This window comes from Delphinus delphis, chromosome 5 (genome assembly GCF_949987515.2).
Source record: "Delphinus delphis chromosome 5, mDelDel1.2, whole genome shotgun sequence".
Classification (NCBI taxonomy): domain Eukaryota; kingdom Metazoa; phylum Chordata; class Mammalia; order Artiodactyla; family Delphinidae; genus Delphinus; species Delphinus delphis.
This window is the reverse complement of record NC_082687.1, coordinates 101804123-101946662: the sequence shown is the minus strand read 5'-3', so window position 1 is coordinate 101946662 and position 142540 is coordinate 101804123. Positions and strand designations below refer to the sequence as shown.

Below are 142540 nucleotides of genomic sequence, written 5' to 3'. Positions count from 1 at the left end.
AGGGGCTGGGGGAGGTGGCGTGGAGAGTGAGTGTTTAATGGGGACTGAGTTTCAGTTTGGGAAGCTGAAAAAATTCTGGAGATGGATGGCAGTGATGACTGTACAATGTGGATGTACTTCACGCCACTTAAAATGGCAAATTCGACGTTGTATATATTTGATCTCAATTTTAAAAACCAGTGGAGTAAAAGTGACTACTCTCCCCATTTTACAGATGAGCAAGTGGATGCCCAGAAAGGAAGGGGCAGAGTCAGAGCACAGCGCCCTGCAGAGCACACCCACCCTGCGGGTCTGAGGAGGAGCCTGGGGAAGGAGGGGGAGTGGGGGGAGGGACAGAGTCAAAAGGCACAGAGAGCAGGAGGCAGAGGTCCTGCTTCCCAGCAACTCACCGTGCAGTCTCGCCAACCGCCAACCGCCAACCGAGTCGCCGGGAGCTCAGGGGAGATCGGAATGTGTGGGAGGGAGGGGCCAAAGGAACGTGGCTCTTGTGGAAAGAACCCAACTACACCCAGGGAACATGTTTAGGATTCGCCCAAAGGCAGGGAGGGATATTTATGTATTTGCCCTTCATGTCATTGGATTGTCTTTTCTGATTCACAAAGCTCGGGGAGGGAGGGCTGGTGGGGGAAGAATGGAGAAGACCTTCACCATAGCTCAAGTATTAAAGAAGGCCATTGGGGGCAGGCGTTTATCGCCCCCCCATTTCACCCCTCCCGCCCCACCTCCCGTCCTTTAATAAGATGGTAGGGGCTGGGTGGCCAGTTTTCTTTACTGTAAAGAAGGAGCCCAGGGGCACCCGGCATCATGTTCCTGGGGAGGCCCCAAGGATGTCACCAAACAGCCACAGCCCAGGGCATCTGTTAGGTCAAGAGAAAGGAAAGCCGAGCCCCACAGAGCACTGGGGCCCAGGGAGTGCTCAGAGGGTGAGGATGGGAGGGGCTGGCCAGGACCTCTGAGGCCCTGGGGAGGATACATCCAGGTCACAGAGGCCAGCTCCCCCAGCCCTGGGGCCCTTCCACGACCAGGGCTGGCCCACGTCTCCAGCCTGCTGCCTGGTATCGCTCCCAGCATCCTCCACTGCAGGCGGGCTGGACACGCCCCCCTCGCCCCCCACCCACTCCAGGGCTGACCGTCCCAGGTCCCTCACGATGCTGTGCTCTTGACAGGCTGGTCCCTCGGCTGTTCCTGAAAAACCACCCAAGTGGGCTCAAGTGTTTCCTTTTCTGGCAACCCCACCCCAGGCCTACGCGGGAAGAGTTATACCCCAACTATTCACCCCTTCATTGGAGTGGGGACCCTTTACGAGGAGGGGCCCACATCCTTCACCTCTGGAATTTGTCAGGCCTGGTCCGTGGCAGCTGTACAACCAATATCGACTGGATTAAGATGAAACCCACTGAATAGAAGTGAAACTAATTAAAACAGGTCATAAATACACTCCTAGGTTGTATGTAATTAGTGAAAGTTGACTCCCCCTCCCCAAACTTCCACGTCCCAACTAACCCCCAGAACTTGGGAATGTGACTTTATTTGGGAAAAGGGTCTTTGCAGATGGAATTATCTGGTTGGGCCCTAAATCCAATGACAGTGTCCTTATAAGAGACACTCAGAGGAGAGGCAGAGGCGAGGCCATGCGGATGGCGGCAGAGACTGGAGCCACAAGCCAAGAAGCACCTGAGCCTTTGGAGGGAGCTTGGCCCTGCTGACACCTTGACTTTGGACTCCTGGTCTCTGAAACTGTGAGAGTACAAATTCTGGTTGTTTTAAGCCACCCGCTTTGTGGTACTTTGTTATGGCAGCCCCAGGAAAACTAATTCAAGTGTGCTAGAAAGAACACGAGATATCTGGATTCAGAAAACACCTGCTCTGCCTCTTGATGTCTTGGCCAGATTCCTTAAGCACTGTAAGTCTTAGTTTCCCTGTGTATTAAATGAGGGTCCTAATTCCTATTTCTGACAGTCATTCCAATGAGTAAATTCATGGAACTTCTTGGTCAGCCATGACATGTAATCACTATTCAACAAAGGTTCAATGGGTTTTTTTTTTTTTTAATTTATTTATTTTTGGCCACGTTGGGTCTTCATTGCGGTGCGCGGGCTTCTCATTGCGGTGGCTTCTCCTGTTGCGGAGCCCGGGCTGTAAGCCTGCGGGCCTCAGTAGTTGTGGCTCGCGGGTTCTAGAGTGCAGGCTCACTAATTGTGGTGCACAGGATTAGTTGTCCCACGGCATGTGGGATCTTCCCAGACCAGGGCTCGAACCCGTGTCCCCTGCATTGGCAGGCAGATTCTTAACCACTACACCACCAGGGAAGCCCGTTCAATGGGTTTTTATTGTGGATTGGCTCCAATACTGGGCTCTGAAGATTCTAGGTGAAGAAGTGACCTTGCCTTTCAGGAATTCACAGCCTGGAGAAGGAGGCAGAATGCCAAAGAAATCATTACAGTGTAAGAGCAGGTGAGAGCTGGGATGGGGATGGGGGGCATAAGAGATTGTGGGGGCAGAGGAGGGAAACTCCAACTCACTTGGGGACAGTCAGAGAAAAGATCAGAGAGGAGGTGGCAACTGATTTGGGTTTTGAAGGATGTGTAGGAGTTCACCAGGAGGAAATGAAAAAGAAGTGGATTTTGGGTAGAGGGAAGAGCATGAGCAAAGGCACAGAGGAATGGAAGAGCATGGCTTATGGTTGGAGGCAAGAAGGGTGAGGCTGGGGAGACAGGTGAGCTGACTGGGAAGCACCTGGTCTTCCAACTTGGGCCTGGATTTATCCTGTCATCAGTGGGGAGCTATTGAAGGGTCTGTGGCACGGGAGTGAGATGACCAGGTTTGTGTTTTGGAAAAATCACTCTGCCTGCGGGGTGGAGGATGGAGGGAAGTGATGGGGCAGACCAGGAGACCAGCGGGGAAGGGAGGTGGGGGCCGGTGTGGCCATGGTACCTGCCCGAAAACGCTTCAAAACCTCACATCCATCTATGCACTCCTCGTCTTGGGGGATAATTTTTAGGCTGTGACCTCCCACCCCCTACCCCAGGTCTCACCTCTGTCCCAGAGACAGTCCCCTTGCCAACTTGGGTTTTTTTTTCTCTTCCAGGGAGATGTAGTCTCCCTGAAGAGGTTCATTATCACAAGCACATCAAATCCTTTCTTTCTGCACAATTTTGTACACATTTGCGGTCCTGTTGGATATACAATTGTGTATCCTCTTTCACTTAGCATTGCATTCTTCCAAGTTAGTACAAACTCTGTAAACATTTTTCTATCAAGCTGATATGTCATTGTTTACTCAATCAATCCCCTATGGTTAGACATTTAAGCTATCTCCAATTTATTTTTTACCATGATTTTTTTAAAATGTTGTAATAACATCTTTGAACAAAATATTTGACCACTTCTCTGATTATTTCCTTAGGAGGGATGTTTAGAAGTTGAATCACTGAATGGAATGGCATGCGTCTTTTGGCAGCTCTCGGGAAACGCTATCACATTACTTTCCAAAAGGGGCCTTAAGCATTGTATGAAAGTGACTGTTTCAAAATCATTGCCAGAATTGACGATTACAATTAAAAAACAAAACCAAAAATCTTTCACTCATTTGAAGGACAAGAAATGGTATCCTGTGTCTGTTTGTATTTGTTTGACCACCGGAGGGATGAACACATTTCCAGGCTTGTTAACTAGCGACATGTCCTCCTGTGGGTGACATTCCACACACACCCCCCACCCCCGTTGCCTGTTCATACTCTTTGCTTCTGACCTCTTATAAACACAGCAGCAGCCTGGCAGCTCCCAACCACAGGCAGGGGCCAAAGGCCTGGAGGGGAAATTCTAGAAAGGACAATGAACCAAACCAGAGCAGAAGTCCCTGTTTTGTTAGGATGGAATTGCACAGCCGGCCCCATATGTGACAGAGCTCTGGGCACTGTGGGGACTGCCAGTGGCTCCCCCAGCCTCTCCTGTCTTCTTGTTCTGTGCTACAGCCTGGGGTCGAGAGCAGATGGTGGGCTTGTACTGGACTGAGTAGCATCCCCCAAAATTCCCATCTACCCGGATCCTCAGAATGTGACCTTATTTGCAAATAGGGTCTTTGCGATGTCATTAGTTAGGATGAGATGATGCTGAGTAGGATGGGCCCTAATCCCATATCTTATAAAAGGAGAAGAGACATAGACTCAGACACAAAGGAGAAGCCATGTGATGATGGAGGCGGGATTAGAGTGACACGGCCACAGCCAAGGAGCTACCGGAAGCTGGAAGAGACTCTGCAACACCTTGACCTCAGACTTCTGACCTCCAGGACTGTAAGAGAATACAGCTCTGTTGTTTCAAGCCAGCCAGTGGTGGTAATCTGTTCCAGCAGCTGCAGGAAAGTAACACAGGGCTTATGGTGGGACAGGGACAGCTGGCAGGGTGACAGGAGGGCCGTGGGCCAGCCAGGTCACTAAGCGGCACCAGCTCTGTGCTCTGCTCCGAGGCTGCGCCCAGGGGGATGGCTGGAGAGGTCCCAGCGTGGACGTCAGGGAGCTGGGCTCAGCCCTGCCACTCGGCGGTGACTAACTCTGGGCTGCTGACGGAGCCACTCCACTGCTCAGTTTCCTCTTCTATAAACTGAGGACACTCACAAGTCCACCGCAGGACTATTGTAAGGATTAGAGGCGATGATGAACTAAACAACACTGGCCTGACACACGCAGTTGCCCAGAAAATGTTATCCCTTTTCCTCCTTTGCTGCTGTAAGCCTTGGTCTTGGCATCAGACCACCTGGGTTCAGACTCCAGCACTCCACATCCTCAGCTCCGTGACTTGGCAAGTCCCTAACTTCCTACGCCTCAGTTTCCTCATCTGTAAAAGGGGGCTATTACTAGATCAAACGAGAGGTTGCATGCAAAGCCCTTAGCATGTTCCCGGGCTCCCAGGAAGGGCTCCGCAGAAAGTAGCTGTCATTCATGCATCGGAAGGGCTATATGGTGAAGCACTATAGTCTGGTAACTCCTCTCTCCTCCGTGCTGGTCCAAGATCCAGCGGTATGGGCACCGTCGGGGAGCTGGTTAGTAAGGCAGACTCTGGCCCTCCCCGAGCTGCTGCTGAACCAGAATCTCATTTAACCAGCCCCTCTCCCCAGCCCCAGGGAGCTGCCTGCACAGCAAAGTTTGAGAAGCTTAACTGAAACGCGGTGTTTCCCAAACTTGCACCCCAGAAATGGGCTGTGACTGCACGTTCCCAGACCCTTATCCTGGACCAGGGGATTCCGACTCTTGCGGGGGCAGACCTGGGAAACACCATGTAACTAACCTTTCCTGGTGATGGGGGGGCCCCCACCTGAGCAGGTGGGGATCTCCTGCGGGGGGAGCTGGACAGCCTGACTCGGGAAGGGGAGGCAGGCATTTGCTGAGCCCACTGGCCCTGGGGTTGCTGGGCCCAGCGGCCTGGGGTGAGGCCTACGATGCTCGAATGAGGGGACAGATGGCAAAATGCGCTGCACACAATCGGAGTAAGGAGTGTTCAGAAGACAACTGTTAGGGCTTCCCTGGTGGTGCAGTGGTTGAGAGTCCGCCTGCCGATGCAGGGGACACGGGTTCGTGCCCCGGTCCGGGAAGATCCCACATGCCGCGGAGCGGCTAGGCCCGTGAGCCATGGCCGCTAAGCCTGCGCGTCCGGAGCCTGTGCTCCGCAACGGGAGAGGCCACAACAGTGAGAGGCCCGTGTACCGCAAAAAAAAAAAAAAAAAAAAGATAACTGTTAGGTGAATGAATGAATGAATGAACAGGTAGCACCAGCACACTGGAAGAGAAAGGAAACCACTCAGGAGTTTTGCAAGAGTGTTCCGGGGCCCCGGGGCAAGGCTGCATTTTGTCCTCCTGCCTGCATTTCATACCTGAATTTTAGTTCACAGGTACTTGAGGACCCAACACACACACGGACTCAGTAGCGGGGACACCTGGCATCTCATTCAAGCACCTTCCTCCCCACACGGCCCTCTCCAGGGCAGGTCATGGGCCACCCCGTTGTATGACCTTCGTAGCATTTACCGTTCTCTGAAAATACCTTGCTACCTGCTTGCCTACTTGCCTCCTTCCACTACAACGTAACCTCCAGGAGGTCCACGTCCTGGTCACCAGGCTGGGTCTGCAGTGTCTGGCCACTTCAAATCTCTCTTTGGCTCTGCCGTCACGTCGCCTCCATCTTTTGTGTCAAATCTCCCTCCGCCTCCTTCTTATAAAGACCCTCGTGATGATGCTTAGGGCCCAGCCAGATAATACAGGATAACCTCCCCATCTCAAGATCCATGACTTTAATCACACCTGCAAAGTCCCTTCTGCTGTATAACGTGGCATTTACAGGGTCTGGGGCGTGAGGACCTGGACATCTTGGGGGCATGGCTGAGCTGGCCCCAGGGCCTCGCAGAAGGCATCTGTGCAGGGGGCCCTTCTGGAAGCCAGGGCCCGACAGGGTGTTGTCAGCCGCTATCGGCTCCAGTGACTCGGGCAGCGGGGATGGGCAGGCTCCAAAGAAGATACACAAGTGGGCACAGAATGACTGCAGGCCTGTGTCCGCCATGGCCAAGGTCATTTCACAGCTGAGAGTGAGCTCCAGCTCCACCGGCTACGGGAGACTGTCCTGCCTTCTCCGCAGCAGCCCTGACACACGTGCTGGGGGCGCCGGACACAGCTCCCAGGACGCAGAAGCCTGCTAGTGGGGAGAGGAACGGCGGGAGAGCCGGGGGTGGGCACGGCTCCGCACCCGAGAATTTGTAAATTAGGTGTCAGATTGAAGCCTTGAGAGCCGACGGGACTGGCGCTCTAACAGCTGGATAACGGCACATAGCGCATCCTCCATGAGTGACTGGGGAAACTGCGGGATCTGCCAGGATCTCTTCTGGGGACCAGGCTGAAAGGGGCAGACACGAGAAAGCAAACACTCTTCCACTTCCATTGCCCTTCGCGGAGCCTCTTGTTCAATAAACTAGTTTCGCTGTCATCCTCCCTCCTGGGAGGGCTCAGGTGGCCTCGCTTTAAGAAAACCTGGTAGGACAACACCAAGCCCCATACAGGAGTGAGAAATCCTGAGGAATCTTCCTTTCCAGCCTGGGCTTCCACTACAAGCAAGCTGTGCTTTGAAAATCCGCTCTAATGAACGACAGCGGCAAGGGGACTGACCCTCACCACGTTTATCACGATGAGTCTTGTACACAGGAGGGTCTACCTGCGCCACCGGCAATGAACGTGCTGCTCAGACAGCTGGACCTTGGGCGAATGGGCCCGTTTCTAGAAGGCTCTTGGTATTTTGACCTAGAAGCTTGGGCCTCTGCTGGAGGTCTTTCTAGACCCCAACCAACCTTTTCACACTGCCTGTGTGCAAGATGTCGGGGAAGCAGAGACTAATTTCCTCTGCCTGCCACATTCTGGAGCCCACGTGTCCCGGCACATTCATATCCATCACCATGAACAGGGATGAACAGGGGCCACGCACGGGGCCAAGGGCAGCTGTAACAGTGGGCGGTCTCAGCCCCTGCTCTAGTGGGTGAGACAGGCACAGACCCAGGGAGCACGGTCCCTGATGGAGGGAAGGGCGCCAGGAATGATAACAGCACAGCTGCATACCTGGATCAGGTGAGCTTGTGAATGACCATCCCACACCCGCTTTGTACCAGCCCCATGAGGTAGGCGTATCACGTACGAATGAGGAAACTGAAGCTGGGATGAACTTGCCTCTGACCACGAGAAAGGATGGACGTGACTGGGATATGGGCTTGAGTGGACAAGTGGTCACACCCATAACTGCTATACTGTGCGGTCTCATAGGCAACTGTCCTCTGGGTAGGGATGGGGAAGGTTTATTGCAGGAGCTGAATTGTGGGGTAGGAGCTGAGGGGAAGCAGAGAGGAGGGGAGAAGCCACGGATGCCTGGGCAGGAGGCGGCGGTGATGGTGTTGCCATGTGAGAGCATGGGTGGCCCATGGGTGGCCCATGAGCAGTTGAGAACTGCTGGGGTTGTCTGCGTGGAGGGAGCTGGGTGTGGGGAGCCAGGTGGAGCCCGGCATAGGTGTAGTGGAGTCTGAGTGACGAGCTTCTGCTTCCTGTTCAGTCACTTGCTACCATCTTGGACCTTGGGGGTGATGTGGGAACACCCTGTGTACATGCTGAGCCTCCTCTGATCCCCAATCCATCACCTCGACCAGCTGAGAGCCCAGGGCCCTGTTCCGAGACCTGAGCATTGTCTCGGCCACTACCACTGTCTCTGGCTGGCCCCAGGCCACCACCTCCATCCCTCAAGCCCTGAAAATCGCCAGGCCGGTGAGGGGAGCTGGTCCCTGATGGGTGCAGCTGGATTGGAGCCCAGCTTCCCTTGATCTTGTTTGTACAGGTGGGAGGTCTGTTTGGAAAGCTTGGGTTCCAGCAGTGTCTCCTCTGGGGGATTCACAGGAAATACAAGGAGGCCCCTGGAGGGCTCCAGTCAACGGCAAGCAGAGGGGGCCTCTGGCTGCGACTGGCAGAGTTTGGGACTTGGTCTTTGTATTCAGGGAGACTGAGCCCCAGAGCCTCATGGCAACCAAGGCTGGAAAATCAGGGTGGGAAAGAGAAAAAGGGTTCTAGGTGAGTTTGGAGCAGGGCCGGACATTCGCTCCTCTGGCTTTGTAAGCAGTCAATTCCTTGTCTTTTCTGCTTGAAATAACCAGAGAGGTCTCTGTTTTCCTGACGGAACTGCCTAGGGTCTCGCGTATAATATATAATGAACAATGGTTTTGCCTTCCTGTCTCTTGAAACTGCTTTGTTGCTGTGATCCTCGAGGTGTCCCATCTCCTGTGCATCCGTCACACCCACTTCAGATCCCGCCTTCTCTGGGGAGCCTCCCTCTGACCACCGCAGCCCATAGTGCTTGCTCCCTTCTGCCAACTCATTCATTCGTTCATTCATTCACTCATTCGTTCATGAGTGTCTACTGAGGGTCTGCTCTGTGCCAGAAAAGACAGGTCTTCCCCAGCACTAATCACTTCCATCCTACTCAAATCGACGATGCTGACTTTTACCTGCCCCTGGAAAACAGCGAAGATTTAGAAACGCCCTCACCCTTTTGTGCTCTTCAAAGACGGCTCACTGCAAAGCACCAACCTTCCCCAGGTGACTCGGTTGCAACTCACAGATCCGCCCCCCCACCCCCAACATTTATTTACCTGTGACAAGGTCAGACCCTCCAAATTACCATCCTTTGCTCATGAAAGATTAGCTGAGGAATTCCCTGGTGGTCCAGTGGTTAGGACTCTGCACTTCCACTGCGGGGGCACGGGTTTGATCCCCGGTCGGGGAACTAAGATCCCGCATGCCGCGCGGCATGGCCAAAAAAATAAAAAATAATTAGCTGAACTGTTTGTCCCCACTGACCAAGCTGGACAGGTCCATGTTTGGTCATCCGACTTCACCAAACCTTAGTGAAGCTTCTGCCCTCCCCCAAGGCTCCTGAGGTCTGGCTGCCCTTGGCCTGGGCCAGCATACTACAGCCCTTAGCGGCCTCCCAAGGACGCTCGGCTGACGGCAGGAAAGACGTCCTCCGATGTACTGCCCATCACTCCACCTCCACCCCGTCCACCGGGCTCTTCATTGGCACGTTGGCACCTCCCTGTGGAGGAAGGGCCCTTCCCCTGCCTGGCCCTGGGAGGCTTGCTCAGCTCGTGATCCCAGCCTCTACCCTAATGTGATTGTCCCTCCCCACTCTTGCAAAGATCCTGTCTGGAAAAGTCTCTCCTTACCTAAGTCCAGATTGGTTTGTTTGTTTTTTATATGTGCTTGTCTCCTTTTTTTTCAGTTGTAGTAAAAACACATAACGTAAAATTTACCACCTTCACCCTTTTTAAGTGTACGGTTCAGTTGTGTTCATCGTCATGCTACCTCAACCACCATCCATCTCCGGAACTTTTTCATCTTGCAAAACTGAAACGCTGTCCTCATTAAACCACTTCCCATCCTTCCCTCCCTCAGTCCCTGGTGACCACCATTCTCCTTTCTGTCTCTATGAACTCGTCTCCTGTAAGTACCCATATTAGTGGAAGTCTACAGTATTTGTCCTTTCATGCTGGCTTATTTCACTGAGCATAATGTCCTCAAACGTCCATCCATGTTGTAGCACGTACCAGGATTTCCTTCCTTTTCAGGGCTGAATAATATTCCATTGAATAGACAGAGTTAGACCACATTTTGTTGATTCATTCTTCTGTTGATGGACACTTGGGTTGTTTCCACCTCTTAACCCTTGTGAATAATGCTGCTATGAACGTGGATGTGCAACTATTTTGTCTACTTTCAATTCTTTTGGATATATACCCACAAGTGGGTTTGCTGGGTCTATTTTTAATTTTTTAAAAATTAATTTTAAAAATTTAAAACATTTTAATTTTTAAATTTAAATTAAAAAAATGTGAGGAGCCCCTGTGTTGTTTCTATAGTGGTTGCCCCATTTTATATTCCCACCCACACTGCACAAGGGTTTCAATTTTTTCACATCCTTACCAACATTTGTTATTTTCTCTTTTTTTTGATAGTAGCTGCACTAATGGATATGAGGTCAGATTTGTTTTCTACTTGACAAAATCAAGCAACTTACTATGCTCCAGGTGCCAGGGGATGCACTTGGGTGGCTGGAGGATGAGAAGATGAACACTGCACTGGGTGTCACTGCAAAGGCCTGTGCCCTGCAGAGGCCTCAGCGGGTGAGTGATGGGGTCAGGGGCTGTGAGGCGCCCCTACACGTCCACTCCAAGGAGGGCACGAACTAGCGAGAGATGGACACTCGGACCAACCCAAAGACCCTCCAGACTGTGAGAATGAAAGCATAAAGGCTAAAGAAGCATGGTCTGGAGGCCCATGACACAGGTGATGGAATTCTAGACCATTCACTCTGAAGGGGCTTTGGGGATCATTTCATCCTTCCTCTTTGGTGCAGCTGGTCTGGTTGGCCCTGTTTGCCTGGAGCACAGTGTTGGGGGAACCCTGAAGTCGGTGTGAGCTCGGTGAGAAAATGCTGGGATCTGCCCACCAGTGCAGGTGCAGGCAGGCAAGCAGCTACAAACATGCTGGCATGGCCCCTGGCACACACCTGGGAACAGGGCTCCTCCCCGCTGGCACCTGGCTGGCCCGGCCCTGTGGTTTGGCCCGCATGTTTGATCTAATTTAACTTGACTGATTATATCGGAATGACCCCATTTCCACATAGGATCATGTTCTGAGATCCTGGGGGTTAGGACTTCAGCATAAGAATTTTGGCAGGATGTGGCTGTCTTCTTGCTATGTCCTTACATGGCCTTTCCATGGAGAGAGAAATCTCTGGTGTCTCTTCTCATGATGATACTAATCCTATTGGATCAGGGCCCCTCCCTGGTGACCTTACTTAACCTTAATCGTCTCATTAGAGGCCCCATCCCCCAATACAGCCATATGAAGCCAGGGCTTCACCATATGAATTGGGGAGGGGGACAGGAACATTCAGTCCATAACACCCCTGAACAGTGTACATTGTATGTTATATACACACCCCCGTTTCACCTTACCCCTGCCTCTGTGTCCTCTTTGTCTCAGTCTCCTTGTATACTTCAGAAATATAAAAGTTTATTTATATTTCTATAATCTTCTTGGAGCAAAGCAAGTCTTAATAAAGAACAAAATAATGGAACCGTGCAGGGGCCGGGTGGCAGGAAATGTGGTGACACTCCCAGCAGTAACCCCAAGGGTTACTGGAGTCCCCAGGGGGCCTCAAGGAGCCTCCTCGGGGTCAAGGCTGGTGGGCAATAGAGGGATGAGCGGCCGTGCCTCTGGCCCCATCCTCTGTGAATCGGTTTCTTCTGCGGGTTGGGCTTTCACCTGCCATGTGACGGATGAAAGATCCTATGGCCAGGACTGCTTGGGAAACCCTGAGGCCAAACCAGCCCCAACAGGTCAGCTGGCAGGAAGCAGACTCTATTCTCAAAGCCAATGGTCCATTCTCTCTTTTTTCCTACAGTTGAAGGGTCAGGCTGTCTACAGCCAAGGGCCCTCATAAAATCACTTGGTAATTGGAGAATCTCAGGGACCAAAAGTAAAATGACCAAGTTCCTTTAGCAGTCAGACTTGTCTGTCACTGGCCTTGCTGCTGTGATCTCTCAGAATCATAGGCAGATTCATGAACTGGGTAACTCAGCACACTTCTGGTGGCAGCCCCTGGGGGCACGGGCACAGCTGCCTCCACCAGGTCACCCAGCAGGATTCCTGGCCATCCCTCCATGCCATGGACTCCAGCCCGTCCTGTTTCTTGCGCTATGTTATGGGCTGAATTATGATCTGCCCCCCACCAAATTCATATGTTGAAGTCCTAACCTCTAGGACCTCAGAATGTGACTGTATTTGGATAGAGTCTTTAAAGAGGTCATTAAGGTAAAATGAGGTCATATGGGTGGGCTCTGATCCAATAGGACTGGTGTCCTTAGGAGAAGAGATTAGGAGACAGACACACACAGGGGGCGACCTTGTGATGACACAGGAAAAAGACGGCGGTCTACAAGCCAAGGAGACAGGCCTCAGAAGGAACCAACCCTACCAAGACCTTGATCTCAGCCTTCCAGCCTCCAGAACTGGAAGAAAATTAATTTCTGTTGTTTCAGCTGCCCAGTCTGCGGTACTTTGTTTTGGCAGTCCAGGCAAACTAATATGCTCTATGTTTGGAAATCTACCAAATACAGGCATAAACTAAACAACAAACAGGAGAAAATTTTGTCTATTCTGGATCAACCTTCACTTTCAGAAGTCTGTTAGAAATAATTTTCAAAAAAAAAAAGAGGAAAAAATCATGCCTCTCACATAGATGTAAAAATGAATATGTGTTGTAGATTTTATTTAACATGTTAACCAGGGAGGGAACTGGGCAGATGTTCTAGCTGGTTCAACAGAGACTCCAAAGAACTGACACATTTTCAGGTCAGGAATATTGAAATGATATGAAATGGAGGCAGGGCTGTTTTTTTACATCAGGGGAGAAGCCAGCTGAACCTCTGCTGGACAGGACAGGGTCTGCCTGTCCGTAGACAAGAATTATTTTGCATTGCTATTGGCCCCAGGCTGAATCACGTTTATGCTTTTGCATTATGTATGTTTAAAGGGTACTGCTTGGAAAATTATTCAGTTTGTTTCTCTTTTGCTTCTGAGAACTTCCTCCACGATGATCAAAAACATCTATCTGCCTTGGGTGGAGGTGGGGTCAGGAAGATCACAGAGGAAGCAGAGAGAAAGCTCCAGGTACTACTCGGAGGTTGGCATGCAGAACAAATACTGCAGCAAGACAACAGATTGGAGAGCCAGGGTTCTGTGAGAGAGACAGGGTTTTCACAATTCCTTTCTCTCCTCTGTCAGCACATCATGGGCCAGGCCCAGCTGGTTTAGAGGGTTCTCAGGAGATGGTGAGACCCGCTCTGGGGCGCAGGACACAGGATACTTTTGTCCTGAAGCCAGAGGGAGGAGAGCAGACCCATCTTGATTCAGGCATCCTGTGGGTGAACTCACTGAGGTCACCCCTTAGGAGCCTGGGAAGCCCCGGTCCCCACTTCCTGATCACCTCTGGGGTCTCTTCTTATAAGGACGTGGTTCTATGGGATCGGGTCCCAGCCTTACGGCCTCACTTTTTGGGGAGGGAGACACAATTCAGTCCTTAACAACCACCATCTAGTTCTAGAATCTTTTCATCAACGCAAGTGGGAGCCCCAAGCTCATGAGCCGTCACTTCCCATCCCCCCCTCCCCCAGCCCCTGGCACCTGCTCATCTGCTTTCTTTCTCTATGGACTTGCCTATTCTGGGCATTTCATATAAATGGAATCATGCATCACATGTGAACTTCTATGTCTGGCTTCCTTTACTTAGCATCAGGTTTTCACGGGTCACTGTGAGTTGGAGCTATTTTTAAAGCCCATTCGTACAGAGGAGACATGAGAACCCAGAGAACCGTGGCAAGTTCACACAGCTGTTTTGTGGCGTCTGCTCTTAGAGCCACTTGAACCCAGGAGCCTGGGACGTTGTTGGCACTCAGCAAGGTTGAAAAATAAATGAGCAAGTGACTTCCCTTCCTAGTGACACATCCCTCCAACTGGGGAGGAGAATGTTATGTTGCCAACAGGCTTCTATGTGGGGTGGGGGCTCAGGTGAGCGCAAGCGGCCCCAGCAGCCTCTGGGGCCAGCCTTGGCATTTGAGGTCCTCCAGGCATGGTCTCTGCTATTGTGAGGGGCTATACTGCCATCTGGTGGCTAGGAGAAAACACAACATGAAACAGCTGGAGTGGCCTGTAGATTTCCTTGGAACTTCAAGGAAAAGAGGGCTTTTCTTGTGGAGCACCTGGCATCTGCCCTTCACAAACAGCTTCAGACTGCAGGGGTCGTGATGGGATGTGAGACGAGGAATCAGAGCAGTGAGGTCAACACATTCTTTGACAAGAAGAGATATTTATGACAATTTGCTTTGTGAAAAAGCAAAAAGATATGTGTATGGTACAAGCTGATTTAAAAAAAGGCGAAGTGCCTAAATTTATTTGTATCTGATTGCAGAGGAAACAAGCCAAGATGTAAACAGTGTTCTAACTCCTTGGCTGTTGAAGGGGCTTAATGAGAAGATGCATGAGAAGTACGGAGGCTGGGGTTTCCCAGGCTGGGGTGTCCCAGCAGGCGTCAAGCTGGCGTCAGGACTAGAATCACATTTGTCATTAACATCATCTCTGGGTGATGGAAATATTTTTCCTTGTTACTTGTTGTATTGTCTGATTTTTCTCTTTTGATCATGTTACTTAGAAAAAAGAAATTAAAAAGAAGAGGGTGTGATAAGCTCCCGCAGAGGCGAGGTCATGTTTCATGAATATCACAGTAGCAGGATGTTCTCTGAAAACGCATCACCCACCCGGGCAGGCAAGCCGGGCTGGATCTGATCCTGGTTTTGGGGCCACCAACTCACCCAGGACCTTGGGACCCAAACTCCTGGGTGGGCGGAACTGGGCAAGTTCCATGACCTCCCGGGGGTCACTTTCCTCATCTGTAGATGAGGACGATCACAGGATCTACCTTGCAGGGGGTCATGGAGCTTAAACGAGTTGACACTGGTAAAGTGTTTCCATCGTGCCTAGCACAAGACAGACACGATGCTGCTATCATGACTGCGTAAGTCACCTCCCAACTCAGGGCATCTATCCGATGAGGGACTCAGACTAGAGCAGAGTTTCTTCAACTACTGTCCTTACACCACCTGCCTGAGAATCATCTGGGAAACTTGCTAAAGAGCAGCTCCTAGGCCTTGGCCCTGACCTACAGAATCAAAATTTCCAAAGATCTGCATTGTTAACAAGGCTTCCATTCGACCTCATAGAAAGTGGAGACCCATGGAAACAAGAGATAATTCCTAAGGTCTCTTCCAGCTCAGACATTCTAAGATGCTGGGGTTCTTCTGGACACCTGCCCAATCTCTTGGCCTCTGTACCCCACTTCTGTAATGAAAGGCAGTTCTTGGCCCAGGAAGCTTCCATAGGAACCTAGTCACGGGCTGTCCTTAGAGAATGTTCACAGAACAATAAAACTGAGAAAACCTCATTCCACTGTCTGGATACTGAAGTCCAGAGAGAGGACGGCATTTGTCACACAGTTGGTGATGGAGCTGAGAACACAATCCAGGTCTCCTGACTCTGGGGTCAATGATGTGCATGTGCACGCATACACATGTACACACACACACACACTCTCTCTCTCTCTCTCTCTCTCTCTCTCTCTCTCTCTGTTTCTTATTCTTGCTGAGGATGGTCCATGCTATGTGCACAACACAAAGTCAAGGCCTGGCCTACTGCAAGATAATCTTCCATCCAAGAACACAGTAGCACGCTTCCAAGCCTTTTCACTAATCCTAAGTTTTTCCTTACTTAGGTTAAGTCTTTGGGGCAGAGTAATAAGGGGAGAAAAGGAAAGAGGCAGGAAATATGAATTTTAAGGCTTTGGTTTTAATTTTTTCCTATACTTTTATTGTACAAGAACAAATTATTGTCCTTGTCAAGCAGGTTTATTTACGGTTACCCCAGCCTAGGCAATCTTATTCTCTGTGCCCTGGGCAAAACCCAGGTGTATGGGAGGCGCTGCATAAATGTTACTGATGGGACTGGGTAACTCTTTGGGTTTTTAGTCTGAGCCACCGGAAGAATGGGGTTGCCATTTAGTGAGGTGGGCAAGAGAAGGGGAGAGGATGACGAGCTTAGTTTCGAAAATTTTCGGAGATGTCTATTGGACATTCAGAGAAAGATGACGGGTAGGCAGCTGGGTACAGGATTCTAGGGTTTTGGGGAGAGGCCCAGGACACACACAAGTCTGGGAGAGATGAGCAAACGGATTAGGGTCATTAGACATGCGGAGAAGGTCTAGTGAGACGAAGGACAGGAATGGTCCAGGCCTGTGCTCTGGGGCACCCCAACTTTTAAATGTGGGCCAGTGAGGAGGGGAACAGGAGCCTGAGACTGAGCAGTCAGTGAGGGAAGGGGAAACCTAGAGCGACTGGTCCTCCAGGAAGTCTTGGTTCTTATCTCATGGAGGAAGGATCAATTCCCTGCTGAGCTGTCAGTACTGCCCAACAGTCAACTGAGATGGGGATTGAGAACTGATCATTGAGTGAGCAATGGAGACCTGGACAGAAAGGGTTCCAATGGAGTAGTGGGGACAAAGGTCAGCTGACTGAACAGGGTGCCAGAGAGGAAAGGAAATTAGAGGACCAATCCAGGCGGGCCCATATTGTGACTAAAAGGAATTCCAAGATCATTCCTTTGACAATTATTTACTGAGCATCTATTAAATGCCAGGCACTGTCTGGGCGCTGGTGACAGAGCAGAGAACAAGAGACAAACATCTCAGGTGCTTACTTCCTGGTGGGGCAACAAGAGAAACCTATAGTAGGTTAGAAAGTGGAAAGTCCTAATGAGAAAAACAAGGCTGGGTGCCGGGGTATAGAGAGGTGGGGTGGGAGGAGGCAGCAGTTAGGTGAGGGTACAATCTCTAGGCACAGCGATTGGTAGGTGTGGGGGGAGGTTGAGGAGGCCTTCCTATTTGCTTCTAAGTCCCCAGAGAAACAGGAAGCAAGCTCATGGGCAGGAGGATGGAGAACACTGCGAAGGCTGAGAAGGAGGTGTCCAGGATGGCACAGGGCCTCGATCAGTGAGGAAGGAGGCCACACGGACCCCGGGCTCACCAGGAATTTGTGGTAGAAACCAGAGGATGGCTGCTTCTCACCAGCCTGGCTCAGCTCCCCACGTGCAGGAGGAGAGGGCAAGGCTTTACCAGGGAAACTTGATAAAGAGGCCGGCGGGCGGATCACAGCATGTTGGCCCATGGGGTGCAGCCTGGGAAAGAGGTAGACAGGGACATGAGGGGTGAGGGGCAGTGAGAAGATGAGCTGACCAATGGGCTCCAGGTCCTGGTGGGGATGCAGGGCTGCTGGGGCTGGAGTACTAGAGGGAGGAGCTGGAAAGAGATGGCGGGGATGAGAAAGGGGACAAGCGGGAAGGCAGAGGGCGATGACCATCCATGTGCGACTGCCAGGCATCAAGTTCAGAGCCAGGTGCGGCCCCAAGGAGACCGTGGGTCTCAGCTTTACCAGCCGCATGTCCTCGTGCAGGCTGCAGCCCCCCGCGACCTCAGGCTCTTCCATCTTCAGGGCAGCCTTGCGGGACTGCAGCGCCCTTAACGGTTGGGAACGTCAGGAGCTGAACCTGAATCTGACTTCAGAGCTGACGTCCTATTCTGCAACCACGGGTTTTCCATGAAAATCCTCACCTACCCGTGCCTCTCTCGTTTGTCATATTTTATTTCCGGGCCAGAGCTGATGACGACGGCACCCTCAAGCATCCTAGTCCTTTGTGCAAGCAGTTCTACAGGCCAGTGACTTCCGCGGCCCACACAGGTAACCGCACTTTCAGTGCACTTGCTCTCACTTTGACCTTCCCGCGACAGCGCTACAGACGCGACTCACTGTCCCGCAGAGGCCGGCAGGTCTGCTGGGCGGCTGAGAGACTGGACGCGTTTAGAAGCTCTGTCAGCAACCAGACCCTGGGCAGGTATTTTCAAGTGGACGAGGAGATCATTTGAGCCTTGTAAGAATGCTGAAAGTTATTCATCTCACGCTGCAGAAAAGCAAACCCAGAGAAGGTTCTAGGAGGTTGAGGAGCTTGCCCATGACCTGACCAGGAAGTGGCAGCCAGGACTCAGGCTCCGTTCTGAGGGCTCCCAAAGCCCACTGTCCAAGATGGCACAAGAACTGAACCTGGCACTTATCCCTGCAGGGTGAGCCCTCATTGATGTCTCTTTTCATACCACTATGGTCTTTGGGTTAATAAAAATATTTGTGGAAACACAATATTATACAGAAAGGCAACTTTTATTTATTCAAATTAAATTATAGTATGAGTTTCCTATACAAATAAAATCTTTTTGTAAATAAAAATACAAAATGCTACAAATTTCAGTCATGTAAAAATGCAAAAATAATATCTGTATTATTATACCCATATATTTTCCTTTACCACGACCAAAATGTACAGTAGTTACACGCAGTTCACACCACGTCTGGGAGATGGTCTCTCAAGCCTTCTGGGGCGCAAGGCTTGTTCAGTCCCTCGTCCACTTCCACGATGTGCCAGGAGGCCTTTCTTCCCACACGCTGAGCTCAAGGCACTTCCGACGACCACCCCCTGTCAGGAGGGAGAGTCTAGCCTCTCGGGCTAAAGCCGCCTCTGATGCTGAGCTGCTGACAGAGGACCTCACTGGTCCAGCTCGCTTTCATTCTGCAGCGTCTTCATCGCCAGCCCCCAGAGGGTCATGCTGGAGAAGAACTGTCCCTCCGAGTTCCTGTACGCAGGGGCGGACGCGCGGCTGCCCAGGGGGTCGGCGCAGTGATGGTCCAGGGCAGCCAGGGACGAGCGGATCGCGGCCATACCGTCGGCTTGCAGCGGCTCCGCGCCAGCCGAGGCCTCCACGCCTGAGTAGCTGTAGGCCTGGTGCTGCGCCTGCGGCACATGAGGCTTGGCGAGCTTGAGGGGACCCAAGCTGAGCTTCTCCTGCTCACTTGCTCCGTGAGACTGAACCAGGGACCGGAACTTACAGTGGCCGTCAAATTCTGCCACTGAGTCTTCTTCCACTGGGTGGACGGGGATTTTAACAGACACGGGCATCAAAGTCAAGGACACGTCCTGAGAAAAAGAATCCGAGCTCTGAGATTTCTCCAGGTCCGAGGTCTCGATGGCCTGCGTGAGCTCCTCCAGAGCGTCCTGCCCCTGGTCATCAGCCCTGCAGTGCATCTTCTTGTGCCGCCGCAGCACGGCAGAGCGGGTGAAGCACTTGTTGCAGATGTCACACGTGTACGGCTTCTCCCCTGTGTGAGTGCGGACATGCCTGCGGAGGTCGCCGGATCCTCCGAAACATTTTCCTGGAAGAAGAAAAAGGGATCTTTTCAGAGGAGAACATTCTGGAAGGAGTCCCCTCCACCCCTGCTAAACCCCAAAGGACTCTGCTTTCATGTGAACTCAGCTGAACCCTGCTGTCACCTGCTCGCTCTGATTCCAGACTCTTCCACTCTTCTCCGGCTGTAGCCCCTCCAACCTGCAGCCTTGGTCTGGGCGTCTCGTGCGAGGGCTCTGGAGCCCCGTCTCCCTGCACAGGAGTGCTCGCTGGGTGGGCCTGGGCGCCTGCCCCAAACGCCCACACTGGGAAACCGCATCAGTTTTGTTCAGATTTTCACAAATCTAACACAGCCAATCTACAGTTTAGAAGCATCTTTTCTGAAGGTACTTATGTATTCAGCTTTTAACATAATTTTACGCATCCTTCTCCAGGTCCTATTTCCTTTCTCTGGGTATAAGCTAGAGGTAGGGGATCTAGTCCCGTCATGAGAGTAGGTTAGAAGATCGGAAGAGAAAAACCAATAAATAACCTTATAGAAGTCATAACACATTTACCAAGGTCTGAAACAAACTACACAATTTACATGGACACATATTTTAGAACTTTTCACTTATTCCTATGTCATTATATTTGAATTCTCAGCTATCCAGCCCTGGTCAAGCAACAGTGGGCTATCTGGGCTGCTTCCAGCTGTTTGCTACTATACCTGAGGTTCGACTAACATCTTTCTTTTCATTGTTTCCTTAAGATAAATTCTCAGTAGTGGAATTAGTAGGCAAAAGGTGTTAACTATTTTCAGGGTCCTTAACGTGTATAAACTTCAGCCACAGTAGAGTTCCCAGCGAGGCAGGGGATATGGGAGGGGTCTCCCCTCTGCCCTCAAGTCAAGACAGGGCAGCCAGGCTCGATGTGTGTCCATCAGGAGGTCACGGTGGGGCAGCGCTTGCCTCCAGGTGTGGGCCTGCAATCCCCCAGAGCACGGAATGTGAGTATGTCCCCAGATGGGAAATGAGCCAGCCTGGGGCCTAAGAGGACTGCCTAGAGAGGCGTCGGGGTGCCAACAGAGAAAGTCTTCTCGGAGGAAACTGCTTTTACAAAACCAAGCGCTAAAGGAAGTCCCGCTGAAAGAAAATGCACCTTTCCATCTCGGAAAAGTACAGCTGAGTGCTGGGGAAGGAGGACAGAGTGGAAGGGAAGGCTGTCTTTAGAAGAAGCATGAAATGCTGGAGAGACAGGGACAGGGACAGGGACGGGGGAGGGAGGGAAGGAAGAGGCAGAGAGAGGACCAAGCTTTAAACTCAGCAAAGCTCAGAATGGGAAGCCACCTTAAAACGGAAACTGTCTTTTGAATCCAAGAAAATGAAAACATACATCCACACATAAACTTGTACATGAATGCTCAGAGCACATTTGCTAAGTGAAATGAAGTCAGTTACAAAAGACCACGTATTACATGATTCCATTTATATGAAATGTCTGCAACAGGCAAATCTATAGGGACCGAGAGTAGATTAAGGGTTACCTCGGGTTGGGGGGAGGGGATGGGGAGTGACTGCTAATGGGTGTGGGGTTTCTTTTTTAGGGTGAGGAAAAGGTTCTAAGATTACATGGTGGTGAGGGAAGCACAACACTGAATACACCCAAACCGCTGAACCGTTCACTTTAAATGGCTAGATTTTATAGTACGGGATTTATCTCAATAAAGGTGTTATAAAGCTTTGAACCTGTCATGAAAGACCACTCCTGCTCCCTTTCTCCCTCCCCCTTTCCCTGAAAGCTGACCTTGTTAGGGTCAGAAACCATGGTCAGTGAGTGGCTGGAGGGTTGGAAACGAAGTGGCGGGAAGAGAGGGTCCTGCTGCACTGCTTTCTCTACAGGGTCTTAGCCAGCAGCAGGCCTGGCTGGGGAAGGAAGAGAAGAGTGAACCTGAAATCAAGTTCACAGTTGTAATAATAATTTAGAACTGACATTTTAAACTAGTGATTTGAGACTGCATTTGTGATTTAAAGTGATGCAATTTTACCCTTTAATAGTAATGGAGCTGCCGACATTGGTGTCCAGGAGATCTGTACACAGTGTAAGTGGGAGATACAAACAAAGCTGCCTCCCTTTGGTTACATCCCACGTGTCCTGCCCTAATTTAGATACCAACCACAACTAGAACAAGCCACTCCGAGGATGCCCCAATTCCAGGCTCCCCACAGCCTGACTCTGAGCATTTTTCCTATTTGTTCTAAACAGGTAATCGTAAAAATGGTTATTCACTCATTTGCCTGCGATTCAATCCACATTGTCAGGGGCACACGTGTGCACATGTGCACAGCTGCACCACACATGCATACAGGCCCTCCCAGTTCTTCAGAGGTTCCAACACTCTGTTATCACAGGTACCAGGTGACCTAACTTGCAATCCCAGTTTCCTCATCTGTGCAGTGATGTGCCTGGAAACTGAGAGCTGCCAGCCTTCCCTTTCCTTCCTGATGACTTTTCTGAGGCGTCAAATGCCGTAGAAACGACCTTTGCTTCATGATACACAATATGATCTCAAGAAGCCCTCCCTCTTGAGCCTACCGTGTGCCCCCGAGGCCCCAGCAGGCCACCATGCTCTAGCCCCTGCTGCTGCACCCCACGCTCTCCCCCGCTTTTCCAACTGCCAACCCTCCACGGGCCCAGACCAGGAGCACAGGGCACCTGGGACTCAGTATCAGTCATCTGTGTAACTGGAGCACCCAGGACGGTTCCTGATACCTTGAAGACACTCAGTAAATGCCTGCTACACAAATGCAGACGAATCAGAGGACCAAGGTGGTTAAGAAACAGCATCACTTCCATTTTACCCATGAAAAAAGGGACGACTTATCTGAGACCCCTAACAGCCCAGGACGGAGTGGGCACAGACCCCGGTGCCCTCCCCACACGGATGACCAGGTGACCGCGGGTCTGCGGTGGGCAGGAACTTACCACAGGCAGAGCAGCTGTAAGGCCGCTCACCCGTGTGCCGAACTCTGTGCTTTACCAACTTCCTCTGCATGTTAAAAGACTTTCCACACTCATCACAGGTGAAGACTTTATCAGCCGTGTGTGTCTTTTTGTGCTCCTTCAAATTACTGAAGTTACTGAACCCTAGAGAGACCACAACAGGGGTTAAATTGAAGGGCTGAGAACATTTTAATCAGAAATTTTCAAGGAAGAAAAGGGAAACCCTCAGCTATACCTCGACCACAGATGTCACATAAGTGTGGTTTTTCTCCTGAGTGAATAATGATGTGACGCTGGACATCACCAGAGGCTGCAAACCTGTAATGCAATTTGGAAATTCAATTAAGAGCCTTTCTACGTCACTGCAAATCTTTCTAATTGCAAGTCGCTGAGGGAGGAGATGAGCTGCTCCCTCTATTACTTCGGAATGTGATGAGGAGTGGCCTGATTTCATTTCAGAGATTTAAAAAAAAACAAAAAAGTTTACTTTTATTCTCTTTTTAAAGGAAAGTAGAAAATGATCCAAGTGTTTTGTTTCTAAAACATTTTTTCTTACCTACTTTCACTAACCTTTCTTCTTCAGAGGTGATCACTAAGTTGGCTTGGGGAGTAACTCCAACCCAACCCCCAGTATGAAGCTCTATGCTCTTTCCTTCCCACCACACTCGATAGCAGGATAAGAGGTTGCATTTGGGGGAAGGTGTTGCATAGAGACATGATTTTAAATGCATGGAGCTCAGAAGGCTCACATTTAAAACATCCTGCAAAACAGGGACCCCAAGCAAAGCAGCAGGGGGCTTATGCTAAGAGGCGCCTCAAACAGGCAGTACATGTGACCTGGGCACTAAACCTGGGCAGCTATGGCAGAAAGGGAGACATGTCAGGCTAGGTAGCTTTCACTTCTTTGTTTTCTACCATCTGCAAAGGTAACTGTCTTCCTGGAACCGAATCAAGAGTGCTGTCCCATCCTAGCAGAGGACTGTGACTATAGCTGTCCTATGCCCATCCCACCCCGCCCCCAACTCCTGAGTACGAACTTATCAGGGGCCGAGAATCTGTATGTTCCCAACACAGCATTTAGCACACAGTAGGTGACTAATAAATGCTGAATGAATGACTGGTTAAACGAATGAAGAAAACACTGTGTGACTGGTATAGTCCTGGTTGTTGCCTGCTGTCCTAGAATGACCAACCAATAGATCATAGAGTATGTGGACTCCCGACAAACACCCCCAGTGAGGGCGGGGAGTCCACGCTGCAGGCCGGTGTGCCTAGAGGAGGGACCATCTCCTCATACTGCTCTCCACCTCCAGAGGGAGACTGTCACCAAGTCAAGCCTCACTTTCCAAGTCCAAGGCCTCCCCAGCCCTCAGGCTTGCCAGGCCTTCCTGTGGCTGAACTCTCGGCCCTTCACAGGTCTGGGTGCGCAGCTGGGGTGCCTCCTACCACCTCCTCTCCTGATTCCAGGCATTCAGGCTGCGAGTCTCATTACCCCTACCAGACAGTCACCTCCGTGGGGGCCAGTCATCTATTTTAACAGACATTTTTGGAATGAATGGAAATTTTAGCATAATTTTGTTTCATGTAAAATCCCATTTCCTAAGACTTGTGTCCTAGATTCTCTTTCCTTTAATTAACATTTCCATTTCTTTTTGCTATTCTCATGTGTGTCACAAGAAAAGCCAGAGGGTTTGGCTTTACTGTGTTCCTGAGTGACAGTGAGCCCCTACGTGGCTCAGAGATGCCAAGACTGCTCCTGACGTGCGAATGAACGAGCCCAGCACTGACCTCTTCCCGCAGATCTCGCAGATGTATGGTTTCTCCCCAGAATGCCGACGTAAGTGAGTCTGCAAATTACCCGCCTGTAAAAAAGGAAAAGAAAAAACATGCCAATAGTGAAAAAAAAATTTTAAGAGCACATAAATTCAAAAGGAAAACTGGCAGATTTAGCCAGGTTCCAGTCCAACTTCCAAATGAAGACTCCGGATGCACGATTCAGACAGACGCAGCCACATGCAAGGAGATCAAGGTCCGGCCTGGTTCTGAGTCAGGAGCAGCCCCGCCCAGCAGTGAGCTGAACAGGGGAGCCTCTCAGCTCTGCTCCACGCCAGCCCCTGGTCCGTCCACGGTGTCGCACCCCTCTAAAATGGGCCCGACACACTGTGGAGGCTGCTTTAGGGGTCGCTAAGCTTGTGTTGTAAACAGCTCTTGATGTATTTTATTTCATTTTTTTTTTTAAAACCTGGACCACCTATACGCAACATCATTTGAAAAAAAGGTAGCACTTGTACTTGGTTATTTCAGTATTCATTGTTTCTTCCTGAAAAACAGCTTTTGTTTATAAAGAAAGTAAGACATTTCCAAAAAGTATTTCTTCTTGGCAGTACAGTTGTTCTGCCTGACAGGTTGGTCATTTTCACCTTCGTGCAAAAAAGCAAATCAGGAGAGTCACAGTAGTCCTTCAGCTGCAGGCCTTTTACGTTTCTAATCTCTGAAACTAGCAGGGCTTTACGAAGAATAACTGATTTAAATGGAGATCACAAAATAGATTTCCATGTACTAATCAACAGGAAATCAATATTAAATTGCCTAAAGTACAGTGAAATTAAACCTGCAAATGCCTCAGATATTACAAAAGCTACTGGCAAATGTTTCAAATTAAGATTTGGAAACACAATCTTCCATTGTTATAATATAATACTCTCAATCTGTCATTTCCCAACTTAATTTTTTTATAGTGTTCTCTTACAAAAAAACACTGAGCAGGATGACTATATCTAAGGGTAATAATGTTGCAGGCCTTATGCACAAAATTAGCCAAAAAAAGAGAATGAACAGTAATACCCAACTCACAAACTTGGCTATGTAAATTTACAAATTTGCTATGTAGATTTTAAACGAAATGCAAAGATAGTTCATGGTTATAGGTTTGAAGGTGGTTCTGAACCCGTGGACAGGTATAAAGAATGTTGCCTGTAGATTTTATGTTATATAACACAGAAGATTCTTTATGTCTATCAGACTCTGGGAAACACTAAGTTAGAGACTACATTTCAGAATATGATAAATATAGCTTAGGAAAAAACTTGTTTATTTTAGATAACCAAAGAGAAAGAATCTGGCAAAACACTGGGAAATACCCAGCTTTTAACTGAATGACTATTAATAACAGTAATAAAACAGCAAATGTCAACAGCAATAGATATTTGGTCTACTCAGGCCTTTACAAGTACAGTATAACTAAATTACTCTTAGAAATTGGTATTATTATCTCTGTTTTCTAGGTGTAAAACTGAGATTCAGATAAATAAATTAGTTGCTCTAGTTACATGGTAGGCCAGAAATTAATATTAGTTTGTCTGAGTTTAAACTCTTGTCTTACATGAGGGCGTGCAAGTTTCTGTGAATAAACTAGCTTGTGCTGAATTCAGTATGACAAGCAGTCACTTTGCCATCCAGGAACCAGTTCACTGGAGTGGAGATAATGCACCACTGAGGGCTTTAAATCAGTCATTTCCAAATTTCAGAAAAGCTTTTCATTTAAATAACAATTTGAATAGCACCATCTGCTCAACAGTTAAATTAGATCCCTCTTGTTTCAAGTTAGTTTGTAAACTATGTATTATGATTGAAATGCATTCTGATTTGATTCTTAGCAATGCTGCATCTTTCTTTTTTAAATAAAGCGTAACAATTACTTATTTTCAAAGTAAACAAGTAAACACTTTGGTTTTCAAAGTAAACAATTACTTGTTTTCAAACTGAATGATCGTCCACTTAATATTATAGTACACAACAGTAAAACAAACTTTAAGATGTTTCCTTAGCTATTTAATACTGGACATGTCTAATGAAAGTAATTATCATTCCCCCAAATAAAGGAGCACAAATTAGTCTGATAAATGGTATAAAAGTAGATTAAATAATGGAAAGATTCAGGCAAAAACATCCAATAATGCATTCAGATAATTTATACGGAATTACATAGCACAGTGGGGCCCAGATTATTTGCCCTTTAGTCAAGAGTCTTTATTTTTGGTAAACTTTGCTATGCTTTATTACACAACTTAGAAATCATCTATAGTTGGATCCATGAAAACTCCAGTAAGTGCTAATACTAGTAGCCCTCAGTTATGAAGAGTTTACTATGAATGGAACACTTTGCTAAGCAGTTGCAAATAGTGTTTCAGTGAGTCGTCACAATGTCCTCATAAAGTATAATTCACACATTACAGGAAGTAAACAGAGGCTCTGGGAGGGAAGCAGCCTCAGCCCCCATAGCTGGGATGGAATATTCTAATTCAGCTTCGTCTGTGGACTCAAAAGCTTGTGCTGCTGTTGGGCTGAAAAATATCTGCACAAAAGGAAGTTCCACCCTTTCTAAGTGGTACCATTTTAAATTAGGATGGAGTTGTCAGAATTTTGAAGTGAAAAACTCTGTTGTAGAAAAGAAGTTAACACCTGATTTGTTGAGCAGTTTAAAAAATAAACTCTTTCTAATAGGTACCTGAAACTCAGTATTTAAACATGATCAAACCAGGCAGAGATTCTCCGGCAGAGTACTCTTCTAGTGGCTGCTGATTGTTTATATAAAAAAATAGAGAACCGTAAAACTTCAGAGAAAGAGAACTCAGATCTTAAAAGCAATCTAGTTCAGAAGTTTTAAGACTTTGAAACAAAACAAAAAAAAATATGGAGATTAACACTGAGATATCACCTAAAGAACAATGATCATTATATTGATAAAAGGACATTTAACACTGAAAATGTGGGAAATATCACCTCAGAGCTGAAAATTTAAAAATTTAAGAAAAGTTCATTAAAATATTCTTATTTTTTGCATTTTCACCATGGATGGGATGAAACTTTGCCACCCCTGGCATCGGGCCACATCACTGCCCTGGAATGTGTCTAAGCAGCCTCCTACGGGATGCTGTATCCCGTCAGTCATGCCCTGGACACGACACAGGAGCTGCTGGGAGGGCACCGAGCCTCTCAGAACCTGTCCTTCTGCAGCAGCTGCTCAGTGTTTCTATTCTGCCTCCTTGGAGAGACAAAGCAACTCCATTCCTCTCCCCAAAGACAGCTAAATACACTGTTTCCCTTTTCCTGTTTCTCATGTGACAGGCACTCCAGACCTGTCACTATCTTAGTTTTCTCCCCTGGATGCATCAAATGGCCCAGGTTCTCCTCCACACGGGAGACACGTGGCTCCAAATGGAGCCTCATTCATACTCTAAAGTACTGCGTGACCCTTACTTGCTGAGATCCAGGCCCGTACAGTGTCCAGAATTATATTAATACGTGCATAGTTTGTTGTCACAATCCAGGCTTATCACAGCGTTTTAAAGCTGAGGTCTCAAACTGCTTGCTGACTCATAATTAAGGTTGTGGCTGACCTTTTTTTTTTTAAAAAAAGACTAACACTGCGAAATACTACACAGCATAAAAGATTAATTCTTATTGGTAGGTCTGTTTTCTAAATCTTCCAGAAAGGAAAATACTTCCAGTCCATTGTAACCACACGTATTCCAGTTCGTATGAGAAATGAAGGACAGGTTACTGAGTATTCGTGTGTAAACGCCACCACTGCTCCCTCCACCTGGAATGCCAGAGACTCTAGGCTGATCAATGACTCCGTCTTCAGTGCCCACCCCGCCCCCGCCAGCTTTCAGGTAGAAATGACTACTCTCCTCTTCATACCGTTGCCTATACAAGTGTCACGGCAATTGCAGCGTTTCATTGTGCTTTATCAGTTTATACAACAGTTTCTTCCTCTAAACGCAAAGCTCCTTGAAGCCTTTACTTGTCTTTGTGCCCTAGCACATGGCAGAGCTTATTCACAAAACTTTCGTTACTTCATTATGAAATAAAACAGCAATATACATCTGTAAACTATAATTATACATAACTCTACAGTCATAAAAATCTGGTAAACATACAGACACCAACACAGAAGAGGAGGATTTCTGTAACGTTTATCAGACAGGGCCGCCCTTCGTGGGACTCGAGAGGGAAAGTGTAGGACAAGGTCTGAAGCAGTGGACAGGGCTGCCATCCAAACCACTGTATTAAAAAGTACCAACACTCAAGCCCCAGCCCCAACCAACAGAGTCAGAATCTCTGAGGGTGAGCCCGGCATTAACGCCAGGAGAGAAGGCCGAAGGCAGACGCGATGCTTGAATGTCTGGGTACACTTTATTTGGTTAGCACTGAAGAGTCAAGGAAGGGTTCCAAGCAAGAAAAGGACAGAACCTAAATTGTTATCACAACGTAAACGTATAAAGGACTTTCATGTCCATTTTTTCATTTAATTCTAATAGTCCCATGAGGTGGTATTATCCCTATTTTTAAGAATTAGAAAAATGAGGCCCAGAGTAGAGATTGCTAACTATTAACGGTCATTAATCCAGGTTTTACGCTTTCCCACTACACCAAAACTAGAAAGGTTAAAATGGTGGGATGTGGGGTGGAGAAAGTGCACCTTAGGAAGACTGGTCTACAAGAGCAGAGAGGACAGAGCGAGAAGGGAGGCAATGGCAACAGGAGAGGGACTAGTGACGTGTCCTGAGGACTCACCATGAGCCAGGTGAGATGCTAATCATCTTATGAACTCACTGACTCCTCACACACCATGGGGGTCAAGGGTCTCACACCCTTGCTCTATAGATAAGAAAGCTGAGTGCCAAATGGTTAGCTAGCTTGTCCAAGGTCAGAGCGGTAAACCAGAGGCTGGATCCAAATCCAGATTGTCTGGCTCTAGAGGCCAAGCTCTGACTCCCAGGTGAGGCTGGTAGGAAGAAGCACAGGCCTCAACGAGAGAGGCAGGTGGAGCAACGACCCCTCCACTCAGTTCAGCAGCAGCTCACTGAACACTTGGTGGGTACACGGACCCTGCCTGGACTAGTAATACACAGGAACACGTTAGGATGAGGTGAATCACTGCTTGCAGCCAGTAGGAAGAGGGAGAAGTAATTAGATGGCAGGTCTGGGTGTGTGGGAGACTGATGAAGGGTAAACTGGAAGAGCCGGCTCCGTGGGGATGTGACAAAAGCAGGGGCCTCACTCCTGCTGTTGCCGTGCTCCACGGGGCCACGCTGCCCCGCTCTCTCCACAATAGAGGGCTCGAGTCCTCCGTTGAGGCCCAGCCCCAAGGTCCTTCCCCAGTAAGACAGCATTTGCACATGCTGTTACTCCAGGATTAGCATGCGTGTGTAAAAAACAGTTGTGGGGTGACTGCTTCCTCTGCAGGACTGTGCACCGGGACCCTGCGAGAAGCTTCTGGAATGCCAATGCCCGGCACGTGGCAAGCGAAGAGTTACCTTCCATTTCAGAAGGAAAAGCAGATCCCACAGCCATTCTATCATGTTCAAAATTTTCTTTAGAACATTCAATCTCTAGGTTTCTCTATGTCTAGTGCCCAGATCAGTACAGAGCCCACAGGAGGACACAACACATGCCGGCTGAGTGAGAGAATACATGTGTAATGGTAGTGAAAGCAGGGAATGAAATGTGTTTGGTCTTTTCTCCAACACCCTAACACCTAGTGTCTCAGTAAGAATAAGGACATTTGTCTTGGGTCCAGCCCAGCACAACGTGCAGCCCCCAAGTGGTGCTCAATACGGTTTACATCACTTGTGGAAGAAAAGAAATATGCTAGAAATGGACCCATCCTTAATGGGGGAAAAAGGTATTGTGAGAGTTCACACACTTATAAAAAATGGTATTTTCCGCCCAATGAACTAGAAATTTCTTTTCTTGAAAATTATTTTTTTCTTGATTTAGTCTGAAGTCTTTTAAGTTACAGATATCATCAGAGGCTTCTCTCCCAAGTCCAAAAGTATGTCTTATCTGTAATAAAAATAAACACTGGGTTTCAGGTTTCCAATTATTAACAATAAATAAAAGAATTCCCACCTGAGAGAAATGTTTCCCACAAATGTTACATTCAAAAGGTTTCTCACCTAAAACAAAACAAAACAAAACAACAACTTGTAAAACCATGGGTAACATCTGCAGGATAGTTTTCTGTGTAAAATGTTTAAGCTGTCTCTTTTGTCCCACCTTCCAAACCACAGCATTACATACTTTATCATCAGACTATGAAAACGGGAGCCTCTGTCCTCATCCTCATCATCTCTCGCACCCTTAGATGACAGGCAGAGATGATAAAAGTGAAATCTATATTTACTTTTCTCTAAAAAATTAAATTGTTCTCCAAATTTACACCTGTGTTGAAATCAAACGTATTTATCTGCATTTAAACCATATTTAGGCTTTGGACACATACTTTTCCTTCAGGTGAAAATCAAATGTGAGTTTTCTGGCTGAACAACATGAACCTGGTCACCCGTCCTCAGCCTGACTCCTGCAATGACCACCGATTCCTAACAGAACCAGGGTGACTCATTCACACCACATGAGGTATGAACCTGGGACAGCCCAAAGCAGAGCGGGATCTCCTGAAAGTGTGATGGGAAAAATCCCCTCCCCACTGCCTTTCAGCCTTGGTTGCAACGTGCTGACAGGGGAAAAGAAGATTCCATGATGAGACATGTTCCCCTGCTGACTGCTTGGCCCCCCGACTTCAGCAACTCTGAATAATTACACTTTGGTACAGAATAGATGGAGAGAATGGACTCTACTACAAAGAAACCACAGCAATTCTGAAGACAGTCTCTAGAAAATAATCTGTTTAAAAACATACTTCAGGTACTGCCTTTAACACCTCTAGAACCCTAATAAACAGACTGTTAAGACCAAGAACCTTCCATTTTTCCCACTCCCCTCAAATCAAGTGCTTTCATTAAGAGCCTTTTAAAAAAAATAACACAAATGTTTCCCTTCCTACTGTATTGCTGGGGTGTGCCAGCTTTATGGGCTTCTGCTAAGGTACTTTTATTTTGATCTTTTCCTAAAAACTATTTAATGGCTTCCTCAAGGATAAGGGGGGAGCTTCTGACCCCAAGTACAGTTGACGCTTGGACAACAGGGTTTTAACTGCACAGGTCCACTCATACATGGATTTTTTTCAGTAGTAAATATTACAGTACTACATGATGGAAGTTGGCTGAGTCTGCAGATGTGGCGGAACCAGTACATGGAGGACCAACTATAAGTTAGACTAGGATTTTCAACTGCTCAGAGGGTCAGTGCCCCTCAGCCCTGCGTTGTTCAAGGGTCAACTGTCATTATAATCATATGGATGCTGTATTTTGGACTACATTTATGTCTGAAGTTATGGGGATAATAGATGTTACGTTAAAGTCCGCCCTATGAGATATGAGAGTCTGAAAAAAGAGATCACTAGTTCCTAAGACTCTCAAGTGACCAGGGTTAACAACCCTACTCCAGTGGTTCTCAAACTTTTTGTTCTCAGGACCTCTTTACGCTCTTAACAACTGAGGCCCCTAAGAGCTTTTGTTCATATGGGCCATATTTGGCAGTATAGTCCATATTAGAAATCAAAACCGAGTGATTTTTGAAACACACGACTAGACATTTTTCACTGGCCTCCAGAGTGAAGGCCTCATCACAGATCCTGCAGCCTTTAGCCGACTCCACTGTACACTTGTGGGAGAAGGAGAAGGAAAAGGCAAGGAGCATCCTACATTATGATACAAATAGTTTTGGCCTCAATGACGCCCTGAAAGGGTTCCCCAGATCATACTTTGAGAACTGCTGCCCTTCTCAATATATTTATGTCCCAGGAAGCAGCTGTGCCATATAACGGTATGACTACTATTAACCAAAGATGTTCTTGCAGAATAAACAATTCTTGTTTCCTTTAAAGCTAAATAGGTAAGTTTCTCAAATAAAAATTATAGTGATCATTAGGCTCCAGAAAATTACAGAATGACCTAAATTAAGTTTTTACAGGGCAAAACTGAGTCAATGATACTGTCTTCATATGGAGTAATAATAATGATAGCATCTTATATTCAAATACACCAAAATTTATAAAGGGCTTTCATAAATATTAATTCAGTCTCAACAGTGCAATGAGGTAGTAAACACCTAAGCAAACAGGGAATCAAAAGTGGTAACAGGACATCACATCAATGGTCACAATTACACAAGTACCTTGAAAAGCAGTTACTTTAGAAGCATCCTATAACATATTCCTTCTCATGCCTCTAAGATAATTGCCATTAATTTGTAATATGTACTAGAGTCATCATGCTTAAATGCAGGAAGGAAAGTAATATATATGTATTATATTACATAATGTACACATACTGTATAACACTTTCTTTTAAAGCTTTTGGAAAAAATAAACATTTTGGAAAGGGGAGGTATGAATTACATGAACTAAGGTATGAATTAAGGTAACAAAACTTTGAAAATTCAATGTTCAGATGGAAGGATTTTCACTTGAAAATATCAAATGGTTAAAGCTGATCCTTATTAAAAAGTTTGCCTCCTGCCTCCCAAATCACAATTTTTTAAACCTGATATTCAAATTACCTTCCAAAGCTTTCAGGATTACTCAAACTAAATTACTTCAGTCTGAATTAACCTACCTTAGGCTTTTAAAAAATAAACAATCTAATTCTAAAGAGAGAACTAAATATTGCTTATCTGTTTTAGAATTAATTTGAAAATCTGAGTGCATCAAAATAATCTGCCATACTGTAGAGATGGAAAGTTTCCCATATACAACCGCAATTAAAGTTAAAATGAAACGTGTACCATTCTTTTAAACTGGTTCTATGAAAGCATTTACAGAAATGAAGATTATTCTTTAAAAGGCATCACCAACAGTATAAAATAAAAAATAGCTAACACTCTTTGATTTTTTGGGGTAAATATCAATGACGTCATCAAGCAATAGCAAAACTTCTTACAAAAACAGGAGCAGGCAGTGGTGTCTGATCGTCTGCATTATTTCCTTTCCTTCTGCCTGCGGGGACCGAATCAGTGTACCTGTATGAGACCGTTTGTGAAGCTCCAAATTGCTGGGATGTTTAAAAGGCTTTCCACACAATTCACACGCATACTGTCTCTGTGACTGAAGTGTCTGGGATTGGTCTTCCAGGGCCGCAGTGTCTTCGGGCCTCTCCATCTCATTCATGCAATTAAAATTCTCAGAACTGATGAGTTCTTCACTTTCTTTTTCTTCAGCACTTTGGCTGTTAACTTTCTCTACACTATGGTCACTGGCAGATTCTATCCTCTTGGTTAACCTGTCATCTGATTTGGGTTCAGATGTCTGCTCTGCAGATTTCTGTGACTTTAGGAAATTTAGCTTCTTAAGGTGAATGGCCTTCTTGAGCCTCATCTGTCTGGTAGGTTGTTGGCTTGTGTGGTCTGGCTCAGGGTCTGGGGTAGGTTCACTCAAAGGCTGGGCCAGGAAGTTGGAAGGCAAGTGCTCGGAGGACTCCAGGACACACTCGGCGTGACCAACAGCACAGGGCTGGTGTTCCGCGGCATGAAGGTCTGAGGATGTGCTGAAAGTGAAAGGCTGCTTGATTATTCTCTCATGACTGGGACAGGTGGCTTGTTTATAGTACTGCTTACTGTACAAGTTTCTGAGCTTGTAGTAATAGTTTGGCTGTTTGAAAGGCAGTTCTGTGCAGCTGCCATCTAATGTATCAGGGGCTTGTTTTGAGGTTTCAGCTGTGGAAGTATGAAGACCAACTGAGGGTGGGGCATGAGAATGTGATTCATCCACAACTCTACCCTGCTGAACACCTGCTGAGCACTCCTGCAGCAAATGAGGGGCGTAGTTTTCACTGATAACACAATTAGCGTCAGGAGTCAAAGCACTTTGCAGGGAGAATGTACTGTGACAAGGCAGGCCGGGTGGCTGGTCTACACCGGCTGACTTTAAGAATGTGTGACACAGATTCAGAACATTCTGAACTTGCAAACACTGTGCCGTGTCCAGCATGACTTGTATATTGTCCTGGTTAAGATCCAGATGCGATGTGTACATGAAGTCCAGGATCTGCCCGATGCCGCTTACATTTTTAATATCCAAGTGAAAAACATCATTCTTCTGACCTGAAGAATTCTGAAAGAGGCTCCTGATAAAAGAAAGGATATCTGCTTACAGTGTTAACAGTTCATACATTCTGATAGCTTTTTTTATAAATAATATCCATGTTAATATTCAAAATTACCATCCTTCTATAAATGCCAAGATTTTAAAATTAAGTATGCTTTAATCCTTTAAAAGGTTTTGGCAAGCCATCCAATAAAGCAACTCGGACGCACTGAATTAGTGTGTTGAATATCCAAACTTCCAAGGAAATCTCAACATAAAATTTTGAAATATACTCATTGTTCTTTTTTTCAAAATGCAATTATCTAAATGTAATACTAATTGCAGAGTATAGAAAACTAAAGAACACACATTTTTCAATATTTTGTGTTTAGTCTGACAAAGTACATATCTCAGACCATAAAACACACACAAAAATATTTCCATATCTGTCTTAAAAACATCTGAAAATAAAAATAGCTATAATAAACCAACCCTAGATATACACTAATTTTTTAAAATTTCAATTTGTTAATTGTGGCAAAATACACATAATGTCAAACACTTGACTATGGTTCATACGATAAATTCAGTGGCATTAAGTACATTCACGTTGTTGTACAACCATCACTACTAACCATTTCCAGGACCTTTTCAACATCCCAAACAGAAACTCTATACCTGTGAAACAATAACTCCCATTATCCCCATCCCCTCAGCCCCTGGAAACCACCATTCTGCTTTCTGTCTCTAGGAATCTGACTACTCTAGGTACTTGACAGATACTCATTTTTTAAGCGGTAATTTATCTGGCTGTCAGATGTTTCTCAGCAACCCAATGGTCCATAAACCAGCAGTGAGAGAGCCCTATAAGTTAACGGGGGCAAAAGGCACCATAAAGCCCAGGCACTTTGTTCTGGGCACAAGTCAAGTTCACTGGTGAATGAATTTGTCGCATGTAAAACTACCAAGTTGAGTCAGGTAAATTGTCTTACAAGTTTGTTAAAGACTTTTTATCAAACGCAATCACCTGCATCCCCCAAACAGCCTTCAGTTCTGTTCTAATATGTACTTAAGGAAAGTACATATCAGAAGTAGAGTGGGGAAAACTCAAAATAGCCAATGTATCACAACATCTAAACCTAACTGTTCTATGAAAACAGAACAGGCAAAGACCAAGTAGGGGACCATTTTGCACACGGGCAAAAAGTGCTGCCTACCTCAGTGAGCCAATCCACTATAATACAACTTGTAGCATGTATGACAGCTGGGATTTAATTTGATGATTCAGGATTATCAAGGAATGAGTAAATCCTGTTCCATATGTTGTTTACTAGAGCAATAAAATAGTATGAATTTTAGGGGAAAAAAGGTACTGAAAAAGAAGCTTTAGTGCTTAAAGAGAGATAAATCTAGTTAATCAGAAAATGTATGCAGAATACATAATCTAATGTTAAAAATAAATGAAATACTATCGCTTGATATTACTATTTATAAGTAAATCTTTCACTGAGGCAAAAATGATTACAGGGGTAAGTAAACTGAGTTCAAACCTGTTTTCTTAGAATAGTCAAATGAGAAACAAAAACTAAAATGTTTTAATTTAAAAAAAATAGCGTATAGAATGCTCTCTGATTTCTTATCAAAGAAATGTTCTTACCAGAAATTCTATTTCTCAATCTTCTTATCCTGAAAGGATAAGAAATGTATACAGAAGACGGACGTTAATTGGAACTATTAAAATCAAAGACAAAGTGCCAAAATAGTTTCAAGTGCCCCAAATATATTTTAGTTAAAAGGCTCTTTCCCTCTCAGGTTACTCTAAATATTCAATACAAAAGCAAAAAACCCACAATGTGCTACAAAAGATAAGGAGAGTGAAATCCAAGGAGAAAATAAAATTTAGTCAAAATAGTTCCATTCTAGAAGAGCTTTCTCTCCGTACAATTGGAAGAACAAAGTCTAAAATATGTACCTAAAGTACTGGCTGAAAGCTGCTAGAACATTCTTATGTGCTTTAAAGCAGACTCCTTTCACCACCAACATACAGTCACAAAGCAGGCCTTGAATACGCTGCTCATGCAGCTGCTGGAGGAGATGGCAGCTGTGAGTAGCAACTGGGTCCATGCTCCACCATCCAGGAGACCTAGGACAAAGGACATGGATAAGTTGTGATTCCTGACGCCATCACCAGAAATCAAATGGCACCCAAACCCAGTGGCTGACCTGTGCTTCACTGTCATGATTCCCTGTCACAACAGTTTAAAAAAACGAGCAAAAAACATAGCTTCTGAAGCATCTAGACCAACGCTGTTCAACAGAACCATCAGCAATGATGGACATGTTCCTTATGTGCACTGCTCAATACAGCAGCCATGAGCCACACAGGGCCGCTGAACACTGGGAATGTGGTGAGTACGACCGAGGAACTGAACATGTAATATAATTTATACTTAAATAGTCACCATATTTGGCAGTGCAAATCCAGAATATGACCATGCTAATACTACATGCACGTCTCTCATTTCTACTTAGATTACTTCAATGAAAAAATATACATATATAAACACTTATGAGGTTGGAAAATGGCCAACTGGATAAGATGAAATCAATACTTATTGAGCAGCTGTATATGGGGCACTGAAGTAGAAGTTGAGGAAAATTATGAGCCTATTTGGGGAGATAAGACACAAGCCAAAATAAATGAACACACACCATAAGACGGCAATAAGAAAGGTACCGCAAGGCAGCACCTCCATCCATTCGTCCCTCCAGCCTCTCTGACAAGGCGCTACTTTAGCAGAGACCTGAGGAAGGAACGGGAATGAGCCGGGGCTCCTGGAACAGAAACACTGGCAATCATGAAGTGTGAGCCGGAGCTGAGTGGGCAGCTGAAGCCAAGGGAGAGGGAGGACCTGACACCAGGGGGAAGGGAGAGGCAGGGAGGGGAAGGACAAGCAGAGGGCCAGACCACGTAGAGCCTTGCAGGGCCTTTTAAGAACCTTGACTTTGACTCTGAATGAGACGGAAGCCATTATATGGATACAGAAAATTTCATCACTCATCATCTACTTACTGACTCCTCTGTGCCAGGCTCAAGGGCTACAGCGGTAAGCAAAACACCCCAGGTCCCCACCCTCCTGAAGCTTACATTCTAGGGGAGGAAACACACACACAAGTACACGACAATGAAGACAAACAGTCTGAGCTAGATACTTCATGAGTTAAGACACGGGCTCTGATGATGAGGAGCTCAGTCTAGTAAGAGATGGTGTTTGGAAGAGGAACAGTGGGGAGAAATGGAGTCAGACTGAGGTGAGACTATGGAAGTTAAAATGGCAGTTTGGTGGTAAAAACTAAAAAGCCATTACCTGCTTTCTTTGCTTTCATTCTCAATACATAAGCATTACTGAAGAAGTCACTAAACCATGAAGGCAAAATCTTTTTAACATGGCCTCTACTTCTATTATTGTTATTATTGTTATTATTATTATTATTAGGCTTACTTCCTATTAATCCCAGGTGTGCCCTCCAAAATAAACTACCTGCAGCTCCCCAAACAAGCTGTGTTCCTGGCCAGTTTTGGACCCCTAGCCCACTACTCACTAGCTATACGACTGGGCAAATGACTTCTCTGTGTCCTACTTTCCTCATCCTATCTCAGTTATTGAGATAATTGTGAGAACCCATGTGAACATTTAATATAGCCCCTGGCAATGTATTAAGTATTCAACTCATGTTATCTAGAAGGAACACCTAGAGAGCCAGTTAAAATGCAGAGTCCTGGGGCCGAGGCATCTGCACCGTGCGCATCCAGGTGATTCTGAAGCAGGTGGACTGCAGACCTCTGCCTTGCTCTCTCCTCAGAAGTCTCTGGTTTTGATACTTCCTGCCCTGGGAATACTTTATTGACAAATGACTCTCCCACCTTCCAGATAACGCCCACGCTCTGAACACAGTTTGGCTGAGCTGTCACCTGCTCCTGAAGTCTTTCTGGCCACGTTTCCCCTTCCCCACCGTTCCTTCCTCAAGTCTGACTTCGGGGTCACATCTGTGCGATCTTACCGCATAAATACTTCAGTAAGATACCCTGTCATTATGTCCTATCACCTGTGTCTCCAACTCTGCCGTGAGTTCTGAAGGTACCATCTTATCCACCTTCACCTGGCACACAGCAGATACTCAACCACTAAAATGCACGCTAGCTGATCTCTGCTGCTGGTTAGTAACGTTTTCTATTTGTTTCTTTTCAACTTCGTCTACATTCCCCACAACAGTGCTTCTGAATCCTTTCCATTCTCTTCATTCTCACCACGTCTGTCTCCCTCTTCCATAAAAATGACTGTGACGCTGACTTCACTCAGGTTGATTCCATGAATGACTTACTATACCCTGAGTGCCTTTAAATTCCTTTTGTGATTCCAAATTTCCCGCTCACCCCCCTCAATCCCTTCACCTCAAAGGATGAAGCGCGCCTTCTCCTTCCAAAGCTGACTTCCCTTCTCCTCCCCTTCTAGGACTCTGCTTCATCACCCCTTTCAGTGCTCCACTCTGTCCTCCACTGGTTCACCAGTCCCTGTAAACACGCCAAGATGGCCCCGTGTTGAAAAAAGCAAAACAAAACAAAACAGGACAACAAACCTTTCCCCCAGGTATATCTAGTCATCACAGGGCCCCCCTCTCACACGTTTGAAAGAGTAATCTACACACCCTACTTTACTTTCTCACCACTCCTTTTTTCACCTTACAACCTGCTGCCCTTCTCACTGTGCTGAAACAGACTCCCCACAGTGGCCTGCCCTCAGTCCCTTCCCCCCAAGCTTTCCCACAACAGGTGGTGGTGCAGCCTGCCCACCTCCACTGTGGAACTCCTCCTGCCCAGAAGGCTCCCGGTTCTCCATGTCCCTGATCTGTCCCATCTCCAGGCTGCACTTCTTCCCCTGTGAGCCCCCCACACGTTAATGTCCCTTAAGATTCAGCACCTGGGCCCTCTTCTCTTTCCCATCACCATCACATCTATTCTTGGCTTTCACCTGCTCAGAGCAGACAATTTCTAAATTTGAAACTCCAGCTTCAGCCACCAGTTCCAAATGTCCAGCTTTCTGCTGAACATCTCCAACCGTATGACCCTTCAACTCAGAATCTCCACATCTCATCTCCCATCATCTCACCTCCTGGTTCCTAAACCCTGGATGGAGCCCATGCTCTTATGCCCATGAGAAAAAGGACATTAAAAACACAACATAGAACCTTCCTCCAAAGACTTAAATGTTAAAATACAGAAAATATTCTGAATCTATATTAGACATTCTCTAGCTATAGAGAAGTGACATGCAAAGTTATGAACCATTCCACAGTTTACTTTGACTATAAAAATTGTAACTATTCTATATTACTTAATATAGTTCTCTAATTGCTTCATGATGTCAATCCTGTGCCTCTCCAATAAGATTATAAAAAACTCCAGAAAACGAATTTGCATCTTGTATTTCTTATGTGTCCTATGAATAACAGCTATGAATAATAATGTATCATGTACCTAGTAACAATAACAACAAATATTTATCAAATGTTTCCTCTATGCCAGGCAGTATTTGAAGCTCTTTACACATATTAACTCATTTAATCCTCAGAATAACTGTAAAATAGATACTACATACTATTAGCCTCATTTTACAGACGAGAACAATGAGGCATTTGGTGGATAAAAGAGGTCCACAACTTCTCTGACCCTCTTCCCAAGGGGAGGTGGGATCTAGGTCTCCTTGAATCTGAACAGCCTCTACCTTAATCAACAGAACAGGTAAAAGGAAGGGTGTAAAGCTGTGCCCATTTCTGGGCCCAAGCCCTACAAGCCGACAGCTTCCACCTTCCACGTTTTGGACACAGGCTCTAGAAGGCCTGAGTCAATAGCAGGACTGTCAGACACACAGCTGGAGAGAGCACATGGGGCAGGAGAAGGGCTCAGCTGAGCCCAGCCTTCCAGCCATTCCTTCCCAGGTACCAGATGTGGGAGCAAAGCCACAATGAATGCTCCACACCAGCCCTTCCAGCTGATCACCACTCCCAGTCCACACATGTGGAGCTGAAGAACCACCCAGCACGGCCCTGACTGAATTCCTGACCCACAAAACCGTGAGATAAAATAAAACAGTTTTTAAGTCACCAAGTTTTGGGATAGTTTGTCACACAGCAATAGATAACCTGAACAGAGTTACAGAGGACAAACACAGCTAATAAGTAATAGGTAATCAATAAGGCACAGAATTGGGATTTAAACCCAGGGAATCTGACTCCAAAGTCCACATGCTTAACCACTTCTCCAAGTTACATGCAATAGCTCAAAGGCCTTCCTTGGAATAAGTCAGTAGCCTCTTCAGTCTACTACCTATACCTGACTATCCAGGTGATCCCAGAGATAAGCACCAAAGTAAAGCACAGCACAGCACACATGAGGATGAACACGTGCAACACAGGCGCTGTGTTGTGATACAAGAGGCACGGGGCTCCCTATATATTTTCAGCTAACTCACTTTGTCACAAGGTAAAAAAATCTTCTGTCTTGTTGATCAGCGTATTTCTGGTACCTAGAAGTGTGCCTTCGACACAGTAGGTGCTCAATACATGGTTTCAGGATGGATGGAGATTCTGGGCCTCAGTTTTTTCCTCTGTGAAAGTGGAGGGGTTCCCCCATTGGGTCAGATAATCTCTAAGGTATCCTCCTGTTCTAAATGCTACAAATTTATACCAAGATAGTATAGATTACTATCTTGCTGACACCTTGATCTTGGACTTCTAGTTCCCAGAACTGTGAGAAAATAAATGTCTACTGTTCAAGGTCCCCACCAGGCTGCGGTATTTTGTTATAGCAGCCCTCACATACACCCTCTGTTCCATTCCCAACCCTGCTCACCTCCAGAAAGAAAGCCTCCTTATCACCCACACAGCCCCACTCTAGGCCTAATGCTTCTCACAATTCCCTGTTCAAACCCCGTTCAACCTTCATTCACTCATTGAAGCAACACACACTTAGTCTCCACCTCTGTGTGCGCGACCTGTCTTAAGGGCTGCGAAGAGCAGCCAAGCGATTAAGCCATAGGCACTCTGAGTGCTTTACATTCACCAACTCCTGAAATCCTACAAGAACCCCACCACGTAGGAACCGTTATTACACCCGTTTTACAGACGCGGAACCGAGGCACGGAGAGGTCTTACGCCAGTGGGGCTGTGGGGGGGGGGGGGCTAGGAGCTCTGTAGTCTTAAGCACTATTATCAACTACAGCGTGATGCAGCGAGCCGGGGCGGGGAGGGACCCGCTTCTTCCCGCGGGCGGTGCCCGGGCGGCCGACAGCGACTAGCCGGAGGAGGCCGGGAGGGGACGCGGGTGGGGTTTCCATGCCGAGGGAGCTGCACGAAGGGGAAGGCCCCGCTCGAGGCCCCGGACCGGTCTTGGTCTCTGAGCCAGAGCACCGCGCGGCCACGGGTTAACACGACTGACCCGGCAGCTCCACTGACCCTCGCGGTGCCCGGGGATGCGAGGGCGGCAGTGGTTCCATGCTCTGCCCGACCCTCGGGAACCCAGCGTGGGTTCCGGGGTGCTCCCACCGCGCCGAACCCGCACGCCCTTAAGAGGCCGGCCTCCTGGCCCGGCGCCTACCTTCCCCTCGGAGGCCGATCCACGCCCCGCCGCCTTCTCTTCTCTTGCCGCCGCCGCCGCCCTCAGCGCCGCTAGCCGGGTTCCGCCGGCAGCCGAACCACCCAGACAACGCCCCCTCGTCCAGCACGATCCGCCTCCGGCTTCCGGTTGCGTCACTTCCGCCAGGAGGTGTGGCCGCGGCGCGCAGGCGCGCGGGAAGGCGCAGAAGCGAGTTTTGCTGGGGGAATCTCTGGAGGGAGGTGACGGCTCCGCTGGGCGGGCGGTGGCGATTCCACGTGCTCTCGCGGCCGGTTGAAACCTTTGGCGGGCGCTGGCTCAGAGGTGAGGGGCGGTGGCCCAGAGGTCCGACCTAGGAGGCTGGGGCTCAGAGAGTGGGGCGGGGGACGCGCTGTGGCCGATGCCTGCGTTTCCACCGTTAGAGAGTCTCTCCTTTGGCGTATACGCATGGAAGGAGGAAATGCATTCAGGTCCCATTCGTACTCTGGGGAAGTGGAAGGAGTTCCGGACTTGGGATGACCAATCCCTCCGGGTTTTAAAATGGAAAGGCCCCCGTGCCTTGAACCCACAGAGGGGTTTGCAGCCAGGATGGTTGGTCACCGCTGGACTGGGCTACAAGGCATGTTGGGGACGAGGCGCTTGCCTTCTTTGAGTCTTGGGGAGCTGGGTCCCAAAGGAGGAGGCCTTAGGGCATAGTGGTTGAGAGCCCGGGACTTAGGGCCAGAATAGCTGCGTGTGAATCCAGGTTTGCCACTAACTGTACGTGTGACCTGCTGCAGGTTACTGAACCACTTCGTGCCTGGTCTGTCAAAAGGGAATAATATAGAATCTAACTCAGAGAATTCTTGTAAGGATTACATGAGCCCAAACGTGTTAACCGCCTATGATAGGGCTTGGCACATGGTAGATGCTCAATAAATGTCAGGATTTTCTGCAGCCCCTGCCTCTGAGGAGAGATTAGGGGCATGAAGTGGGGTGTGAGTGCGTACAAGGCTGCCCTTCCTGCAGAGGGCCCATCTGGGACTTATTCAAAGAGCGGCCCCAGCCTTCCCCACCAGTGCCTAGCATAGTGCCTGACAGGTAGGCTTGCACAGATAGTTATTACACCAGTGTTTAAACCCGTGCTGGTGATGTAGTGTGTGGGGAGGGTGTGAGACTGGAACTGGGAGGCAGAGAGACACGGCTCAGCTTCTCCCAGCCTCAGCTGGCTCATCTGTCCAGTGGAGATGGGTGTACCTGCCAACTAGAGTTTTTGCAGAGCAAGGGAGAGGTCCTCCCTGAGTGCACATCCAGACCCTCATCACCCCACATTCAGAGGTTTAGGTGTGATGGTGGACAGTTTGTACTTGTCTGTCCTTCCCTTTCACCATACCCTTCGTTTCTTGGAATTCTCCCTCCTCCCCGCCACCCCCCAAGGGGCTCAGGGCTGGCCTAGATGACCAGATGCATTGTTTCACAGATGGGAGAATTTAAGTTCTGAGGGTTGAGTGCTCAAGGCCACAGCTCACTGAGGGCTGTTGACAGCTTGGCCCCTCAGGTGGGCTGTTTCGGTGTGTGATGGTGGCAGTGGGGTTTAGGTCTGTGTGTGTATGCGAAGGAACGTTTTAAGAATAGTTGTTTTTTTTTTAATAAACAATACAAAAATGTGTAGGGAGGAAGGTAAAAAATCACCCCAAATACAATCCCAGAACAAACCTGAGTTCATGTCATCAGGGAACAGGGCAGTAGCGTGGGCACCCATGGGGTGGGGAGCCATAGGAGACTAGAGAGAGTTTATGAAGATGGATGAATGGACTGAGGGTCACATTTAAAGAAGCATGTGTTTAGAGGGGACTGGGAGCCATGTCACTGACGTGCAGATTAATAGATCACAAGAAATTCTACCATTGGGTAAGGATCCATCACTGACATCTGGGATCTTGTTTAACTTTCCACACAGTGCTCTACGATAGATAATAGACCCATTTTACAGATAAACGGAATCTGCGAAGTTTAGGTACCTCGAGGTCATTTAGTTTTCACTTGGCAGATGCGGGCTCCAGCTCAGATCCTCTGGCCCTGACTCCAGGCCCAGGTCAACAGAACTCGGCCACCGTCTTGATAAGAGGAGACTGAGGTGCCTGGATTGCTTCACAAGTTCCCGGCCCCATACTGATGCTGTCTGTTGCCCATCAACTCAGCGCTACTGTCCAATACCCATCATACTCTGCTGTGACAAGGGTGGTCTCCTTGCCCAGTGTGGCCTGGCTTTAGGCTAAAGACTTAGATTTCCTTTAAATGGACGGTCATGACATATATGGCACCTGAACCCAGTAGACAGGTGTCCTAAAAGTCTTAATGCAGCATGTTTTTAGCTTTTCTAACCTCTGAGCTACAAATGTTACAAATTTACCAAAAACATCATTTGAAAGTTTAATTATTTAAATTTCTTCCACATTTATTTAGTCTTGTGAAGTTTGAATGAGTTGAGTCTTTTGTTTCAGGAAGTGCAGTGCTATCTTCAATTAGAGGAGCTGAATTTTCACAGGGTGTCTTCTTGTAAGTTTGTAGCGTTTGCCCTTCTGAAATTGTCAGCCCTGCGCTCAGGCTTGCCAGGCAGGCTGTGCAGTTAGGGTGGTTTTGGGCTTGCTGTTTTGCAGCCCCTCCCTCCTCTCCCCACACAGGCACACAGGCAAGTGTTTACTGCATAAAAGAAAGGGGTAAGCTCCTTACAGACCTTACCTCCTTAGCAAGCAGGTGGCCACACTGCCCCCATTGCTCATCAACTCTAAAAATGCAGTGATGGCTCTAAAAATCCAGAGGCACTGTGAGACTGAGTTCTGGCTTACTGTGCAAGCTACCCATTCTACCTTTTAAAGAATCGCAACAGATTTCTAAATGTAAACATATGCCACGAAAAACCAAATGAAAACGTTTGGAGGGGTATTTTTCTGACGGACACGTGACCAAGTTCTAATCCTCGCCTGAACTGATGTTTACACTGTGTATGGTTAATCCCCAGAGGTAAAAACATGTTTTACACAGATATTCCGATCATCTTTTTTGTCAACATCACTGGCTTTGAGTTGATAAATTTTGTCTCCAGCGGTCCTCTTCAGGCCTTTAATTCCTGACCTTCCACTGCAGCCTGCACCACCCAACTGGATCTCAAAGCTTGCCTAAGCCTCCTCCCCTCCCCTCTCCCCCTTGATTAAGATACAGAATAGACCTCAAAAATGAAGGTTGGAAAGCTCCAGTCCATAGCTTCAGTTTGAGGGGGTATTTTTTTCATGGTTGAATCTCCTTATGAAAGTACTTTTAAATTTTCCAGCAGGTAATTTGGCTCATCGCAGCTGCTTCTACCTTGTGTGTACAATGACAGTCCATTTCTGGGTGCTTAATTAATGGTTTACTGTCATTCTTAGACCAAAGTGCCGCTAGAGACTGTTTATTTGACAGTGTGGTGTGGGCTTTTGTTCTGGCCTTGTTCTCCTTGTGAGGCAGGGTGGCTTCTCTGTTGCCTGTCAGTAATCTATCATCCTTCTGCTGGGTACAGAATGCTGGCTTTGGGGGAATAGGTCATAGTCCAAGTGATGCCAGCCCCCCAGGACTTGTGACTGTTTCACATCTTTACCATAACCAGGTGAGAAGATGGTCTTTGTTGGTGCGCATCCCAGAACAGTCAGGTTTGTTTTCCTCTGGATTCTCTGCTAGGCTGTAGCTGACCACATGTAACCCTGATGGTGAGCTGAGGAAGGGGTCCTGGGGTCAGGGACCCGCGTTTTGTGTGTAGCACATCAGGCAAACTGACATCCAGCAGTGCTCGGTGGGGCAAGAGACCCCCAAGAGAGATCAGCTGGGCCTCTGTAAACCCTGGAGTTGCAGCCAGGATGTACATTTCCATTCAGGGTTGAATGGATGGGAATAGCCCTGATCCTTGCTTAGGTATGTCCTCTCCAGCAGTGACTCAGAACGTGGGAGTGGAGGAGAGACAGTGATTTCATACATGAGAATTTTCCACGACCCAGGAGTCACTCATTTGTGCTGAAGGATTCTCAAATGAAGTCTTATCTGGAAACAAATTGTATCAGTTTACTTGATCCTTACCTTCACCATGAGGAAGAAAGTGCTGGGTTAAACAATTGTTCTCAATATTTTTGCTGTGAAACTTATTTATAATGTGAAACTTATTTATAATGTAAAATGACAACACTCTTAGAATCTAGTGATAAAAAATTATATAACCCTGGAAAGTTACTATGACTTCTGTCACACTTTTAGGTGAATTCATGTTTTGTTAAGCACAATAGCATCTCCGTGAACTTTTTAAATGGTAGTTATGTGTAGGTGTGGACCCACTTGATCATGGGGCAGTGCTCGGGACACTTGGGTTTGGGAACACCCTCCAGTAATGCAGCACCCAGCATTGGGACACCTGAATATGGTCCCGTTTCTTTCTTATTGATCTGACAGGGAGCCACACCTACTCCTGTCCATTAAAACTGAGAGGCACATCCTCATTTTTAACATCTGGTGGGTACATAGTTATGCCTATAGGAGTGCTTTTTGTGCTTATAGAAATTATTTTTAGGCCTCTTCTCCACTTTCCAAACCTTCCTCGGTTCCCCTTTTGCTGTGTTCTTATTGTATTTGGGGACTTGAAATAATTTGTAGCGCATACCTAGAGGCATTAGAGAGAAAGAGAACGCATGTATGCACTTTAAGTTATTGGGAAAGGTAGGATATTTCATTTAACGCCCCCAAAACTCTTCATCTCTAGAGACAGCCTGTGAAGCTTAAATCCTGGTTCCGCTACTGTGTGACCTTGGGCAAATTACTTAATCTCTCTGAGTCCCAATACCTCGTGTAAATTGTGAACAGTAATAGTCCTTACCTCATAGGGTTGCTGTGAGGATTAAATAAGTTCATTAGCTTAAAGCTGTTAGAATAGAGCCCAGCACATGGTAAGCACTCAACGAAAGTTAGCCATATTATTATTGTTGATTATAATTTTACTTATGTGGTGGTAGAGGTTTATGTAGATTGCTAATCAGCTTTGATTCTGTTGTTGTTTTCATGTGAAAAGCTAGCTGTCTGAATCATATATTTGGAAAAGCAGTTTCAGACTACAATGATAATTATCTTTTTTCCTTTTTGATTTTTCTTTTAGGATAAGACTTAAAACCTGTCTTGGATAAAAAAATATTTAATCATTTAGCTAAAAATGGTATTTTTTACATGCAATGCATGTGGTGAATCAGTGAAGAAAATACAAGTAGAAAAGCATGTGGCTCTTTGCCGAAACTGTGAATGTCTTTCCTGCATTGACTGCGGTAAAGACTTCTGGTAAGTTCCACAGAATTCAGGTAGATCCATAGTAAAGGTCCAGACCAATTATGGAACCGCTGGTCCCACAAAGCAGTAAAAAAAAAAAAAAAAAAAAAGAATAAGCAAGAGGCAAATTTGAGAAAAGAAATTAAGAAAAAAAATTAAAAGTGCCTTACAAGACCATTTGCCTTTTAAGGGTGATGTAAAGAGAAGACTCAGGGAAAGGGAATTATGGGTTCAGTCATAATCTGATCAGTCTGTGACACTTGCTGTTGTGTCCTTGGCACCGTTACCAGACCCAGGGAGGTGACCACGTGGAGTAGGGTTTCAGGGGTGTGGTGTGCTGATCACAGTGAAGAAATGGATTTATAGACCGGAAAATGAATTTATTAATTCACAGTGGAGGAGCTATCTGGGAGAAGAGGCTCGGCCCTCCCTAGAAAATCGGCGGTGATGGTGGCAGTGAAGCTCCTGGCCCCCAGTGTGTCAGGTGCTTCCACTGAGAGGGTCTCTGGAAAGGGGAGGACTGAGGGGAGGGGCAGGATGGATCTTGCTCGTCCACTGTTTCTTCGGGAGGGTCATTTGTAGTTGGCCAACCTCAGCCTCATACTGATTCCCTTCAGCTTCAGACGGTTCAGGTAAAAAGGTCATTTTTGGTGCATCCGTCCTAATGGCCTCTATGGCATTTGGGGGATACTTGCTGACAGTCCCTTTTAATTTCTTTCTAAAGCAGTGATATTTAAAAAAAGAAAAAAAAAAGTTTGGAAACTGCTAAAGTCTTCGTTCATACCTAATCCTAGGAGGAGGGATATATAGAACAGGTGAAAATTGGGTGGTTTCTCCTTAGGGGACTTTGCCCTCAACCTTGCTCCCACGTTTCCCTGAGGACCCCATAGAGCTTTAGAAAGATCGTTTGAGACAGAATCAAGTTTCCTTTTTTTCCAAGACTCCTAGATCTTTTTTGTGACCTGATACCACCATTTTACACCACCTTTTAACTTAGTCTACAACTGATTATTGATTGCCTACTATATTACCGGGAAGTCCTACAGGTTTTGTAATTTAAGATAAAGCCACCCTGTTGTAGAGAGTTCTTTCCTTTTTTATTTAGTATATATTCATATATGAATAAAAAAATGCTGCCTATCAATTTGATTTTAAGACATTTGTATATAAAAATGGGTGGAAAGTTTGGTGGTGGGTTTTGAACAGTTGGGAAGAAGGAAAATGTGATGTGACCAGGAGGTTACCAGTATAGTAAGTGAAAGAGGTGAGATGGCTGTACAGAGCACAGATGTGAATGTAAGTGTGGACGGCAGAAGGCTGGGGCAGCGTGCTAGCTTTAGACAGAGACTCCAATTTGAGAATCAATCTAACGGTGGAACTTTCTCACTTTAAGGGGTGACGACTATAAAAACCATGTGAAATGCATAAGCGAAAATCAGAAGTATGGTGGCAAAGGGTATGAAGGTAAAACCCACAAAGGTGATGTTAAACAGCAGGCATGGATTCAGGTAAGGTCTTCCTTTTCTTTTCTTTTTATTATTATTTTACTTGGACTGTATCTCTTTTTTTCTTAAAGACTTCAACTGTTTTGTTTTTTTTTAATTTGTTTTTATTTTTATTTATTTTTGGCTGCATTGGGTCTTTGTTGCTGCACGCGGGCTTCTTCTAGTTGCGGAGAGCGGGGGCTACTCTTCATTGCGGTGTGCAGGCTTCTCATTGCGGTGGCTTCTGTTGTTGCGGAGCACGGGCTCTAGGTGCGCGGGCTCAGTAGTTGTAGCGCATGGGCTTAGTTGCTCTGCGGCATGTGGGATCTTCCCGGACCAGGGCTCGAACCCGTGTCCTCTGCATTGGCAGGCGGATTCTTAACCACTGCGCCACCAGGGAAGCCCTGTAAGATCTAATTCATCAAAAAGCTTCATCTGACATCTTCTAGTTTCTTGGGACACCTAAGAAACCAAGAATAAATGTTATCATCCGTGCAGGCAAGACCCAGAAACATCACGTCTTAGGATAGAGCTCTTTATTTCTCTTTCAGTGCAACTGCAGTGTATTTTGTCTTTAATCTACACGTTTTGCAGATTTCTTGCAAAAGTATTTCCAAATTCTCACTGACTTTCCCTTGGCTACGAAACCGAACGGAACCTTTCTAATCTGTATCTGCATCTAGTGAAGATGCATCTTTTATAACTCAAACTATGTTAAGCTGTGGTGTCTGTCATCAGAGTCGGGCAAAACAGAGACATTTTCATAAATGTGAGGAATTTTCTACTTCTAAAATAGAATGAAAGCATACATTATAAAAGTGGCAAAAGCAGCGAAATCCCTAGTTTACTGAGGTATAGCTTCCAATATGTTATTTACCATTTACAGAAGAGTAGCAGGAGGAAAGATTCAGAAAGGAAGGTAGGAGAATGAAAAGACATGTCATCTGTGTGGAAACTCTGTATTTTCCTGGAAATCAAATAAATAGTTACTCTCTTTGATGACAGAGTTTAAATGTGAATTTTCTGATATTGACTAGCTTACTGAGTTAGAAAACTCCTGGGAGGGAAAATCGGTTCACGAAGGACTAACAAAGTCTGCCAGTGCAGATTGAGACGCTAGTGAGACCCCTTGTCTTAACTGAGATATTTGGGCCGGCGGCCATCAGCCATACTTTGGGGCCCTATGTCTGCTCTCCCTGAGTACCGGATAACATTCCTAGGCCCCTGAGCTGGAGGTACCTGGTGTGTGAGTTCTGTGTCTGTTGACATCACATCTTGAATGAAATCCTCTAGAGCAGAGGTCAGCAAAGTACAGCCCACAGGTCAGATCCGGCCCACTGCCTCTTTGTAAAGTTTTATTGACACCCAGCCATACCCATTTGTTTACACGTTGTCTATGGTTGCTTTAGTGCTACAAGGACTGCACTGAGTAGTTAGGACAGAAACTAAATGGTCTGCAAAGCCTCAAATCTTTTCAGAAAAGGTTTGCCCACCCTTGTTCTAAACTGTCAGGCTTCAGCAGCCGTGCCACTGTATTAGAGATCCGAGGACTTTGTTCCGGATTCTGTCCTGGTGCACCGGTCCGCTCCCCATCCAAGTCCTCTCTAGCTCGCTAGCTGGCATCGTCAGCAGACACCTGAGACCGAATGTGGTCTGCTGGGAGAGTGCACGGGTCCTGCTGCGACCTGTCCAACAGACATGGATTTGGGTATTTATTCTGTTCCTTAAATCCTTAAATTCTCCATTTTTAAAGATTGAATTTTGGAATCCCATCAGTGTTAATGTTCACCAAGCATCCTTCCCAATGTCTCTGTGCTTACACACAGAGAGTGGATAGTGGGTCAGGGAGAAATACCCTATTTGGCATGGATCTCAGTGTTTTCCTCCAAACTCGGTCGCTGGTACGCTTCTCTGGTTCAGCACGCGGCTCTGGCCTGTGCTGAGCTAGCCTGACTTTTTCCTTGTTCATGCTTTCTTGATTTGTTTTTCTGCCTGGGTGCCTTATCCTCTTTGTATCCTGTATCAATTTTTTTCTGGTCTGTTTATATATAGCTGCAGTTCTTCCCTAATGCAGGGACCCTTTCCTGCACTATATTTGTTTAGCTGCATTATTTGTCTTTATTTGTTGGCTCATAAGTGACCATCTTTCTTATGGATTGCCATCTCCCTAACTTTAATAATTACCTTTTTCCTCTGCCTTCACTGTGATTGCCATAAGCCCTTTCTCTAGATCACTTATTTATTTTTCATCTCTTGTTCTTGCTATGTCATGTTTGTTTGTTCGATTTTAATATTGTTGTCTTGATCTTAAATTTAGTCCCTAGAATATCCACTTTTGTCTTATTCTTTTGATCACTTTTGGTTGGTTTATACTTTTTTCTTTCAGTTTTTAAAAATCGTGATAGATTATACATGACATATAGTTTACCATTTTAAAGTATATACAACTAAGTACATGCACAATGGTGTGCAACCATCACCACCATCGATCTCCAGAGCTTTTTCATTTTTTGGTAGGGATTACATTTGAATCTGTAGCTCTCTTTGGGTAGTACTGACATCTTAATAATATTGTCTTCAATTCATGGACATGGGATATCTTTCCATTTATCTGTATCTTTAATTTCTCTCAGCAGTGTTTTGTAGTTTTCAGTATATGTCTTTCAGCCCCTTGGTTGGTTTAGTTCGTTCCTAAGCATTTTATTCGTTTTGATGGTATTATAAATGGAATTGTTTTCTTAATTTCTTTTTCGATTTGTTTACTGTTAGTGTATATAAATGCAACTTGATTTCTGAGTGTTGATTTTGTATCCTGTGACTGCTGAACTTGTTAATTGGCCCTGAAGATTCTTTTTGTGGAATCTTTTGGGTTTGCACCGTGAAAGACTATGTTATCTGCGAACAGAGATTATTTTACTTCTTCCTTTCCAGTGTGGATGCTTTATATTTCTTGCCTAATTGCTCTGGACTTTCAGTACTATGTTGAATTTGTAAACATAGACATTAATACAAAATCTGTACGTGACGTGTGAACCCGCGAGTTTGACTTTCATGAAACTCATCTGTCAATTATTTATTGTTTTTGTTTTATCTTCATTTTTTGTAGAAAATTAATGAATTAATAAAAAGACCCAATGTCGGCCCCAAAGTGAGGGAACTTTTAGGGCAAATTAGTGGTTTTGACAACGTTCCCAGGAAAAGGGCGAAATTTCAGGTATGTATTTGATATGACTTCCTTGAATGGAAGGGATATGGGCCTATTGGTGACAGCTTATGTATACCTGTCAAAATATGGGATAAGTGAGGTTTTTTCTTTTTTTTTTCATACAGAATTGGATGAAGAACAGTTTAAAAGTTCATAATGAATCCATCCTGGAGCAGGTGTGGAATATCTTTTCTGAAGCTTCCAGCAATGTAAGTCAGATCTCACTCTAGACTTGCAGTGTGGCAAAAATGATTGGTAATAATGAAACGGGAATGTCTTATTTTTGGAGGTCAAGACAGCCTTCTTTTTCAGAGAGCCTCTCTGTGCCTTCATTAATGGGAAGGAATAAACAGTGCACTGCAGAGAAGATTTCCTTATTGTGCAGAGAAAGGTATTTAATCCCAATGTTTGATAATGGTACCAGCTAACATGAATTGATCCGCTTAGAAATCAGGCAGCGGGAAGTGTTAGAAAGAACAGGACCTTCGGGTTTCTGACAGAGCTGGTTTGGAATCCCTGCTGTGCTGTTTGCCAAGCGTTTGATCTTGAGCATGTTATTTAACCTCCCTGAGCCTGAGTTTCCTTATCTTAAATAAAAGTGGGTATTTATACTCAGTACTTACTGGGTACCTGATGTGTGTCAGGCCCCAAACAAAAAATAGAAAATATCTCAGGTGTGATAGTGCCACCAAGAAAAATAAACAGGGTGAGGACAGAGAGGGTGACTAGGTGTTCTTTTAGGTGTGGGGTGAGGGGTCACGGAAGGCAAATGAGGGTATACAGGCATCCCAGCTCATGCCCAGCAGGTAGGGGGCACTCGGTAAGTGCTGGTCTCCTTCCTTCTGCTGGACGGAGAAGTCATGGGAGTAAATGAGTCAACCACCTTCAGTCAAAATGGTTTGATCAGAGAGGCCCCAGACGTGGAATACACATGCAGAGAGTCTTACTTTGATATCTTGTAGGCACATTCTTGGTTACATTGTTAAACATTTTTCTCATTAATTCAGTTGCACTTAGCTCCTACTTGGAGCTTAAGTCCCATCTGGAGACATATTGTTAGTGTTTCAAAAAAAACAGTGGGGTCTGACTGGTCTTTTATTCTAGTCACCTTGTCAGCAATTGATTTGCTTTTTTATGTAGAGAGCATAGTTTTGGCCACAGATTGGGATAAGAATGAAACTTTCTCTTGGCAGTATATCTAGCGTGTGTCTCTAAACATACAAACTAGGCCTTTGAAACCTTACAACCAATCATTTAATTGGCAGTCATGTGGCACCTGCTTTTTAAAGGTTATTTACATTTTAACTAAGAATCAAAAGTTTAAAATTACTTAGTTTAACTCCAGAGTTCAAAAAAAAAGGGTTTTCCACTTTCCTTTTTAAAGCTGTGAACATACTAAGAATTAAATAAAATAACCAGTAAGCAGCTCGTGGTAAACTCTGAGCTCTGTAAAACGAGGCTTGTTATTGCATTGCCTTTGTGCAGTAAATGTCCCAGCATGTGCCTAGAGATTGTGGTGCAAAGAGTTCAGAGGCCCCGGAGGTGTTGGGCTGGAGACTTTATATTCTTCTCAGCTGCAACACTCTCTGTACCCTGGTGTGCATCGCACCTGGTCACTGTGGACGCAGCCATCCTCAGGCCCAAGTCCTGCCCTCCAGAGCTGTATTCTAGTGGGGGAGACAGGCAGACAGCTGCGTATAAGGGTTGATGCTATGGTGTCAGGTGGTGATATGGGCCAGGAAGCAATGGGAGGCAGGAGACGGGGCAGAGAGTAAAGGAGGGTGCTCTGTCAGGAGAGAGTCGGTGAAGTCGTCCCTGAGGGGACCACGTTGGAGGAGAGCCTGGAATGAAATAGGAAGTAGATGGGGAGTGAATTTGTTCACTCATTTATTGAGTAGCTGCTGGGTGGGTGAATGTGTGTCTCCCTCCCTCCTTCCTTTCCTCGCTCTCTCCCCTCCCTCTCTCCACCTTCTTCCAGCAGCTGGGGGATTGGTTTGGAAGTGGAGGCGAGGCAGCAGCTAGAGACTTAGCTGAACGGGTCGGTCTCAGGGCTGCGGCGCTCAGACCCTGGTGTGATCATGCCCACTACACACTGTACCCTAGGAAGGAGCTTGTAGGACAGGGTGTCCCTCTTCCTCCTGAGATCCTTTCTGAACTCATCCCTGCCTCGCCCGCATGTACATGGACGACTTGACTTCTCTGAACTGCTGCTGAGAAAACTCCAACTATTTAGTTTAATCTTTAGTATTAATATCCTAAATGCTACTCTTTGAGCCCGGGGCTGGGCACTGAGGGTTGCCTGAGGTGGGAGCTCAGTAGAGTTCTTGTTTGTCAGTGAAAGCCAGTCCTTCATTTGGTCCAGGTTGGGGGCAGCATTCCCCCCTTGTGGCCTCGCCTCTCAAAGGAGGAGGACTGCGGTGACTTGTGCCAGTCACCTGGCCGTTAACTAACAGAGATGGAACGTGGGCCCTGGCCTTGGACTGTCCACCACACCTGCAGCAGCCCCAGAGCCGCCAGCACTGACCTTGGCCCTGTCCCTCCAGATGCATCAGGGCTCCCTGAGCAGTTCAGTGAATTGCTCCACATCTTCTCTTGAGAAAGGGCAGGCCTAGAGACTGCAGCATATTTATAGTCAGACGACAGCAGGCAATGGGGCTGGCTTTGCTGAAGTCATTTTTTAAAACAGTCTGTGTGCTGGTTTGAGTAAGGTGGTGCAGTAAATGGGAAGTTTATCTTATTCCAGCTCACATTTCCATGGTTCCTTACTCTCCACTTTATACTCTGTCCAGGTGTCCCTGACTGTCCGCTAAGGGTAACCATCAATCTAAACACTGATGATGATAACAGCACCTCTGTCTAGTACTCAGTAGTTTACAAAACTCTTCCCGTACATCTGGCTGCTTTATTGAGCATTGCTTTTCTCATTTTATTTGTACATGAACTGTATCAGGTAGATATCACTAGCTTTCTTTTCACAGATGAGGAAATAGGTTTGGAGCAGGTAAATAACTTGCCCTGAGTTACCTGGCTAGTAATGAACAGAGCTGGAACTTGAACCCAGGTCTGCAGATGCATAAATCTGGGGGTTTCTGCCACACCTACATGCTCATCTTCTACCAAAAAGGCAAATAGCGAGCCAGAATTAAAGGTCTGGCTTTTACATGGCATACGGATTCTTCACTTTTCCAGTGGAATGAAAATGTTAAGTGCAGAGAGGAATGTGGGCTGTGGGTAGTTTTTTCCATTTTTGTATATTTACTGCCACATGTTAACTGTTTTTTGGGGGGGGTCACAGTTGTAAAATGGTAAGTAATAAAAATTTCCTTAGAAGAATTTATTCAGTAGATACATGAGATGATACGTGTCTGGAATGAGAATTTATGTGTTTCTTGGTTTCGCTTAATAATAAGGAACCAGTCAGTAAGGGGCAAGATCAGCAGCCGCTGGAGCAAACGGCCAAACCATGTGCAGAGAACAACGCCAAGGTCGCGTCCTCCAAAGCAAATGACAGCGTGGAAGAGCCAGCAGAGACGAAGAAGAATAAGAGAGAAAGGAAGGAAGAACGGCAGAAGAAGAGAAAAAAGGAAAAGAAAGAACTAAAATTAGAAAACCACCAAGAGAATTCAAAGAGTCAGAAGCCTAAGAAGCGCAAAGCGGGACAGGAGGCCGAGCAGGAGGCTGCAGGGGAGGCCATCTTCGAGGCCGCCAGCTCTGCAGGGAAGAAGAGCCAGAGGAGCAAGGCTGAGTGCGCCCAGGACGGGGCGGTGGATAGAGGCGCGGAGCGGGAAGGGGAGACAAAAACCAGTCTAGGGAAAAGAAAGCAGAAGCATTCGGAAGGTTTGTGGCTAGCTTATGCTCCAGGGTTTGTTTTTTGTTTTGTTTTGTTTTTTTTATAAATTTATTTATTTTTGTTTACCTTTGGCTGCGTTGGGTCTTCGTTGCTGCGTGCCGGCTTTCTCTAGTTGCGGCGAGCGGGGGCTCCTCTTCGTTGTGGTGCACGAGCTTCTCATTGCGGTGGCTTCTCTTGTTGAGCACGGGCTCTAGGTGCTCGGGCTTCAGCAGTTGTGGCTCACAGGCTCTAGAGCGCAGGCTCAGTAGTTGTGGCTCACGGGCTTAGTTGCTCCGTGGCATGTGGGATCTTCCCGGACCAGGGCTCGAACCCGTGTCCCCTGCTTTGGCAGGCAGATTCTTTTTTTTGTTGTTTTGTTTTTGTTTTTGTTTTGCGGTACGCGGGCCTCTCACTGTTGTGGCCTCTCCCGTTGCGGAGCACAGGCTCCGGACGCGCAGGCTCAGCGGCCATGGCTCACGGGCCTAGACGCTCTGCGGCATCTGGGATCTTCCCAGACCGGGGCACGAACCCGTGTCGCCTGCATTGGCAGGCGGACTCTCAACCACTGCGCCACCAGGGAAGCCCCTATTAAATACTTTTTAAGCTGTGAGTTTGGGATGTCTAAAATCTGTTAGACCTTGCATTTTGAACCACTTAAGGCAAAGAGCATAAGGTTTGGGATCAGGCCGTCCTGGGCTTAGTCTGGGCAGGTGCCATCACCTCGCAACTGCCCATTTTGTCATCTGCCTTGGAGGAGATACCCCACGGGGCTGGGGTGCTTGGGGAATGAGCAGGGTGATGGATGTGAGGGGCCTGGCCATGTAGGCTTCTCATTAAATGGTAGCTACTAGTATAAATGCGAAATATTTTTTTAAATCTTTCTAATTACTTAGTTGAAGCAGATTCTAAGAAGAAAAAGATTAAGCTCCTGGGACATTCTGAGGACGGAGAACCGGAAAACCATGAGGCTTCTGCAAAAGGTATGGCTGACATCATTTGGAAGCTCTGCCCTCTTTAGGCTGGGGGAGGAGGAGGAGAGCTGGGCCCGTCCGATGGTCATGCCCTCCGGAGGCACGTGGAAGAACTTGAAGTAAAATCCGTTCTCTAGGGTGTGACTGCTAAGTAATGAACGAGAGCTGTGTGAGTTGGTCGTACAGGGTCTGTCCAGCTTTGAGGATGGAATGTAAAGCTGTCTGGATTGGAAGCATGTGTTATCTTTGGAGCTTAAAATAAACCCTGGTTCTGAGGCCCTGTTCGCTCTCCCTGCTTCCTTGTCCCTGCCTCTCATCCTCTCCTAGAAGTACCCTGAGGTCCAGCCGGGCTTGGCTTTTCCTCCTCCCGTCTCTGGGTCTGTCCTTGCTGTCCCCGCGCTCAGAGCCCCACGGCCACCCCGTCCCTCAGCCAGAGTGCGCACTTGGCAGCTTCAAGGTTCCTCTTAAGCACTGCCCCCTCCGCAGAGCTGTTCCCACTGCTCAGGCCTGGAGCACTCCCTAGGGTCCTGCCAGTCAAGAACAGGCCCGAGGGCTCGATGGGAATCAAGACTTTATTCACAGAACTTCAGTAACTGCTCGAGTTGGGTTAGATTTCTTAGCTTGTAACTTTGATGATGTGAAGCTTCTCTCTTTTTTTTTAAGTTAAATGTTCAGTTTTGAGATAATTGTAGATTCACCTGCAGTTGTAAGAAATGATACAGACTTACGGATCCTTCTGTAGCCTTTACCCCATTTCCTCCGAGGCTGATACCTCACACAACTGTAGGACAAAATGCCACTGGGCTGTTGGCCTCGTACAGTCAAGAGACAAACATTCCCGTCCCCACGAGGACCCTCCTGCTGCCCTCTTATAGCCACACCCACTTTCCTCTCGCCCCACCCCCTCCTTTACCCCAGAGGTCAACGCTGTCCGTTTACCTCCATTTACCTCTCCATTTACCTCTCCATTTCTATAATTTCAGAATGTGACATAAATGGCGTCATTTAGTCTGTAACCTTTTGAGATTGGCTCTTTTCACTCAGCATTGTTCTCAGCAGATTCATCCAGGTTGCTGCACATCTCAGTAATCCATTCCTCTTCATTGTGAGCAGTGGCCTGGTGTGAATGTACCACGATTTGGTTATCCATTCATCTGTTGACAGACATCTAGGTTATTTCCGGTTCAGGGTTATTATGAATAAAGCGCATGTACAGGTTTTCCTGTGGACATGCGTCATGTTTTCTGGAACAAATGTTCATGAGTGCAATGGCTGTCTAGTACGGTAGTTGCATGTTTAGTTTTTTAAGAAGCTGCCCACTTTCTCAGAGTGGCTGTACCATTTAATATTCCCTCCAGCAATGTGCGAGGGGTCCAGTTTCCCCACACCCTGGCCAACATTTGGTGTTACTGTTTTTTATTTTAGCCATTTCAATGGGTATGTGGTAATAGCTCACAGTGGTTTTAATTTGTATATCCCTAATGACGTTGAATATCTTTTCATGTACTTATTTCCCTTTGTCTATCTCTTCATTAAATTGTCTGTTCTCGTTCTTTGCCCATTTTCTAATTGAATTGTTTGATTTTTTTTTTAACTGTTGAGATTTGAGAGTTCTTTATATATTCTAAATACTAGTCCTTTGTGAGATATGTGGTTTGCAAGTTTTTGTTCAGTCTGTAGCTTGTCCTTTTATCCTCTTAACAGTATCTTTTTGTAGAGCAAAAGGTTTTGATTTTGATGAAGCCTCACTTGTCAGTTTTTCCTTTAAGAGATGATACTTTTGATGTCATCTAAGAACTCTTTTTGCCAGCCCTAAATCCCAAAGACTTTTTTTCTGTTTTTTCCCGAAATGTCTTACAGTTTTAGATTTTTACACCCAAGTCCATGATCCATTTTGAGTTAATTTTTATGAGGTATGAGACTTGGTTCAAGGTTCATTTCTTTGCTCATCAACGGCCAGTTGGTCCACACCATTTGTTGAAAACGCTGTCTTTTCCCTCGGTGAATTGCTTTTGCACCTTTGTCAAATATCTGTTGGGCATATTTGTGTAGTTCTGTTCTGGGTTCTGTCTCATTGGTTTGTGTATCCGTCCCTCCACACGTTCTTGACTAGAGTAGTTATAGCCGAAGTTTTGAAATTGGGTAGGCTTATTCCTCTCGCTTTATTCTTTTTCAGAATTAGAAGATTTAGAATAATCTTGCCTATGTCTGCAAAGAATCTTGCTGTGATTTATATAGGAGTTGCATTATACCTGTATATTGATCTGGGGAGAATTGATCACTTTACTGTGTTGAGTCTTCTACGCCATGAACATAGCATGTCTTTCCATATATTTAAATCTTTGATTTCTTTCATTAGCATTATGTATCTTCAGCCTACATGTCTTCATCTCCCCAGAAGCAGAGGTTCCCGAGATGAGTCCTAACCTGCTGACAGTAATTATTTGTGGCTGTCCTCTGTCCTCTCTGGTTCAAGGTTCAGCTCCTTTTGCTCATCTTTGCCTTGCTTACTGTGCTTAGAAAGCCCCTTGATTTTAGTGGATCCTTAGTAAATCTTAAGTTCATTAGATACAAGCCCCATCTTTTTTATAGGAATTTATAGGATGGTGGTACTTAATGGTACTTAGTTAACCTGCTCACTCTAAGAATGAGTTCTGTGGGTGGTAGTCAGCGCTTCTCGGCCACTGTGATTGGACAGGTCAGGTGTCTGCAGCACGGTACTGTGGCATCCTGTCCGTTCTGGACTTCTTCATTCCTGGGTAGCAGCAAATAGATGGTGCAGAAATGGTTTCTTAACCCTTTTGGTAGTACAACAAAATACAGTGTTTTACATATAATTCTCTATATCGTAGGTAAATTCAACTGGAAGGGAACTATTAAAGCTGTTCTGAAACAGGCCCCAGACAACGAAATAACAATCAAAAAGCTAAGGAAAAAGGTATGAAGTATGAACCAGGTATATATAAGCTGGGGAGAATCAGTTCTTTATTTTAAAATGTACAGTTTTGTTCTGTTTTTCTAAATCTGAAATACTGTCGTGTGTATGTGTGTGTCTCAGTGACTTTCAAGTTGCTCCTTTTAGCCCCTCAGGGCTTGTGGGGAAGGGATGAAGCCAGACCCCATCCACACTTCCTCAGCCAGAGCAGAGCCTACATTAAATATGAAAATTACTGCTCTACGTATGTTGCTGTCTTTTGATTATTGCAGAACAATGGTTTTTTCTCATTGTAACTTTTTATCAGTGTCTGAAACATGCAGCCAAGTGCTCACACGTGTACAGCTACACGAATTGTCACGAGCAGGACACCCTTGTGTAACCAGTACCTGGGTTCTTTCATTTGTCACTGTCGGCCTTATTGTGGGTCAGAGAAAGAACATTGTAGGTCAATTTTCAGGACAAATACACCCATTTGACAGTTGTTTTCCTTTGTGAAGGTTTTAGCTCAGTATTATGCAGTGACAAATGAACATCACAAATCTGAAGAGGAACTCCTGGTCATCTTTAACAAGAAAATCAGCAAGAACCCCACCTTGAAGTTATTAAAGGACAAGGTCAAGCTTTTAAAATGAACATTTTTATATTTAAAAATTGAATCCATTCCATTGATCTTCTCCTTTCACAACTGTTTGTAAAACATGTAATGATTATAACAACTCAAATTTTGCTTTCCAAAGCTGTATTTTTAAGTTAAGAAAAAAATATATTTTTGGTAGAACTTATATGAGAAAATAAAATATATTCTTGTCCCAAGTTCTAAATTTGTGGTAGTGAAAATATTTTTAAATGTGACAGGTCAAAAAATAACTTGGGGGCTGCCCTGGTGGCGCAGTGGTTGAGTGTCCGCCTGCCGATGCAGGGGATGTGGGTTCGTGCCCCGGTCCGGGAGGATCCCACATGCCACGGGGCGGCTGGGCCCGTGAGCCACGGCCGCTGGGCCTGCGCGTCCGGAGCCTGTGCTCCGCAACAGGAGAGGCCACAACAGTGAGAGGTCCGTGTACCACAAAAAAACAAAACAAAACAAAAATAAATAACTTGGTCAGACTAGAAAGCAGTTGTTTTACCTACATCACTTCTACACATTTTCAATTAGAGGGTTTTGTGGGTTAGTTTTTTGCGTGGTTTAATGTACATGTGAATTGTAGTATTTCATCCAGGAACAGTCGAAACAGTCCTTTGTGTGTCATAATCCTTGCGCAGCCAGAAGTTCTGCTCTTTAGAGGGGGTTTCTCTGTAACAGTTTGGCCCATCCACTCTGGCCCAGTCCATCTTCGGCCACAGATGGCAGATTTGTCGGTGACTAGATTTTGGGGTGTGGCCTATGACCAGGTGTAGGGAACCAGCTCGTTGGAAACTGAATCCGTTATTCGGTGCTCCAGTTGGATTGACATGCTTTCAGAACTGGTCCTCTAAATCCTAGTTTATTGTGCAGGAGGAGAGCCAGGCCACTCTTTGATATTTGAGTAGGTTTTGCCCACAAGTCCCTTCACAGCTGGTGTGTGTGGTAAGAATCACCCCTTTAACCAGTGTTAACTATCATCGTTAATACCTCTCACTACAGGTGAAAGCAAGAATGGGGCATGGAACGAGTGTTAAAAGGATTGGGGGGGGCATTAATAGGAGCAGGGGGGCAGCAGGGCAGACGGAGATACGCTGTGAGCCTCTGAGTCCCAGACGAGCCGGCTTTCCTCCTGCACTGTGTTCTGTTCTGCTCTGGGGATGTGCTGCTGTGTCATGGCGGGATTCAGTGGCACTGTGTCGGGAGCAATGAGGACCCAGGCTTTAGAATCAGGCCTGGAGTCAGGCCCTGGCTTGGTCCCTTCATAGTTAACTGCTCTGAACCTCACTCTTTTCATCTGGACAGTGGAACAGTAAAGGTCCCTCTTGGGTTGTGAGTGAAGGGAGTAATTTGTGTAAAGCCACAACACCATACCTAAGCCCAGAGACACCCATTCAGTGGTTGCCATCGCTACTGTTAGCAGGAACGGTTTCTGAGCCACGAGAGGCTTTAGATGTTTTGGAAGCAAAGGGGGGAAAAAGTGGGAAAATGAAGCTTGACCCAGAACACACAGAGGGACAAAGCAAAGCCCTGAGTCCAGTCCAGGACGTCCCTGTCCGAGCACTCCAGGGAGCAGAAGCGAGCACCGCTGTCCTCCGGGGATGGGGGTGGGGCTACAGCACTACTCCCTGGGGGCACTACAAGCACCACAGTATTTCAGGATTTGTGTTGATTTTTATTTTTCCGTCAGTTTTACTGTCATGCGTTTAAGGCTGTTCCAGAATGCTAGCAGAACATTGGGCCGGAGGAGGTAACCCCTCAGCTCCCAGACGAAGCAAGGCCAGCAAATGGCGATTCTGATGGTCAGTGTCATGGGCAGGTCTCTTCGTTGGAAACTGCAGTTGGTGGCAGGAACGTCTCCCCATGCCTGGCTGCAAAGCACAATCTAAAGCTCCTTCCCAAGGTCTTGGCACAGAGACCACCCTTTGGTTTTGGCGATTGCCTGCCTGACTTGACCTCAAACACAGACGATATTGGAACTCTGGGGACTTCGGAACCAATCTAATGACATTTGTTTTGGGCTTTACAGCTTCATTTTGTCTAAGTTGAGTGTAAGATTGGATTCTACCGTGTTCCGCCTGTCCCTCTGCTGGTCTGATGGGTCTGGCACTTGGGTTTCCCCAAACCTGCCAGGTATGCATTTTGACACACTTAAAAAAAATTTTTTTTCGATACCTTCCTTTCTGGCATTCCTGGTATTTGTCAACTGTATGCACTGGCCATTTTCTGTGATGCTGTTTACAAATAGGATTTGGGAGAAGGTGGGCTGTATTCTGCCCGCCAAAAGATTAAGACGTGTTGCCGGCTGGGGTCCTCCTTTATGTCAGACACACAAGGCATTTTGCAGTCTGATGAGGAAACTGAGGCTCAGAACAGTGAAAGGGAGGCCAAGCAGGAGTGAACCCAGGGCTGCCCTTTCTTCTGATTGGCTGTGACAGCCAGACTTGTGCTGATGCAGAAGTCTAAATATTCAGGCAGCTGAAGGCAGGGGGCATTTAGGTAGAGAGAGTTGAAAAATTGCAAAACCACTCAAGTTTCCCCAGGTTAATCTTGCTCCAGGCAGGTACGAATGGTTTGTTACCTCGGTGTGAAGTAAGAAAAAAGAGGCTTTCAAAGACCCTGTTCCTAGTTCTCTGTTTAAACCCACCTCACAGGGTGGTTGTAAGAATAAACTAATAAAAGTCAAGGTTAATCGCATTGTAACAGGTCTGCAAATTTTTATGAATATCCTTAAAAAGTTATTGTATTATCCTTCTAAACACGTCATTTTTCTTTCAGAGTTAAACCTTGAGCTGATCAGGTCCTATTAAAGCAATTTACTTTGATAGTATTGGGTTGGCCAAAAAGTTCGTTCGGGTCTATCCTTAACATCTTGCAGAAAAACCTGAACAGACTTGTTGGCCAACCCAGTATCAAAGCAGCCTGAATTTCCTCTCTTTTCCGAAATAGATTTCTAGGACTTGGGGAGAAAAAGAAACAGAAGAAGCAATCTTTGGTGTAGATTGTTTTCTTTTAGATTGCAGTTGAATAAGGAAAGTTTTAAGAAATCAGTAGTTTTATTCAGTTCACCTCCATTGGTGAAAACATGTATAATTCTTTATTCCACCACTGAAAACTGATCCTCCTAGGTGTTTTTTTGTGGACTCCCGCATAAAGTAGATAATTGTATATTGTTGACTTTTACCTGGATATAGAACCATGACACCATAGCACTCTTAAGATTATAATTCCTTCCTTGTGGAAGGAAATTAGAGATCAGTTATGCTCAGATAGGAGAAAAGGCATTTTATATGTACTTACCAGTACTTTGTGGTTACTGGAACTCAGCATACGTTCAGCCTTTATCCCTTCTAATTAAGCTTTCAAGATGGCTAGAATAGGCCTAAGTTTCTTTTCTCCTTAGCCAAGGAGAGTGTATTGTATTTCTCATTTCCTAGGTACAGCAGTGTTAACTTTATGTTGATTCCTGAATGACGCATGGGCAGGAGGTGGGTTGTGTAGTTAATCCTCGTTCTCTCTCAAGTAAGCTGGATTTTGGCAGAAGAGTTGGTACACGTGAGAACCTCGCCCCTTTCAGGTTCGGAAGAGGAATCATTGATCATAAGCATGCAGTGGGATTTCACAATTAAGGAGATTCTGTTGGGAAGTTGTGTGCACTGATTTTTGCCTTTCCTCACAAACATGTTTGGACCTGAATCCTCCAGTACCCTAAGAGCCTGCAGTTCTGCTCTAAGCCCTCTTGTTGTTAAAATTATGTTAAGTCACAGGGACTAATGAGATAATTCCAGAGTGCCCGCCCTGGGCCAGGCTCTGCCCTGTCTTCAGGGAGAGGGAAACAGACAACCTCAAGGCAAGCACAGTAAGAAGTCCTGCGGATGAACCAGTTGTAAGGTACACCCAGAGGGGGAGGGAGTCATTCCGCTTAGGGTGGGGATGGAGGCCGTTAGGTTATTACTGGCCCTGTAGATTGAGTGACAGGTATTTACTAACTCCTTGCGGGCTCGGGTCATCTTTCTCTTACTCTTGCCACCTCACTGTAAGGAGGACCCTGTGAGGGAAGAGATCCCCACCCACGTGCTCCGCCTGCCTTTTGTCTTAGAAAAACTTTAGTCAAAGAATAAATTTAATCAGAGAAGTGAGAAAATGCAGAAAGAAAGGAAAACAGGCAGGACAAAATACTCATACTTTAGCCATTAAACAAAGTCAAGAACCTTTAAACAAAGTCAAGTTCTTCCTCAAGGACTGTAGATAATATTCTGAGCCGTGTCCTTTGAGCTGTTGTGCAGATTAAAACCCTCACCAGGTGGAAGAAATTAACTGTGTGCTGCCCACAAGCCACGTAGACCCCAAACCCGTTGGAACCTGAAGGTTGATGATGCTGATTCCTGATTACTTCACCACCAACCGATCAGAAGAACGTCCATGAGCTGATCATGTCCTGCTCCTTGAACACTGTAAGACCCCTCACTACACGCTCCAGTGGGGAACACACAGCTTTGAGGGTGTTAGCCTGCTGTGGCCCCCTTTGCCTGGCAAAGCAATAAAGCTATTCTTTTCTACTTCACCCAAAACTGTGGCTGCGTTCCTATTTGTCCCTGGTGAACAGAGGCCGAATTTCGGCAACATCACCTCCTTTCACCCTGACTCTCATTCCCACCCACAAGGGAGACGGTGGGAGGCGGTAAACGCTAGACAGGGCTCCATGTGCCAGAATGAGACTTGACATTGAATCTGACTTCATCTTATTAGCCAAGGGCAGGTTATGTAGCCTCCCTGAACCTCAGGGGTTTTGTCTATTATACTGCCTTCGTAGGGGAGACAGAGTGAAATTAAAATATTGTACATGAGGTGTCTGGCACATAGTAAGTATCTGATAATATTTCGTCTTCCAGTGTGTGAAGTCTGCCCAGACTGCACTGTCTACCATGGGTTGTCTGAGGCACTGGCCCCAGGGAGAGGCCACATCCTCTAGATACCTTGCTTTTTTCCAGCACATGGCTTTCCAAGTGACTGGACTGTTAAAGCAAAAAGAACCACAGTGGCCAAACCAAGCAGTAAGGCAGCATGTTTTAATGTAGAAATCCACTTTAATTCTGAAGTAATTCTCTAGTTTTCAGTTATATATAATCATTTTTCAAGATACAGATATAGCCATAAGACTGTCACACAAACCTATATTTTTGATAAAAGCTTTCTATTGAAGTCTATACATACAGAAACATAAAAACTTGCATGGACAGCTCAAAGCATTTCACAGAGTGCACACACTTAAATGCCGTTACTACCCAAATCAAAGAAATAGACTCTAGCCGAAGGGTAAGCATATCCTTACTTCTGTCAGCATGGATTGATTTAGCCTGGTTTTGAATTTTATGTAAATGGAATCATAGGGCGTGTACCCTTCGGTGTCTGGCTTCTTTCACTTAAGATTCCATGAGAGGACTTCCCTGGTGGCGCAGTGGTTAAGAATCCGCCTGCCAATGCAGGGGACACGGGTTCGAACCCTGGCCCAGGAAGATCCCACCTGCCGCAGAGCCACTAAGCCCGTGCACCACAACTACTGAGCCTGTGCTCAAGAGCCCGCGAGCCACAGCTACTGAACCCGCGTGCGCCACAACTGCTGAAGCCCGCGCACCTAGAGCCCATGCTGTGCACAAGACAAGCCACGACAATGAGAAGCCCGTGCACCACAATGAAGAGCAGCCCCCGCTCGCCGCAACTAGAGAAAGCCCGTGCACAGCAAGGAAGACCCAACACGGCCAATAAATAAATAAATAAATTTATTTTAAAAAAAAAAAGATTCCATGAGATTCATCCATGTTGCTTTGTAACAGGAGCTTATGCTGTCTTTATTGCTGTACAGTATTTCTCCATTCTACTGTCAATGAGATGTTCAGCTTTTCCTGTGGGGCGGGGGCGGGGGAGGGCAGCTGAATGTCTAATGAAATCAACATCTACACATATACTGGTACATACACTTTCTCATTTCTGCTGAGTGCCTGCCTTGGAGTGGAATTGCTGAATCATCAGGTGGATTTCAGCTGTAATAGATACAGCCAAACTGTTTTCCAGGGTGTGTTTCCCAGTTTACATTGCTACCCTCAGTGTGTGAGGATATATGTGTTTATTTTGCCCCAAAATGCGCTGAAATTGAATATTTCTCAAATTTCTATCTCTGTATCTAGCTCCTCTAAATAGCTGTTAAATTCAATGCTGTCAAGTATAATCCCCGGGGGTTACCACTAGATTATAAAACTGGAAAATGTCATCTCCAAGTTTTCAGATTTCAGTCTCGAATGATGTTAAAAATAAATCAGAATAGCAATTTCCCTCAGCTTAAAAAATGACCACTACTTAGATACTCTACGACTGTCCTTTTAGATTTCAGATTTTTTAACTTGTAATTTGGGGCTGAACCTTCCTCTGTCTGTCTTGGTTACAGACAATGAGGATTTCGGAGAAACCACTGTATGCCCTGGTGAAAAAGAAAAGTTTCTTTGTTTTAGAGGTCAAAGGCTAATGTAGCTTTTTTTCTTCTGGGATCCAGGGAAGCTTTAATTTATTCCCTTTGATATAAGTCATTAAACTGCCCTTTTAGTAGCTTAAATTGTAATTGCTGAGTAAATACATGTGTTTGTCAGAGTTGAAAGGTCAGACATCGCTGGGAAGGTCAGGCCATTGTTTGGCCACAGAGCCAGTATTGTGAGCTGCTGAAATATGACCTTTGCTGCTGTGCCTTCCTGGCGACCTCAGGCCAACTTCTGTTGGCGGCCTGTGGTCGTCCATATATTAGATTTCTCCACTGTAGATCAAAGGTAGGTAAAGACTCGGTCCTACTGGGTAGTTTCTTGGGATCTGGCATCGAGTTTACCTCGGGATACTAATAGTAATGTAATAGGATAGCTCTGCTCCAACCAATTTTATCCTGAACAGAGAGGTATTTTACAGCTAAAATTTAAACGGCAATCTCTCAGTTTTAGAAAAAGTTTAAGGTAATAGAATTTTCTCAATTTTAAGGTGTCCCTGCATAAAATTTCTTAAGCTTCTTGGCCCTTGTCACCACTTGATTCTAGTTTAGATGCTGTGAAAGCTGGCATAAACTTTTATAGCACTTGGTTATGTTTTGCTTAATTTATCCATATTTCATGATATCCCCCAAAAGTGTTTGGTGCTCTACTGTATGAGGATGTTTGAGAATAGTGAGTCTGGAAGGAGAGATGGTGGTTCCAAAGCATTGTTGCGGTGGCAGGTACTGTGTGTAGGTCCCTAATGTCCGGCCTCCAGTTTCACCCAGCCTGATGCTGGGTTTCATGGTGTGGCCGCCCTTCCCTTTCAGCCGGTTCTGCTCCCATTGCCAATTTTTTTTTTTTAAGTTGATTTACAATATCGTGTTAGTTTCAGGTGTACAGCACAGTGATTCAGTTTTATATGTATATATATGTTAATAACCTGTATATATAGGTTATTACAAAATATTGAGTATAGTTCCCTGTGCTATACAGTAGGTCCTTGTTGGTTATCTGTTTTATCTAGTAGTGTGTATATGTTAATCCCAGTTTCCTAATTTATCCCTCCCCCACCCCCCTCTCCGTTGCCAGGCTGGTGTTTTCTCCCCCTTGTTGTTTTCTTAACCTGAGGGCCTGCAGGTTCCTCAGGAGTTGTGGCCGTGCTGGTGGAGGTGATGCCCAAGGGGAGGTCACAGAGCCCAGGTGACCCTTTGTGATCAGGATTTGCCCACCAATACAACCGTGAAACACCTTGATTTTCCTAAGATTGGCAGGGGGGTCTCCCTATGGATTCTGTTTAATATATGTATGTTTGCATATTTACTTTAGTGATTTTCAGTTCATCTAGATGAGTGAAGTGAGTCTTTTAGGGAATGACACGAAGATTCTTACTGATATAAAAGCAGTCCCCAGCTAGCATACTGTACTGTTGTCTGGCATGTCCCAAGCCCTCAAGCTAATAACAGCAAATAGATTGTATCTGACCTATCAACTCCAGTTAATTGCGGGTGGTTTTCTGGTGTTCTTGAGGATTTGAGGCCTTATCCCTCTCTTAGGAAGGGGAAGAAATGCTGTTTCCTATTAGCAATGCCTGCCATGGGTTGGGTAGGGAAGGGGCCACCACATGTTCCCTTCTGGGTTTCTAACAGGATGAGGGACTCTGGCACCAGGGAGCCAGCATTCGGCGAGAATGAGTCCTCCGGGCACTCTGACTTTTCCACAGCTTCTGTTCTGAGAAGCTCTGAGTCATTAGCACGGCAGCTCAGTGCTTAGGCTGGGAGCCTAAACCTCCGTGGGTTCAAATCCCAGCTCCACTTCACTAGCTGTGAGTCTTGGCAGAGACATTTACACTCTGGGAAACTAGGTATTCACTCAGCAATTACAATTAAACTGCCAAACGGGTAGTTCAATTACACTCAAACCTCGTTTTACTGTAATTTGCAGACATCTGCATTTGTTACAAATTGAAGTTGTGTGGCAACCCTGCATCAGGCAAGTCTATCGGTGCCATTCTCCCAAGAGCATTTGCTCACCTTGTGTCTCTGTGTCACATTTTGGTAATTCTCGCCATAGTTCAAACTTTTTCATTATTATTATATTTGCTATTGTGATCGGTGATCTTTCATGTTACTATTGTAATTTTTTGTCTTGCATTTAAAATTCAGGTATGTACATTGCTTTTTTTAGACATAATGCTATTGCACACGTAATAGACTACAGCATAGTGTAAACATAACTTTTAGATGCACCAGGAAACTAGAGAATTCATGTGACTCGCTTTATTTATTTTTTAAAACAATAGAAATGCATTCTCCCACAGTTCTGGAGGCTAGAAGTTCAAAATTAAAGTGATGGCAGGGCGGAGCTCCCTCTGAAGCCTGTGGAGGAGAATCCATTCTTCTTCCCTCCTCCTGGCTTCTGGTGGCTGGTTGGCGATCCTGGCGCTCCTCCAAGCTCCTCTGCCCTCCTCGGCTCACAGTATATGCAGTATTTCAGTCTCTGCCTTCCTGGTCACAGGGCATTGTCCCCTTGCCTCTCTGTGTCTCTCTTCTTCATATAAGGACAATAGTCACTTTGGATTAAGCCCACCCTTCTCCAGGATAATCCCATCTTTGCTAATTACATCTGCAATGACCCTATTTCCAAATAAGGTCACATTCTGAGGAACTGGCGGCTAGGGCTTCAACAAAGCATCTTTGAGGGGCACACTTCAACCCATAACACTCAGGGTTGCTTCCTAGTCCACTGTCAGTTCCCTTAGCCCTGCTCCTAGCTTGTTAAAGAATCCTTTCATTGAACCTTCTTCATTTACCCCTTTGAGTGTGCGATTCCTGCTCTGAAATGGATCTTTGACCCTTATGAGCTGTGTGACCTTGGGCAAGACACTTAACCTGTCTGAGGTTCCTTCACCTCTAAAATGAAAATAATTTTCATACCTTCCCTACCTAATTCACTGAGTTGCTGAAAGGTCTCTGTAAACCAAAGAGGCCCATAGCACTGACAGGGATCATTATCATTCTGTGTGTGTTGAAAGGTACGGCTAGGAAAGGGCCATGTCTAGACTGTTCTCTTTGATCTGAACAGAACCTAGCACCACATACCAATACATGCTGAATAAACGCTTCTTGATGTTGTTGATGACCTATCTCGTGCATCCTGGCCGGTATTGAGAGGCTGAACACTGAACTGCTCCCCGGAAGACTTGCTTTATTGAGGACATTTAGTTCCTCCTCAAAGGCTATAGATAATATTCTCAGCCATATCCTGCGAGCTGTTTTGTAGATCCTGAAACCCCTACCAGGTAGAAGAAGTTAACTACACGATGACCAGACCGTAGCCATGACATAAGCTGCCCCATGTCCTCAGCCTGCCTATAATTCCGAGAATTGGCCTCAAATAAATGAGAACAAACCAACCCTGGAACTGAAGATCAACTGTACTTAAAACAATCAAGATGACGCTGATCAGACAACCGCGTGACCAGTCTCCAGATGACTGTCGGAGCTGACTGTGCCGTTTCTGCATGTAGCCCCCTCCCTCCACTTAGAAAAGCTCTTGCCCCCTGATTGTGTGCGTGGGGGGCAGTGGGCCTGTGGACAGCCATCTGCCCCATCCCCTCCCCCGGTTGCCGGCATCTGACATAAAGCAAACTTTCCTTTCCACCAACCTTGCCTCTTTATTGGCTTTTGAGCAGCGAGCGGCTGGACCCCACTTTTGGTTACAGTATCCCAAGTGATAGATATTAACATTTACTGAGCATTTTTCACATGTCAGGCGCTTTTCTAAGGGCTTCACATGTGTGAAGTCACTCTTGGAGGCACTCGCAGTCCAGCTAGGGACCAATGGGGGCAGGTACATGGTACAACGGGAGAATCGGGTGGTATTGGTCAGGCCTCAGTGTTGCAAGTAACAGAAACCCGCTCAAATTAGCATGCATTTGAAAAATAAAAATCCTTCTTGTTTTTTGGCTCAGAAATCTGTGAAGTCTCAGCAATGGATAAGCACAACAGCTAAGACTTACTGGGGGAACTATATTCAATATTCTGTAATAAACCATAATGGATGAGAATTTGAATAAGAATATATATATATATATACACAATATATATATGTATGACTGAATCACTTTGCTGTACACCAGAAACACACACAACATTGTAAATCAACTATACTTCAATTAAAAAGACTTATTGAGAGTTTTCTATGGGCCAGGCACTGTACTAAGCAGTTTGCATGCATTTTTTAATTTATTTTTTATACAGCAGGTTCTTATTAGTTATCTATTTTACACATATTAGTGTATATATGTCAATCCCAATCTCCCAATTCCTACCACCACCACCACCCTGCCCTCCTGCTTTCCCCACTTTGTGTCCATATGTTTGTTCTCTACATCTGTGTGTGTATTTCTGCCTTGCAAACTGGTTCATTTGTACCGTTTTTCTAGATTCCACATATATGCATTAATATACGATTTTTTTTTCCTCTTTGTGACTTACTTCACCCTGTATGACAGTCTCTACGTCCATCCACATCTCTACAAATGTGGCTGAGTAATATTCCATTGTATATATGTACCACATCTTCTTTATCCATACGTCTGTCGATGGGCATTTAGGTTGCTTCCATGACCTGGCTATTGTAAATAGTGCTGCAATGAACATTGGGGTGCATGTGTCTTTTTGAATTATGGTCTTCTCTGGGGTATATGCCCAGTAGTGGGGTTGCTGGGTCATATGGTAATTCTATTTTTAGTTTTTTTTTTTTTTTTTTTTTTGCGGTACTTGGGCCTCTCACTGTTGTGGCCTCTCCCGTTGCGGAGCACAGGCTCCGGACGCGCAGGCTTAGGGCCATGGCTCACGGGCCCAGCCGCTCCGCGGCACGTGGGATCTTCTCGGACCGGGGCACGAACCCGCGTCCCCTGCATCGGCAGGCGGACTCTCAACCACTGCGCCACCAGGGAAGCCCTATTTTTAGTTTTTTAAGGAACCTCCATACTGTTCTGCATAGTGGCTGTATCAATTTACATTCCCACCAACAGTGCAAGAGGGTCCTGTTGTCTCCACACCCTCTCTAGCATTTGTTGTTCGCAGATTTTCTGATGATGCCCATTCTAACCGGCGTGAGGTGATACTTCATGGTAGTTTTGATTTGCATTACTCTAATAATTAGTGATGATGAGCAGCTTTTCATGTGCCTCTTGGCCATCTGAATGTCTTCTTTGGAGAAATGTCTATTTAGGTCTTCTGCCCATTTTTGGATTGGGTTGTTTGTTTTTCTAATATTGAGCTACATGAGCTGTTTATATATTTTGGAGATTAATCCTTTGTCTGTTGATTCGTTTGCAAATATTTTCTCCCATTCTGAGGGTTGTCTTTTCGTCTTGTTTATAGTTTCCTTTGCTGTGTAAAACCTTTTAAGTTTCATTAGGTCCCATTTCTTTATTTTTGTTTTTATTTCCATTACTCTAGGAGGTGGGTCAAAAAAGATCTTCCTGTGATTTATGTCAAAGAGTGTTCTTCCTATGTTTTTCTCTAAGAGTTTTATAGTGTCTGGTCTTACATTTTTTAGGTCTTTGATAGATTTTGAGTTTATTTTTGTGTACGGTGTTAGGGAGTGTTCTAATTTCATTCTTTTACATGTAGCTGTCCAGTTTTCCCAGCACCACTTATGGAGGAGACTGTCTTTTCTCCATTTTATATACTTGACTCCTTTGTCATAGATTAGTTGACCACAGGTGGGTGGGTTTATCTCTGGGCTTTCTCTCCTGTTCCATTGATCTATATTTCTGTTTCTGTGCCAGTACCATATTGTCTTGATTACTGTAGCTTTTAGTATACTCTGAAGTCAGGGAGTCTGATTCCTCCAGCTCCGTTTTTTTTTTCCCCCTCAAGATTGCTTTGGCTATTCGGGGTCTTTTGTGTCTCCATACAAATTTTAAGATTTTTTGTTCCAGTTCTGTAAAAATGCCATTGGTAATTTTATAGTGATTGCATTGAATCTGTAGATTGCTTTGGGTAGTATAGTCATTTTCACAATATTGATTCTTCCAATCCAAGAACATGGTATATCTCTCCATCTGTTTGTGTCATCTTTGATTTCTTTCATCAGTATCTTATAGTTTTCTGAGTACAGGTCTTCTACCTCCTTAGGTAGGTTTATTCCTAGGTATTTTATTATTTTTGTTGCAATGGTGAATGGAATTGTTTCCTTAATTTCTCTTTCTGATTTTTCATTGTTAGTGTATAGGAATGCAAGAGATTTCTGTGCATTAATTTTGTATCCTGCAACTTTACCAAATTCATTGATGAGCTCTAGTAGTTTTCTGGTGGCATCTTTAGGATTATATTTGTATCGTATCATGTCATCTGCAAATAGTGACAGTTTTACTTCTTCTTTTCCAATTTGGATTCCTTTTATTTCTTTTTCTTCTTTGATTTCCATGGCTAGGACTTCCAAAACTATATTGAATAATAGTGGAGAGAGTGGACATACTTGTCTTGTTCCTGATCTTAGAGGAAATGCTTACACTTTTTCACCATTGAGACTGATGTTTGCTGTGGGCTTGCCATATATGGCCTTTATTATGTTGAGGTAGGTTCCCTCTATGCCCACTTTCTGGAGAGTTTTTATCATAAATGGGTGTTGAATTTTGTCAAAAGCTTTTCCTGCATCTATTGAGTTGATCATATGGTTTTCATTCTTCAGTTTGTTAATATGGTGTATCACATTGATTGATTTGCATATATTGAAGAATCCTTCCATCCCTGGGATAAATTCCACTTGATCATGGTGTATGATCCTTTTAATGTGTTGTTGGATTCTGTTTGCTAGTATTTTGTTGAGGATTTTTGCATCTATATTCACCAATAATATTGGTCTGTAATTTTTTTTTTCTGTAGTATCTTTGTCTGGTTTTGGTATAAGGGTGATGGTGGCCTCGTAGAATGACTTTGGAAGTGATCCTTCCTCTGCAATTTTTGGAAGAGTTTGAGAAGGATGGGTGTTAGCTCTTCTCTAAATGTTTGATAGAATTCACCTATGAAGCCATCTGGTCCTGGACTTTGTTTGTTGGAAGATTTTTAATCACAGTTTCAATTTCATTACGTGTGATTGGTCTGTTCATATTTTCTATTTCTTCCTGGTTCAGTCTTGGAAGTTTATACCTTTCTAAGAATTTGTCCATTTCTTCCAGTTTGTCCATTTTATTGGCATAGAGTTGCTTGTAGTAGCGTCTTAGGATACTTTGTATTTCGGTGGTGTCCATTGTAACTTCTCCTTTTTCATTTCTAATTTTATTGATTTGAATCCTCTTCCTCTTTTTCTTGATGAGTCTGGCTAAAGGTTTATCAATTTTGTTTATCTTCTCAAAGAACCATCTTTTAGTTTTATTGATGTTTGCTATTGTTTTCTTTGTTTCTATGTCATTTATTTCTGCTCGGATATTTATGATTTCTTTCCTTCTACTAACTTTGGGTTTTGTTTGCTGTTCTTTCTCTAGTTCCTTTAGGTGTAAGGTTAGATTGTCTATTTGAGATTTTTCTTGTTTCTTGAGGTAGGATAGTATTGCTATAAACTTCCCTCTTTTTTTTTTTTTTTTTTTTTTTTTTTTTTGCGGTACGTGGGCCTCACACTGTTGTGGCCTCTCCCGTTGCGGAGCACAGGCTCCGGACGCGCAGGCTCAGCGGCCATGGCTCACGGGCCTAGCCGCTCCGCGGCATGTGGGATCTTCCCAGACCGGGGCACGAACACGTGTCCCCTGCATCGGCAGGCAGACTCTCAACCACTGCACCATCAGGGAAGCCCCTAAACTTCCCTCTTAAACTGCTTTTGCTGCATCCCATAGGTTTTGGATCGTTGTGTTTTTGTTTTCATTTGTCTCTAGGTATTTTTTGATTTCCTCTTTGATTTCTTCAGTGATCTCTTGGTCATTTAGTAACGTATTGTTTAGCCTTCATGTGTTTGTGTTTTTTATGTTTTTTTCCCCTGCAATTGATTTCTAATCTCATAGCATTGTGGTCAGAAAAGATGCTTGATATGATTTCAATTTTCTTAAATTTGCTGAGGCTTGATTTGTTGACCCAAGATGTGATCTATCGTGGAGAATGTTCCGTGTGCACTTGAGAAGAAAGTGTAATCTGCTGTTTTTGGATGGAGTGTCCTATAAATATCAATTAAATCTATCTGGTCTATTATGTCATTTAAAGCTTGTGTTTCCTTATTAATTTTCTGTCTGGATGATCTGTCCATTGGTGTAAGTGAGGTGTTAAAGTCCCCCACTATTAATGTGTTACTGTCAATTTCCTCTTTTATAGCTGTTGGCATTTGCCTTGTGTATTGAGGTGCTCCTCTGTTGGGTGCATATTTATTTAGAATTGTTATATCTTCCTCTTGGATTGATCCCTTGATCATTATGTAGTGTCCTTGCTTGTCTCTTGTAACATCCTTTATTTTAAAGTCTATTTTGTCTGATACGAGTATTGCTACTCCAGCTTTCTTTTGATTTCCATTTGCATGGAATATCTTTTTCCATCCCCTCACTTTCAGTCTGTATACGTCCCTAGGTCTGAAGTGGGTCTCTTGTAGACAGCATATATATGGTTCTTGTTTTTGTATCCATTCAGCGAGACTGTGTCTTTTGGTTGGAGCACTTAATCCATTTACATTTAAGGTAATTATTGACATGTATGTTCCTATTACGATTTTCTTAACTGATTTGGGTTTGTTTTTGTAGGTCCTTTTCTTCTCTTGTGTTTCCTGCATAGAGAAGTTCTTTTACCATTGTTATAGAGCTGGTTTGGTGGTGCTGAATTCTCTTATCTTTTGCTTGTCTGTAAAGCTTCTGATTTCTCCGTTGAATCTGAATGAGATCCTTGCCAGGTAGAGTAATCTTGGTTCTTCCCTTTCATCACTTTAACTATATTGTACCACTCCCTTCTGGCTTGTAGAGTTTCTGCTGAGAAATCAGCTGCTAACCTTATGGGAGTTCCCTTGTATTTTATTTGTTGTTTTTCCCCTGTTGCTTTTAATAATTTTTCCTTGTCTTTAATTCTTGTGAGTTTGATTACTATGTGTCTCAATGTGTCTCTCCTTGGGTTTATCTTGCCTGGGACTCTCTGTGCTTCCTGGACTTGGGTGGCTATTTCCTTTTCTGTGTTAGGGAAGTTTTTGACTATAATCTCTTCAAATGTTTTCTCAGGTCCTTTCTCTCTCTCTTCTCCTTCTGGGACCCCTATAATGTGAATGTTGGTGTGTTAATGTCATCCCAGAGGTCTCTTAGGCTGTTTTCATTTCTTTTCATTCTTTTTTCTTTATTCTGTTCCGTGGCAGTGAATTCCACCATTCTGTCTTCCAGGTCACTTATCCATTCTTCTGCCTCAGTTATTCTGCTATTGATTCCTTCTAGTGTATTCTTCGTTTCATTTATTGTATAGTTCATCTCTGTTTGTTTGCTCTTTAATTCTTCTAGTTGTTTGTCCTTTAATTATTCTAGGTCTTTGTTAAACATTTCTTGCATCTTCACAATCTTTTGCCTCCATTCTTTTTCCAAAGTCCTGGACCATCTTCACTAACATTATTCTCAATTCTTTTTCTGGAAGGTTGCCTACCTCCACTTCATTTAATTGTTTTTCTGAGGTTTTATCTTATTCATTCATCTGGTACATAGTCCTCTGCCTTTTCATCTTGTCTACCTTTCTGTGAATGTGGTTTTTGTTCCACAGGCTGCAGGACTGTAGTTCTTCTTGCTTCTGCTGTCTGCCCTCTGGTGGATGAGGTTATCTAAGAGGCTTGTGCAAGCTTCCTGATGGGAGGGACTAGTGGTGGGTAGAGCTGGGTGTTGTTCTGGTTGGTGGAGCTCAGTAAAACTTTAATCTGCTTGTCTGCTGATGGGTGGGGTTGAGTTCCCTCCCTGTTGGTTGTTTGGCCTGAGGGGACCCAGCACGGGAGGCTATAGTCTTTTTGGTGGCACTAATGGCAGACTCCAGGAGGGCTCATGCCAAGGAGTACTTCCCAGAACTTCTCCTGCCTGTGTCCTTGTTCCTGCAGTGAGCCACAGCTGCCCCCCGCCTCTGCAGGAGACCCTCCAACACTAGCAGGTAGGTCTGGTTCAGTCTCCTATGGGGTCACTGCTCCTTCCCCCGGGTCCTAATGCACACACTACTTTGTGTGTACCCTCCATGAGTGGAGTCTCTGTTTCCCCTAGTTCTGTCGAAGTCCTGCAATCAAATCCTGTTAGCCTTCAAAGTCTGATTCTCTGGGAATTCCTCCTCCCATTGCCGGACCCCCAGGTTGGGAAGCCTGACATGCGGCTCAGAACCTTTACTCCAGTGGGCGGACTTCTGTGGTATAACTGTTCTCCAGTTTGTGAGTCACCACCCAGTTGTTATGGGATTTGATTTTATTGTGATGGCGCCCCTCCTACTGTCTCACCGCAGCTTCTCCTTTGTCTTTGGATGTGGGGTATCTTTTTTGGTGAGTTCCAGTGTCTTCCTGTCGATGATTGTTCAACAGTTAGCTGTGATTCTGGTGCTCTCGCAAGAAGGAGTGCACGTCCTTCTATTCTGCCATCTTGAACGAATCCCTACATGTATTAGTAGTTTTAATCTTTACCCAATCTTGTAGACAAAAGAGAGGATCCCTGGCTTGCCCAAGGTTAAAACAGCCAGTAATGACAGAACCAGTAATGACAGCTGGCCAGGCAGCTGGCTCCAGAGTTCATGTTCTTAACTAGCTTAAGTAGGGCTTGGCTGGATTCAGAGGTTGAAACAGTGCTGTGAGACTGCTTGGCTTGGCTTGCATCTCAGAGCTTCCTTCCTAAGGTGGGCTCCTCTGTGTGTCTCCATGGTGACAAGCCCACACGGACCTCAGACAGGTCTTCCCAACAGCTCTAGCCTAAGTCCTGGGGACTGACAGGTCTGGTCTGGGTCATGTGCCCTCTCCTAGGGCAGGGTCAGCCTCCTGAGAACACTGCAGGACTGCTATAGAAGGGAGAAAAAGTGTTTTCTCAGAGGAAGGGATGTCTACACCAAAGACCAGGGTTAATTGTGACCAAGGGTCAAAGTGAAAACCGGGTAATGGAATTCCTATGTCGACGAAAATAGTCAATAAACAATCAATAATTAGAAAAGAGTTTTATTTGCGCCAAACTGAGGACTAGCCCAGAAGCCTGGTTCCCAGATTACTCTAAGAAACTGCTCTGGAGAAGCAAGTTTTCAGCACAGTTTTGTATCTTGTCAGAACAAAGAACATTAAACAAGTCAGGGATACATTTCTTCAAGGTTTCAAAAAAACACCAATGCATACACATACAGCACATACAGTAATGGCCTTGGCACCTGGGAAGGGAGTCTTATCATCAAAGGAGGACCAGCATTGGCGTCCCAGGAAGAGGGGCGTTTAATCTTTATTTTTAAAATGGACATTCTTTACATCTGGTCAATGTGCCCTTTTCTTTAATAATTAAAGCAGATGTACAGGGCTTCCCTGGCAGCACAGTGGTTAAGATTCTGCCTGCCAATGCAGGGGACACGGGTTCAAGCCCTGGTCCAGGAAGATTCTACATGCCGTGGAGCAGCTAAGCCTGTGTGCCACAGCTACTGAGCCTGCGCTCTAGGGCCCATGAGCCACAACTACTGAGCACACATGCCACAACTACTGAAGCCCTTGCACCTAGAGGCTGTGCTCTGCAACAAGAGAAGCCACCGCAATGAGAAGCCCACACACCACAATGAAGAGTAGCCCTCGCTTGCTGCAACTAAAGAAAGCCCACACACAGCAACGAAGACCCAACGCAGCCAAAAATAAATAAATAAATAATTTAATTAAAAAAAATAAAACAGATGTACAAAGTAGGTTTGATAGGCCCAAAACAGGCTATTTTAGTTAGCATAAAATTCTGGTTAACTCATGTAGAAGCCAGAATGATTTCCCTATATCTCAATACGTAAAAATTTCTTTTACCACCTGCTATGTGCCAGGTGTTTGCAAGGCATTGGGGAGCAGCTATGACATGGTTGTAGCCCCCTGTCAACTGGGAGAGCACAAGCAAAAGGAAAATTGCAACAAAGAGTAACTGGAGGGCTTCCCTGGTGGCGCAGTTGTTGAGAGTCCACCTGCCAATGCAGGGGACACGGGTTCGTGCCCCGGTCTGGGACGATCCCACATGCCACAGAGTGGCTGAGCCCGTGAGCCATGGCCGCTGAGCCTGCGCGTCCTGAGCCTGTGCTCCGCAATGGGAGAGGCCACAACAGTGAGAGGTCTGCGTACCACAAAAAAAAAAAAAAAAAAAAAAAAAGAGTAACTGGAGCCCAAGGAGAAGGGAATAACTGATGAGGAGGTAAGCAGGAACCAAATCCAGAAAGCCTGGCAAGGCCAATTAATAACTACCACTGCTTGAACGTGCGAGGCACTAGCCTAAACAACTGGTATACACTTATCTTCACTCTGGTACCTACTGTGTCACAGATGAGGAAACTGATACTTAGAACAATGAAATAACTTGCCCAAGGAATCCAGAGTGATGGCGCCAGGATTCAATAGTCTATGAACACCTTGGATTTAACCACATTGCTAAGGGAAGGCCAGCAAAGGTCACAGTCAAATTCATTTTTCCCCCAAAAGTAATCCACAGTCAAAATGAAATTTCTTGGTTGGTAGCAAACTGATATCATACATCTATCATTTCGGTGCACAGTACACACATTGAAGAACTTATTTAATGGGCCCTAGCAATGAAGATGTGGTCATTAAATACCGGATTTTTTCTAACCTGCTTTTAAGTATCATCAATATGGTCTGCAAGAAGTGCATTTAAAATATCAGAGGGGAAAAAAAAGCTGAAAGGCATTCGGATCCAGATACAAAGGCCCTGAAACCACCAAAGGGGAAACTGATCTGACCCGAACATACTACATATGGAAACCCTGGAATGGTTGCGATGCTCTCGGGAATATTCAATTACAAGGGAGACCCAGCACTGACCTTTTTACAAGGAGACAATCAACAGAAGACTGTATTTGATAAGAGGAATTCACTTCCTGTTAACAAGGCTTCTAACCCTGTACAAGCAAAAGGAGAAGGGAGGGCAAAGACCCCAGGTGGCTCTGAAGAGATAAACCCTGGTTCTTTAGGAGTCTGAAAAGAAAAAGAAAAAAACAAAACGGGAAAAAGGAGGTATTGTGTAGAAAGGCCATATGATCCATCCAGTTGTTAAATCCTTTGCTCCAAAGGGTTTGCTACAAGGGCTGAAGAAATGATAGAAATAAACCCGTAGAAACTTGACATTCTTTTCTTGCATATTTGTTGCGTTTCTTCTGCAAACACTCACAACACATAGTGATATTAAAGAGTGCCTACTAATTCAGATTTTACTTCCTGGGTGGCTTTCTGGACTATCCATCCCTGTATTCAACCTACCTCAAGCCACTCTCCCTGGTCCCCACGTACCACAGCAGAATGAAGGGCTGCCCTTTATTCGGTGCTCTCATAACCTCATATGCAGTATCTCTGTTATGGCACTGGATGGAAATCGTCTCCACCACTAGAGTCTAACTTGTCCCTGTCCTCAGCATTTTAGCAGATGTAGCTGCTCAGAAAATGTTTGTTGACTGAATTAATGAAACGCTTCCATACATTTATAAATAGTGCTTTCTACTGTACTAGGTCTCTGTGGTCATTTTTGGCCCAGGAGCTCCTCAAGGGCAACGTCATGTCTTATCCATCTTATCTCCATTGCCTCGCATGGTGCCTAACAGTTCCTAGCAGACAGTAGGTGCTCAGCAAAAGTTTGAAGGGTTAATTAAGCACAAAATTTCTCAACATATGACACGGTAGGAAGGAGGCAAGAGAGTAGCAAACAGGGTTACTGATGGAGGAACACTTGTGAATTAGTGACACAGTCTTTTTCAGTTTATGAGCGTGAGTGATGGGAACTGACGGATTTCTGGCAAAGTACAAATTTAGCTTTCACGTTTCTGGCTGGGGGTAATTTCTCACAAGCCGTAAGAAGGGGGCTAACAAGAACCACATACGGGTGCTTCACATTTAAAACCCCAGAACAAATCCATGAGGCAGGTATAATCCCCGTTGTACAGAAGAGGAAACAGGCCCAGAAAGGTTTATTTCTTGCCTGAGCCCACCTGAGCGGTCAGCGCCAGGCCCAGACTCCACCGCAGGTTCCCGGGCCCGGCCCAGCGGTCTTTTCCTCCTCCTGGGTGGCCTCTGACTCTTTCACGTCTAGCTGGGCGACTCCTGAGGAGGAGAAGGAGGAAAGAAGCTGGGGGGGGTGAGATGCTTTGGGCATACAGGAGCCACAGGGTTCAGGACGCAGAGCACAAAAGCAACGAAGTGCCCCCGTAGGGCCTAGCACACCCACTCGCGCGCATTCGCCGGCATCGGTAAGCTTGACCCTTCTGGGCTTCCGTAGTTCGGAACAAACTGGATATCTCTAGATGGGGAAGGATAAATATTTTGAAATTCAAATCATGTTTCCGGATTTGAGCACTGAGACAGCAAAGCCTAACCCTCCGTACGTTCTCACGAACTAAAACTGCGAAGACAACACAGCCTCTCCTCTTCACAAAAGGAAATCCCTCCCTCCTCCGGCGAACCGAGGCCGGAAGTTCCGGTGGGCTTGATGTCACTACCGCCCAGTTTCTGGGCGGTGCTAAGATGGACGCTCTACAGGCTCGGGAGAGACTCCGGCGGAGATACCTGTTCCCGCGGGACGTGGTGGTCCAGCGGGACCGCGAGGGCTACGCCGGGCCGGGTGAGGCACCCCCCGTGGCGCGCCCCGAGTCGCGCAGAGGTTCCCAGAGGCGAGGCGCCGGACACGGCCGGCCCCGCGGGCCTCTCGCAGCCCTACCCAGTCAGGAGGGACAGGGTTTCGTTTTTTCAAGGCTTACCAAGTAGTTTTGCAAGTCGGGTATTTACTGTCGTAAAAGACCCTTAGAGATCAGGTAGCCCTGCGCATCTTGGTCTTCAGGATTCCCAGGAGAGCTGGTTTAACACCTGTTTGGCCATATCCATTAAAATAAAAAATATCCACAGATTGTATTTCTAAGAACCTAACAAAGGAGCGCACTCGTAGCAGTACACAAGGGCGTGTGTGCAAAGCCTTTCATCTCAGCTTTGCTTGTAATAGCGAACGACTGGAAACATCTAATTGTCCGTCAGCAGGGAGCTGGTTAAATACACTTGGCTGTTTATACATGACACAGCAGGCAGACTTTTATGAACCAATGTGGATGCTTTTCAAAGGGAGGCGCAGAACAACGTATGGTATGCCACCATTTGTGCTCAAACCAGATAACATGCGGTGTGTGTTCACCTGTAGATGCATAGAATATGCAAGAATTCAGTAGACGTTATTACTGGTAGCTGCTTTGGGGCTGGGGAACTGGGGTTAAGGATAAAGAGAGCGATTTCACCTTGGATCTTTTTGTCCTGTATGTTGTAAATCTTGTGTATTTATTACTTTTAAAAAGTAAACGCAGAAAACAACATGTGCAGGCATGCTGGTTTATAAATTTTGAGAGTGTCTCGCAGAATTTCTATTATGAATAAGCTTCCCAGGAATTCTGATGGTCAGCTAAAAGCTCGGGAACCTTGGCTACATACTAGTGGTTCTCACATGAACTGATAGAGAGGGCATGTCAGTCACATGGGGAACTTGTTAGACCCCATTTGACCCATTCTTTCAGATTGGGTCCCAAATGGAAGGAATTTGACTTGTCCATCACCTGTCTAAGACAAGTACCATGTTGGGACTGGACCTCCAGTGTGCCCTTTCCACTTTTGAGCTGCCCCAAAAGGTTGTGTTTGTTTAAAAAATTAAAATATGTAGTTGTAAGTAGTGTTTTTGGAAAATCAAGTCCATTTTGTGTTCTAATGTTTGCCACTTGCATTTTTCTTAATTAACAGGACTAATGACTTTCCTAGACTACATGTGAAGCATAGCATTAAAATTCCTATACTACCAGATGGCATTATTCTTTCCAAAAGACTATATAAATAAATTTGGTTGCAAAACTCATTTAGCAGCAAAACAAGTTGACTATATTGGACAGGTTTTATGGCAGGCTTCTATTAATTATTTCTAAAAATATAAACCTATTTTGGTGGTTTTACAGAAGAAATTGGTACTATAATGGGAGAGAATGTGGTTCTTAGAAAGCTCTAGGAAATTATTTTATTTGACTTAAAATAGGTGTAATTTAAAAAAAAAAAAGGAATTCCCTGGCAGTCCAGTAGTTAGGACTCTGCGCTTTCACTGCCGAGGGAGCAGGTTCAGCCCCTGGTCGGGGAACTAAGATCCTGTAAGCGGCACGGCGTGGCCAAAAAAAAGGTATAATTTTTCCTGTGACGTTAATGGTTACTTCATAAGTTGAACTCTCTGTTATTTGCAGAAACCTCTACACCTGTTGAGAAAAAGGAGAAACCTCTTCCAAGACTTAATATCCATTCTGGATTCTGGATTTTGGCATCCATTGCTGTGACCTATTATGTTGATTTCTTTCAAACCGTTAAAGAAAACTTTCACACCAGCAGGTAAGAAAACTTTATTGCTTCGTAAGTTAAACACACTTGTTTTATTTTTCACGTTTTGTGAGCCGACTTCTTCAAACGCTTAGTAGGCACCTACTTTCTGCCGGGCATGGTGTTGGAGGTGCTGGTGACGCAGAGTTGAAAAAGAGAGTGTGTGTTCTGGGCACGTACCGCAGAGTGGGTGAGGCTGGAAATTATTTCAGTGGGCTTTCTCAGCACAGGTGTTTTGTAGGATGAGGACGGTAGTGAATTTAAGAAGGACCTAATCCATTTGTAAACCACGCAGAGAGAATGACTGAAGGTCTTTAATAAGATCAAGTACAAGAGCATTGGGAGGAGGGAATGAGAATTGTGGTGGGTGGGAATTGGGTCTCAGAGCTCGTTTTCAGAGAATAGTTACAGCCAACAAGGTAACCACATGTACAGGCTGTGATTGAATTAGAGTTGAGGTCACTGGTGGGAGGAGTCAGGAGCTTTGAGGCAGGATGTCAAATAGTCCATTGTTCATGAGGATTGAAATCTCTTTAGTATAAAATCTAGGAGTTGACATGGAGGGGAAGGTTGTTCATCACACTCCTGAGTCCTCACTGGGCATTGGAGAGTGTTCTGGAGGCCCCTAGGTAACAGAAAAAGAGGGAGAGGCGTTGGTGAGCATCGGAGCTGGCATCGAGAGGGGTGATTTGCTTAAAGTGCGAGTGTAATTGTTTGGAAGTACCAGCAGGGCTAGAAAGATGCAGACGGGACTGTTTGATTCGGTGATATCGTTGGGGGTTGGGGGACACACAGTCTCTCCCGCAGAGGCCCTCAGGAAGAGCAGTGACTGCTGGAGGGGCACCTGAGGAGAGTGAGGGACCAGGTGGTCCGGGGAAAGCAGGCGGGGGGTGGGGGGGCGGTGTTATGTAAACTATAGCAGGGAGAGAGCTTGTTCGCCTTCCTTATTTCCACAAGCAGGAGCTTTCCCTAAACACTCCCATCTTCTGGCCCTTCCCCTCACTGGCTTCTCCCCTGGGAGGTACTAGACCTCCTGATAGGGTTTGGGATGAAGAACCAGGCGTGTAGCTCAGCACCTTCTTCCTCTTGGGAGCCAGCTGCCCATGGGAAGCACAGATTCTGGGCTGCTTTTCTGCACCATTGTTTTATGGGGCGACCCTGACATGAGAAGGTCTCTAGGTTTTCACTGTGACTTGAAACCCAGTGGGTAAGTCTGTCTCTTTCTGGGTTTCAGTGTGAGGAAGCACGCTGTCACCATTCACCAAAGCTATCTTCTTTTCGTAGCTCTGTCAGTAAAGAAGCTGACAGTTGGTCTTTATCAGTTTGGTTTCTTTGTGTCTTTCAATTGGTCTAGAACTTAGGCTGGGAAAAGAAGCAATGGTTGTTTCAGACACCATCAGTAGCGCCTGCTGCTTCGTTCATGAAATATCTCATGAGAGCCTGAGATGTATCCAGTTATGGTCACAGTGATGAACAAGGCACATTTCTCACCCTCCACCAGCTCATTTTAGGCTGTGATAGATGAGTAAGTCATGTGGTGCGTACTGTTTGCATGTGCGAGGGTATGTGCGGGATGCCGTGAATGCACCTAGAAGGGGCACCCAGTCCAGCCCAGCCTCAGGGGGTAGGCCTTTTTGAGGTTTCAGGAGAGATGACAGGATTTATCCATTTGTGTCCTATGTATCCTCGTATATGAGAATACTAAGTATTCTTAGTAGTTAAAGGAGATGGTGAGGTAAGGAATAACTCACTACACTGTAAGGTGTTTGGGGGCGCCCACAGGAGTAGCGGCACACAGTAGCCCACCGGTGGTGTGTGACAGAGCCTGGACTCAGCCTCCGGACCAGGACTGGGGGGCATGAGAAGAAAGTGGGAGTCATAGGCCTGTCCTCAAAGAAGTGTCATCTTAGAGGAAGAGAGACAGAAACGCATGGCTGAAGGCTGAGGATTTTGAGCAGAGTCGTGTTGCTTTCTTGCTGAGGCCTCGGTAAGCAGCGGGGAGTTCGGGCAGTTGTGGCGGGAGGGCGCTACCCAGAGGCAGTCCGTGCAGGCTGCCTTCTGCTTTCTCGAAAAGGGTTCATTCCTCTGATTTTCCAAATCTGGCCTCCTCCCATGACCAGCAGGGGCTGGAAGGAAGGGGCTGATGAGCTTTTTCTCACACACACTGAGCCAAGTCTTCTGTGGAGTTGGAAGGAGCAAAAAGCCATTGGCCCTTGTGGGAGGACTGGAGATATTCTAGGAACAGGAGGGTTTCATTTAGAAATCTTTTACGAGAGGCGATATGAATTAACTCCTTCCAAATTGAAATTCAGTATTTCAAGAAACCCAGCTTAACTTGGAGGAGTTGATGGTATCTGTTGAAATCTTTATTACTCTCACGCTCAAAACTTCAGAAACAACCAGAAAGCCGCTCGCTTTCCTGTATGTTTAAAGAAAACGTCCTTTTTTGTCAGTTAGTTTATGAAAGTGTGTGTGTGTGTGTGTGTGTGTTTAAAGTCTTACTTTTTCATCCTTTCATGTGTCTCACTCTCATCTTTACCTACCCATCTCCTATTAGATCTAGACTTTCTGCAAGCTGGGATTGAGTAACTGTGGGTCCCTCTGCCCCTTCTCCAGTTGATATTCTTCTTAGAAATAGATATTTAGTCTATTAATGTTAAGATACCTGATTTGTTAAGTGCTGTCAATTAGCACTTTTTTTTTTAAACCACTTTATTTTTGTGTACATATTTGCTTAACAATCACTGAATTTCTAGTCAGCTTCAGGTATCTGAAGAGCCTTTAAAAGTAGTTTATATTGTCTAGACCCAAGATATGCTGCACACAGTCTGGAACAAAATTGCAAATGACATCTTTCTTAAGATAGGCATAGAAATTCTGATTCAGTAAGTTAAGATGCTTCCTTTCTCTAGTGGCAGGGCTGAGTCATACCTGGCTGGTAGGCCCTGTGTTATGGGACAGGACTCAAAATTCAAATCACCTGTATTCAAAGGTAAACTTACAAAACCTTTGTCAGATACATGCACTGTCAAAAATGGGATCACTGCCATTGGTATGGTAAGCCAGCAACGCTATGAGCCTATGTCACATTTCAGATGTGTCAAAAAAGATTATTTACTATTAGGCTGCAGAGGATGTAAAAGAGGATAATAGAAGGGTATTATTTTTGTCTCTACAGTTGGTTTCTGTTTGGCGGTACCTTGTTGCTTGTTAGCTTATCGATTGCATTTTACTGCATAGTCTATCTGGAATGGTATTGTGGAATTGAAGATTATGATATCAAGTATCCAACGTTGATACCTATTACAACTGCTACTTTTATTGTAGCAGGAATTTGGTAAGTTACCTTTGGAATGAAAATTTTTTTGATCAGGTAATGATGTACATGGTACAAAATTCAAGAGGGAAAAAAAAGGGAATGATGGGAAAACAGTCTTCTTGATTCCCTTTTCAGTAGTGTCTTTCTTTACTTACATATTTAGTTATTTAAAATACAAATGGTGACATGCTATATATATATATATATATATATATATATTGCATTTTGCTTTCTAAATCATTTTCATTGTGAAGTATAATGCAGACAGAAAAGTGGAAGAATCTAAAATATACAGCTGAATTATCATGCAGTGAGCCTTGGTGTAAACCCTAACGAGAAAGATCTGTGCCGGCCCCCTCTAACCCCTTCCATGCCCCCTCCCAGTCACTGTACCTTCATTCCTGCCTGCAGGTAAACACTGTCCCCACCTTCATGGTAACTGCTTTCTTTTGCATCTCTTATAGAAATGGGTTCATATAGTATGTATTCTTTTACTTTTGACTGTTTACATGCAACATTATGTATGATTCGTCCATATTGTGCATAACAGTTGCCCGTTTTCATTGCTGTTCAGCATTCCATCTTATAACCAACTCCCAGTTTATCTGTTCTGCTGTTGATCACATTTGGATTGTTTCCAGTTTGGGGTTATTATGAGTGATGCTGTTAAGAACATTCTTGTGTATGTCTTGTGTGCCTGCGCGTGCTTCTGTTGGATGTATATGTACATGCATACATATATACATATCTCTAGAAGGGAAATCATTGGCTCATTGGGTATGCATACCTCCAACTCTAGTAAATAGTGCCAAACTGTTTTCCAGAGTGATCTTTTTTTTTTTTTTTAAATTGAGTTTGGAATTCTTCCATACCAGTACATAAAGATGTGTCTCATTCTTTTTAACAGTTACATCATTATCACTGCATGGACATATCATGATTTATTTAACCAGCTCCCTGTTTTTTTATTCTTTCGCTGTTATAAATAATGCCACAATTAACATCATTTTTCATAAGCTAAGAGGTTCTCAATGAAAAGTTTTTTTTATGTTTATAAAAGTATTTTATAACTTGCTCATTAAAGAAAAATCTGTAAATTACAGAAAAACACAAAGGAAGTAAATCCCATGATCCTGCCAACCAGAGAGAAAACTACACTGAACATTGTGTATGGGCTTTTAGGTTTTTTCCCTCTCTTTATATTAATTGCATTTTAATTTGGGGAAAACCACACACCTTTGTACATATTCAGTTTAAATGTATTTTTTCTATTATGTATTTTCTGTAGTTGAAGTTTATGGGTGTTTGACATACGTTGCATTGTGATGCAGTTTTTTATTAACCCTTCGGTGACGAGTGTAGACAGTTGTCTTATTTTACAATTTCTTATAAGGCTAATGTCACCCCCGGAAATATTATTGTATGTTTTAGAACAGTAGGATTATAGCTATTTAAATGTCTACTTCTCAAAATATTATGTTAGTCATTAATTATCTGAAACACTTATTTAATTGACTATAATTTTCCTTTATTAACTTCTGCTGTTAAAAATTCAGTTCATAAAAATCATTGCACTTAGAAAGTGTGTTATTCTTACCTGGTGACAGGAATAGTATTTTTCTCAATGGAAAGTTTAATAGCAGCTTATAAATGATTACTTTTTCATTCTGTTTCTGACAGAAAAATACTTTAACCGTGTATTTTTTTTTTTTTTTTTTACCATTATAGTTTGGTAGTGTGTGAGATAGTAAAAGCAGGCTGTAGTCATTTTATTTCGTGTTCCTTTACAGATACTAATGTTAAGAGACTGAAGTCTCTGTTAAGCCAGGCCAGCTCTTGTTAGAGGAGCTTTAGTGATTCCAGTTCTGAGTACTTCGTGAAGAAATTGTGATATTTCCAATATTGGCTAAGTCACATATCTGAGAAACATGATTTATATATAGAAAGTTACTGGCTGAATGAACTTTCCCAAACCGGGTAAAAGTGAGTCCTTTAAATCTAGATTCTGCAGTAGAATATAGTTGTGTAGAGTATAGCTATAGTTGTGAACTGTGTGGCTATTTTGTCCTTTTCTTTTCAGCTTCAATGTTGCTTTATGGCATGTGTGGTCATTTTTCACTCCACTGCTGTTGTTTACCCAGTTTATGGGGGTTGTAATGTTGATCTCACTCCTTGGATGATTTCTAAAGGTAAGATTTCTGGAATGGTATTTCTAATAATGAATGCATTTGAAAAAGTCTTTCATGATAATTTTCAGTGGACATAGCAGTAACGGACTAGTAAATTATTTCAGTCATGTTTACACAAGAGTTGTTCATCCATTGAACTCTGGGGTAGAAGGGACTGTGATCCCTTTCCATTTGCATAATTTAGTTCTAAGTGACTACTTTTTAGAGAAGGCACCCTGACCTTCCAAGATCTCATGAAGAGAGTATTTGCACCTTCCAATATGGATAAGTTCACACATTGATTCATTTTCTATCGCAGTAAACTTCCATCTACTTCTATACTGATGACTATTGGCTAGATCGTTCTTAGTTAATGGGAATATGGGAAGAATGGGCAATTTTACCCAGTTGAGAAGAAAAATCTGTTTTCTAACTGTCCTGGCTGCCTCATAAAAATCTGATGGATGGCACACCAGCCTTTCCCTTCCATGTTATTTATAGAATTTCTGCTTCCCCAGAGACCACTGTGTCCCTGGGCCTGCTGCCTTCACAGTGGGGTCTATTTGCTAATTGTCAGATAACTCATTTATTGAATAAGTATGTGTTCAGAGTACTCACTGTACATGCTTAGGGACATGGTGAAAAAGACAGACGGTCCCTCTCTTCATGTTGCTTACGTTAGAACTTGGAGAAAATCTATTCCATATGTCAGTTTACTTACTTGTAAACTTGAAAACTGAGACCCAGAGAAGTAAACTTGGAAAACTGAGGCCCAGAGAAGAAAAAGTTAATGCACTCAATTATTGGGGTGCAAAAGAAAACTGACATTTCAGCTCACAGACAGCATGTTCTCCCTTTGGAGTTTTAAAGGAAAGTCCCTATAACCAGGTAAAGAAGAAATGGATGTCCTCTCATTGTTGCTAGTCTGAAAATAGCTGCTAGCACACACATGCTGATGTGCAGAGTCCCCTCCACACATTGTGCTGTGTCTAGGACCGTTTGGACTCTCACAGTATGTCCTCTGTCCCTGTTGACCTGTCGCCACAAGAACATTCCCTCATCTGACCCTGTCTGCTTTGAATCTCTGGCTGTTCCGTATTGAGTTTTTCCACGTGTTCAGGAGCTTTTGACTTACTGCCGACATCAACGTTTAGTTGGTAACAGAGAGCCAGAGAATGTTGTAGGCAGGGAGATTGAACTGTGCTTTTTAATATTAAATCCAACAGCCTGAGATAGAATGTCTCGCTTGGGTTTTCTTTCAGGTGTAAGGGCATGTCAGTTTAAAGTGAATGATTAATATCCTGCTAGCTGAAAGCACCGCAGACATAATGGAAAAGCTACAGTGTGTTTTTGCATCTATGAAGTGAATGGTTTCCTTGGAAGAATTGTAACTTTATAGCTCTGTAGTTGAAATCAGAATAAATTATATTTCATTTGTATATTCCTAAACTCATTATCGAATTTTTCAGATTCAAAGTAGAAATATTCTATTCAAGACAGAAATAACTAATTTGCAGTGTTAATCTGTTTGGATCATTGGAGAAATTGTTGGTGTAAAAATTTAAATGAATTTTCATTAGAGATGCATAATGTACTCCCGATAGTTCAGAGAAGTTGTTCACTCTTCCATTTAAGGGTGAGCAGTTCAGTGTTTGAGATGACTGGCTGTGTATATAAAGGAATGATAGTGTCATGTGCCTTTAACCCAACTTCAGCAATTCCTAATAATACCGTTTTTATAATAGCTTTGTAAGGAGGAGGACCAGTTGAAAGGATTTTGTGTTTTCCCATCACTTAAGATTTATCACTGTGTAAATTACTGGGTTTTTAGCATTTGTTTAACATATGAACTTTTAATCATCTTAAGTACGTGTAATTTTTTTCTTAATATTTAAATAAAGTATTTCTATAACTTTCTTGTGGGTTTTGTTAATACAAACTTTGGAATTGTTTCTGTCTTCAGCTATTAGCACTTTCACTATAGAAATAAGGCTTCTTTTTAGAGAAGGCTACTCTGCTTTTCAAAGACCAATGGAAGACAGTATTTGCACTTTCAGATGCAAATATGTTTACATTAAACCTAAACATCGTAAGCATTGTGACGTTTTAAGTACCTTATGTTGGTTTCTGCGCTCCCCACCCACAAGGGACTTCAGGTGATGATATGTTTCAGTCAACACTTGTGTCTGGCTGGGATCACACCCTGCAGTAGTAGTTAATCTTGACCTTGAGCAGCAGTTAGTCTTTCTCCAGCTGTGAGGCAGGAACATTATCTGTGTTGTTGGGTTGTGGGTGATAAGAATAATGTTTATGAGACACCTACTACAGTGCCTGGCACACAGTAGGTGCTCACTCAATAAATGGTAATGGAGAGGGAATGAAAGACAAAGTAGATCAAAGAGAGGAATGGGAAGAGGCAGGCATGATCGGTAAACAGAATCAAGCTCAGTTGGTGTACATATGCGTGTGAGGGTGTGTAGAGAGAGTCATTTAAAGTAAGGAGCAAAGTCAGGCGAAGGTCAGAATCAGGTGGCCAAGTCAGTCAGTTATGTGAGGGTCCAGTGTAAGGCGGAGGTTGCAAACCCAGGAAGTAGGATTAGAGGGAGCACTGATTCAGACCCTCTGGAGGGAACTTGGTGCGGGGCAAGGGACGTACCCCCCGTGACAACTCCCACAGAGTCTTTGGGCAGATTCTGCAAGAAATCTTTCCTTCCCTCCCTCCCTTCCTTCCATTTTTCTTTTCTTGCAAAGTAGTTTTACTGTTGATACTTGGTTAGAAACCTAAGGCTGGGATTTTCTGTGTAATACAGTCATTAGAACCCAGTTAGCCAAGTGCTGATACTGTGGTATAGCTAGGGTGGTAAGGAGATGATCCTGTTACAAAGAGACATCTGAATAAATTTGTTTAAACAGGATCATGCCTGGTCCCTGTGCCCATTAAATAAGTACTGTGCAGATTATTTGTGGGTCTTTTCCTATTGTTATAATTATTATTTTCTAAAATTTATTTATTTATTTATTTATTTTGGGCTGTGTTGGGTCTTCGTTTCTGTGCGAGGGCTTTCTCTAGTTGCGGCGAGCGGGGGCCACTCTTCATCGCGGTGCGCGGGCCTCTCGCTATCGCGTCCTCTTTCGTTGCGGAGCACAGGCTCCAGACGCGCAGGCTCAGTAGTTGTGGCTCACGGGCCCAGTTGCTCCGTGGCATGTGGGATCTTCCCAGACCAGGGCTCGAACCCATGTCCCCTTTATTGGCAGGCAAATTCTCAACCATTGCGCTACCAGGGAAGCCCTTGTTATAATTATTAAATAAAAACTGTGTCAAGCAGTGTTGTTGCTGCTTCTAAACAAGCCTGTGGGAGGAGCATCCACTCAGAATAGTAACGAATAACGGAACTAACCGTTGTGAATGTTTAGCATGAAAGTCAGGGATATGGTAGAAGCAAGTGTGTGTTCTTAAAAATGTCCCTGACTGACAATCCCAAGTGTCAAGACCGAGTCTTCCACCCAGGTTGCACACTGGTTGCCTCAGGCCTGCTGCTCAGAGGTTCCCATTGCAGCTGGTGACAAGGCTGTCTTGTGAAGAGTCCTCCAGGTGATTCTAACGTTCAGCCTCGTTCCAGAACTATCCTGTTCCAGTCACTTTGGGCAGAGATGTCTCTGCAGAAGCTAGAATGTTCGAATTGTCAGGGAACACAGAGATAGCAGAATCAAACTTAGCTCCCTAGGGTAAAAACCAGATTGAGGCTCCCTCCAAATCTGTGTCTGGGACCTAGCTTGGGAGGCAGTGGTCTTTCTAGGAGACTTTGTAGCATTTAACATCCTGGCTGTCTCAGGGTTCTTTGGTTTTATACAACAATAACAAGAAAAGGTCTCTGGCTATGCTTAAGCAAAAGAGAAATACATTGGAAAGGAATCGAGGGAAAAGCTAAGAGCCACATCTTTATAAGTAGAATCATTTGGGGCGGTGGGGTGGGGTGGTCCTAGGTAATAGGGGTTAATAGATGCCCTCTTCCGTGGCCACAGTTAGGATAACTGCCCTTCACTTAAAAATATTTAAAGACTTTGATTCAGCTCAGTGTTTCTTGAGGTGCGAAAGAGCTTGGTAGATTTTAAGAAATGTTTACATAGAATTCATAAAAATAAATAACAATCAGGAATATTTCGCATACACTAAGGACTAATTTGAAAGAAGCCAAATTGCAGGCTCCGGGTCAAAGGAAGATTGGGAGTTGAACAGAAGAGTAAATTATTCCTAAAAAGACCACAAAGATCTCTTCTAAGTCTCTCAGATTCAGTTTTGAAGTTGAGGAATGGGATTGTCCCAATTCGGCAGAAATGTAATGTGTAGCTATTTTATTTCTAAAGCAATGTGAGCAACTAGCTTTTGGTAGAGCTGTAGCTTTGGCAAACCTTATTATACCTCACTTTGGGTATATTCGTGATGCCTTGAGATGCATCATTCCTGTCCACATACAAATGTGTTGTACTATTTACCATCTTCAAACAAACACCCAAGATAGGGCTCCCTCAAGCTTCTCCAGTTATTAACCACTTTTTGGGTCCCCTTTACAGCAAAACTCCACCGAAGAATTCTCCAGGCTTATGATATCCAATTGTGTTCCTCATTAAAAAAAAATTGTATTAGGACGTATGGACGCAAAAGAGTGTGTAATGTTCCTTTATGTATAAAAATAGGGTCCAAAAGGATGTCAGGAACTTGGTCCCTCCCCAGCCCACACTCGGGTAGGAGTGGATCCTGGAGTTCACTCAGCTCACTGCTTCCCTTGCTCCTGTGCGCCCAGCCCGCAGCCTGATCCCCACTGTCTCTCAGGACCAGCAGGACTCCTTGTAATCCCTCCACCCCTGTCATGGTGCCGCCACAAAACCTGGGATTCCTTCTCATACCCTGGGCTGACTTCCACGTGCATCTGTCTGTATGTCCCGGTTATCACCTATCACTGCATAACAAACCACGCCAAAACTAAGTGCCTTAGGACAACCACCACCCTTTATTTTGCTCAGGAATCTGAAATTTGAGCAGGAATTGATAGGAACAGCTTGTTATGTATGGGGTGACTCAACTGGGACTGGATGGTCCACTTCCAAGGTGGTTCCCTTGTGGTTGGTGAGATGGTGCTGGCCCCCAATTTCACTCCGCCTGGACATCTTCATGGGCAGCTTGGGTGTCCTCATGGCATAGTAGCTGGGATTCAAGGGTGAGCTTTTACATTAGTTTTCTGTTGCTGCTGTAACAGATTGCCACCAATAGCGCTAAAAATGACAGAAATTGATTATCTCACGGTTCCTTGGTTAGAAGTCTAATATGGCTCTCGGCAGGGCTGCATCCCTTTCTGGAGGCTCTTAGGGGAGAATCCATGTCCTTGTTCTTTCAGGCTGTTGGCAGAATTCAGTCCCTTGCAGCTGAAGGACTGAGATCCCCATTTCCCAGCTGGCTGGCAGCTGAGGGCCGTTCTCAGCTTGGAGACGCCAGCCACGTGCATTTCTTGCTCGTGTAGCTTTCTTCCTCCATCTTCAAAGCCTAGGACAGTGGGTCAACACATCCCTCTTATACTTTGAAATTCTCCTGCCTCTTCTTCCATTGCCACATTGCTCTGACCCACTCTTCTGCTGCCTCCTTCACTCCTAAGGGTCTGTGTGAATACATTGGGCCCACCCACCTGGGCCACCCAACATCATCTCCGTGTTTTAAAATCCTTACTTCATTTCAGTGTTCCTTTTGCCAGGTAACAACATATTTATAGGTTCCAGGGAGTAGGGTGTGGACATCTTTGGGGCCATTACTCCACCTACCACGGTGTTCCTAGAGACAGGAAAAGGAAGCTACTGCTTAAAGCGTGGGCTCAGGAGCTGAGTGTCACTTCCATCCTATGCTACTGGTCAAGCAGTCACAGATCCCCTGTTTAAGGGGAGGGGGACATGGCTTTGCCCCATCCTAAAGGAGGAGTACCAAAAAATTTGGAGGTCGTGTTTTAAAATTGCCATAGTCTAGCAGCCACTGTGGAGAGCAGTAGGGAGGTTCCTTAAAAAACTAAAAATAGAGTTGCCACATGATCCAGCAGTCCCACTCCTGGGCATATATCCTGAGAAAACTTGAATTCTAAAAGGTACATGCACCCCAGTGCTCATAGCATCACTATTCACAACAGCCAAGTCATGGAAGCAACCTAAATGTCCATCAACAGACGAATGGATAAAGAAGATGTGTATAAATACAATGGAATACTGCTCAGCCATAAAAAAGAATGAGATAATGCCGTTTGCAGCAACATGGATGGACCTAGAGATTATCATACTAAGTGAAGTAAGTCAGAAAAAGACAAATATCAATGTCATATGATATCACTTATGTGTGGAATCTAAAATATGATACAAATGAACTTATTTACAAAACAAAAACAGACAGACATAGAAAACAAATATACGGTTACCAAAGGGGAATGGGGATGGGGGAGGAATAAATTAGGAGTTTGGGATTAACAGGTACACACTACTCTATGTAAAATAGATAAACAACAAAGCCTACTGTATAGCACAAGGAGCTATATTCAATATCTTGTATAAACCCTAAGGAAAAGAATATGAAAAAGAATTATATATATATGTGAGATTCACTTTGCTGTACAATAGAAACTAACATTGTAAATCAACTATACTTCAATTAAAAAAAAGAAAAGTGAACATTGCCACAGTCTAATCTCTGTTCATAAATTCTCTAGATTCCTTCCACATGCAAAAGTCATTTATCTTCCAGGAATCACTGAAGCTTCATCCCATTACAGCATCAGGTTCAGGCTCGAGCTCCTGGATCTCATCATCTAAATCAATAAAAAGTGCCTCATCAGACAAAAAGCATAAAATACCTAGGAATAAACCTACCTAAGGAGACAAAAGACCTGTATGCAGAAAATTATAAGACACTGATGAAAGAAATTAAATATGATACAAATAGATGGAGAGATACACCATGTTCTTGGATTGGAAGAATCAACATTGTGAAAATGACGCTACTACGCAAAGCAATCTACAGATTCAATGCAATCCCTATCAAACTACCACTGGCATTTTTCACAGAACTAGAACAAAAAATTCACAATTTGTATGGAAACACAAAAGACCCCGAATAGCCAAAGCAATCTTGAGAACGAAAATCGGAGCTGGAGGAATCAGGCTCCCTGACTTCAGACTATACTACAAAGCTACAGTAATCAAGACAGTATGGTACTGGCACAAAAACAGAAAGATAGATCAATGGAACAGGATAGAAAGCCCAGAGATAAACCCACGCACATATGGTCACCTTATCTTTGATAAAGGAGGCAGGAATGTACAGTGGAGAAAAGACAGCCTCTTCAATAAGTGGTGCTGGGAAAACTGGACAGGTACATGTAAAAGTATGAGATTAGATCACTCCCTAACACCATACACAAAAGTAAGCTCAGAATGGATTAAAGACCTAAATGTAAGGCCAGAAACTATCAAACTCTTAGAGGAAAACATAGGCAGGACACTCTATGATATAAATCACAGCAAGATCCTTTTTGACCCACCTCCTAGAGAAATGGAAATAAAAACAAAAATAAACAAATGGGACCTAACGAAACTTCACAGCTTTTGCACAGCAAAGGAAACCATAAACAAGATAAAAAGACAACCCTCAGAATGGGAGAAAATATTTGCAAATGAAGGAACTGACAAAGGATTAATCTCGAAAATTTATAAGCAGCTCATGCAGCTCAATAACAAAAAAACAACCCAATCCAAAAATGGGCAGAAGACCTAAATAGACATTTCTCCAAAGAAGATATACAGACTGCCAACAAACATGAAAGAATGCTCAACATCACTAATCATTAGAGAAATGCAAATCAAAACTACAATGAGGGCTTCCCTGGTGGCGCAGTGGTTGAGAGTCCGCCTGCTGATGCAGGGGGCATGGGTTCGTGACCCGGTCTGGGACGATCCCACATGCCGTGGAGCGGCTGGGCCCGTGAGCCATGGCCGCTGAACCTGCACGTCCGGAGCCTGTGCTCCGCAATGGGAGAGGCCACAGCAGTGAGCGGCCCACGTACCACAAAAAAAAAAAAAAAAAAAAAAGTGTACAGGTGGTGGGATAGGGAGGGTGGGAGGGAGACGCAAGAGGGAGGAGATATGGGGATATATGTATATGTATAGCTGATTCACTTTGTTATTAAGCAGAAACTAACACACCACTGTAAAGCAGTTACACTCCAATTAAGATGTTAAAAAAAACCCCACAAAAGCAACTGTACAGTTGGTGCCTCCTCCGGGAACCTCTCACCCTTCTTGGCAGACTCAGGGCTTGCCCAACCCTCCCGCCCTAGGGCTCCTGGAAGGCAGGGCTGAGTCTCACGTTTGATACTCTATAGCTTCTCAGCGAGTTAAATAGTTATCCATTGAGTGTGTCTCCACCAGAATGTCAGCTCCGTGAGGGCAGTCTTTCATAACTGAATTCCTGGCACCTGGAACAGAGCCTGAAATGATTCAGTGTAGTATAAATGAGTGTAGACCACATAAATGAATGAACAAAGTGAAAACGTGAATGATGGCAAGTCCTCAGGTTGACTCCCTCCCAGCCCAGGGCTCCCTCACAGCCAGGACCTTCTGGCAATCAGAACCAGCTAAGTAATTTGCTGGATCCACTGCAAAAATGAAAATGTGGGTCCCCCTGTTCAAAAATTAAGAATTTCAGAACGGCAACAGCAGGATGTTAAACCAAGGGGAAAGGGTGTCTCCTGAGTGCTGGGCCCTATGCTACTGCACAAGGGGCTCGCTGTGAGCCCTGCCTGCCCTTTCCTGGGCTCCATCCCCCAGCAGCTCCCTCCCAGCTTCCCGCTCCAGCCCTGATCTCAGCCACGCCAGCCCTTAAGACCTCCTGAGAGGGGCATTCTGGCGGACCAGGTCAGCTTGGGGGGCCTGGGGGAGCAGAGGGAGATGCTCCGGTTCCCCCGGCTCCAGGGAGGATTCCTGGCAGCCCCCAGCCCCAGCTCAGCTCAGTCTAGAAGTAGCCCCCATTCCCTTGGAGGAGGGAGAGAGATGTTCTCTTTTCTTGGAAAGTGGCTTCTGTCTTGTCCGCATCTGGGCATCTCCTGGCAGACACCCAGGTACACCAGACGGACAGACAAACAGACACAAACGAAAAGGACACCCTGTCCCCCTATTCATAGATCTAGGGACAGGGGCTGCCACCCTCTCCCATCCTCCCCGACCCAACCAGACACACCCAAAGACTGACCTCTAGAGAGACACAGCAACACGCAACAGAAAACAGACCGTAGAAATACGCAGAGACGAGGACAGGCAGACACTCATGCACACGGACGCGTTCGTCCGGGCTCACCTAGACCTCCGTGGTCCGCTACGGAGACGCTCAGGGGCACCAGAGGAGCGCACTCACCCGCGGGGCCCCAGACGCGCCGCTCCGCCGCGGCCACGCCTCCGCGCCCACACCCTCGGGCCGGCTCAGGGCGACACCTTGCCCGCCATCCCACCTCTGGGAGCCGGCGGGAGGCACCTGTCATCCGGCATCGGCTCAGGGGACAGAGCTGAGGATAGCGGGCGGGTCCGGGCGCGCGAGTCGGGGAGCGGGAGGACGCGCGGCCATCGGGGCAGGGTTGGCCCCAGGCCGAGGCACCAGGGGCGGGGAGCGGCCCGCGTGGGTCCAGAGTGGGCGGAAGTGTTGCCCCGGACATTGAGGAGGGAGGGAAGGTGGGCGGTGCGAATTGAGGAGCGCGAAGAAGCCGGGGTCAGCCCGGGTCAGCCTGGGTCGGCGGGGAGCGGGGGGGAAGGTGGTAAGTGGATCGGGTGGGTACCTTGACCGAGGGTGGGGGCAGAAGGCGGGAGATCAGGCGTCCGAGGGTGATCAGGACAGCGGGCTGTTTGGCAGAGGGCGTCGGGGCTAGGGCAGAAGACGGGGGCAGCGGGTGGGGCCCGGGTCGCAGCCGCCCCCGGGACTAGACTCAGTGCGGGTCCCTCAATGATGCCCGAGGGCCAGGAGGCGCCTGCCTCTCCCCAGGCGTTTCGGAGCAGCCCGGACAGGGGCTCGTCGGGACCCGCAGCCTGCCCGCAGCCCCAGCTCCCGGCCCCGGGGCCCCCGGAGTCCCCGGCCCCTCGTCGGGGCGCCATCCGCGCCAGCTTCCCGCAGAAGCTGGCGGAGGCGCTGAGCAGCCAGTATGGGCTGAACGTGTTCGTGGCGGGGCTGCTGTTCCTGCTGGCCTGGGCCGTGCACGCCTCGGGCGTGGGCAAGAGCGACCTGCTGTGCTTCCTCACGGCGCTCATGCTGCTGCAGCTGCTCTGGATGCTGTGGTACGTGGGCCGCAGCTCCGCGCACCGCCGCCTCAAGGACACGCACGCCGGCGCGCGCTGGCTCCGCGGTGAGTCCCCGAAGCAGCGAGCCGGCCGGCGGGTGAGTGCCCAGCGAACCCAGCCTGCTCGCCCGCTAGCCGCAGCCCGACAGCAGCTCTGTGCCCTTTCCTCCTCTGACTTCTCTCCTTTAGTCTTTTCTGCCTCCATCTTCCTGCACATCTTTTCTGCCCGCCTCCGCCCACCTTCCCTTCTCTCTCTTTCTTTCTTAAGGCTGGATTATTGCCATAGTCTCCTCTCTCCGCCTTCAGGCTCTTGCCTTACATGCCATCGTTGGAACTACGGTTACACAAACCTATTCACATCTTTCCTTGTTTAAAGCCCTGCCATGGTTCCACGGACCCCATGATGGAGGCCACACTCCTTATCCTGGCATTCAAGGCCCGCTAAGATCTGAGCTCAGATGCCTCTTTAGTTTAATCCTCTCCTTGGCCTGCATTCTGTGCTCCAGTCTCAAAGGCTTTTAGTTCCCATCACAATATTTCATGCTTATCTGCCTTTGCATATTCTGTTCCCTCTTCCTGGAATGCCTCCCACCTGCCTTGCTTTAGGAGATAGGGCTCAGGCCCCACCCCGTGCTCCCCAGTGATGCTTTTCAGACCCCCTCTCTCACCCTTTGGGGTTCTGACTGCACTCCTTCACCCCTCACTGCGCCCTGGGAAGGCACTGTGCTTCTTGTTGACACTTCTGTCCCCTCCACCACACTGGGGGAACTCTAAGATGCTCATCTCTTCGTCCTAGAGCCAACTCAGGGCCTGGCATAGAGTGGGTGCTAAGAAAATGCGGTTGAGATGAATGATGTAATCAATGAGTGGATAAATGTTCAGGCAGCGGGGCATAGAAGCACTTGCTAGGTACCCACAACACATTGATTGAAACGTTGTCAAGACAGGAACCCTTCTCTCCTCAAGGACCTTGCACTGTTGGAAGGGAGATAGACATGATGCAGGTCAAAGGGAAGAGGTGGTGGGGAGTCTGTGGAGAAAGCGGGTGCCTGAGAAATCTTCCTGGGAGGGGCCGGGTACATTTCACTCTGTGTGGTCCAGACACATCACAGGTCTCTGCTTGAATTCTCATGCTCGATCTGAATTTAAATCTCAGAGTGTGGCTGTCATTTTCCTTGCATGCTCTTGGGCACGTTGTTTAGTCTTCCCACTCCCCTAGTTTCAGCATGTGTAGAATGGGAATCACACGTGTAGGACCAGTGACTGCTGGGTACAGGGTGGGCGCCCAGCACACAGTCACTCTCCCTCCCACCCACACTCCCTTCAAAGGTCTGCCCCAAGGACACCTTCTCTACACGCCTGGCAGGAATTACTCCTCACTCCCATGGGCTGCCACAGCTGTCTCTGTGTAGAGATCTTTGGCACTTGTCAATTTCTGCCTTGTCTTATGACTAGTGGATATAAGCCTTGTCATCTGGATGAGATTTTAGGTTTCTTAGGCTCAGGGACTGCTCATCTTGCCTTTGGAAAAACTGCACACAACTGCAGCGTGGCCCAGATTCCTGCTCTGAAAGTAGTTGTTTCAGGGAGGTTCGTGGTTTTGTGACCCTATAAATGGCAGTGAATCCAGTGTCACAGCAAACAAGCAAACAAGAATAAAATGTTATTTTGAGGTTGTTGACTTAAACGGGCTAAAAAAATATTGCATACAGAGGCTTTTGACCTATGCTTTCCTGTAGTGGCAGGATGCTTCCTTGGTCTTTCCCTCACTTCCTTCCTACTCCATCCTTCTTTTCTTCTTTCTTCTCTTCTTCCCTTCTTCTTCTCTCCTCATCCATCCCTTCCTTTCTGTGTTACTCCTCCCTGTTCCATCCTCCCCCTCCTCCCTCCTTTCCTTTCTCTCGCCCTCCCTCCCTCTCTCCCTCCTTCCTCTTTTTCTCTCTCCTGCCCTCCCCTCATCCTTCCTTCCTCTCTCCCTCTCTCCTTTCTCCCTTCCTTCCTCTCTCCCTCCCCCACCCTGTTCTTCCTCACTCTTCCCTCCTCTCTCTCTCCCTCTTTCCAGGAAGACTCTAAGCCCTGGGACCCCAGTCAATGGGTGAATGGTCGTGCCATTTCCCAAGACTGGGAAGACAGGAGGAGGAGTAAGGGTGGGGATGCAGAACCAGGATTCCTCTTGTGGACGTGTTACAGCTGAGATGTCCATTAGACACCAGGTAGAGCTGGAGCAAATGAGGCAGTGTAGGGGAGCACATAGTAGGTGTTCAGTAAAGGGGGTGGCTGTGTAGACGCTCAGCAAGTTACCCCATAATAACATAACTATTCAAGTGAGCTATGTGGATGATGGAAGTGGTGCTGACCCTGGAAGTCTTGGCTTGATGTCTCGGCTCTGTTACCTTCGCCTTTCTGAGTCCTGGTTTCCTCATCAGTAAAATAAGAATACTGGCCACCTCTCAGGGAGGAGCTGGGAGAGGTCGAGTGAAAGCTGTGTGCAAAGCCCTGTCTATCCCTGTGAATGAGCTGCAGTTTATCAAAGAAGCAAGAGCCTAATTATCCCCAAAGTACCCCAGGAGGCCATAATGCCAAGGGAAGTGCTTTCAGCCCCAGCAGGGACTGAGGATTTCCCTGGAATCCTAGCTGGAAAAACAGGTTTGACTTAGCGCTGCCCTGGCTTCTGTGATGGTCTTAGAAGTCTGGGGCTCTGAGAAAGAGCCACCCTGTGGAATTCTGGGCACTGAGGTTTTCCAGAGAAAGTTTTTGGGTCTCAGTACGGGCTGTGAGGCATTTCTTTGAGCAGGAAAACATTCTTTCCCACCTACTGGGTGTGAGAAAGTGAAGACTTTCTTTGGAACAAAAAATATTGACTAATTTTTAAAAATGAGTGGAAATGATGGATTATTCATCCAGATCCTCTGTTTGCTAAGAGATTGATTTCTTCTGGAGGAAGTGGCAGCAGCTGGGATATCTCATGCCAGTCCCGTGTGTCCAGTGACGTGAAAACCTAATGAATAGCCATTTCTTCCTGTTAATTACCAGGGTCCTGCTTCTGTTCTGTTTCTGGTCTCTTAAAAGACCGCAGTGGTGAAGGTAGTCCTTTTCCTTGTTTCTGGCCTGTCTCAAGCCCAGAGAAGTGTTATTAACACAAAATCATGGCAATGACGACAGTACGACTAATAGCCACAGTTATTGAGTGCGTTTGGAATGCTGGTACATTAGAAGCATTGTCCCAGTTGTTTGTTACAATGAGGCTTTCTTTGTGCGTGTGAATAATCACTCCCAAATCTACTTTCATGAGATCAGATTTTTACAAAGTGCTTTTTACTTAAAATGAGGCACGTCCACGTATACGACACATTCCATCTCTGTCCAGTGCACCATCCTTGGAAAAGGGCTGCTCAGAGCACTGTGTTCCTTATCCCTAAGGGGCTGCAAGTAAAGGGGCAGACGTGAGCTGCTTTTGTAAGATCTGCCCAGGACAGGTGGCTGTACAGGCTGTAGAGATAAAGATTGGGACACAGTGATGGGTTTTAGAAACAGGCGGTCCAATGTGTGAGAAAGTGAAGGTTGCTAAAAGAAATGGTTCCAAGTGCACGTGTGAAGAGAGGTGGACTGCCATGCAGGATGGTGGCGGAGAGCAGAAGAGGAGGGAGAGGGGAAGGAGGAAGGCTGCAGGACACGAGGATGCAACCGCCCCCGCACCCAGGGGAGCCCACAGTCTAGGAGTGCAGCCAGGACTCACAGAAACCACTGGAGGATGACTGACAGGATTGCAAAACCTGGTGTGCAGTCCTGTGGCAGCATCTGGTGTGGCCAAGGAGAGAGTGGTCAGGGTGGGCCACCGTGGTATTCCAGCCCACCCTGCTGACTTCGGGGCAGATGCAGCAAGTTCATGAACATGGGTCTGGGCTTCACCTTGTTTCCCTCCTCAGAATGCACGCTCATCTCAGTTTGATCACCTTACTCCTCTGCAGACACGGCCTCTCCAGATACTCCTCATTTCCTTGGGCTTCTGTCCCTGCTCTGGGTGTAGTGAGCCCATGTCAGTGTGCCTAGCAATTCTCCTCCTTTCTTTAAAACAATAGTTTTCTTGAGATGTAGTCCACATCGTCTACAGTTCACCCATTTAAGGTGCACAAGCCGATGGTTTGTAGGATATTCGCAGAGATGTGCAAACATCACCACAGTCAATTTTTAGAACATTTTCTCATCTCAAAAAGAAACACTGTGGGGCTTCCCTGGTGGCGCAGTGGTTGAGGGTCCGCCTGCCGATGCAGGGGACACGGGTTCGTGCCCCGGTCCGGGAGGATCCCACATGCCGCGGAGCGGCTGGGCCCGTGAGCCATGGCCGCTGAGCCTGCGCATCCGGAGCCTGTGCTCCGCAACGGGAGAGGCCACAACAGTGAGAGGCCCACGTACCGCAAAAAAAAAAAAAAAAAAAGAAACACTGTGCCCTTTAGCTATCATCCCCCAGACCCTCCCCAGGAATAGACAACCGTGGATCTACTTTATGTCTCTAAGCTCGCCTGGTCTGCACATTTTTATAAATGGAATCACATAATATGTCATCTTGGCGCTGGCTTCATTCACTGAGCATAACGTTTTCAGTCTCCCAGCGGTTCTTGGGGTGGGTGTTATCACCTTCATTTTCTAGACCAGGAAGCTGAAAGGGCATCAGGAGGAGGGTTGAGCCCCTGTCACCAGAAATATTCGGAGAGAGTGAGAAAGAGAAGAGAGATAAGTTCCTGGCTTTGGGACAGAGGGTGTGATATTAGCAGGTGACAGAGAAGGCAAAACCTCTAACTTCCATTTGGTTTCTGTCCTCTTCATCGAGCAGAGGGACCTTTGGAACTTGCAGGGAACAACAGAGAAGGTGGCCAAGCCCACTGCATGGGGACAACTTTTGTGACGTCGGGGCAGAAACTTTGGTCTGGTTTTGTTCAGCAGTCTGGACCGAGCTCCCATTCTGTGCCAGGCGCTGGCTGAGCCCTGGGGACAGCAGGATGCTTAGGTTTGGCCCTGCGTGGAGGGCTGCAGGAGGGGGCAAAGACGGTGCAGACAATGAGGGGCAGCAGAGCACGATGGCTAAGAGCTCCCCACCAAACCCCACCCCAACCCATGTAGCCTCACTTTTCTGCCCCGGTTTCCTCATCTGTAAAATGGGGAGGATGATACCCCCCAACCATCACATAGGGTTGTATGAGAATCAGTGAGTTTGTACATATAAAATGCTTAGAGAAACCTGTGGCATTTAGTAAGAGAAATACATTATTATTATTCACTAAATGATTCAGTGTTATGATGTGCAGGGGATGGGTGGGTAGGCAGAAGGGTAGCCTGGGGCAAGGGTTTGGGGGTTTAGGGAGAGGTCCCAGAGGAGGACCTTCTGCTTTTGCTGGAGTCTGGAAGTGAGTTCAGAGATGTCAGCAAGATCTGAGTTAGCTGGAACCCTATCTGCAGGCTTCAGATCTTGGTTTTGTCCAGTGGGTAGTGGGGAGCCATTGAAGGTTTTGCACAAAGGGAATGATGTGATCATACTTGTATTTCAGAATAATCACTCCATCTGCAGGATGGGACCTGGTTTTCAGAGGAGTAAAACAGGAGGCTGAGAGGTCAGTTAGGAATTAAGTGGACTTAGGGAGAATATGTAGGGTCTCAAGAAGCTACCCTGAATTTTAAAGATGATAAAAAATACACAGAAGATAGAGAACTGAGCATAACAGCAACACCCCAGCAAAATTCTGGAGCAGATCAAGATGCAGGGAGTTTTGAGCAATTCCCTCAGGAAAGGGAGCCGTGATCCAGCCTGGGGTCACTGTGAGAGTCTTGCCTAACTGCATGCATTATCATGCATGTTTGGGGTTTGGGGATGGGATTTCTGCTCTAGTAGAAAATGTAAACCTGATGTCAGGATTTCAGCCTCATGATGTAGCTGCCCAAAAAGCCGATGTTGGTTGGGCATTGACTGGAAAGGAGGTCAGGCTGCACGTGGAGTGTCACGTCCCCCTTTGAGCATCACGTGGGTGCCTGCAGGAGGGCGGCCCCAGGAGGAGCGAAAGGATGTCCAGTTCAGGAGAGAGAGGATGTGGAGATGTGGGGTGGAAAATGCTGCAGGCCCACCCCCTTCAGCTCCAGGTCAGCAAACGAGAGTCCCTTCTTCAGGGAAGCCTTTCCCGATGCCTTCAGACCAGGTGTGGCTTCCGGATTGTATGTTCTCATAACACCCTGTTTTCTTCCTAGCACTTCTCAAGCAGGAGATTGTGTCATTCAGTTTGTTTGTTGATCTGACCAGATGGTGAGCTCTTGAAGGCAAAGACCCTGTCTGAATGTAATTACCATTATAACCTGAGCTCCTGGCACTGTGCCTAACATGTAACAAGTTGATATTTACTGAATCATCAAATGGGTGAATGCATGGATGAATGGATGAAGGAATGAGTGAACCATGGCAGAATCTCCAGGGAAGGGGATGGCAGTTCTGGGAGGCTGACTGCAGTGCACTGTGGGGAAGAGCACTGTAATCTAAGCACCAGCTGGTGATGGAAGGGTGAGCCTCCCAGCCCTGGGCATGTCCAGGTGGAGACCAGATGGCCGCTGGTCATGATGCACTGGGAAGCATCCTTGCATGAGAAGGGAGATGTAAACTAACTTTGTGGAACCTTCCACCTCTAAGAGCTTATGGTTCAAGATTCTAGACTCCTAGAAGGGATCTGGGAGCCTAACACAGAGGAGGAGTCTCCCCTCTGCCAACACTAGACATTTTAGGATTATTCTCAAGGAATGTGGCTGGGGAACTGTCTAATTGGTTCTAATTCATTAAGTGTTTCTTTGTGGTTGAGTGATGATGATGATGATAACATCCTGTTTATAGAATTTTCTATTTGTGGGGCACTGTTCTAGGTGCTTTTCATGTTATGACTCATTTAATCTCCTCTACATCCCTAGGAGATAGTCAATCTTATTATCCACATTTTACAGATGAGGAAACTGAGGCACAGAGAAGTTAAGTAATTGCTCAAGGTCATCAACTATAATAAGTGGTAGAAAAAGGATTTGAAGCCAGGCAGTCAGTACCTACCTCTATACTCTGTGTACTGTGTTTTTATAGCATAATTGATTTTTATCAATATGCAAGGTGGTATTATAAAACCAAGTTTATCAATTATGTGATTCAATTCTTCTGTTTCTGTGTCATATCTTATGTCTACTAGATCTGTCTAGTTCTGAAATTTTCTACTCTTTTTTTTTTTAAAGTAGCAGTTAAATATACAAAACAAAAATGATTTTATATGGGCTATTTGATTATTATATCTTCCTCATACATTATGTTTTCTTTTTCATGTGTAGTGATAAGGGTGGAAGGATTCTTTATCCTATTTATTACATTGAACCCTAAATCCCAAGTGGTCTGATATTAATATTGCTGTTCCTTCTTTCTATTCGTTTGTATTGCTACTTCCTCTTTGCCCACCCCTCTATTTTCCACTATTATCACTTAGTTAAAAGTGTGTTTCGTAAAAAGAACATATAGCTAGGTTTTGTTTTTAATTCAATATTCCCATCCCTTAATTAATGCGAGACTTAGATCATTCTAATTGTAATGACTTATATCCCAGACTTTATTATTTCTATTTTTCTTTATGTTGATTATAATGATTTATTTTACATATTGTTGCCTCATGTGCCTTTTCTACATGTTTGCTTTTTGGAGCACTTTGAACATTTTATTGTGTTTTTCTATTCCATTAATGGCTAGATTCCCTTTTCTCATTCTCATAACCAGATACATATTACTCCATTCTTACCTGAAAACAAAATATGCAACATTTCCCCCAGCAAGACACATTGCTTCCCACTCCAAGATCCTCCCACCCACTCTATTCCAGTGAGACAAGACCTTTAGAGTATACATTTGTTTCCCTCTTTTCCCCTAGTACCCATCTTTTTACCATGAGAACTTTGAAAGGTTTTTCATCTCTGCTCCCTACTCAGTCATCCCCAATTTTATTCTGTATCACAAGTCTTTATACAGCATGTAAATGACACATTTCCAGACAGTTTATCTTCATCCATTCGGATTTAACCTCTCTTATCTTGCTTTCTTTTCTATTAATCTGTTTATCTACTGGACTATTCACCCATTCACATTCATCCATCCATCATCCATCCATCATCCTTCCATACATCATCCTTCCATCCATCATCCATCCATCCATCCATCATCCTTCCATCTATCCATCCATCCATCATACATTCATTTACACCCTCCCTCCCTTCCTTCTCTCCTTCCTTCCCTTATATGTCCATCTACCTCTACATTCTGTTGCAAAGTTTGTTGCTCACTATCGTTGCCTCTCCTCTTCGTCTTCTCTCATTGAGAGGACTCTCTCCTAATTCACTGGTTGTTTGGTTAAAGCCCTTTTTCAGGTGAGTTATGTGGATGATATTTTTCTCCCTGTCCTTTTTTTGTCTGTTCAACTGTCACCTTCTCAGAGAATCCTTTTCTGACCACCACCGTCAACCTCAGTCCTCTTCCCTGCTTTACTTTCCTTCATGCACTTAGCACTTCCTGACATTTCTTCTGTGTTTATTATTTATTTGTTTATTTTTCTGCTTCCCCACTCAATGTTAAACTCATCAAGGACAGGTACTTTATTTTACTGGCATTTTAATATCCCAAGTACCTGGATCATAGTTGAACAACAAATAGTTGTCAAACAATTATATTTGGCATACCTTCAAATATCTTTCTGTCTTTTGCCCTGACAAGTGGGTACCATCTTGGCTGGGAATAGGGTTCTTGAGATGCAGTCCTTTCCTTGCAGTGGCCTCTAGCTACTCTTCCACTGGCTTCTGGTTTCCCACGATGCAGATGAGAAGTCTGGTGCCAGCTCATCGCTCTATGTTTTGTGTACTCCACAATTTATGCAATACTATATGTGTGTATTTTTGTTTCTCCAGCAATCTTACTTGTTTACCTTTGAGCCCCTGGCGAAATGCCTCATGCACAGTATGAGTCCCTAAAATATTTGTTGTACTAATAAATGGATGGAAGGACGGATGAAGGAAAGAAGGGCTTTAAGAGCGTGAGAAGGCACGTGATGTGTTTGTTACAACTCTTGAAATGTCAGTGGCAAAGATCAGTGGTTCTCAAGGTGGGGTCCCAGATGACCAGCATCACCCCACCTGTGAACTTGTTAGAGATGCAAATTTGGGGGCCCCACCCCAGATCTATTGAATCAGAAACTCTGGGGGTGTGGCCCAGCACTCTGTGTTTTAACAAGCCCTCCAGGTGATTCTCTTGCAGTTTGTGAGCCACTGCTGTGGACCAATCTCATTTTATAGATGGGAAAGCATGGAAGTGACCTGTCTGAACTCCCATGTTCCATTGGTGGTACAGCCAGGTTCCCAGAGTTACAGCCTGTGCCCTTGCCACCCAACCAGGCTGCCTCACCTCATCTTGCTATTTCTCTTTGTAATCAAAATGAACCATGCATTTATCAAACCATTTCAAAGCCCTGGGATTGATTCTCCACTCTTACAAAGTTTCTGATTTCACTGGGGCATTTCCAGGATTAAAGAAAATGTGACTTAGAGTTGTTTCTATAATGCTTTGAGCAATGGAAAGGAGCCAGGCGATTGCATTACTCTTCACTGGAGGCTTCTTAGGTCAGAGCTGTAATATTATAGCTCCCTGTTATGGCTTATGCCCTTCTCTCTTCTCTTGCCATAATTCATGTCAAACACGATCCAGTTTCCTCCGTTCGTGGGAGAGAATGTATGAATGGTGGTTAATGTTGGCCCAGAAGGGGGATTAGGGACTGTGACATCGATCAAGTCCCCACCATCATTATGGTTTTCTTGCTATTTTTTTTCATTTGGTTACGAGTTTCTTTTTAATGTATTTTGCATATTCCTTCCCAGTCTTATTCATATGCGTATTTCTTGTTTGTTTAATTTGTTGTCAATTATGCTGGATGTACCATCAGAGAACTTGCCTTTCTTCACTTCACTAGCACAGCCCTTTTCATGCCACTGCTCTAGACCCCTCCCTATCATTTTGAAAAAATAAACTTTCTATTTTACAGACGAATTGCAAAGATAGTACAGAAAGTTCCTGTATACCTTGTACCCCTTACTTTTATTATTTAGAGCAGGAATTTAGGATCAGAGAACTGAGATTTTTGAGCAGAACAGTGACACTCTTAGATGGATCATTTTGGGGGAAAAACTTCTAGAGGACTTGTGTTGTTTTGGCCAAACTTTGTTGAATGTACGTCCTTTATCAGACCCTGGAATATGCATGAGGTCGGTCCAGACATAATATTGTCTTCTACTTTCAGCTTGTGAGGCCAATAGTAGAATTTGCTTTATATATATTTAAAACTTTTAAAATTGTGATAAAAGACATAACGTACAATTTACCAACGTAATCATTTAAGTGTACAGTTCAGTGGTGTTAAGTACATTCATATTGTGAATTCATTACAATTGTAATGTCCAACACTCTTTCATCTTGTAAAACTAAAAGTCTGTATCATTAAATAACTCCCCATTTCCCCCTCACCCCAGCCCCTGGTAGCCACCATGTTGCTTTTTCCCCCTATGAATTGAACTATTCTAAGGCATCTTCTAGGAGCACAGTCATGCAGCATCTGTCCTTCTGTGACTGGCTTGTTTCACTTGGCATAATGTCCTCAAGGTTCATCCACGGTGTAGCAGGGGTCGGAATGCCTTTCCTTTTTAAAACGGAATCATATTCCATTGCACAGATATGCCACACTTTTTTTAAAAAAAAAGGGCAATTAAAAAATAAATTTATTTATTTATTAAATATTTATTTATTTATTTTTGGCTGCATTGGGTCTTCGTTGCTGTGCGTGGGTTTTCTCTAGTTGCGGCGAGCAGGGGCTACCCTTTGTTGCAGTGCGCGGGCTTCTCATTGCGGTGGCTTCTGTTGTTGCAGAGCATGGGCTCTAGGTGTGCGGGTTTCAGTAGTTGTGGCACAAGGGCTCAGTAGTTGTGGCTCACGAACTTTGTTGCTCCGCGGCATGTGGGATCTTCCCTGACCAGGGCTTGAACCTCGTCCCCTGCATTGGCAGGCGGATTCTCAACCACTGCACCACCAGGGAAGTCGCTGCCATGCTTTATCTGTTCATCCATTGATGGACACTTGGGTTGCTTTCACCTTTAGGCTATTGTGAATAATGCTGCCATGAACATGGGTGTACATGCTTTTGTACCTGCTTTTGATCCTCTTGGGTATATTGCTGGACCATGTGGAGTTACTGTTTTTAAATTTTTGAGAAACTGCCGTACTGTTTTCCATAGTGGCTACACCATTTTAGATTCCATCAACAGTGTATAAGGGTTCCAATTTCTCCACATCTTTGCCAGCACTTGTTATTGTTTTACTTCTCTCCCCACGCCTTCTCTCCCTCCCTCCCTCTCTCCCTCCCTCCCTTCCTTCCTTTCCCGTCTCCCCTCCCCCTCTCCTTCCCCCTCCCCCCACCCCTTTTTTTTCTGTTTTTTGGGTAGCAGCCATGCTAATGCATGTGAAGTGGTATTTCTTTTCTTTTTTTTTGGCCATGGCACACAGCATGTGGGATCTTAGTTCCCTGACCAGGGATCGAACCGCACCCCCTGCAGTGGAAGCATGGAGTCTTAACCACTGGACCACCGGGGAAGTCCCTGAGGTGGTATTTCATAGTGATTTTCATTTCCCTAATGATTAATGATGTTGAGCATCTTTTCATGTATTAATTATCCATTTACATATGTTCTTTGGAGAAATGTCTGTTCAAATCCTTTGTTTATTTTTTATTTTATTTTATTAATGGTTAAATTGTCGTTCTGTATAGAGTCTGGACCCTCACACCTTATCAGATATACGATTTGTGAACATTTTCTCCATTCTGTGGGTTGATAGTGTCCTCTGATGCATAATTTCTTTTTCATTTTGATGTAGCCCAAGTTACCTATTTCTTACTTTTGTGGTTTGTGCATTTGGTGTCATATCCAATAAGTCACTGCCAAATCCAACATTATAAAGATTTCCCCCTATGTTTTTGTCTAAGATTTTTATAGATTTAGGTTTTCCATTTAAGTCTTTGATTCATTTTGAGGTAATTTTTGATGTACTGTAAGGTAAGCATCCAGCTTCATTCTTCTGCATGTGGATACCCAGTTTCCTAGCACTAGTTGTTGAAACAAATGTACTTTCCCCATCGAATTGTCTTGGCACTCTTGTCAAAAATCATTTGACCATTTATGTGAAGGTTTAATATAATTTATTTTGAAATGATATTAGTGCATATTAACACTTATATATGTGTATTTCTACCCTTCCCCCTCCCCCAATTTAGGTAGTATCACGTTGTTTGCAGTCATTACCGTCATCCTGGGATGCCTTAAAATTGGGTACTTCGTTGGATTTTCTGAATGTTTATCAGCCACAGAAGGAGTTTTCCCTGTTACCCATGCGGTACATACTCTGTTGCAGGTAAACACGACACTTGTTGCTTGTTCCTTGTTGCCTGGATTCCTGTTAAGTGTATCCCAGGGTATATAAAACAGTCCTTCAGCTGCCTGCACTGTAAAGTGGGACTGTGTCCTCTTGGCCATTTTTGTGGGAATCTTAAGTGGCAGAACTTACACTGATGAAGAATCAGGAAACTCGGCCAAGTCAGAGTCCACCAGAAAAGGCTCTGGGGAATTTTAATGAACAGTTTTATTGAGATATAATTCACATACTATACAATTCACTGATTTAAAGTGTACATTTCAGTGGTTTAGTATATTCATAGGGTTGTGCTACCATTACCACAGTCCATTTTAGAGCATTTTCATCACCACCAAAAGAAACTTTGTGCCATTACAGTCCCTCCTCTGAGTCACTGAGACCTTTTCTTTGTTCATTTGTTGTTTGCTTACTTGTGGATTAAATTCTTTAGAAATGAATGAGAGGTTCATTCTCAGCCTTGGTCAACTTGTTGTGGGTAAGAAATAAGGATTTGATATATAATTTAAACCTATAGCTTAGAATCAGAAAAATCTCATGTTTGAAAAAAACCTTAGATGGATCTCCAGTGCAGCTTCCATCCTTGGCAGAAATCCCTGGAAATGGCTATCAGAGTTGAGATAACAGTAAAAGTAATAAGTAGTATGTCTATAGGACTTTTGCAAAGTACTTTTCATTTTCACTTCGTGTAATGCTTTCAACAACTCCACGAGAACAACTGTCGGATTGTCACACTAAGGAAGGAGAGGGGACAAATGACTTGCCCTAAGTCACAGCCAAGACGCCATGATTCTTTTTTTTAAATTGAAGTATGGTTGATTTACAACATTGTGTTAATTTCTGCTGTACCGCAAAGTGATTCAGTTATATATATATATATATATATATATATATATATATATACATTCTTTATATATATATATATATATACACATTCTTTTACAGACACATTGAATACATTCTTTATATATATATACACACACACAATCTTATGCATATATATATATATATATTACATTGTCCATGGTTCTTCTCCACAGAAGTCACCCAGAAAGACCATGAACTTGGTCCAGGCATACTGTTATTGCTCAAAATATTTCTGCATTCCCGATTTAGGAACATCCTTCAGGACCAATTTCTCACCTGCGAATGCCAAGGATGCCATTTTTAATCTTAGTTTTTTATAAGAAAGTGGTCTCCGCTCTGCACCCAGGTGACTGCCAGTCAGCTCTTGGTGACCTTACGGTGTTTCTTGAGATCAACACACTCTCACAAGTGAAGCTCTGTGAGAGACAAGCCTGACAGCAGTTTGCCTCTGTGGGAGGAACAGGGTGGCAACATCGGTGGAACAGGGTGGCAGATTCCAGGGAGACTTGTTTGAACGGGTCGCCTTGCGTTTTGAGAGTTGTTGAGGGCTGAATTGTGTCCCCTGCATTCAGATGTTGAAGTCCTAACCTCCAGGACCTCACAATGTGACTGTGTGCAGATAGGGTCTTGACGGCGGTAATTAAGGCTAAATAAGGTCATGAGGGTGGTCCCTAATCCAATAGGACTGGCATCTTTATGAGAAGAGGAGGGAAGGACACAGACACACAGTGTGAGGATGCTGAAGGGAGGTGGCCATCTGCAGGGCAAGGAGAGGGGCCTCAGGGGGAACCAACCTGCCAAACCTTGATCTCGGACTTACGGCTTCTAGAACTATGGGAAAATTAATTTTGGTTGTTTTAAGCCATCCGGTCTGTGGTACTTTGTTCTGGAAATGCCGGTAAAGGAATACAAGAGTTAACTGGTTATTTATTCCAGGGGCGTCCAATCCCATGATGACAGTCTTATAGTGATGCCAGTGACAACATGGAAAGCCTTAGGGGACCAGAAAGAATTTCCTTCCTCCCTCCCTTCCCCCTTCCCTCCTTCCTCCCCCCGCTTCCTCCCTCCTTCCACTCTGCTCTCTCTCTCTCTCCCTCCCTCCCTTCCTTCCACAGGGGGCAAAACCCTGTGTTCAGTACTGTGAGTCCAGGGTTGAAAAGCCATGGTCTGTGCCCTGTGGAGGTGTCAGAGCGGGAGACAATCACCAAAACAGACTCTGTCCGCACTGTCAATGCTTTGACATAATCGCCCAGAGCGGGTGCCAGGGAGGGCCTCTCACTAGCTTTGGGGTACGGGGTGGTTGTCAAGGAGAGAGGGGTGTGGTGTGTCAGACACCATTACAAAGGACATCTGGGGCTGTGAAGTCTCTCCACCAGATGGGGGGAAGATGTGTGGCCCGTGGGGGGTGGTGAGCAGGGGTGACGGGCCCAGACTGGAGCCATGGTTTCGTGTAGGGCTTATAAGCATGGACTCTGGTCAGACTACCTGGCTTTGGCTCACACCAGCAGTGTGACCTCGGGCAAATGTGTTAACCTCTCTAGGCCTCATGGGTCTCATCTGTAAAAATGCCTCCTTCACGGGGTTGTTGTGAGGATTAAGGTGCTGTGTGTAGAGCACTTTGCAGTGAGCGCTTGGTCAAGGCTGACAGCCACTTAGCAGCTTCGACTCTACCTTGAGGGCAATGGGGAGCCATTGAAGGTTCTGGGCAGAGGAAGGACCTGGACAGAAGTGAGTTTTCAAAAACTGTTACTTGGTGGGTTGGGGATCTCTTTCTTCCTTATTTAAGGCATTTGGTCAGTAGGTCAATTAATCAATCTTCCTATACCTATTGGACACTTACTACGTGCATTTGTGACATTAGATGATGGGAGAATACAAAACATTACTTTCTAAAACATACTATTTATTTTTAAATTGTGGTAGAGTACACATACCATAACATTTGCCACCTTAGCCATTTTTATGTGTATGGTTCAGCAGTGTTAAGTATATTCACATTGCTGTGCAACCAATCAGCAGAACTCTTCCATCTTGCAAAGGAAGTTCTGTCCTCTTTAAACGCTAACTCCTGATTCCCACCACCCTTAGCCCGTGGCAACTGCCATTCAACTTTCCATGTCTATGGATTTGACTACTTTCTGTCTCTTTGAATCAGACAAGTGGAATCCTACAGGATCTGTCCTTCTGTGACTGGCTTACTTCACTTAGCATAATGTCCTCAAGGTTCATCCGTGTCGTAATGTGTCAGAATTTTCTTCCTTGTTAAGGCTGAATACTATTCCGTTGTGTGGATGGACCACGTGTTGTGTGGACACTTGGGTTACTTCCATCTTTTGACCATTGTGAATAATGCTGCTGTGGATATGGGTGTACAAATATCTTTTTGAGACCCTGCTTTCAGTTCTTTTGGATTTGTACCCAGAAGTGGGATTGCTGGGTTGTATGGTAATTAAAAAAATATTTATTTAAAAAATATAGTATAGGGCTTCCCTAGTGGCGCAGTGGTTGAGAGTCCGCCTGCCGATGCAGGGGACACGGGTTCGTGCCCCGGTCCGGGAAGATCCCACATGCTGCGGAGCGGCTGGGCCCGTGAGCCATGGCCGCTGAGCCTGCGCGTCTGGAGCCTGTGCTCCGCAACGGGAGAGGCCACAACAGTGAGAGGCCCGCGTACCGCAAAAAAAAAAAAAAAAAAAAAAGAAGTATAACATTACTGAAAAAATTGAAAAAGAGACTAAAAATGTGTCTGTAAGCCCATTAACTGAAATATTTGTTGCTGTTTTTATGTGTTCCCTCCATTCTTTGTACTCAAGTGTACATTCTTGGCAAAGTTCTACGTGTAAGGTGCAGAATTTACTGTTTTGAGTGTTTCACTTAAAAAATCATAAACATTTTTTGTGTTGCTATGTAGTCTTTATCAAGGCATCAGTTAAGTGGTCCTCTAACTTAGAATTCATAGATAAAAGCTAATTTACTTCAGTGTTTCCCTATTGTTGGGTTGAATGTCCTCTTTACCAGGAGTCACTACTATCTGTTTTTTAAATTGTTAGGTGTTTCGAGAATCAGGCCTGAAAGTGTTTTCCAGAGCAGGATAGTAAATCTTAGGTGAAACGATGTGGAAGAGAGAGTATGTGTAAGTGTAATTTCTTGTGTGTTGTTTGATTTTCTTTTTTATGACACTCAATTGAAAATGAAGGCTAAATGAGACAGATGTATAAAGTGCCCAGCTGTGTTTGGCATGTAGTAGGTGCTCAACATGTGTCTGTGTCTAACTAAGGCCCCACATGCTTCTAGAGCTCAGAAAGTGCCTGGGACAGAGGAGGTGCTCATTCAATGTCCACACATGAGTGAGTTGAGAGCAGAGAGATTTTCCTGAAAAGGTACCTGCTCCAGGCACTGTTCTAAGTAGTTGACATGGATTATCCTATTTCACTGCTCACAACACCCTCCAAGGTAGGTTCCACTATCATACCCATTTCATAGATGGGAAAACAAACCTGCCCAAGGCCGAGAGAGCCAGGATTTGCACACGGGTCCGATACGGCCCCCATCCTGAGTTGCTTCTAGTGACTGCGTGGCCAGGGGCCTGGGCAGCGTATATAACAGAGTGAAATAAAAGACCAGCTTGAACTAATTCTGTTCCTCATTGAAAGCGCTCAGAATCTGGTTTCTGGCCACTGACGTAGTAACAGTTCAGTGAATATTTCTCGAATGAAGCCTGATAAGGATGACATAAACACGTGGACAGGGGTTATGGTAGGCAGGCTGCCACTCCCCAAGCCCCACCCCACGGCAGACTCGTCACTATTTCCTCCTAAACCTGGAGGCCTCTATCTGATTCTCCCGGCAGTGCCCCTGCAGCACTGTTCCCCCCAACACCCCTGGGAATGGCACTGCCACCTGAGATGAGGATAGTGACTTGCCATTTTGGGGCGGGGGAGGTCACTGCACTGACTTTCCCCAAATTTTTCACACCTTTCCCTTAGGTTTTATAGCTTCTCAAGGGTGCAAATACAGTGATGGCTTTCCCATTGATGTATCTTTCTTTTCTTCCTTTATTTCCGTTTAGGTGTACTTTCTTTGGGGGCACGCAAAGGATATCATCCAATCTTTCAAAACACTGGAAAGGTAAAAATCATGGGTAATTGCTTACGTGTTGAATTTAATGTTCATTTGAAACAAACAAAACTCATCACTGCCATCTTGATTGGGGTTTTTTGGGGGTGGGGTTTGAACTGACTTCATTATTCTGTAAATGTGAATTTTACAAAGCGCTTTATAATGAACGATCACATCTTCTTGTTTGTTTGTAACGGATTTCACCTCCTGAAACGGCTCTGAGCGCACTGCAAGCCCTCGGTTTCCTGGTCGCTGGCGGACGTTGTGTCTTCTGAGTTATGATACGATGTCAGCCGTGGCGAAAAAGCAACAGTCTGGACTCTGCCAACTAGCTTGCTTGGGTTTTAAATGAGACCGAAGCTCCGCTCCATCCTGACAAGCAAAGCCTTCATTTGTGGCCTGGGAAGGGGACCCTCTGCTTTGCCCTCTCTGGGACAGCTCTGGAAGTAGGGTGTTGTGGGTTGGATTTCACTTCTGCTGTCTTAGAAACTTCCCTTTATGAGCTTCAGTTTTTCTCATCTGTAAAATGGAGATAATAGCATAGCCAACCTCTGGGGACTGGATGAAATAACTGATGTAAAGCTTGTTCCTGGCATAGAACAAGGACGCCGTAAGTGTTGGCTCTATTATTATCTCTGATCACCTCTCCCTCGAGATGATTGTGAAGATCAAGGCAGAGAATCTACAGGATAAGAGGGTGAATTACCTAAACGCATGGTATGATTATCATGTAAGAAAGCCTCTGTGCACACATCCAGGGGAATCAAGGGATCACTATTTAGTTTCTAGAAAGATCCCTCATCATATAAACTGTCAGTGAGGAACAGAAAAGTCCCCCAGTACCTTTTGAAATGAAATCTGCTATTTAAGAGAGTGACTTATGTAAGACCACTGGTTGGAACTATTTTAACAGACTATTGAATTAGAAATAACTTTCACCAACCTCGTTACGCAAAAAGGATCAGCTTCAACAAGGAGTGAGGCATCTGTTGAGCTCCTACTGTGTGCAGAGCCTGCTGCCAGGCACTGGTGGTGATATGCAGAGGTAATGGGCCGAGATATCCAGGCATCTGAGCATCATTCCAGGAATGTGCAGCCTGTGCTCTCCCCTGTGCAGCCCCAAGCAGTGGCCTTGGCAGTGATCTTTAACTCCCATCTTAACACGAGAAGCCATGCCTCCTGGCAGAAGGCGCCACTGCTCTGCCTCCAGGGAAGGAGAATGGACAAATGGGGTCCAATGGATAAGTCAGGGACAAATGAAGTCCAGGCCCCGATGACCCAGCAAAGGCAGCTTTAATTGTGCCTTAGGGCAGGACAAAGACTTCCACATCCATCCTCACATTTAATCCAGGCTCTGCCAGGGTAACTATGGTCACTATTCTTCTCTGCATTAAATGCCAGGGTAACTATGGTAACTATTCTCTGCATTAAATGGATGTGGCAGGTTAGGGGACTTAGCTGGGTCTCCAGAGTGCAAGTGGCCAGCTGGGGATTGCCATCCAGTTTCTCCCATTTTGTGTGCTGGACCAGGTCACCTGGTCCTCCTTCCATCAGTGAGCCTGGGCTCCACTCGCAGCTTGAGGAGAACATTTGCTGATTTTGTTCTGGGGCATGGGTTTCACTTCATCTATTCCATAGACATTCTTTAAAAAAATGTCACTTTTTTTTTTTTCCTGATAAAACTTGTAAGGGTACAGTGTAATTAAAAATCATCATAATGCCACTGTTATGGACTGAATGTTTGTGTCCCCCCCAAATGCATATGTTGAAGCCCTAACCCCCAATGTGACGGTATTAGGTGGTGCCTTTGGGAAGTAGTTAGGTCATTAGGTCCCACTAATTCCCCATGATGGGATTAGTGTTCTTATAGAAGAGGAAGAGACACCAGATCTCCCCCCTCCTCGACCCCTGCACAAAGCGCACCTAGAGGAAAGGCCACGTGAAGACACAGTGACAGGCAGCCATGTGCAAGCCAAGAAGAGAGGCATCACCAGAGACCAACTCTGCTGGCACCTTGCTCTTGGACTTTGAGCCTCTAGAACTGTGAGAAATAAATATCTGTTGCTTTGTTATAGCAACCACAGCTCAGACAGCCGCTACCCAGAGGTCACTACTATTCACACTTTGGTCTGTTTTCTTCCAGTCTTTTTTTGGTGAATAGATATATATATTTTTTTCTTTTTTCCTTTTTACAATTGTGGTCCTGGTGAGGCTCTCTTCCTGACTTCCAGGTGCCGCCTTCTTGCCATGTCCTCACATGGCCTTTTCTCTGGGCAGGGAGAGAAAGACCTCTCTGGTGTCTTTTCCTCTTCTTATAAGGACACAAGTCCTATTGGATCAGGGCCCCACCCTTATGACCTCATTTAACCTTAATTACCTCCTTATACCCCATCTCCAAGTACAGTCACATTGGGGGTTAGGGCTTCAACATATACATTTTGAGGGGCCACAATCCAGTCCATAACACATCTTGTTGGACACCGAATTTTTCTGAAAGTTTTTGTTGTTATTATAAATAGTACCGTGATGAACATCTTTGGCTAAAAATATTTTTGAACATCTCTGATTCTTTTCTTTTTTTAAATTATTTTATTGCAGTATAGTTGATTTACAATGTTCTGTTAATTTCTGCAGTCTAGGAAAGTGATTCAGTTGTGTATATTCCTTTTCCATTACAATTTATTGCAGGATATTGAACGTAGTTCCCTATGCTATACAGTAGGACCTTGCTGTTTATCCTCTGGTTATTTTCTTGAGTTAAATTCCTAGAAGTAGGATTGTGGGGATAAAGGGTGAGATGTTTTCAACAAATGTATATTGGGTAGTTTGACCTACTGGGAACTCCTGGCTGAATGAAATGGGCTTTCCCATTCATAAAGCATTTTCTTTTACATGTGTTACTTATGAGAACCTCTCACAGTAGCCCTGTCAGGGACAGTAGGTATGATCATGATCCCACTTTGAGATGAGGAAACTGAGAAATGAAGTAAATGTCCAAGGTCAGGCAGCTCCCCTGTGCATAGCTGGGCAGGATCTGAATGCTGACTTTAAACCTACTGCTATTTCCATGGCATTGCAGTGGCTGCAGTGGCCAGCAGGGTTTGCTGGGTGAAATCTTTCTCTTTGATTAGTTGACATCACAGTATATTAGATATATTGGGATTAACAAAATATCATTAAAATTATTTTCACCTGTTCCTTTTTACTATTCTTTAAATGTGGCTACTAAGAAATTAAAAATTACATATGTGGCTCACATCAGTGCCTTGCATTATCTTTTGGGGGATAATGCTGTTCTAGGCCATGTACGCAGACATTCCCCACCAGGATTTTTCATCTGAAAAAGTCCCTATAGGACTGGGGCCTAGTCCTGCCTTGGCCTTGCTTGTTGAGCAATTGGAGACAAGTCTCTCCCTGTCTCTGGGCCTCTTTCCTAAACTGGATAGGGAGTGGTTTGAACCAGATATGCTTATAACTTGATTTAGCCTGTTTTTTTTTTTTTTTAAATAGGGCAAAGTGTTAACCATTTTTGAGTTACTACCTTTCAGTTTTTTTTTTAAATTTATTTTTTTCGTTGCACTGGGTCTTTGTTGTTGTGCGTGGGCTTTCTCTAGTTGTGGTGAGTGGGGTCTACTCTTCGTTGTGGTGCATGGGCTTCTCATCACGGTGGCTTCTCTTGTTGCGGAGCACGGGCTCTAGGCGCGTGGGCTTCGGTAGTTGTGGCACGCGGACTCAGTAATTGTGGCTTGTGGGCTCTAGAGCGCAGGTTCAGCAGTTGTGGCTCACGGGCCTAGCTGCTCCGCGGCATGTGGGATCTTCCTGGACCAGGGCTCGCACCCGCGTCCCCTGCATTGGCAGGCGAATTCTTAACCACTGCGCCACCAGGGAAATCCCACCTTTCAGTTTTAGATTTAGACGTCTCTTAAAAAATTGGGAGGTTTGATAATCCAGAATGTGCATGGCAACAAGAGCTAGAGCCGGACTTCCCTGGTGGCGCAGTGGTTGAGAGTCCGCCTGCCGATGCAGGGAACACGGGTTCGTGCCCCGGTCTGGGAAGATCCCACATGCCGCGGAGAGGCTGGGCCCGTGAGCCATGGCCGCTGAGCCTGCGCATCCGGAGCCTGTGCTCCGCAACGGGAGAGGCCACAACAGTGAGAGGCCCGCATACCGCAAAAAAAAACAAAAAAACAAAAAAAAAACAAAGAGCTAGAGCCAAGTTGGGGTTGTTCTCTCCAGATGGGGCGGGGGTGGCTGCTCAGTTAGCTACAGTCCCCAGCACTCCCTAATGTTATCCCAGGCCTGCTTTATTCATTGACATTTCTTGCCATGCCCTGGAGTTTTCAAAACTTCCCTCTCCTGGACTTACCCTTTTTTCTGATCTTTCGAGCCAATATTCCACTATCCATGCTTTTAGTACATACAAGGACTTTTCTCCTGGTGTGAGAATTCCTCTTACTGGTTTGAGTCCTTTTCTTTTCTCAAGAGTGAAGTTTTGAGGAGCAGCAGTTCTGAAAAAAAGACCTGGAAACATAAATTGAGATTAGAGAATGGCTCACAGGACCCTTCTTTATTGTGGTCTGGGGTTATCGGATCCAAGTGTGAGAAAGGCAGCTTGGCATGAGGAAACAACGCCTGCCTTTAGTTGGTAAGACAATTTCCAGATCAAATCAACAGGAGGCTGCCAGCTCGCAGGGAGCGTTTGTGGCAGAACAGCCAGCAGCTGTGGGCGGCATTAGTATTACCTGCTCAGGTTCAGTGGACCTGAGATGAGACAACGCCATTTGGACCAGGAAAGAGGAGAAGAAAGGGGAGCTGTGTGCATTATAAGTAAAAGAAAAGCCAGCCAGCCGGAGGCAAACAGCATTGTCTGCATTTGTCAAAGGCTCTATACAATGCCTCCCAGATGTCCCAGGGAAGGCTGGCCACAATCTATAGCAACTGGGCAAGCATGAGGGGCAAGCAGATGGGCAAACAGCTGACTCAGACACCCCCAGGCAGCTGTTTCCTTCCCCACTTGTGCCTTGACACTGGGAAGTTGCCAAAGGAAGCTGGAGTTCAAATGAGGAAAGACTTTGCTTGCGGTTGCTCGTGGGAACCCCAGGGGGTCATCTGGGGTTAAAACTCAGAGGAGAGGCAAGGTCAGGGTTGAGGACCCAACTGTACCATTCTTCCTGTAGGGAGATTTGGACAAGGGTGCTCTTGGTTACATGGGGAGGGGGCTCACATCCTCTGGGCCTCTGCTCTCCAACTGAGAAGTGATCAGTTACACACAGGTTTCAAGGAATTCCTCTCTCAAATCACCTGTACTTGCTGCACCTGCTCCATGCAAGGCCCATTGTTAAGCACCCTGGAAGCTACCAAAGTGAATACATCTTAAACTGGCAGCCATGGGGAATCTTTGGAGGTTTTGAAACAGACAGTGACTCCATTGGAACCATATTGCCCCAGATCCCTCCTCTGTTCTCCAGAGTCCAGAGTCCACCCTCCATGTCATTTCTTTTCTTCTTCTTTAGGAGGCACTGTGGTCAGAGGCAAGGACAGAACTCTGAGGTCAGACTAGAACAGCCTTGTCGCTTCCTAACTTTCAAACCCCAAATGCAGCTACGTATTCTATTTGTAAATAATATGGCCTAATTCCTGAACTTATCCGAGACTCCAGCAGCTCAACAGTGTCGTCACAGAGCAGGATCTTTCTATGTTTCCACTCTGCCACCCTCAGTGGGTGAGGGTTTCATCCCATGCTTGTTGCTTCATGGTCTAAAGATAGCTGCCAAAACTCCAGCCTTCATGTCTGCATTGAAGGCTGGAAAAAAGGGGGAGAAGAAGAATAAGTAGGCTTTTCTCATTCTGATCTCTTCCATCAAGAAAGCAAAAGCTTTTCAGTAGTGCCCAGTAGACCTCGTCTCACATCCTACTGGCCACAGCGGCCATGCTTAACTTCAAGGGAGGCCAGATGGTGAGCTTCTGGTTGGTTTTGGTGTCTTTAGAAGTAAGTGGTAAGACAGAGGGCGTGGATAATGATCATTGGGTTGGCAACCCAACAGTAAAGGCGTACCCAGTTCTCCAGATTTCCAAAGTAGCCCTTTCATCTTTCCTTCATTGTTCTATTCCCTTTTGGAAGAAAGGGTTTGGGGTATGGTGGGGTAGGTTGCCCGTTTTTAGTAAATTTCCATCCCTGTATCCCTGCTTCCAAGACCCAGATTTTTATTTGTTTTGTTTTGTCCCGTAGACCATGAGTTGAGTACTGGCAGGTTCAAGATTAAGACAGGATGCCAAGGCTGTGGTTTTGGAAGGTCCCATGGAACTGCCGGACAGGGGACCCTCAGGACCAGAGCCTGAGCTGCCAGATGACATCACAGTCACTGCTAAGAAGGAAGCTTGTGTGTGTGCCCATGTATACGTGTGCAATGTCTCCATCTCACCTCACGGGGCTAGGAGCTTCCCAGGGCTGCTCAGGAAGTGGGTCCTTGTGTTTTTCAGGTTTGGGGTGATCCACTCAGTGTTCACCAACCTGCTTCTTTGGGCGAACAGCATCCTGAATGAGTCAAAGCACCAACTTAACGAGCACAAGGAACGGCTCATCACCCTGGGCTTCGGGAACATAACAATAGGTGAGTGGTAAGAGTTGCCCAGCTGCCATCTTGGAACAGCTCGGAAACCTGCAGAGACCAGAATGTCCGTAGATGGAGGTATGGGTTTCAAAGACCTGCAGGGTCCACCCAATTCAACATCGGCCAGACAATCCTCTGTTGTTGAAAATCTTTCAAAACCTCCTAAGTCTCTCATCCTGCTTCCATAAGTAGGGTGTGCTGAGCATAATTAAAGGTTTCTTCAGTGACTCAGGGACTTGTCAGATCCAGAGGTCATCATTTTGATCGCCATTTCTCATGGTCCAGTTTGGTATGGAAATGAATGTCTTTGTTTACAACCTTGGAAGATTGGTGGTTGTTTCTGTTTGTGTTTTTAATTAAACCTCTATTACCAGTTCTTTCTACTAAAAGTATAGCTTTAAAAAATCCATAGAAGTCTAATGGTATGTTGTGGTTAATTGGTTTTCGTTCATTTGAAGTTTTTATTTAACTCTACTTAGTTTATAATTTTGGCCCATCTTTATTCCCCCCTTGTTCCTATTGGAGTGCCTGTCTCATGACTCTTCATTTTCTTCCAAAATTCTTTAGCATTTGTGACCTGTTGCTTCTATATTAGAGCACTGGGGTTGAGAAGAATGTGGGGTAGAGGAAGGTGCAATGTACAGGGGACTGATGTCTCAGGTTTGGGTCTTGTTCCCATCACCTTCTAGCTGTGTGACCTTTGGAAAACATTCAACCACTCCGAGCCTCCCTTTTCTCTTTTATGAAGTGAAGGGACTTGAACCATGTACTTTCCATGAGTCCTTCCAGCTTTAATGTAATGCACATCTATCCTCTCTGCACAAACCCAGGTCAGTCCCAGAGAGCAACTTTAAACCCGTTTCCTCACCAGTGCGGTGGGGATGACAAAATTAGGGGGACACGCTACATTTCTTCACCACCCCTAACAAGCAGCCCACTCTTGGGAAGGCCATTCTCTTTGGGACCCGTCTCCTCACTGGTATCAATAACAGTAACAGCAGTGACAACAATAACAAAAAGTTTTGTTAAGCATTTTCTGAGTGGCTGGCACATTAAACTCTTGTCCCAACACTCTGAGGTAGGCAACAGTGACCTCATTATATGGGTGAAGCCATTGAGCCAGAGAGAAGTTAAGTGACTAACCCAAGATCACACAGCAGATGGACGATTGAGCTGGGATTTGAATTCCAGCAATCTGGCTCCAGAGACCTTGGTGAAGATGGGATTAGATTAATTTATAAAAAAGGACTCTGTCAGCTCTAACATTCTGTTAATCTGAACCTTTTCTCCTGAGTATTTCCCTTGTCTTTTGCATTGTATTGTATTGTGTTACAAGTGTTGGGGAAACTCCTTTTGAATTGAAAATTGCAGTATTCTGCAAAAGTGAGGGTAATTAATGCTAAGGTAATTAATTCTGCAAAAGTGAGGGTAATTAATGCTAAGCTTTTTTGTCTGATTTTATAAGTAGTATCATATAAATTAAAACATATCATAAATTAAAACAATGACAAAACGTAAAGAAAAAGTCCACAGTAGCACCTACACAGAAGTGCACTTAAATGCTGTTAACATCTGGTTATTTTTTGGTCTTCGTGCTATGTATTTTTTTATAGTTGAGATCATACTGTACATATTCAATCATTTTTTTCTACAACATACAATAAGAAATAGATTTTACATTGCAACCCAAATGAACACATACCTGTATGTGTGTACACATGAAATAACAATCTTACTATATCAGAGACACTCAAATTTCTATTGTATTTGATTCCATTCATTCAATCCTGTTTTATTCCATTGCAATTCCATTAAAAAATATATTGGTTGCTACCCTCTAAATTGATTTCACAACTGAGTTCTGTGTTGTGGTATGCATTTAAAAATACTGGATATACAATTTGTTCTTACTTTTTTCCCATTGTTATTGTAACAATTATTTTCTTGTATCATTAAAACACAATTATAATTTTTAATGGCTGCCTACTATTCTATTGTAAGGATGTACCAAAATTCATTTAACACTTTCTAAATTGTTACACATTGAGGTGTTTCTCTTTCTTTCTCAAAAACTCACAACAAAATTTTACCTAATGCTTTGACTATATTTTTGACTTGTCCTTTAGAATAGATTGGAATTATAGGCCAGAGACTTTATATCATCTTTAAGGCTTTTGTTGCATATTTCATTAATTACTTACAGCTTTTCCCCTCCTTGTTATGAAATGGTCCTTTATACCATTGCCAAGCGTCTTTCAGAAGGTGGGGCCTGTCTCGTGCCACACTTGCTGGCTTCGGATATTCTCAACAGGAAAATTTTTGCTGCTAAGGGGCATTTTCCCTCACAAAGTTGTTTTTAAAAAGTAATTTAAAAATCACACAGGTCAATCATATTCACATAGAAAGTTTAGAAAATACAGTGAAGCAAAATCTAGAGGGAAACTTACATAAGGTTGTATGTCAATTATATCTTGATAGAAGTTTCTTTTGCTGGAAAAAAAAAAAATTCACCTGCCATTTTCCCGCCCAGAGATAACCATTGTTAACATTTTAGTTTATGTCCTTCCAATTTTTTTCTATGTCTGTCTACCTCCCTATCTCTCTGTCTCTGTATGTATACATCACCAAGATATCTATAATTGATAAAAACGGAGCCGTACTCCAGCCTCTTTCGCAGCTGCTTTTGTTCAACAGTGTCTTCTGAACGTCTTTATATGCTGATGAGTAAATTTCTAAAATACCATTTGCAATGGCTGGACAATATTCTGATGTATGGATAAGATCTAATTCGTGTAATTAGTACTCTTTGGGGAGTATTCATGGCTGTCAATTCGGCCATGATATGAAACATGACAAAAAGCCATGAAATAAAGCTTCTAATTCAATGGCAAACCCAAGCATGAATCCACAGTGAGAGTATTTGTTTGTGGTTTTCTGCTTCGCCACTGAATGTTCTAATTGTCCTCCCCTGTGGTCTGTCTCCCCGCTAGTTTTAGATGACCACACGCCTCCATGTAACTGCACACCCCCGACCCTCTGCTCTGCCATCTCCCACGGGATCTACTACCTCTACCCTTTCAACATAGAGTATCAGATACTGGCCTCCACGATGCTCTACGTCCTGTGGAAAAACATCGGGCGCAAAGTTGACAGTCATCAGCGTCAGAAGATGCAGTTCAGGTCTCACGGGGTCATGCTGGGCTCGGTACTGGGCCTGACCGCACTGGCTGCCACCATTGGGGTCGTGGTGGTGTATCTGATTTGGATCGGGCGTTCCAAAGCCGGGAGCGAGTCAGCACTCATCATGTTCTACCTGTATGCCATCATCTTGCTCGTACTCATGGGGGCGGCAGGGCTGGCTGGGATCCGGATTTATAGGCTAGATGAGCAATCACTAGACGAGTCCAAAAATCCGGCCCGCAAACTGGACGCAGACCTGTTGGTGGGCACTGCCTCCGGCTCCTGGCTCATCTCCTGGGGCTCCATCCTGGCCATCCTCTGTGCCGAGTCCTGCCCCCTGTACACCTGGTACAACCTGCCCTACTCCATCCTGGTGGTTGTTGAGAAGTACATCCAGAACCTCTTCATCATTGAGTCCATTCACCGAGAGCCGGAGAAGCTCTCCAAGGACATCAGAACCCTGCAGGTGGTCACAGTCTGCAACGGCAATGCCACATCCCTCCCTTCTTGCTTCGAGAGCAGACCTGCAGCTGGGGACGTGGCTCCCCAGGACAGCGAGATGTCACATACGGCCAATGGAAATGTGTGTCTGAGAGAAGTTGATAGCAAAGAGGAAGAGGAGAAGAGCTGGGAAGGGGCCCTGGGCCCAGCCTGCCACGCCCATTTCCTGCAGGGCAATGCCCAGAGAAAAGTCTTAAGGAATATTGCAGCCTTTTTGTTCCTCTGCAATATTTCGGTAATCTGCAAGTTATTTCTTTATTTAAAAATACTGATTAATCTATTTTCCTTGCCGTTTTCAAATAAGGAATAAAGGCAGCTTTTAATCAAAATAATTTAAATGTAAGGTTAAAATATTAGACTGGAACATAGGCTTATATTCTACAAATTTGCTGACTGAGTATCTGTATGCCATGGACTGGGGTGGGAACTAAGAATTAAAGGTGAGAAGACGTAATCTCTTTCCTCAAAAAGGTCACAGTATTAGTGGGAGAGGGAGACAAGGAAAAAATATAATAGAGTGAATATGGCAAATGCTGGGACAGGGCTATCTGCAAGGTGGAATGGGAGCACGGAGTCAAAGAGGGACTTCAATAAGTAGGGGATGCTTGAGGTGAGACAGAGACTCAATTAGGAGTGATTTTGGCTGCAAATAACAGATAGCTTGATCAGCAGTATCTTCAGTCTTAAAGACAAGAATTCTGGAAGTTGGCTATTCAGGGTTGGCCTGGCCGCTGAACCCTATCATCAAGGATCCAGGCACTGTTCACCTTTCTACTGAATGTGGTTGGCACATGGTCATAGGATGGCTGCAGCAGCACCAGGCATCACATCTGGGTTCAAGACAGGAAGACAGAGGGAAGGATTGGTGCCAGGCAATGTCTACAATTGATGTGACCACCCCTAACTGCAAGGGAGGAGGGGGAAGTGGATGGTTTGCTTTCTAGCCTCTATAATGGACGGTAACAAGGTAGAAAAAGATGTATAATCAGCCACTCAATATTGTCTGCCTTAGCCTCAAGGAACAGTTGGAAGTTTACCAACTGTGATCAAGGCAAGAAAAAGAAAGGCTTGGGGCAGAGGGCACGTGTTGTGCAAAGACACAGAGGCAAAGGACACCATGGCCTATTTGAGTAGCACGAGCAGCTTGTCATGAATTCCATACACGTGAAGCAGGGCGGGAAGCAGGATGGAGGGTCTGGTTAGATGGGTCTGGCTTGAGCAGAGCTTCATAAGCCTGGCTGAGTCTGGTCTTCACGCTGAGGGGAGTAGAGGACCCTCTCAGATTTGTGTTTTAGAATGATCTTCTAGCAGCAACGTGCAGGAAGGATGGAGGGAGGTAAGATCAAAGTCAGGGAAACCGGAACAGAAGCCCCACACAGCTGCCCAGATAGGAAATGATGGAAACTTGAACCAGGGCAGTGCTGGTGGGGATGGTGAGAAGGAAAAGGAATACAAAGCATTGTGTGTTGTTGGGATTTGTTCTAGAGGTACATAGAAGGGTGGCAGGTCTGGGTAAAAAGGAGGGAGAAGCAGCCTTTGGTGCACACAGGCATCGGCAGTGACTGTGGCTGGTGGAATGGTGACGATGCCCCAGCCCACGGGGCCCGCCCATCATCGCAGCCAACTCTCTGCTACCAGCCTCCGTATCATCAGGGCTGCTCTGTTTCCCCAGAAGCTTACTGATTTTTAGCTTCCTCTCCCTAATATCAGTTGGTGCATGTCCAGGGACTGCAACTTTTGATATTACCCTAAGGCCACAAAATTGGGGGTTCCATCTGAAGCTGAAAGGGCCATGTGTCTGCCAACCTAATCTGATTCTTGCTTTGGGTCACCTGGACCTTGGTCCCCCTCCAGGTTGGCAGACAGTTATGGGGAGTTCTGAAGGGAGAAGGGGTCCCAGAAGAGTGTGGCTCCAGGTGCGCCCTCTTCTTTCATCTTATAGACATTTATGGGGCACCTGCTCTGTGTCAGGAACTATGTGGGGGCAGCAGTGAACAAAGGACTTAAAACAGGAAAACAAGAGAGAGAGATATTAATAACTACAATGGGGCTGCATTTTATATAAGGCTTACATTCCAGAGAGGGGTGTATCAGCTTAGATTCTTATAAAGTCAGAGTTGGTTCTAGAAAGACCCTGAAGCGTATTTTATTTTATGCACCCCAAAGTATGAAGATCTCTCTTTTCCATGAGTTCAGAAAGACCACTTTCCCTGTGTTGGTTTTTTGCTTGATCACCAGGTTGTATACTTGGCTTGCTTTTTTGGACCAACCTGACCAAGAATAGCACTGCTATACTAGAATCGAGTGGCAACTGATGGTCTCTTGGGACCCGAAGGCCAGGTCCAGGGCTCTGGACCAGGAGAAGGACACGTTTTATCTCTTCATCTCTGTGCTCTGCCCCTGATGGCCCCAGGCACTGCCTCCGTTCCCTGGGGAGTGAGCCAGAGGACGGAAATCATTGCAGGCTGATGTCTTAGGATGACCTGAGCCAACTCCATGGGCAGCACTTTGAAACCCTGCACTTCATCCCATGTTGTGCCAAAGGCATCAGGCAGAGGCAGGAACTGTTTCTGTCCGGGACGAGGAGCTGGCGCAGAGGCAGCGACTGGAGGTGCTGGTGTGCACGACCACGTGGGGCAATTGGCAGCTGTGGGGTGGACAGTAAAGGGTGGTGGGTGTGATGATGGAAGACTTTGGGTGCTGTGGGAACACTGGGGTTCAGGGGAGGCCTCCTCTTGGTGGAGTGGAGCAGTCTGGGCGAAGCAGCAGGTACGGGGAAGGCACGGATGCGGAGCAAGGTAGGGCTTGCTGGATGTGCTCAAGAACTGGAAGGAAACCCATGTGGCTAGAACTTGGAGAGCAAGAAGAGAGAGGCGTGGCCTGGTAAGCCATGGCCACAAGCCAGGACTTAATCCTAAATGCAACAGAAAACCATCTAAGGGTCTTATGCTCTGAGTGACAAGATCTGATTCGTGTTTTTATTCTTTTAAATTAAATTAAATTTTAATGGTGGTAATGAACACATAACCTAAAATTTACCACTTTAACCATTTTCCAGTGTGCGATTCTGTAGCATTTCGTGCATTCACATGATTGTACTACCATCACCGCCACCCACCTCTAAAACTTTTTCACTTTGCAAAACTGAAATTTTGTACTCATGAAACAACTCTCCATTCCCTCCACCCCCATCCCCTGGCAACCACCGTTCTACTCTCTTTCTCTGTGAGTTTGACTCTGGCTATCTCATATAAGTGGAATCATACAGGATTTATCTCACGTGGTGCAAGGACCTTCAGGTTCATGCATGTTGTAGCCTGCGGAGGGAGAGGGATGCCAAGAGCGGCTCCCAGGTTCTGCCTTGAGTTCCTGATACATGGTGATGCTACTTATGGAGATTGGGGTCTCTGGAGGGGGAGCAGGCTTGGGAGGGGCTCAGGTGAAGGAAGCACGTGACTTTAGTACTGGACACATTCAGTGGTAAGGACATCCAAGTGGACATAACCAACAGGCAGATATTTTGGTTTTCTATTGCTGTGTAACCAGTGACCCCAAATGCGTGACAAAAACAACCACCATTTTACTATGTCTCAGGAACTTGTGGGTTAGGAATTCTGGCAGGGCTTGGCTGGACAATTCTGTTCCTAATGAAACTGACTGAAGCTACTGGATGGGCTGCGTGGGTTGGAAAGTCCACGATCTGGTGCCTTGGGTTGGGGAGGCTGAAAGGCTGGACTCAGTGGGGACTCTGGCTGCAATGTATTCATGGGGACTATCCAGCACGGCGGTCTCAGGGGAGGTGGACTTCTTAGGTGATGGCTTAGGACCCAGAGCCAGGCTTCCAAAGGACTGGAAGTGCCAGTCTCTTAAGGTCTGGGCGTGGACACTGCACGGCACCATTTCTGCCATATTTTATGGGTCCAGCAGTGATAGCGTCCACCCAGATTCAAGGGAAGGGGGCATAGGTTGCCTTTCAAGGGGGTGAGTAGCAAGAATTATAGCCAACTTCACAGCAGATGGAAAGATCTGGATTTCAGGAAAGAAGTCCATAAACTCTTCTTCTTTTATTCTCATTTTCTTTCTTTTTTTTTCTTTTTAACATATTTAATGGAGTATAATTTGCTTTACAATGTTGTGTTAGCTTCTGCTGCATAACAAAGTGAATCAGCTATACATATACATATATCCCCGTATCTCCTCACTCTTGTGTCTCCCTCCCACCCTCCCTATCCCACCCCTCTAGGCGGTCACAAAGCACCGAGCTGATCTCCCTGTGCTATGCAGCTACTTCCCACTAGCTATCTGTTTTACATTTGGTAGTATATATATGCCAATGCTACTCTTTCACTTCATCCCAGCTTACCCTTTCACCTCCCCGTGTCCTCAAGTCCATTCTCTATGTCTGTGTCTTTATTCCTGTCCTGCCCTTAGGTTCATCAGAGCCATTTCTTTTTTTTTTTAGATTCCATACATATGTGTTAGCATATGATATTTGTTTTTCTCTTTCTGACTTACTTCACTCTGTATGACGGACTCTAGGTCCATCCACCTCACTACAAATAACTCAATTTCGTTTCTTTTTATGGCTGAGTAATATTCCATTGTATACATGTGCCACATCTTCTTTATCCATTCATCTGTCGATGGACACTTAGGTTGCTTCCATGTCCTGGCTATTGTAAATAGAGCTGCAATGAACATTGTGGTACATGACTCTTTTTGAATTATGGTATTCTCAGGGTGTATGCCCAGTAGTGGGATTGCTGTGTCATAAGGTAGTTCTATTTTTAGTTTTTTAAGGAACCTCCATACTGTTCTCCATAGTGGCTGTATCAACATTCCCACCAACAGTGCAAGAGGGTTCTGTTTTCTCCACACCTTCTCCAGCATTTATTGTTTGTAGATTTTTTGATGATGGGCATCCTGACTGGTGTGAGGTGATACCTCACTGTGGTTTTGATTTGCATTTCTCTAATGATTAGTGATGTTGAGCATCCTTTCATGTGTTTGTTGGCAATCTGTATATCTTCTTTGGAGAAATGTCTGTTTAGGTGTTCCACCCATTTTTGTATTGGGTTGTTTGTTTTTTTGATATTGAGCTGCATGAGCTGCTTGTATATTTTGGAGATTAATCCTTTGTCAGTTGCTTCATTTGCAACTATTTTCTCCCATTCTGAGGGTTGTCTTTTTGTCTTGTTTATGGTTTCCTTTGCTGTGCAAAAGCTTTTAAGTTTCATTAGGTACCATTTGTTTATTTTTGTTTTTATTTCCATTTCTCTAGGAGGTGGGTCAGAAAGAATCTTGCTGTGATTTATGTCATAGAGTGTTCTGCCTATATTTTCCTCTAAGAGTTTTATAGTGTTTGGCCTTACATTTAGGTCTTTAATCCATTTTGAGTTTATTTTTGTGTGTGGTGTTAGGTAGTGTTCTAATTTCATTCTTTTACATGTAGCTGTCCAGTTATCCCAGCACCACTTATTGAAGAGACTGTCTTTTCTCTATTGTATATTCTTGCCTCCTTTGTCAGAGATAAGGTGACCATATTTGTGTGGGTTTATCTCTGAGCTTTCTATCCTGTTCCATTGATCTATATTTCTGTTTTTGTGCCAGTACCATACTGTCTTGATTACTGTAGGTTTGTAGTATAGTCTGAAGTCAGGGAGCCTGATTCCTCCGGCTCCGTTTTTCTTTCTCAGGATTGCTTTGGCTATTCGGGGTCTTTTGTATTTCCATACAAACGTTAAAATTTTTTATTCTAGTTCTGCGAAAAATGCCATTGGTAGCTTGATAGGGATTGCACTGAATCTGTAGATTGCTTTGGGTAGTATAGTCATTTCCACAATGTTGATTCTTTCAATCCAAGAACATGGTATATCTCTCCATCTGGTTGTATCACCTTTAATTGCTTTCATCAGTGTCTTACCTACATACAGGTCTTTTGTCTCCTTAGGTAGGTTTATTCCTAGGTATTTTATTATTTTTGTTGTAATGGTAAATGGGAGGGTTTCCTTAATTTATCTTTCAGATTTTTCATCATTAGTGTATAGGAATGCAAGAGATTTCTGTGCATTAATTTTGTATCCTGCTACTTTACCAAATTCATTGATTAGCTCTAGTAGTTTTCTGGTAGCATCTTTAGGATTCTCTATGTATAGTATCATGTCATCTGCAAACAGTGACAGCTTTACTTCTTCTTTTGTGATTTGGATTGCTTTTATTTCTTTTTCTTCTCTGAGTGCTGTGGCTAAAACTTTCAAAACTATGTTGAATAATAGTGGTGAGAGTGGGCATCCTTGTCTTGTTCCTGATTTTAGAGGAAATGGTTTCAGTTTTTCACCATTGAGAACGATGTTGGCTGTGGGTTTGTCATATATGGCCTTCATTATGTTGAGGTAAGTTCCCTCTATGCCTACTTTCTGGAGAGTTTTTTTTTTTTTTTTTTTTTTTTTTTTTTTGTGGTACGCGGGCTTCTCACTGACGCGGCCCCTCCCGTTGCAGAGCACAGGCTCCGGACACTCAGGCCCAGCAGCCATGGCTCATGGGCACAGCCACTCCACGGCATGTGGGATCCTCCCAGCCCAGGGCACGAACCCGTGTCCCCTGCATTGGCAGGCGGACTCTCAACCACTGTGCCACCAGGGAAGCCCTGGAGAGTTTTTTTCATAAATGGGTGTTGAATTTTCTTGAAAGCTTTTTCTGCATCTATTGAGATGATCATATGGTTTTTAGCCTTCAGTTTGTTAATATAGTGTATCACATTGATTTGTGTGTATTGAAGAATCCTTGCATTCCTGGGATAAACCCCACTTGATCATGGTCTATGATCTTTTTAATGTGTTGTTGGTTTCTGTTTGCTAGTATTTTGTTGAGGATTTTTTCATGTATGTTCATCGGTGATAATGGCTTTCTTTTTTGTAGTTTTCTTTTTTTGTGATATCATTGTCTGGTTTTGGTATCAGCGTGATGGTGGCCTCATAGAATGAGTTTGGGAGTGTTCCTCCCTCTGCTATACTTTGGAAGAGTTTGAGAAGGATAGGAGTTAGCTCTTCTCTAAATGTTTGATAGAATTCACCTGTGAAGCCATCTGGTTCAGGGCTTTGGTTTGTTGGAAGATTTTTAATCACAGTTTCAATTTCAGTGCTTATGATTGGTCTGTTCATATTTTCTATTTCTTCCTGGTTTAGTCTTGGAAGTTTGCACTTTTCTAAGAATTTGTCCATTTCTTCCAGGTTGTCCATTTTATTGGCATATAGTTGCTTGTAGTTGTCTCTCATGATCCTTTGTATTTCTGCAGTATCAGTTGTTACTTCTCCTTTTTCATTTCTAATTCTGCTGATTTGAGTCCTCTCCCTTTTTTTTCCTTGATGATTATGGCTAATGGTTTATCAATTTTGTTTATCTTCAAAGACCCAGCTTTTAATTTTATTGATCTTTGCTATTATTTCCTTCATTTCTTTTTCATTTATTTCCGAGCTGATCTTTATGATTTCTTTCCTTCTGCTAACTTTGGGGTTTTCTTTGTCCTTCTTTCTCTAATTGTTTTAGGTGTAAGATTAGGTTGTTTATTTGAGATTTTTCTTGTTTCTTGAGGTAGGATTGTATTGCTATAAACTTCCCTCTTAGAACTGCCTTTGCTGCATCCCATAGGTTTTGGTCATCGTGTTTTCATTGTCATTTGTTTCTAGGTATTTTTTGATTTCCTCTTTGATTTCTTCAGTGATCTCTTGGTTATTTAGGAGTGTAATGGTTAGCCTCCATGTGTTTGTTTTTTTTACAGTTTTTTTTTTTTCCTGTATTTGATATCTAGTCTCATACGTTGTGGTTGGAAAAGGTACTTGATACAATTTCAGTTTTCTTAAATTTATACCAAGGCTTGATTTGTGACCCAAGATATGATCTATCCTGGAGAATGTTCCATGAGCACTTGAGAAGAATGTGTATTCTGTTGTTTTTGGATGGAATGTCCTATAAATATCAATTAAGTCTGTCTGGTCTAATATGTCTTTTAAAGCTTGTGTTTCCTTATTTATTTTCATTTTGGATGATCTGTCCATTGGTGAAAGTGGGGTGTTAAAGTCCCCTACTATGATTGTGTTACTGTCGATTTCCCCGTTTATGGCTGTTAGCATTTGCCTTATGTATTGAGGTGCACCTATGTTGAGTGCAAAAATATTTACAATTGTTATGTCTTCTTCTTGGATTGATCCCTTGATCATTATGTAGTGTCCTTCTTTGTCTCTTGTAATAGTCTTTATTTTAAGGTCTATTTTGTCTGATATGAGTATAGCTACTCCAGCTTTCTTTTGATTTCCATTTGCATGGAATATCTTTTTCCATCCCCTCACTTTCAGTCTGTACGTGTCCCTAGGTCTGAAGTGGGTCTCTTGTAGACAGCATATATACAGGTCTTGTTTTTGTATCCATTCAGCCAGTGTATGTCTTTTGGTCGGAGCATTTAATCCATTTACATTTAAGGTAATTATTGATATGTATGTTCCTATTACCATTTTCCTAATTGTTTTGGGTTTGTTATTGTAGGTCTTTTCCTGCTCTTTAGTGCTTCTAGGTCCTTGTTAAACATTTCTTGTATTTTCTCCATTCTAGTTCCGAGATTTTGGATCATCTTTACTATCATTATTCTGAATTCTTTTTCAGATAGACTGCCTATTTCCTCTTCATTTGTTAGGTCTGCTGGGTTTTTACCTTGCTCCTTCATCTGCTGCCTATTTCTCTGTTTTCTCATTTTGTTTAACTTACTGTGCTTGGGGTCTCCTTTTCGCAGGCCTCAGGTTCTTAGTTCCCATTATTTTTGGTGTCTCCCCCCAGTGGGTGAGGTTGGTTCAGTGGCTGTGTAGGCTTCCTGGTGGGGGGGACTGGTGCCTGTGTTCTGGTGGGTGGGACTGTATCTTGTCCTTCTGGTGGGGAGGGCCATGTCCAGTGCTGTGTTTTGGAGTGTCTTTGAACTTAATATGATTTTAGGCAGCCTCTCTGCTAATGGGTGGGGCTGTGTTCCTGTCTTCCTAGTTGTTTGGCATGGGGTGTCCAGCACTGGAATTTGCTGGCCGTTGGGTGGAGCTGGGTCTTAGTGTTGAGATGGAGATCTCTGGGAGAGCTCTTGCCAATTGATATTACGTGGGGCTGGGAGGTTTCTGGTGGTCCAATGTGCTGGACTAGGTCCTCCCACCTCAGAGGCTCAGGCCTGACACCTGGCCTGAGCACCAAGACCCTGCCAGTCACATGGCTCAGAAGAAAAGGAAGAGAGAAAAAAACCAAAAACAAACAAAAAATGAACAGACAGAACCCTCGGACAAATGGTAAACGCAAACCTGTACAGACAAAATCACACGAAGAAGCATACACACTCACAAAAAGAGAAAAAGGAAAAAATATATATATATTAAAAAAAAAGAAGAGAGCAACCAAACCAATATATTAAAAAAAAAAGGAAGAGAGCAACCAAACCAATAAACAAATCCACCAATGATAATAAGTACTAAATACTAAACTAAGATAAACGTAAAACCAGAAACAAATTAGATGTAGAAAGCAAACTCCAAGTCTACAGTTGCTCCCAAAATCCACTGCCTCAATTTTGGGAACACTCGTTGTCTATTCAGGTATTCTTCAGATGCAGGGTTTATCAAGTTGATTGTGGGGATTTAATTTGCTGCTCTGGGGCTGCATGGAGAAATTTTCCTTTCTCTTCTTTATTAGCACAGCTCCTGGGGTTCAGCTTTGGTTTAGGCCCTGCCTCTGTGTGTAGGCTGCCCTCAGGAGTCTGTTACCCGCCCAGACAGGGGGAGGCAGGGGTACGGTAGTCATAATTGGGATGTGGGGCGAACCTGAGGCAGCAGAGACTGGTGTGATGTTACAATAGCCTGAGCTGTGCCGTGCGTTCTCCCGGGGAACTTGTCCCTGGATCATGGGACCCTGGCAGTGGCGGGCTGCACAGGCTCCCAGGGTGGGTATGGCTAGTGACCTGTGCTTACACACAGGATTCTTGGTGGCAGCAGCAGCAGCGTTAGTGGTTCGTGCCTGTCTCTGGTGTCTGAGCTGTTAGCCGCGGATTGCGCCTGTATCTGGAGCTCATTTAGGTGGTGCTCTGACCCCTGTGTGCAGGCAGGGGAGGAATCCCCTCTCCTTGTGCACCCTGAAACAATGGTCTCTTGCCTCTCCGGCAGGTCCAGACTTTTTCCTGGACTCCCTTCCAGCTAGCTCTGGCGCACTAGCCCCTTCAGGCTGTGTTCACGCCGCCAACCCCAGTCCTTTCCCTGGGGTCTGACCTTCGAAGCCCGAGCCTCAGCTCCCAGCCCCCGCCCGCCCCGGTGGGTGAGCAGACAAGCCTGTCGGGCTGGTGAGTGCTGGTCGGCACCGATCCTCTGTGCGGGAATCTCTCCACTCTGCCCTCTGCACCCCCGTTGCTGCGCTCTCCTCCGTGGCTCCGAAGCTCCCCACTCCGCTTCCCGCAGTCTCCGCCCGCGAAGGGGCTTCCTAGTGTGTGGAAACCTTGCCTCCTTCACAGCTCCCTCCCAGAGGGGCAGATCCCACCCCTATTCTTTTGTCTCTGTTTTTTCTTTTGCCCTACCCAGGTACGTGGGGAGTTTCTTGCCTTTTGGGAGGTCTGAGGTCTTCTGTCAGCATTCAGTAGTTGTTCTGTAGGAGTTGTTCCACATGCAGCTGTGTTTTTGATGTATTTATGGGGAGGAAGGTGATCTCCACGTCTTACTCTTCTGCCATCTTGAAGGTCTCTTCCTTTTCTTCTCATTTTCCCTGGCTTCTTGACAATATATCCTCTGTGTGCCCACTGAGGGCCAGCAGTGCTGTGAGTGATGAGGGTGCAACATGCCCCAGAGCTCTGGTCTTCCTCCTATGGGGCCTATAAACCAGATGGCAGGACTAGCAACAAAAAATCAAACAGCAGAAATGCCTATAGTGCTGCGTGCCCTGCAGGGAAGTAAGAAAAGATGGGCATGAGGTGGTGATTGGATGGCCATGGTAGATCACATGGCCAAGTTGGTGGGAAGGGCTTTCTCAGGCGGTGGGATTAGAGACCAGAGCTGGATGGCAGAAGGAGCCATGGGTGCTCCAGGCAGAGGAATCAGCCTGTGCAAAACCCTGGGTGGGAAGAGCTTTCCTCCTTTGAGAAGAGGAGGAAGGCCATGTGACTGGGGTGGGTGGGGGGGGACAATCTGGGGAGCTGGGCTGGGGGGTGGTAAGGGACCATCTAACAGAGGGCTCTGCCATCCCATGTAGCAGGTAGATTTTATTTTAGATGTGCTGTGAAGCCCTTGGATGTTTAACCAGGTAAGGGACACCATCTTACATAAACAATTAATCTGGCGATGAGTGGTGAATAGACTGTAGGCTGAGAGCTTAAGCAAGGGGCCACTGCAATGGTCCAGGTGAGAGATGGGGGTGGTGGCCTGGCAGGTGGAGTGCAGAGAAAGGGGTGGATTGAGAATTGATGGATTGTGTGGCAGGTGGATTGTTATGAGAATGAGTGAGAAGATGAGGATGATGCCTGAAAATTTGATTGAGCCTCTGGGAGGAAGATGTTGCTGAGGAGACGGGGAGAAATGGGAATGTAATGTTGAGTTTGAGATGCATTTTAGACAACCAAGTAGCCGGTGGGATATACGAGCCTGCAATTCTCAAGGGTGGACCAGGATGGTGATCTAGATTGGGAAGTCGTAGGCCCATAGCTGGTATTTACAACCAGGACTGGGTGAGATCATCAGGGGTCATGGGTATAGGGTAGAGAAGAGGACCCAGGAATGAATGAGCCCTGGGACCAGCCAACATTAAGAGACTGAGCAAAGGAGGAGGAACCAGCTAAGGAGGGCGGGAAGAACCAGCTGGCCTGGGAGGATGACGCTTAAGGACCCAGAACACAGAGAACACAGTGGGCTAGAGATATAAGCCCATGAGTGTTCTATATGGAGATGTTAATGAAAGCCACGTGTATCAGATACCCATTGCTGCGTAAGAAATGAGCCCTAAACTCGGCAACTTAAAACAACAGACATTTCTTATTTCACAGCTTCTCTGGGTCAGGAATCTGAGTGTGACTTAGCTGGGTGGCTCTGCTCAGGGTCCCTTACAGGCTGTGGTCAAAGTGCCCACTGGGGCTGCAGTCATTTCATGGCTGGATTTTGGAGGGGAAGGGGGTCTGCTTCTAAACTCAATTATGTGGCTGTTGGAAGGATTCAGTTCCTGGTGGGCTGTTGGGCTGAGGGTTTGAGTTCCTTGCTGGCTGCGGGCCTGAGATCCCCCTCAGTTCCTGGCCATGGGGCCTCCCCATAGGCTGGCTCACATGGCAGCCAGCTTCCTCTCTTGCAAGAGGGGGTGAGCAAGATGGACTCCAGAGTCCTTTTGTAACCTAATCTCACAAGTGACATCCCATGACTTGTGTCATATTCTGTTGGTTAGAAGAGAGTCACTAGATTCAGTCCAACTCAAGGGGACAGGGCTCCACAAGATTCCCAGGAGGTGGGACCATTGGGAGTCACCCGAGAGGCTGCCTGCCACAGTGTAGGGGTGGAGAAAGTTGTAGAAATGTCAGTGTGAGAGGGAAGCAGGTCTAGGAGCCCAACAATTTAGGGGGAGGTAGAGGAGGAGGAACTGGGACAGGGAGGCTGAGAAGGGGGAACCAGTGTGTAGGTTCCATGAGCACCAAAAATAATAGGTTATTGCTTTATGTTTTGCAGACTTAGTTGCCATTTTATTCTCACCTGAGCCCTCTGAGACAGGTGTTAGTATTCCCATCTTATAGGTGAGGAAACTGTGGCTTGGAGATGTTAAATTATAGTCTGTAAGTGGCAGGAACCCAGGGCTGGTTCCACGGCATGTGCTTCTCTTCCCGATCAGGGGGATGTGGGCAGGGCCTGGACTGCCTCTCTAAGCCAAGAACAAGGCAGAAAAAGGACCACAGAACTCACCAGCCCAGACCCACATGGCTGGGACCCCTGAGTACCAATGGTGAAATGTAAAGATGGGTGTGGGAAACAGGGAGCACCACTGTAGGAAAACACTGGGGGCTATGGGAACACACAGGGAGTTCCTGCCTGACTGGTTAGATCAAGGAGGACTTCCTGGAAGGGGAGGTGTCTCAGGACTTGGAAGAAGGTAGGACTTAGCAGAAGGAAGACAGGGAGTCCCTGATAGAGGAAGAGGCAGGAGCAAAACCCTGAAGGCTGGGGAAAGGCACATTTGGGGGCTGTGCACAGCCCAGGAGGGCCAGAGTGAAGGGTGTGACGAGAGATGTGGAGACGTGGATGTGTTCCCGATCACTGAGGGAATTTGGACTGTCTCCTGAAGGCATTTGGAGCCCTGGTGAGTGGTCAGCAGAGGAATGACAAGGTCAGATGTGTGCTTTATAAAGATCACTCTGAAGCCACATGATGTGCTGGAGCGGGGTGGGGGGAGAATCGAAGGCACCCACCGTAGTCGGGGGCATCATGGGAGGCATTGCAGCAGTCCGGGGAAGAGGAGACGGAGGACCAGACCAAGGTGAGGGCTGTGGGGATGGAGAGAACCAGGTAGGTGTGAAGAGCATTCATGCAGGATCGGGGCTCAGTGGACTGGCGCAGTGGACTCTATAGAGATGGGAAACACGCAGGGGCTGCTTACCCCTGTGACAGGTGTGACTCGGTCTCCCTGAGTCCAAGTCAGCGCCTGGGTTTGTGGGGGGCCCCCGGGCGGCTGCTAGGACCACTTCCTCTTCTCTTGCAGCTCTGGATCCCTCCCGCCTTTGGCTGCCGCCCCGAGTATGACAACGGATTGGAGGAAATTGTCTTTGGCTTTGAACCCTGGATAATAGTGGTCAACCTGGCCATGCCTTTTTCTATTTTCTACCGAATGCACGCAGCTGCCTCCCTCTTTGAGGTCTATTGTAAGATATAATCTGTGTCCACATCAAAGACTGAGGAGAGAGCTAACAAGAGAATTCAGTGGAGCCACCTGGGAAAGGCGAGGTCGGGCAAATATTGCCTTACAAATGTGAGAAGGGCTGCCTTTTGTCTGCGATAATTGTTTTTCCCATGAGCTGGAATTGCCCATCACCCTGGATGAGTGTAAACCAGTTAGATCAAAATCTGAGATGGCTGAAGTCTGCCCTTGGTTAGTTAATTCTAATTGAACCTAAATTATTTGATCTCCTTCGAAATGAGATCCTCTGTTTTAGAATAATGTGATTTCAGGTTGGAAAAAAATATATCCAGTTTGTTTTTCATTAAAATATTTTCTGTTATCATGTTACTATATACAACCTTTTCCTGACCATCTGCATAGTCTAATCACCTTTAAATTTTATCTTTCCCAGAGCTGATGAATGTAGCTAAAATCACATTTAGTTTATATTGTATTTTCTGAATACGTTTCATTTTTTGAACAAAGTTATTTTTATTGTCTGGATGGAAATTTGTGTATAGATCAATATAAAGACATATTTCTCACCTGAAATTTTGGTATATTTTCATTTGTAAAGTTTTTTTAATACATTAGTATCTTTCACTATAAATATATGTATGCTTATTTTAGAAAATTAGGACATTTCAGAAGAGTAGAGAGAAAAATCCCCTAAGATGCCATTGTTCAATTGACAGTCATGTTTTTCTTCCAGTTTAATTGAGATGTAATTGACATATAGTACTGTATAAGTTTAAGGTGTACATCAATGATTTGGCTTACATCATGAAATGATTATCACAATAAGCTTCGTGAACACTCGTCATCTCATATAGATGCAAAATTAAAGATAAGGATCTTGACAGTCAGTTTTTAAACATCTTGATGTGTTTCTTTCAACTGTGTTGGACTCACAGGATTCTTTTCATTGTTGTTTTGTTATACCTGCCAGAGATGATGCGACATATTCAATTTTGTATGCAGTTTCCCCTCAACAGTATGGCACAAACCTTCCCACCCGCATTGTTATAAACTCTTTGTAAATATAATTTTCATACTATATTCTATTCTATTGAGTACCGTAATTAACTTTGTTTCCTATTGTTGGTTTTAGAGTGTTTATAACTTTTTGTTTTTATTAGTGACTCTGCAAAAATCCACTATATATGTAAAACATTTTCTATATTTAGAATTCCTTCTTAAGATATATCCTTAAGGGCTTCCCTGGTGGCGCAGTGGTTGAGAGTCCGCCTGCCGATGCCGGGGACGCGGAAGATCCCACGTGCCGCGGAGCTGCTGGGCCCGTGAGCCATGGCCGCTGAGCCTGCGTGTCCGGAGCCTGTGCTCCTCAAAGGGAGAGGCCACAACCGTGAGAGGCCCGCGTACCGCAAAGAAAAAAAAAAAAAAAAAAAAAAAGATATATCCTTAAAATCAGGATGCCATATCCAAAGGTTATAAATAGTTTAAAGCCTCTGAAGAAATATTGACATTTGGGATGGCTTTGTATATGCTTTTTCTTAATTCTTTTAAAATCATAATAAGGGCTTCCCTGGTGGCGCAGTGGTTGAGAGTCCGCC

General features: G+C 45.3%; 4 protein-coding genes, 1 long non-coding RNA gene and 1 pseudogene across 6 annotated transcripts; 3 read left to right on the top strand and 3 right to left on the bottom strand.

The window, feature by feature from the left end:
- Positions 1 to 18391: 18391 nt before the first annotated feature.
- On the bottom strand, positions 18392 to 42116 carry ZBTB49 (zinc finger and BTB domain containing 49). The gene is made up of 8 exons (XM_060012813.1): positions 42039 to 42116; positions 36357 to 36527; positions 33322 to 34424; positions 30313 to 30359; positions 24184 to 24257; positions 22631 to 22713; positions 22378 to 22539; positions 18392 to 19441 (listed from the first exon to the last, which is right to left on the bottom strand). Exons 2-8 carry the CDS (start codon positions 36506 to 36508, stop codon positions 18777 to 18779), a joined length of 2286 nt encoding a protein of 761 aa, XP_059868796.1. The 5' UTR covers positions 36509 to 36527; positions 42039 to 42116; the 3' UTR covers positions 18392 to 18776.
- Positions 42117 to 42239: 123 nt separating this feature from the next.
- Positions 42240 to 60607, top strand: LYAR (Ly1 antibody reactive). Its single transcript, XM_060011799.1, has 9 exons — positions 42240 to 42359; positions 47185 to 47360; positions 48742 to 48856; positions 51939 to 52046; positions 52163 to 52246; positions 55448 to 55874; positions 56760 to 56846; positions 59690 to 59775; positions 60273 to 60607. Exons 2-9 carry the CDS (start codon positions 47239 to 47241, stop codon positions 60405 to 60407), a joined length of 1164 nt encoding a protein of 387 aa, XP_059867782.1. The 5' UTR covers positions 42240 to 42359; positions 47185 to 47238; the 3' UTR covers positions 60408 to 60607.
- Positions 60608 to 76836: 16229 nt separating this feature from the next.
- TMEM128 (transmembrane protein 128) lies at positions 76837 to 90839 on the top strand. 2 transcript variants are annotated; one of them, XM_060012811.1, is made up of 5 exons: positions 76837 to 76997; positions 83307 to 83448; positions 86615 to 86773; positions 88836 to 88944; positions 90186 to 90839. In XM_060012811.1, the coding sequence occupies exons 1-4, from the start codon at positions 76895 to 76897 to the stop codon at positions 88933 to 88935; spliced, it is 504 nt and encodes a 167-aa protein (XP_059868794.1). In that variant the 5' UTR covers positions 76837 to 76894; the 3' UTR covers positions 88936 to 88944; positions 90186 to 90839. The 2 variants fall into 2 exon arrangements, with proteins under 2 accessions (XP_059868794.1, XP_059868795.1); XM_060012812.1 differs by lacking the exon at positions 76837 to 76997 and adding an exon at positions 81558 to 81667.
- LOC132426081 (transmembrane protein 126A pseudogene) lies at positions 84850 to 86588 on the bottom strand (annotated as a pseudogene).
- A 3080-nt stretch (positions 90840 to 93919) lies between the features above and the next one.
- Positions 93920 to 98556, bottom strand: LOC132425527 (uncharacterized). Its single transcript, XR_009519453.1, has 3 exons — positions 98303 to 98556; positions 97316 to 97436; positions 93920 to 94462 (listed from the first exon to the last, which is right to left on the bottom strand). It is a non-coding gene; the product is annotated as an uncharacterized lncRNA (long non-coding RNA).
- Positions 98557 to 98941: 385 nt separating this feature from the next.
- OTOP1 (otopetrin 1) lies at positions 98942 to 142102 on the top strand. Its single transcript, XM_060013189.1, has 6 exons — positions 98942 to 99335; positions 111629 to 111765; positions 116717 to 116775; positions 123247 to 123377; positions 126368 to 127293; positions 140790 to 142102. Exons 1-6 carry the CDS (start codon positions 98942 to 98944, stop codon positions 140958 to 140960), a joined length of 1818 nt encoding a protein of 605 aa, XP_059869172.1. The 3' UTR covers positions 140961 to 142102.
- The last annotated feature ends 438 nt before the right edge of the window (positions 142103 to 142540 follow it).

Coding starts and splice junctions, on each gene's coding strand:
- TMEM128 (XM_060012811.1), top strand. CDS start 76,895: ATGCCAAGGAGTACTTCCCAGAACTTCTCCTGCCTGTGTCCTTGTTCC. Junction 83,449..86,614: donor GAAAACTTTCACACCAGCAG/GTAAGAAAACTT, acceptor TTGTCTCTACAG/TTGGTTTCTGTTTGGCGGTA. Junction 86,774..88,835: donor TTTATTGTAGCAGGAATTTG/GTAAGTTACCTT, acceptor TTTTCTTTTCAG/CTTCAATGTTGCTTTATGGC.
- ZBTB49 (XM_060012813.1), bottom strand. CDS start 36,508: ATGGACCCAGTTGCTACTCACAGCTGCCATCTCCTCCAGCAGCTGCAT. Junction 22,714..24,183: donor TGCGAGATCTGCGGGAAGAG/GTCAGTGCTGGG, acceptor ATTGCATTACAG/GTTTGCAGCCTCTGGTGATG. Junction 22,540..22,630: donor ATGTGACATCTGTGGTCGAG/GTATAGCTGAGG, acceptor TGGTCTCTCTAG/GGTTCAGTAACTTCAGTAAT.
- LYAR (XM_060011799.1), top strand. CDS start 47,239: ATGGTATTTTTTACATGCAATGCATGTGGTGAATCAGTGAAGAAAATA. Junction 52,047..52,162: donor GGAAAAGGGCGAAATTTCAG/GTATGTATTTGA, acceptor TTTTTCATACAG/AATTGGATGAAGAACAGTTT. Junction 59,776..60,272: donor TCAAAAAGCTAAGGAAAAAG/GTATGAAGTATG, acceptor TCCTTTGTGAAG/GTTTTAGCTCAGTATTATGC.
- OTOP1 (XM_060013189.1), top strand. CDS start 98,942: ATGCCCGAGGGCCAGGAGGCGCCTGCCTCTCCCCAGGCGTTTCGGAGC. Junction 116,776..123,246: donor TCTTTCAAAACACTGGAAAG/GTAAAAATCATG, acceptor TGTGTTTTTCAG/GTTTGGGGTGATCCACTCAG. Junction 123,378..126,367: donor CTTCGGGAACATAACAATAG/GTGAGTGGTAAG, acceptor TCTCCCCGCTAG/TTTTAGATGACCACACGCCT.